Below are 141,436 nucleotides of genomic sequence, written 5' to 3'. Positions count from 1 at the left end.
TCAGTGCCATTTGCCCGAAACAGGCGGCAGTCCAGGACAAGCGGGGAACGGTGTAAGTGGTGGGGACTGTACCAGCAGAAGCACCGGGAGAACCACAGTGGTGTTTTTTCAGGGCTCCTCAAGGACCAGCTGGGCTGCCAGAAGGGGGGAGAAAACCTTACCTTTTGGTCTGGTTATTTTACGGAGAGCTGCAGTTTGTTACTCCATCAGGCGAGCTAATCCTGTACCCGTTTTCTTCCTCCTCCCCCCCCGCCCAGTCGATGACCACGATCCAAACTTCCAGAACGACCAGCAGAGCAGACGGATGCCACTCCACGCAGCCGCACAGAAAGGCTACCTGGAGATCTGCCACATTCTGCTACAGGTAAAAAAAAAATCACATGGGCTATCGTGTTGGGGGAGGTGAGAGCAGGAGGGAGGGAGGGAGGGAGGGAGGGCGTTCTGATCGACACGGGTTTGGAGTGTTGTCCTTTCACCCTGAGCCCTGGGTTCATGTATAACCTGGGCCGGTTAAAGGAAACGCTCCATTATCTTAGCTTTCAAAAGGGGGTCACTCCTCATTCCTGTGGTGCTCGAGGCTCAGCTGTTTCATTTGATGTTTTAGTTGCATTTAATGTGCGGGTGGGTTTGTCTGATGGCTCAGCAAGTATAGCTGGGCCTTTTAGGGAAGTCTCTGGTTCAATTCCCAGTCTGCGCTGAGTTACCTGATCTCAGCTGGGCAGTAGTAGTGATTGGCCTCAGGACACCTGTGTTTATTTGGAGGTGGGGGTGATGGGTGGAGGGTGGGGGTGATGGGTGGAGGGTGGGGGTGATGGGTGGAGGGTGGGCGTGATGGGGGGAGGTGGGCGTGATGGGGGGAGGGTGGGGGTGATGGGGGGAGGGTGGGGGTGATGGGTGGAGGTGGGCGTGGAGGGGGGAGGTGGGGGTGATGGGGGGAGGGAGGTAGCCCACCCCTAATAGCTATCCACCAACCCCTGCTGGAAGTACCTTAGGTGTAGATATCCGACAAGGATACGATTGGGCTTGGCTGCGATGCCGTAGCCTGCCGTCAAGGCTGACGTGAAGAGCAGCAACTTCGGCGGGGGGGATGAGGGGTGGGGGGGCAGTGAGTCGCTATGAGGGTAAGTCATGGAACCGTACCCTGGCAGGGAATCGATGCCTCCAAGTTAGTGAAGCATTTCACTCTTCCTATTAGAGGTGTGCCCAGTGGCACCGTGTGTGAATACACACAATAACCCGAGTCGTCTAGACAAGGAGCCAGGTCCAGACCCTGGTCCATACTGGGTTCAAACTGGTCAAGGGCAAATTTGGGACTGATGTCAGGATGTTTTTCTTCACACGCTGTAATCAATGCTTGGAATTGGACTTCTCTGTGGGCCAATAGATGTCAAAACCGTTGAGCCATTTAAGAAGCAGTCGGGCACTGTGATGGGGGGGCGGAGACTGTAGAATTTTCTAGATGGACCGAATGCACTTCAATAACATCTTGCATTTATGTAGCGCCTTTAAAGTAGTTTAAAAATGTGCTTTACAGGAGCGATTATGAGACTAAATTTGACACCGAGTCACATAAGGAGATATTATGACGGGCTCGGTCAAAGAGGTGGGTTTTAAGGAGCATCTTAAAGGAAGATAGAGAGGTTTATGGAGGGAATTCCAGAGCTTAGGGCCTAGGCAGCCGAAGGCACGGCCGCCAATGGTGGGGCGATTAAAATCGGGGGATGCGTTTCCTGATCCTTACCTTGTGACGGAGCTGGGCTAAACTGGGCTGGTGGACTGGACAGTACAGCCCACCTCAGGTGTTCCCAGCTCACTAAATTGGCAGTTCACGTCTAATAATCCCATTGAACGAGATTTTTTTAATGACGAGGATATTTAACATGGGCCTCTTGTGATTTTTTTTTTGTTCTTTCCTTCCTGTCAGGCTGGCGCAACTGTCGATGTGTGCGACAAGCTCCAGCGGACCCCGCTGATGGAAGCCATCATGAACAACCATTACGACGTCGTAAAGTTACTGGCCAAACACGGTGCCTGCGTCTTTCACAAGGTGATTGTCCTCCGGTGGGGGGTAATGGGTGGGGAGGAGGCATCTCCGTGGCACTTGCAGGGACTCGTTTGGTTTGGCGCCTTGGGATCTTGCAAAGTGGGATCGACAGGGTTGGTCCAGATGGGAGCCAAACTTTCATGGAATGGGATATGGGGATTGGGCGGGAAAGTGGAGTTGAGGTAGAAGATCAGCCACGATCTTATTGAACGGCGGAGCAGGCTCGAGGGGCCGTATGGCCTGCTCCTGCTCCTGTTTCTTATGAAGAATGGGAGAATAATGCAGCACAGAGGGAGGCCATTCGGCCCATCGTGCTTGTGCTGTAAGTCACGTGTTCCAAGTCCCACAATTTCCTAATTTGTTGATCCACTTTTTGCTGGACCGTTGGGTGGACAAGAGCACCATCAGTGATGGTGGTTGTCGTGGTAACTACGTCGTCACTAGGATTTTATTAAAACCTAATAGGTGGGTGTCGGAGGCAAGAGTTCTGTGCGTCAGTGAGAAAAACATTGAATTGTAGACGTTGCCCTTCAAACACAAGCCAAGTGTCTGGAGAGTGAGTTCTGAGCTCGTGAAGAACAGGGGGTTTCCGCTGAATCGCTAAAACGTGTCGCAGGGAAATCTCAACGCCACCAGAAGTCGGCTATTTAAGGTTAAGATTTAAGTGATGCTTATAGCTACTGAGCCGAGCTCTGGACTGCGGCTTCCCACTGCTGCAGAGGCAATGCAGAGCCAGCTTTCCAACTTGAGTTTTGCTGGTTCTGCATTGTTACCTGTGACACGACCACTGCCGTTAAAAGATCCCACGGCACTATTTGAAGAGGAGCAGAGGAGTTCTCCCCAGTATCCTCTGCCAATATTCATCCCTCAACCAAAACAGATGATCTGATCATTGTCCCATTGCTGTTTGTGGGACCTTGCTGTGTGCAAATTGGCTGCCACGTTTCCTAGGTTACAATAGCGAGTACATTTTTTTAAAAAAGTACTTCATTGGTTGTAAAGTGTTTGGGACGGCCTGAGGTTGTGAAAGGTGCTGTATAAATGCAAGTTCTCTTCTCTTTCTTTAATCATATGCGCGATATGCCCTGGGTTTGCAACTTGTAAGGCCCTGGCTGCAGATGTGACCGATTACACAGGGCGTAACAGCACGGCAGTGGGAAGCTATTTTTCTGCAAATGTATTTGAAGTGAGTTCTGCTGTTGTTTGCTTCTTAGGAATTAGATGCTTCATCGTGTCTGCATCATGCTGCCAAGAATGGAAGTGTTCAAATGGTGCAGTTCCTGCTGGCTACTGGACAAGTGGACTTGAACACACAGGTAAGAGGATGACTTAACAGACCATAGGAACAGTGAGCACTAGTGAGGGTGTGTGTGTATTACTCAAATCCAGTAAGTTTTAGCGATTCAGCATTCAAAGAGCTCCAAATTCTGATCTAAACAAATCTAAAAGGGGGTTCAGGATCAGAGAGACCTGGGGATATATGTGCACACATCGTTGAAGTTGGCAGGACAGGTTGAGAAAGTCGTTAAAAAAGGCATATAAGAGCCTGGGCTTTATAAATAGAGGCATAGAGTACAAAAGCAAGGAAGTCATGATGAACCTTTATAAAACACTGGTTCGCCCACAGCTGGAGTGTTGTGTCCCGTTCTGGGCACCGCACTTTAGGAAAGATGTGAAGGCCTTAGAGAGGGTGCAGAGGGGATTTACTAGACTGGTTCCAGGGATGAGGGATTTCAGTTACGTGGGTAGACTGGAGAAGCTGGGGTTCTCCTCCTTAGAGCAGAGAAGGTTAAGGGGAGATTTGATAGAAGTGTTCAAAATCATGAAGGGTTTAGAAAAGTAAATAAAGAGAAACTGTTCCCATTGGCGGAAGGGTCAAGAACCAGAGGACACAGATTTAAGGTGATTGGCAAAAGGACACAAAAGTGACGTAAGGAAAATTTTTTTTACGCAGCGAGTAGTTATGATCTGGAATGTGCAGCCTGTAAGGGCGGTGGAAGCAGATTCAATCGTGGCTTTCAAAAAGGAATTGGATAAATACTTGAAGGGAAAAAAATTTGCAGGGCTACGGGGAAAGGGCAGGGGAATGGGACTAACTGGATTGCTCTTACAAAGATCCGGCACGGGCTCGATGGGCCGAATGGCCTCCTTCTTTGCTGTGACCATTGTATCAGTCTATGAAATTTAACGCTCGATTCAGGACCTCGGAACTTATTAAAGCAGATCAGAGTTTGGGTTAAAAAGTGATGATGAACAATTAGTTTTTGTAAACGGGGGATGAAGGAAACAGGTTTGTTAAATCAAACAGAGTTTCCAGTGATGTGTGTGTGTGTAGGGGTGTGTGTGTGTGTGTGTGTGTGTGTAGGGGTGTGTGTGTGTGTGTGTGTGTGTGTGTAGAATTGGACTCAGTTACGATGCCTCTCAAAACAGTAGCCCGTCGGCAGAGTCAGCTATACTCACACGTGAATAATATCGAGTTATCGAGGGACGTCTGGCACCTGTGGAATGCATTCAGGAGAGAAGAGGAAAATGTTGGGTTCCTTTGGCTTCAGTTTTTAGGGAGAGTTCGGGACTTTTTTGTTTGGGGAAGGAGACGGAATACAACTTGAATCTGGTAGAATGTTACTGGATATAGATCCTGTCGGTGAGTTAAATCTGAATTGCGCAGAAAAGTGGAGATCGGGTGCAAGTTCACCCCCCCCCCTTGTCTAGTTAATACAGGAGAGAGTTGGGATTAAATTTACCCCTTTCTCGTTTAAGACCCTCCTTAAAACCTCCCTCTTTGACCAAGCTTTTGGTCACCTGTCCTAATACCTCCTTATGTGGCTCAGTGTTTAATAATCGCTCCTGTGAAGCGCTTTGGGACGTTTCACTACATTAAAGACATCATATCAACGTAAATTGTTGTTGCGCGCCTGGGATTTGTCGCTGCCATTTAAATCATTTGAACGCAACTTATACCTCGGTGGAGTTTAAAGGTCTGTTTTCCGGCCCAGTCCTCCTTCCCCGTGCACACAGGATGGAGGAGTTGGGTTTTTAATTGCTGAAAGTCCACGTGTTTTTCTTTTCCTCTTGCGTAGGACAGCGGTGGTTGGACTCCTGTTATCTGGGCGGCAGAGCACAAGCACATCGAAATTATCAAGCTGCTGCTGGGTCGAGGAGCCAGTGTCGCGTTGAAGGACAACGTAAGTGACCTTTGGTGTCCTTTACAACCGCCTTGATTTAACTCTCCGTTGAAGTCCATGGTAAGCGATATTGGGCATTCCACCCGATCCCGTGGGATTCCCGCCCGGCCAGTTGGGTTAAAATTACCCCCCACTTCCACCGCATTGTCCATCAGCCAGTCTGTCGTCAGGGTCACAATAAAACCCCAAAGTTACAGGTCGGGGAGTTGGCCCCCATTACATGTGTGGGAGAGGAGGGACAGCACTCCGACTGCCCCCCCACCCCGTACTGTTGAGTCCCTGAACTCGGCTGCACTGCTTTGGGTGACATTCCTGCTCGATGGGAGGACCGAGAAAACTCTTCTTTTTATTAAAAAAAAAAGTCAGCCCCCACCCTTTCCTGGGTCTCCTGTCCTGGGTCTCCTGTCCTGGGTCTCCTGTCCTGGGTCTCCTGTCCTGGGTCTCCTGTCCTGGGTCTCGGTGAATCTCCATGTCGTACAGTGTCAGTGGTAGAGACCAAGCAACACATCACCCACCATCTCCGCTACACTCAAACTGCTGGCCGTGTATATTGTGTGGGGAGACCGCGCACAAGAGGAGGGAAACAGCCTGTGGTGGGGGAAGAAGGAGGCCCAAGGGGCTTTAAAGGCAGACGATGGAAACTTGCGCTCCAAAAAGTACCGAGAGGTCCTTATTTGTCATCTTTTCACAAGAATACTAACATTGCTTTATTTAATGACAAGAGGACATAACCTTAAAATCAGAGCCAGGCCATTCAGGAGAGCAGTTAGGGAAACACTTCTTCACGCAAAGGGTGGTAGAAGTGTGGAACTCTCTCCCACAAAAAGCAGTAGATGCTCGCTCGATTGATAATTTTAAACCTGAGATCGATAGATTTTTGTTAGCCCAAGGGAAACGGAACCGAGGCGGGTAAATGGAGTTAGGATACAGATCAGCTGTGATCTCATTGAATGACGGAACAAGCTCGAGGGGCTGAATGGCCTCCTCCTGTTCCTATGACTTCAAAGTACACTACAAAATCGCATCTATCCAGAATGTAACTTTGTTTAAAACTAGTATCGCTGCACGTTTCCTGTCTACATTTACAAAGGGGACTGCCTCTGTTAACCTGTCAGGCCGAACGGCCTGTTCCTGTGCTGTTATATTCAGTCACCAAACTCCCTGAAACAACCGCTACTCCCCCCTCCCCCCCCCCCCCCCCCCCCCTTGCCCACATGTGACCATTGCCCTGTGTGTAACCGCGCTGCCTTTCCACCTCCCCAAACAGGAAGAGAACATCTGTTTACACTGGGCCGCTTTCGCAGGCTCCTCCGACATTGCCGAGGTGCTTCTTAACGCCAGCTGTGACCTGCAGGCAGTGAACATGCACGGAGACACCCCGCTGCACATCGCCGCCCGCGAGAACTTCTACGACTGTGTCATGTATGTATACATCCGCTTTTAAATGGACGCTGGGTGACGCTGGCACGGTCACTTTCTTTGCCCCCTTCCCCAAACTGCCGGCCGGCCCCCCACCTTCCACCCTCCATAAACTTCAGCTCATTCCAAAACTCTGCTGCCCCGTATCCTAACTCGCGCCAAGTCCCGTTCTCCCATCACCCCCCCCCCTGTGCTCGCTGACCTACATTGGCTCCCGGTCCGGGAACGCCTCGATTTTAAAACTCTCATCCTCGTTTTCAAATCCCTCCGTGGCCCTCGCCCCCCCTCCCTATCTCTGTCACCTCCTCCAGCCCCTACAACCCTCCGAGATCTCTGCGCTCCTCCAATCCTGGCCTCTTGCGCAGCCCCCGATTTTAATCGCTCCACCATTGGCGGCCGTGCCTTCAGCTGCCGAGACCCTAAACTCTGGAATTCCCTCCCTAAACCTCTCTACCCCTCTCTCTCCTCCTTTTAAGACGCTCCTTAAAACCTACTTCTTTGACCAAGCTTTGGTCACCTGTCCTAATATCTCCTCATGTGGTTTGGTGTCAAATTTCTGTCTGATATTCACTCCTGTGAAGCGCCTTGGGACGTTTTACTACGTTAAAGGCACTATATAAATGCAAGTTGTTGTTGTTTTGTATTGATTGTTTTACAATTGCGAGGCTTGCCCAGGCCACTGCAGAGAGTTTTGAAGCTGTGTGGTGCTGGACACCCATGTGGGGTAGGTCGGATAGGGGGGGTCCCCACTGACCTCCCAGAAACTGCAACGTCATCGTTGAAAATTGAATTTTTCTGGAAAAAGTAGGAAACTTTTTAAAAATGTTTTTTATCCCCCCCATCCTCATGTACCTGTTAATCGAAGACATTTCCTGATTTGCTTTTTTAGTGGTTCGCGAAATCTGTGTCTTAAGGGGTTTAAAATGCCACTTCTCATCTGTTTTATTCTGTAAAGGGCTTTTATGTGTAAATTTTGTTCAGCGTCCTAATGGAGCCAAAGAGACGGCAGACAGACCTACATAGATACATATATCGAAAATAAATGAGTAATAAATTGCATTGTTGCAATTCTGAATTTTGCCACTAGAGGTCATTACAACACACCTGTGGCGAAAGTGCACATTACACCTGTACAGGTGGAGGATGTCAGACTGTGTATTTTAACACGCACGCACGCACTGACACACGCACGCACGCACGCACTGACACGCACGCACTGTCACACGCACACACTGACATACACTCATGCACTGACACGCACTCACTCACGCACTGACACGCACGCACACACTGATGCATACTCATGCACGCACTGACACACACACACGCACTGTGCACTGACGCTGACACTCACGTGCAGACACGTGCACATACATGCGCACGCGCATACACGCATGCAGACATACTCGGCACACACAGACAGTCATGCAGGCGCACACATAGGTGCGCGCGCACACACAGACACAGACAGACACACACACACACACACACACACACTGGATGCTAACAGAATTGACCGTTTAACATGTTTTACTGACATAACAAAGTCACTGCAGTCCAAAAACACTACACACAAAGGGTCACTCTTGGAGATGTTTCAACTTAAATCAGGACAAATGTTATTCAGATTTTATATATGAAAACCAAAGTCTGTCACAAAATACCTTTGAAGAGACCAGCTGCTATTCTGAGGGAGATTTTTCAGACATGGTGGCATTGACCAGAGGACTAGGGCTCTGAGATTTTAGTCACGGGGAGAGATTTGCTCAACGTTTTTTTTTGTGCAGCTTAAATTCTGTTTTAAATTTCCAGATAGCTCAGAATGTTGGTGCTTCCAGTGCAGCCTCCCAGGGACCGGGTCTTGTGCTCAGATGCGGGTTTGCACTTGTTGATGTACCGTGTGGTGGTCTCGGCTTCCAGTATCAGGGGGTGCTACAACATCGAGGCCAGACCTTGTAAACTGTGGGGGAGGTGCTGATCTATGCATATGCACCACCTTGTCCTAAATCAGGAGCAGCACTGGCATGGGGCTGGAAGCACAGTCTCTACCGACCTTCAGTAAGCTTCTGGAATATAAAGGGGAGGAAGTTATGCTACAGCTGGACAGAGCTCTGGTCAGACCCCATCTGGAGACTGTGTTCAGTTCTGGGCACCGCACCTCAGGAAGGATAGATTGGCCCTGGAGGGGGTGCAGCGCAGATTCACCAGAATGATACCGGGGCTAAAAGGGTTAAATTATGAGGACAGGTTGCACAGACTGGGCTTGTATTCCCTCGAGTGTAGAAGATTAAGGGGTGATCTAATTGAGGTGTTTAAGATGTTTAAAGGATTTGATAGGGTGGATAGAGAGAAACTATTTCCTCTGGTGGGAGAGTCCAGAACAAGGGGGCATAACCTTAAAATTAGAGCCAGGCCGTTCAGGGGTGATGTCGGGAAGCACTTCTTCACACAAAGGGGAGTGGAAATCTGGAACTCTCCCCCAAAAACTGGGGGGGTCAATTGAAAATTTCAAAACTGATATCGGTAGATTTTTGTTAGGTAAGGATATTAAGGGTTTCAGAACCAAGGCGGGTAGATGGAGTTAAGATACAGATCAGGCACGCTCTAATTGAATGGCGGATCTGGCTCGAGGGGCTGAATGGCCTCCTCCTGTCCCTATGAGACAGGTAAGCAAGAGCCTGAATTGAGGGGTGGAGCCTGCATCATTCGGCCTGACCGAGCTCTTGTCTTGCAGCCTGTTCCTGTCGCGCGGAGCGAACATTGAGGTGAAGAATCGCGAGGGGGACAGCCCGTTGGATTGCTGCGTCATCAACTCGCAGGTCTGGTTCGCCCTCCAGCTCAACAAGAGGCTGAAGCAAGGCGTGATCAATCGAGCAGTGCGCACGGAGAAGATCGTCAGCAGGTGAGCTGTTGTTAACTGTGTCCATGTGATCAATTAGTGTTAATTATTTTCAGTCATGGGATGTGGATGTCGCTGGCGAGGCCGGCATTTATTGCCCATCCCTAATTGCCCTTGAGAAGGTGGTGGTGAGCCGCCTTCTTGAACCGCTGCAGTCCGTGTGGTGAAGGTTCTCCCACAGTGCTGTTAGGAAGGGAGTTCCAGGATTTTGACCCAGCGACAATAAAGGAATGGCTGATATATGCCCAAGTCGGGTAGGTGTGTGACTTGGAGGGGAACGTGCAGGTGGTGTTGTACCCATGCGCCTGCTGCTCTTGTCCTTCTAAGTGCCAGAGATCGCGGGTTTGGGAGGTGCTGTCGAGGAAGCCTTGGCGAGTTGCTGCAGTGTATCCTGTGGATGGTACACACTGTAGCCACTGTGCGCCGGTGGTGGAGGGAGTGAATGTTTAGGGTGGTGGATGGGGTGCCAGTCAAGCGGGCTGCTTTGTCCTGGATGGTGTTGAAGATGAATATATTGTATTCAGGTGATGCGTATAATTTGGGAACTCTCTTGTATCCATTTAAGAGAGCTGATCTAGGGTGTAATGTGTGTTGTGTGGATCTCTGTGAATAAAGGCTTGGAAGCAACTGAAGACCAGGCTCTTGCAGTCTGTCCTTCACCACCAGGCTATCCAGTTTATAACATCTGTGCTGAAGTTTTGGGGCTCGGATATTGGGCGGGGGGGGGGAGGCTGGGAACACAGGCATACAAAGAATGTTCCGGCAGGGAGTATTCTGGGATGCTGAGCTTGAGGGCTGGCCTTTGTGGCACTAACTTATAAGAGCTGATTGCATTTAAAAGAGCAAGATTATCAAAAAAAACATTTGGGTGTGTTAGTGTAGAATCCCTGTACTCCGCCCAACGATGTAACTTAACTGCAACCTTGGTACGATCTAATACGGCCTCGGGACATCCCAAAGCGCTTTACAACCAATGAAGTACTGTTTTTTTTTGAAGTGTAGTCACTGTTGTAATGTAGGAAACGCGGCAGCCAATTTGTGCACAGCAAGATCCCACAAACAGCAATGAGATAAATGACTAGATAATCAGTTTTTAGTGATGTTGGTTGAGGGATAAATATTGGTCCAGGACACCGGGGAGAACCCCCCACCCCCCCGCTCTTCTTCAGAACAGTGGCCACGGGATCATTTACGTCCGTCCGAGAGGACAGACGGGTCCTCGGTTTAATGTCTCACCCGAAAGAGGGAGCCTCCGACAGTGTGGCGCTCGCTCAGTGCCGCACCGGGAGTGTCGGCCTGGATTACGTGCTCGAGTCTCTGGAGCGGGGACTTGAACCCAGGACCTCCTGACTCGAGAGTGCTACCCACTGAGCCACACGGGCTGACACTTGTGACGTTGTCACTCTCTGCACCAGCCACCTGGGAGTTTGCCTCGTGTGGTTTCCTGCACTCGTTGCAGTTCTGTGCGTCGCGCCCGCTGTGACCTGGATTGAAACTGCCCAAAAAAACCTGTTTCCCAGCGAGCTGCTGAATCCAGGCATCTCGTTGTGAGCAGTTGCCAAGCAGAAACCAGACACATCCCCAAACGAATGTCGGGCCCCTTAGATGTGGTTAGAATATCCTTTGTTTCAGTGCATCTCCAGAGGAATTTGAATGGCGTACACCTGAAGCTGGCTTTCTGGTGGACAACAGTCACATTAGAAGCAGCAAATGTGTTTCAAAGATCACTTTTATTTCAAGAGTTAGCGCAGAAGAGAGGAATTGAAATTTAGAAGCTTGGTCAGACCACACTTGAAGTACTGTGAACAGTTCTGGTCTCCAAGTTACAACAAGGATATAGAGGCACTGGAGAAGGTGCAAAAAAGATTTACTAGGATGATAATAGAACTGAGAGGTTATAATTATCAGGAAAGACTGATCAGGCTGGGGCTCTTTTCTCTAGAAAAGAGAAGGCTGAGAGGTGACCTGATAGAGGTCTTTAAAATTATGAAAGGGTTCGATAGGGTAGACGTAGAGAAGATGTTTCCACTTGTGGGGGAGACCAGAACTAAGGGCCATAAATATAAGATAGTCACTAATAAATCCAATAGGGAATTCAGGAGAAACTTCTTTACCCAGAGAGTGGTGAGAATGTGGAACTCGCTCCCACAAGGAGTAGTGGAGATGAATAATATAGATGCATGCTACATGAGGGAGAAAGGGATAGACGGTTATGCTGATAGGGTGAGATGAAGTAGGGAAGGAGGAGGCTCATGTGGAGAATAAACACGGCATGGACCAGTTGGGCTGAATGGCCTGTTTCTGTGCTGTAAAATTCGATGTAATTCTAGAAGCATCTCTGTTGTTTTGACATTGACGGGATTAGCGATTTCTGTAAATATAGTGTTTGCATGGAGTGCTGATATTGTTGGTCTGTAGCCTAAGCTGCAGTATATCTGATACAGTATATATTCAACTGTCTTGTAAAGTTGAGCAGATCACCTGATCCGTCCAGTAAGTCAGGGCACAGTAACGGGAGCTCTCTGTTTGACTCCTGGTCTCGCTAGGTATTGGACACACACAGCCTTGTAAGGGAGTGAGATCTTCTATCAGCTGTGGCCGTTCGTGCTGAACCTATCCACGTAAAAAAAACCAAAACATAACACACGTGTATACTGGAGTCTCACTCAGTTTTGAGCTCTGTAAATACAGCTCGCTCGATGGATCAGCAAGTCTTTGCAATCAATAACTGAACTGTAGACAAAAATAAGCGACTCTCCCCTCCCTGTCCAGACCCCAGTTTGCACTAAGTTAACTGATCTGGGCGGCAGAAAAGAAAGAACTCGCATTTATATAGCGCCTTTCACCACCTCTGCACATCCCAAAGCGCTTTACAGCCAATTAGGTACTTGTGTAGTCACTGTTGTAATGTAGGAAATGCGGCAGCCAATTTGCGCACAGCAAGCTCCCGCAAACAGCAATGAGATAATGACCAGGCAGTTGGTATTTGGATTGATAAGGGGAGACTAATAAAATTTGCTGGAGTCTTTGTTAATGTCATGGTGGAGTCGCAGCTCACCATATCTGGGTCACTCTCTTTCTCAGAGACATTGCCAGAGGATATGAAAATGTCCCCATACCGTGTGTGAACTCGGTGGACGCGGAAAGCTCCCCAGAGGATTACAAGTACATCTCTGAGAACTGCGAGACATCCACGATGAATATCGATAGAAACATCACACACTTGCAGGTAATTGGATCCAACAAACGTGGGGATGAGCCGTTAATCCCAAACTCCTGGCCGGCCTCCCATCTGCCACCCTCCGTAAACTTGAGCTCATCGAAAACTCTGCTGCCCGTATCCTAACTCGCACCAAGTCCCGTTCACCCATCACCCCACTGTGCTTGCTGACCCACATTGGCTCCCGGTCCGGGAACACTTCAGATTTAAAATCCTCATCCTTGTTTTCAAATCCCTCCCTGGCCTCGCCCCCTCCCTATCTCTGCAACCTCCTCCAGCCCTACGACCCTCCGAGATCTCTGTGTTCCTCTAATTCTGGCCTCTTGCGCATCCCCCACTTCCTTCACCCCACCATTGGTGGCCGTGCCTTCAACCGCCTAGGCCCTAAGCTCTGGAATTCCCTCCCTAAACCTCTCCGTCTCTCTACCTCTGTCTCCTCCTTTAGACGCTAGTTAAAACCTGCCTCTTTGACCAAGCTTTTGTTCACCTGTCTTAACATCTCCCTCTTTGTCTCGGTGTCGATTTTTGTCTGATTTACGCTCCTGTGAAGCACATTGGGACGTTTTACTACATTAAAGGCACTGTATAATGGAAGATGTCGTAGCTGATCCCTAAGGAAAGCGATTTACAAGGAATTCAGTGGAAGAAGTTCTGCCATGAGCAGCAGTCTGACTGTGGAATGTACTACCACTTGTTATGCCTTGCTGGTTTGCTCTGTAACCCATACGTTTGTATGTATCCTGTGAAATGAATTTCAATTTTCTTTTTAAGCTTTCGTAATGTTGAAAGAAAGTTTTGTACTATTCCTGAATTATCTTTTTATTAAAAAGTTATTCGGGCACATTTCCTGTCCACAAACCTTATTTCCTGTTGTCACAATTTTTGGTCACACATTTTGTGATAACATTTAACACTCTAAGCAATATCAACACTTCCCTTTTAATTTTGTTATGTCAACCGTCACAGTGTAGTTGCAGGCTCTGACCACTAGATGGCGCTCTGGAGCGAGTCTTGGAAGTCTTTCTCCAATTCCGTTGCGTGTGTGTGTATATATATCTCATAGAATCATACAGCAAAGAAGGAAGCTATTCAGTCCATCGTGCCTGTGCTGGCTCTCTGAAAGAGCAATCCCATGAGTCCCGCTCCCCTGCTCTTTCCCCATAGCCCTGCAAATTTCTCCTTTTCAAGTATTTATCCAGTTCCCTTTTGAAAGTTACTATTGAATCTGCTTCCACCGCCCTTTCAGGCAGTGCATTCCAGATCATCACAACTCACCGCGTAAAAGAAAAGTTCTCCTCATCTCCCCTCTGGTTCTTTTGCCGATCACCTTAAATCCGTGTCTTCTGGTTACCGACCCTCCTGCCACTGGAAACAGTTTGTCCTCATTTACTCTATCAAAACCCCTCGTCATTTTGAACACCTCTATAAAATCTCCCCATAACCTTCTCTGCTCGAAGGAGAATAACCCCAGCTTCTCCAGTCTCTCCAGTAAGAATAGATTAATGTTTCGGTTGTAGAACTGGTTTGTCAGTTTGATGAAATATTAACTGATCTTTCTCTTTCGGTCACTGTAGGACCTGCTGAGTATCTGCAGCATTTTCATTTTGATTTCAGATTTCCACCTTTCACAGCTTGTATTTTATTATCATTAATTTTTAAGGTGCATCTTAAGGCTGATGTTCAAAATATTGATTACCTGCGAGTTACCTTCCAGGAGGTGCTGCCTAAAATCTGCTGTTTCATCAGGTCTTACCCTTGTTTTGTTTCCTCTGCAGCACTGTACCTGTCTGGATGACTGTTCTTCCAGTAACTGTCTGTGCGGACAGCTCAGCATACGATGCTGGTACGACAAGGTAAAGTGCTGCCTGGCTGCGATATTCCTTTAAGTGCACAGGTACCCCTTTAAAAGTGGCTGCCCTCTGACCTCCGAATTCGTGAGGGCCACGAAACAAAATGACGTGTAGAAAGATAATGATGATGTAAAGTCCAAGTCTGCCTCGGTGCTAACCGTCGCCCTCTTTTCCCCCGGGTAGGATGGACGGCTTTTACAAGAATTCAACAAGATCGAGCCGCCTCTGATCTTCGAGTGCAATCAGGCGTGCTCGTGCTGGAGGTCATGCAAGAACCGAGTGGTCCAAAGTGGAATCAAGTAAGAGGTGGCCGTTGAGGGGTGGGGCATAGAGATTAGATCATCTACCACTGTTCCCCTTTACCCCATCGGAGTCCATTGTATCCCCCTGGTGTGATATCATACTCATGGATGTGGTGCAAGGGAAACTCCTCTCCAGATTTCTCAAATCTGAGGAGGAGGGATCATTTTCTCCTCATCCCATTTTTTATTTTTTTTGCATATTTCCTGAACTTTTTTTAAGCCCTTTTGAAGAGTTCTTCCCCACCCTCCCCTTCCTGTGACTTTATGTGTGGAATGTGCAGCACCCAGTGTGTGCGAGTCAACCTTACAGAATCAGTTCCCCCGCCTGTGCTGAATTAGCCCATCCAGTCCGGCCTGATACTGGACATGTCACTGGACTAGGAAGTGGGGCACAATCAGCCAGGATATCGCTCCCTGATCACTGTCCCCAGAGACCCCCGTCCTTCACCCCACACCCTCCTCCCAGCTTTTTGGAAATTACATGTGAGGACAGTAATGCCTGGCTGCGATGCCCTCCAGAGTCGAGCAGCCTGCCGACACTTGCTGTCTCGACTTCTGTATAAAGAATGGCTACATGCGAGAGGCGTCGGTGGTGACCGTGTCCCAGTGAGAATACAGGAGAGGAGGGGGGAGACGTTGGGGAGGGGGGAGACGTTGGGGAGGGGGGAGACGTTGGGGAGGGGGGAGACGTTGGGGAGGGGGGAGACGTTGGGGAGGGGGGAGACGTTGGGGAGGGGGGAGACGTTGGGGAGGGGGGAGACGTTGGGGAGGGGGGAGACGTTGGGGAGGGGGGAGACGTTGGGGAGGGGGGAGACGTTGGGGAGGGGGGAGACGTTGGGGAGGGGGGAGACGTTGGGGAGGGGGGAGACGTTGGGGAGGGGGGAGACGTTGGGGAGGGGGGAGACGTTGGGGAGGGGGGAGACGTTGGGGAGGGGGGAGACGTTGGGGAGGGGGGAGACGTTGGGGAGGGGGGAGACGTTGGGGAGGGGAGGGAGGGGAGGATGGGGGGGAGGGAGGGGAGGATGGGGGGGGGAGGGAGGGGAGGGAGAGAGGAGGGGGGAGACGTTGAGGGGGAGACGTGGTGGGGGAGGAGGGGGAGACGTTGAGGGGAGACGTTGGTGGGGGAGGAGGGGGAGGAGGGGGAGACGTTGAGGGGGAGACGTTGGTGGGGGAGGAGGGGGGAGACGTTGAGGGGGAGACGTTGAGGGGGAGACGTTGGTGGGGGAGGAGGGGGGAGACGTTGGTGGGGGAGGAGGGGGGAGACGTTGAGGGGAGACGTTGGTTTGGGGGGGAGGGAGGAGAGGAGGGGGGAGACGTTGGTTTGGGGGGGAGGGAGGAGAGGAGGGGGGAGACGTTGGTTTGGGGGGGAGGGAGGAGAGGAGGGGGGAGACGTTGGTTGGGGGGGGAGGGAGGAGAGGAGGGGGGAGACGTTGGTGTGAGAGGAGGGGGGAGACGGTGGGGGGGGAGGGAGGAGAGGAGGAGGAGGGGGGAGGGAGGAGAGGAGGGGGGAGACGTTGGGGAGGGAGGAGAGGAGGGGGGAGACGTTGGGGAGGGAGGAGAGGAGGGGGGAGACGTTGGGGAGGGAGGAGAGGAGGGGGGAGACGTTGGGGAGGGAGGAGAGGAGTGGGGAGACGTTGGGGAGGGAGGAGAGGAGGGGGGAGACGTTGGGGAGGGGGGAAAGCTTTGACTTATTGCTGAACTAAATTTCGTACATTGCAAAAGAAAATACTTTAGTGTCCTCCTATGATATACTTCGGGGATGGATGCAACTGTTTTAGTGCCTGTGAATTGTGCTGATTTTTTAAAAAATAGTTTCCTAATTTGATTATTCTCTCGTTTTTGCTCGAAAGAGTTCGGTTACAACTTTACCGCACAGAGAAGATGGGCTGGGGAGTGCGAGCGCTGCAGGATATTCCCCAGGGAACCTTCATCTGCGAGTAAGTATTGAGGGCAGGGTGTCAGTGGCGGGAATGTTTAGTGCCGGGAATGTTTAGTGCCAGGTATTTTAGCACCGATTTTTATGATGCACCTGGTCTGAAGGTGAAGTTCCGGGCCGAGAGGAAATTTGAGTTAATGGGTGTAAAGGTCGGGCGGGGTTTAAAACGGGCGTCGGACTTGAACCCTTCCCCTTCCACCGGGCGGGTTAGGTTAAAGTTACCTCCTCCCCCCCCCCCCGAGTTTGACTGATTTTAATTTTCAGCTCGACCTGTGAAGGATTGTAATCAGTCTTGAATTGATTCAAAGCTGTCCAATCTCTAATGTCTTCCAGTTCTGACGAAAGGTCTTCGACCTGAAACGTTAACCCTGTTTCTCTCTCCACAGACGCTGCCTGATCTGCTGAGTGTTTCCAGCATTTTCTCTTTTTATTTCAGATTTCCAGCATCCGCAGTATTTTGCTTTGCGAATTTCTTTCAGCTGTCCCATTCTAGGTTCCCCTTTTTCTTTGATCCCTAGTCTTTGTAGCACCTTTACCACTGACCCCGACCCTGACCCTGTCCCAGCCACTGACCCCGACCCTAACCTCTGACCCTATCTGCAGCAGCTCTCGGGTGAAGTGTTTCCCCCTGGACTAGGGATTAGGATGGGTGGCCTTCTCTCTTTGTCTCTCTGTCTCTGTCTCTGTGTCTCTCTCTCTCTTTCTCTGTGTGTCTCTCTCTCTCTTTCTCTGTGTGTCTCTCTCTCTCTTTCTCTGTGTGTCTCTCTCTCTCTTTCTCTGTGTCTCTCTCTCTCTCTCTTTCTCTGTGTGTCTCTCTCTCTCTCTCTTTCTCTGTGTGTCTCTCTCTCTCTCTCTTTCTCTGTGTTTCTCTCTCTCTCTTTCTCTGTGTGTCTCTCTCTCTCTCTTTCTCTGTGTGTCTCTCTCTCTCTCTTTCTCTGTGTGTCTCTCTCTCTCTCTTTCTCTGTGTCTCTCTCTCTCTCTTTCTCTGTGTCTCTCTCTCTCTTTCTCTGTGTGTCTCTCTCTCTCTCTTTCTCTGTGTGTCTCTCTCTCTCTCTTTCTCTGTGTGTGTGTCTCTCTCTCTTTGTGTGTGTGTCTCTCTCTCTTTCTCTGTGTGTGTGTCTCTCTCTCTTTCTCTGTGTGTGTGTCTCTCTCTCTTTCTCTGTGTGTGTGTCTCTCTCTCTTTGTGTGTGTGTGTCTCTCTCTCTTTCTCTGTGTGTGTGTCTCTCTCTCTTTCTCTGTGTGTGTGTCTCTCTCTCTTTCTCTGTGTGTGTGTCTCTCTCTCCCTGTGTGTGTGTGTGTCTCTCTCTCCCCCACTCTCTCTCTCCCCCACTCTCTCTCTCCCCCACTCTCTCTCTCCCCCACTCTCTCTCTCCCCCACTCTCTCTCTCCCCCACTCTCTCTCTCCCATCAAAGGCCGCAGTTTGTAATAGTTTCCTCTGTGATTCAGGTACGTGGGCGAGATTATTTCAGACGCAGAGGCTGATGTCCGAGAAGATGACTCCTACCTCTTCGACCTGGATAACAAGGTAACCCTTCCCGGTTAGTGCAGACATGGACTGGTGAGTGGAGGCTGAGGAGCTGCTGGTTGATGAGATGGGAAGTTGTCAGAGTTAATTCTCCAGTGTCACCCCTCCCCACCTCTCCTCAAACCCAGTACTAGTTCTCCTCCCACCATCTCAACTAAGATCCACTAACTGAGTGTAGATCAGAGATACAACTTAGGACCTACCCTGTCTGTAGGGCTCAGTATAACCCTCGGTGGGAGGAGTCTCCAAGAATTAAAGATTAATCTCCTGGACACTGCTGCCAGCAGAGCACCCGGGAGAAAAAATCATAGGGGGGGCGTTATAATCAATTTGAAGACTTCTGTTAATTAATTATAAAATTATTAGAGATGGGGGGAGAACAGAAAAAGGGCTGTTTGACCGGGTGAGGCAGTTGGAGGCAGGAGGGTCATGTTAAAAATTGGACGGCCGCATGGTGAAGGATAATATGCTGCACCTGGTCTTCAGTTGCTTCCAAGCCTTTATTTACAGAGATTCCCCTGACGCGCACACACCACACCCTGGATCAGCTCTCTTATAAATGAATACAAGAGAGTTCCCAATTAATACGCACCGCCTGAATACAATTAACACTAATTGATATAAATCACATGGATACAATTAACAGGTCATGTGTTGAAACCGCCAGGAATACGTCCAGTCTTTACTAACTTGGACTCGCCGAGGTGTTGGGTTTATTGTTTGAGCTGCTGTTTGAGTCCCTCCTGTTGTGTTCCAGGACGGGGAGGTGTATTGCATCGACGCCCGTTACTACGGCAACGTGAGCCGCTTCATCAACCACCTGTGCGACCCGAACATCATCCCCGTCCGCGTCTTCATGCTGCACCAGGACCTGCGGTTCCCGAGAATCGCGTTCTTCAGCAGCCGGGACATCAAGACCGGCGAGGAGCTCGGGTAGGTGGCTGACCCGGGGGTGGGGGAGGTGGGGTGAGGGGAGGGAGGGGGCACGGGGAGGGAGGGTGGGGCTTGCGCGGCAGAGCATGTTAGTAACAACAGCAACAAGAGCCTGCGTTTATATAGCGCCTCTCACCTCCCTATATCTGTGACCTTCTCCAGCCCTACAAACCCTCCGAGATCTCTGCGCTCCTCCCAGTTCTCCACCGTTGGCGGCCGTGCCTTCAGCCGCCTAGACGCCATGCTCTGGAATTCCCTCCCTAAACCTCTCCGCCTCTCTCTCTCTCCTCCTTTAAGATGCTCCTTAAAACCTACCTCTTTGACCAAGCTTTTGGTCACCTGTCCTGATATGTGGCTCGGTGTGAAATTTTGTCTCCTTTGCGCTCCTGTGAAGCGCCTTGGGACGTTTTACTACATTAAAGGCGCTGTATAAATGCAAGTTGTTGTTGTTGTGATAAAAGATCCCCAGGAGCGTAAATCAGACAAAATTTTACACCAGGCCACGTAAGGAGATATTGGGACAGGCGACCAAAAGCTTGGTTAAAGAAGGCAAGTTTTAAGGAGCGCCTTAAAGGAGGAGAGAGAGGCGGAGAGGTTTAGGGAGGGAATTCCAGAGCTTAGGGCCCAGGCAGCTGAAGGCCCGGCCGCCAGTGGTGGAGCGATGGGAATCGGGGGATGTGCCAGAGGCCAGCCGTTTCTCGTTGGGTCACCGGGGCCGTGTTATTCCGATCCAGTCAAGATAAGGGAGGGTGGCATGGCTGCACCTTATGTTGGTGCTGGGCATGATTCGGGGTTGGCATCCCGATTATCCTTTTGCTCCACTCCCAGCTCCTCTCAGACGCGCTCCTGATTTTTTTCACCTCTCAGTCGAAGAATGATTTCCATTGAGGGGCCCGAGTGGAAGTGACTCCATAGTGCAGGGGCACCACCAAGGGGTTTTGGGTTGTGAAAGGTTGTTTTGGAAAGGGGAGACCGAGGCTGAGGAGTTCCACAGCTTGGAGACTCTTAAAACACACCCATCTTGTTCCAGTCTCTGGGACAACAAATTGGATTTATATGGCGCCTTTAACGTACTTTAGTCCCGCACTTAGTACAGCAATGGCTTTCTGCAAGTGCCTTGACACCTGGCTGACCAGAAAACAAAAAGGCTGTGGGCGAGGGTTGATGAAGAAAAGCCTGAGTAGCAGATGCGTTGCTTTACTTCCGGTTGAGTCTGTTTTGATTGTTGCGAAAGACTTGCGCTCGTTTTATTCATTTTATCGTTTCCCACCTCTCCGTGCCTCGCCTGCACTCATCAGAACTTCCAGGATTGTGAAGCACGAGGATTGATTGTGTGCCCGAGCTCTCTCTGGTTCCGCGGGCTGGGACACCTGCTAATGACCCACCCAGTCCTTTACCCGTCCACAGTTTTCTCTCCCCTGAAGTCTTTGGGCGCAGTTCCCAAGTCAGGTGGGAACCCCCCCACACAATCCCCGCTTCAGTTGTTTGCTCAAAATAAGAAATAGGAGCAGGAGAAGGCCATTCGGCCCCTCGAGCCTGCTCCGCCATTCAATCAGATCATGGCTGATCTTCAACCCCAACTCCACATCCCCGCCCGATCCCCGTATCCCATGATTATGGGAATTAAGTCGGGTTAGTGTCCACCGATGAGCCTCGACAGTGGGTGTCAACCGGCTATTGGACTGTGGGAGGCAGCGGTCAATCCTGGCGCCCCAGCGGGGATCGCTGATTCGGCACAGTAACAAGGGGCTGGAATAAGGACCTTCCTGGGCCTGTCGGGCCCAGTCCCACACCTAGTCCCGTTTAACGTGTTTAACATTGAGCCATCGAGGATCCGTGATTCTTTTCTCGGTGCGGAAAGATTCACCGGAATGATACCGGGGCTAAAAGGGTTAAATTACGAGGACAGGTTACACAGACTAGGCTTGTATTCCCTCGAGGGGTGATCTAATCGAGGTGTTTAGGATGATTAAAGGATTTGATGGGGTAGAAAGAGAGAAACTATTTCCTCTGGTGGGGAGAGTCCAGAACAAGGGGGGCATAACCTTAAAATTAGAGCTCGGCCGTTCAGGGGTGATGTCAGGAAGCGTTTCTTCACACAAAGGGGAGTGGAAATCTGGAACTCTCTCCCCCCAAACAGCTGTTGAGGCAAAACTGAGATTGATGGGTTTTTGTTGGGTAAGGGTATTAAAGGATATGGAACCAAGGTGGGTAGATGGAGTTAAGATACAGATCAGCCATGATCTAATTGAATGGCGGAACAGGCTCGAGGGGCTGAATGGCCTCCAACCTGTTCCTAATGTTCCTTTTCAGAAAAACGTGAGTTCACACCGAGAGCCTTGAGATTATTGACTGTCGGTAAAAAGCATTTTTTTTTCACTTCCTCTTCCAGCTTTGATTACGGCGACCGTTTCTGGGACATCAAGTGCAAGTATTTCACCTGCCAGTGTGGTTCGGAAAAGTGCAAGCATTCGGCGGAAGCCATCGCGCTGGAACACAGCCGACTGGCCAGGCTCGAGGCCTACCAGGACACCGTGCCTGAAGCCAGCCTGACTATATTAGGACCCTCGTGAGACCCTCCGACCCACGCCTTTCTCTCTCTCTCCCACCCCCCCCGCCCGCCCCTCCCCTTCTCTCTCTCGTTGAATTATTTCAGTCAGAACACTATAGCGTTGCGATAAACGACCAGGCACGACACACAACCCCCACCCACCGCCCCCCCCCCCCCCCCCCCTTCAATTTCTCCGGCACGAGAAACAAATCTCTCGCGGTGGAGAAGTCGGCCTTGTTGGGGGGTGGGTTTTTTATTTCCGTGGCGAACTCGCAGCTGAAACGGTGAGGGTTTCATTTTTTGTTTATCGTCATTTTTCCAACCGAAGGGCCGACAGGTTTTTGTTTTGAAGCCAGGTGGCGGATTTGCCCAGGATCCTACATCTTGTAGGAGGCATGTCCTGTATTGGTGGTTTTATATATTAGTACCCCACCTCTTCCCTGAGCTTGAGAACTTTTGCTGCCTTGAGAATGTCCCAGTTGAGGCCAGAATTGTATGCAAGAAAAGAACAGGTCTGTTCTCGCACCCCCTCCTATCGAAGAAGTATTGATGTAGGATTATTATTTTTTTTTTGTCCTGTGTCTTAAACTGTGAGTTTTTTGTTTTTGTTTTTTTAATTATTATTAATAGTCGAGAAGGGTGTTCGAAACAAATATTTAAAGTCAAATTGCAGGAGAGGTCCGGGAGGGGCTTTAATACCTGGGATGTGTTGGAACTGGTTGCCATTCTGAGTCAAGCTTCTGCTCGGGTTTGGTTTAATCTGAAACACGTCAGGGAAATGTCGAGGGTGGGCTGACCACAGACGGTTCCCCAGGGAGGGGAGGGGGGCAGGGGGGAGCATCGAACGATGCTGTGAACGCCTTGAGACCCAGCCCTGCGTTAATACAGTGCAGTATCGGGTCGCTGAAATCAACTGCACACTTTCTGTCCCCGTCTCTGAGAAGCCCTGCTGTGTTTCCCTTGTGTTTTACCCGGCTGCCTCGCTCCCGAACTTGGGGGAACGATGGGATCCTGCACCAGCTGGCGACTGTCTTCACTCTCGGGCACTCACCTTCTGCCGGTGTAATCTGGAACCATTCATTCAGGGGCAGGAGAGGAAGTCGTGCAGTTTCAACAAGTTTCAGACTTGTGTAAAGTTTAACTCTCGGAGGGTTTTTGGGAGGGGAGGTGAAGCTTCTCTCTCTCGCCCCCTCCCCTCCCAAAAAGAAAAATCCCGTGAGAGAGAGAGAGGGTGTGGAGTGGGTGTTTCCTCGGTTTTGGTGGTCGGTGTTTCTCGGTGGCCTCCGTCAGACTGGGAGTATAAAGCACCATGAGGGGCGATGTCCGGAGACGACACTGTCTTAAGCCAAGGGCAGCGGTCGTTGTCGAGTCGTGCTGAAGCTGACTGCCACACTGCCGATTTTGGGTTTTCAATCCAGGTTTTTTGCTGTTCAGACTCCCTGCAGCCAAGCGGTCCCCCACCAAGGCAGCTATGCTCTCTCCCTGGCCACCGCCATATCAGTAGGCTAATCCCATTCGAGTGCCGCACTCTGTTTATCGGCATTGGTCGCCTCTGACCTGTTGGGTGTAGTAGAATTTTTTTTTTTTTCTCCCCACCCCCAGAAGGCAGGTGAGGTGGGTCAGGTTCCACGTGTGCTGATAGCTCGGCCGATCCTTCCTTCGTCCTGCGCTGGGAGGGCTATTCGACCATTAGGCGGCATCGCGGCCAAGCCCGACCCCCTACCCAACATACACACTGCCGCGATCCTAAGCTCATGTACCCTATGTGCTCATTTTACGATCTTAAGCTCTGCCTCTCGATCAGTGTTTCTCGAGCCCAATTTAACGTTGACACTTTAAGAACTTGGGTGCTTCATTGTAAAGGCTATTTCAACCAGCCACTTCTATGATTGACCTGTATTATAATTCTTTTTATACTGTATGTTACCTTAGAAACTCATTGTTATATAGTTTTGACTTTTGAGGGGCTGTGTTCGTGCACCGAGCACAGGCCCATAGTGGGACCTGTTCATGTTCTATTGTAAAACCAATGAACCTTGCCTTCCTTAAATGTCTCTCCGTTTTGGGATGATCTAGGTGTAACCGTACGAGACTCGGATGCAGGAACGGGTGAGTGCAGAGAATGTCGGGGGAGGAGGCCTCTGGGCTAGCTATGATGTTTCAAGCAATACCGGTCGGGATGGATAAGACTTGGCCCCGGAGCAGGGGATGTGACGGGACAGGCCCCAGCCCGCAGGCCCAGGTCCCAACTTCAGGTCCCCATCTCCAGAGACAGGCAGGAGTTTCTGCGCAGTGAGGCTACTTTGCAGATAGTCCACATTAGGAGAGGCAAGTGCGGTCAGTGAGACAGGAATGAATTGCTGGCCAGGTGACTTCCCCCAAGGGGCGTCCCTCGGCCTCACGATGGGAGGTACTTGTGCCCTGCTCTTGGTGACTGTGTTTAAAACGGTTTTTCCCCTTTCTTTGGTCTTTTTTTTCTTTCATTCTCCTTCTCCTCAAGCACTGGGCTCCTGCCGAGGTATCGGTTCACCAGGCCCTCTGTTACCTAGTGTGAGCCAATCAGTATCAGTGAGCTATCCAACCGTAAGCTGCATCACAGCCTCTCCCGTTACCGGCCTAGCCTGACATTCACGCGCTCTGTTCCGGCGGGGGCTCACTGGACAGCGATCAGGGATGGATACGTCTAACCATGATTCTGTCTTTTTCTCCCCTCCCCTCCCCTACAGTGTTCGCTTCGGCTCAGTGATAGCTCTCTCGCCTCTGACTCAGCAGGTCGTGGGTTTGAGTCCCACTCCAGAGACTTGAGCCCTTAATTCAGGCTGACAACACCCAGTGCAGTACTGAGGGAGGTGCTGCACTGTCGGAGGTGCCGTCTTTCAGATGAGACGTTAAACCGAGGCCCCGTCTGCCCTCAGGTGGATATAAAAGATCCTATGGCACTATTTCAAAGAAGAGCAGGGGAATCCTGGGCCAATATTTATCCATACAACCAATATCACTTTAAAAAAAAAGATTATCTGGTAATTTATCTCATTGCTGTTGGTGGGATCTTGCTGTGCGCAAATTGGCTGCCGCGTTTCCCTACATTACAACAGTAACTGCACTTCAAATTTTTTTTAAAGCGCTTTGGGACGTCCTGAGGTGGTGAAAGGCACTTTATAAAATCCGAGTCCTTTCCTTTCCTCCCCAGGGACACTCAGAAACGCTCCCACCCCCGCCCTGCGTGAGATTGGCTAAATCGGCACAGGTCAAGGATCGAACCGATGATGTTCCTGTTCCGTGTGGCTCAATTGTACGTTCTTTTCAAACTGAAAATATCCCCCTATTTTGTTAGTGGTTAAAATGCAGTCCATAGTGTACTTTAAAGAAAAGTGATTTTTTTTTTTAAACCAAGTATTGGGTAGAGAGTGACCTGAACTGTAATAAACTGTAGACTCTGAAAGCTCCCAACGAGGCTGCTTCATGACACGAGCTGCCCATTTCCCCAGTCCCTACAGTGTCTCGTGGCTGGAAGGTGCATTTTCCCCCATCCTCACGCTTTCTCAGTCTGGTTCAGATCAGATTTCAGACACCACAAGGGATGTGTGTCCCATCAGTGGTGTCTGCGTTTGTTGCAGGTTTGGTCACACCTGTTAGAATGTATTTACTTGTAATGTCCTTAAGGCCCTGGAACGCCCCCCAAAAATGAATCATTTCTTCGTGTTTTTTTAAAAAAAGCACCAGTTCCGATTACCCTTCGGGATTTAGTTTCTGTTTGATACTGTTCATTAAAGGACCATTATACTCGTTTTTTTAAATTGTTCCCTGAATTTATTACGTCACATGCGCACGGTGAATTAATCGCACGTATTGCTTTTGGAAGCATTATGCTGTGATTTCTGACTGGACCGAGTAACTGCAACTGCGTGCGGCTTAGGAACAGAATAATGGATGTCTTACAAGGGGCTTCACGGCAGTGCTTTGGTCAAGCAGAGTTCAGCTATTGCCCTAAATCACAAGACAGATACACTTACAGGTTCTGTGTAAAATAACGGGATGGACTATCAGGAGTAAACGTGAGGATTATCTGCCTAATACTCTGGTAAGCATCTGGATTCAGAAGGGGGAAGACCCTTATATCTGAATGACATAAGGATATAAATGCATTCGTAGAGGTATAAATGCATTAAAAGGTGTCCAGTGAAGAGTGATCAGCATAGTTCCATGTCTTAGGGGACTCGGTTACAAAGAAAGACTCAAACTAACTGTAGGAAAGAGTAGTATAGTTCTCGTACCATCATAGTAGGTACAGCACAGAGATCAGGTGGAAGTAAGCAAGTTATTTAATCTGGTCAGTGAGCAGGGGGCAACTCCAAAATGCAGTTTTAGACACAAATGGGCGACTGCTCACCTTTCCGCCTGGTTCCTTGCATTCCCCCCCGAGTGTCCTGTACCTTTTTAGTTCTACGATGTTCAACTTTTTCCATGGGTGTTCAGTTTGACTGAAATAAGAGAGAGTTTGGAGTCAGCCTGACTATAATTGCATTGTTACCACAATGACCGATGCTGTCAAAACTCCAGGAAAACCTCCATTCACAGCACTTCCTTCCCCCCCTTAGAAAACCATTAAAAGAAAATGCTAAACCAGTACCTTCAAGAAACAACTGAGCCAATACTCTATTGCTTGGAATGTAATGGTAAATTATTTGCATATGACCTTCCAAAGCAGTTTAATGATTTTCCAATTGTTGCACAACGAGGAGGCTGACACATTGAGACCATGAATCTTTTTAGATCTCAATGTGCTGACCATAGTTTCCTGACAAGATTCACCACTTGTGATTTATGATATCATCAAAACCCTTCCATTAGATTATAGCCCTGCAATTACTCCAAGGTATCTATTGTCCTCCACGTGATTGTTTACTTCTGCGCAACGGTATTATTTCTCCACAGACTTTCCGTTTCCTTCATATATTGTAACTAGTTTAGTCGCTTCATTTAAAAAGCCCCCCCTGGTATCTCTGTTGAGGTGCCTGCTTGCTTTGGCTCAGTGGGTAACACTCTCGCCTCTGAATCAGGACTTGAGCACGGAATCTTGGTTGATACTTTGGTGCGGTACTGTACCGTCGGAGGTGCTGTCGTTTGGATAAGACGTTACACCTCTCCGGTGGACGTAAAATATCCCATGGCAGTATTTTGAAGAAGAACAGGGGAGTTCTCCCCAGTGTCCTCACTGACATTTATCTCTCAACCAACATCACTGAAACAGATTATCGGGTCATTTATCTCATTGCTGTTTATGGGACCTATCTGCGTGCGATTTGGTTCCCGACATTACAACAGTGACTACACTTTAAAAGTAATTCATTGGCTGTAAAAGCGCTTTGGGACGTCCTGAGGTTGTGAATGGAGCTATATAAATGCAAGTCTTTTTCAGCTATGTCGAAGGCTGCAGACAAATTGAGAAGGATGAGGGGGGGATATAGTGCATTATGCTCACAGTCATTTGTGACTTTGATAAGGGTCATTTCAGTGCTGTGGCAGGGGCAGAAACCTGATTGGAGAGGTTCAAACATGGAGTAGTGGGAAAGTTGGGCATGGATTTGGGAGACAACACGAGAGGAAAGGGAGGTTGGAGGTGGGGCGGTAGTTTGCAAGGACAGAGGGGTCAAGGGTGGGTTTTTTAAGGAGGGGTGATGAAGGCAGATTTGAAAGGGAGGGAGACAGTACCTGAGGAGAGGGAACTGTTAACAACATCAGCTAACATGGGGGCCAAGAAGGGAAGGTGGCTGGTCAGCAGCTTGGTGTGAATAGAGTCGAGGGAGCAGGAGGTGGGTCTCATGGACAGGATGAGCTCGGAGTCAGGGCATGAGGAGAGACTGGAGAGAAACTAGAGAAAGATGTGAGTTCAGAGCTATGACAGGGGGGAAGCTTGGCTTGGTGGGCAAGGGGAAGGGAGGGATGTGGCAGAGGCAGCTGAATGGATAGTCTCAATTTAGTGACAAAGAAGTCCATGAGCTCCTTGCACTTGTTGGAAGTTAGGGTGGAGGGTTTGTAGTGAAGAGAAGCCGGGGATTATCTTTGCATTCCCGAATGATCCTGGAATAGTGAGCAGTTTTGGCAGAGGAGAGCAGGACCCAATAGTGCTTTATGTGGTCCAGCCCGATCTGCCATTGAATGGCTAAACCAGTTGGTCCACCATTAATGCTCAGGTCTGCATCTCAGGACCCAGGGCGAATGACCAAGGTGAGAGAGGAGAGAGAGTAATGGATTTAATGGGGACAAGGGCATCAAAGGTGGAGGTGAGGGTATGATTGAGCAGATCAGTAGCTGCAGAAATGTTGTGAATGGAGGGCCAAACGCTAGAAAGTTGGGAATTTAAGTGACTTGGGGGAGTTTTTTCCAGGGGCGGGCACAGAAGGAAGTGGGGTTGGGAGGGGGAAGGGGGATGTGAGTGGAGAGGGATACAAGGAAGTGATCAGAGATGGCCTTACCTGTGATTGACATGATGGGAGTAGAGACGCCATGTGAGATGGCAAGGATGAGGGGGTTCTGTGAATATGGGTCGAGGAGATTATACGGAGGGGAGGTTATGGGAGGACAGGAGGGCAGTGAACTCAGAGGACAGAGGGCAAAGTGAGTTGAGATAGAGGTTGAAATCTCCAAGAATGAGAAGTCGCTCGGCCTGAGGCTGAGGGAGGAAAGCAGTGAAGATATCTCTGTGAGAAACTTGGAGTTGGGGCTCAGGTGGGCGGTAAAGAATAAAGATTTTAAAGGAAAGACGAGAGGGGTGGAACAAGGTGAGATGCTCAAAGGAGAAGGAGGTGCCAGAGGAGTTGGGGTCTGACCAAGATGTGGTTTTGGTGATAAGGGCCACACCCCCACCACGGCGGTCAGGGCGGGGCAACTGATGGAAGATATAGCCAGGCGGGGAGGTGTCAGTAAGGGGGAAGGTATCATCACCCATCAGCCAGGTTTCCGTCAAGGCTATGATACCAATGCGATCATTCACAAGAAGGTTATGGATGGCAAGCGAACCGACATTCTGGAGGGAGATTCACTGCCTGAGGATTGCAATTTTACATAAATGTGGGATCAGGGAACATGGTGGTTTCTGGCCAGATATGAATGATATAACAAATTGCTAGGGCAATAATTTATTTGCCCAGGGCATAAGCAGTTAAACGATTGCAGAATCAAATTACAGAATTCAAACTAGATATAATCATGGGTTTGCAGGCAAAGTCAGCCAGCTGGAGTGAAGGCTATATTGCTGCTAGAAAGTTTTCAGGGAATGTCGACACTGGCCCTTGTGTTTTTGTGAAACTGGGGCAGGATCAGGACAAACGGATACTGAGACACTGAGAGCTGAGTTCAATGATCAAAACACCGACATCAGGAAGATTTATAATTTAAAAACAAACGTTAAAGAAATGTCTTCCCCTTCCCATTCCCGCAGAGTTTATCATTTAACCAGTGCGTGATTTGATGTGGGTGGAACAAAAGTTTCAATGAATAACTGGAGCTGTGCAATTCTCACGCTCTCCCTTCGCCTGTTTTACCTACAATTGGAGTCATGAGATTCCTCTTTCCGTGTTGGAACAGCCAGTCCACCTGTCCAACTCGTTCCCACCTGATGCCCTCCGGTCTTCTGGGGCCAGGTGGGCGGGGCCGGCAGGTGGCTGTGGGCGGGGCCGGGCAGGTGGCTGTGGACAGGTAACTGTGGGCAGGTGGCTGTGGGCGGGGCCGGCAGGTGGCTGTGGACAGGTAAATGTGGGCAGGTGGCTGTGGGCGGGGCCGGCAGGTGGCTGTGGACAGGTAACTGTGGGCAGGTGGCTGTGGGCGGGGCCGGCAGGTGGCTGTGGACAGGTAACTGTGGGCAGGTGGCTGTGGGCGGGACCGGGCAGGTGGCTGTGGGCGGGGCGGGCAGGTGGCTGTAGACAGGTAACTGTGGGCAGGTGGCTTTGGGCGGGGCCGGGCAGGTGGCTGTGGGCGGGGCCGGGCAGGTGGCTGTGGGCGGGGCCGGGCAGGTGGCTGTGGACAGGTAGCTGTGGGCGGGGCCGGGCAGGTGGCTGTGGGCGGGGCCGGGCAGGTGGCTGTGGGCGGGGCCAGCAGGTACATATAGGCGCGGCTGCCGGACGTGACGCAGTAAGCAGCAGGTGGGGCCAGTGTCTATGTCGTTCAGGTGCAGGGTGTGGAGAGGCAGAAAGTGAGGCTTGAGGGGGCAGGACCGGCTGTTCAGTGGCGGCTGGGGAATGGGGAAGAAGAAGAAGGAAGACAGCAATTCCGACCCCTACGGTAAGGGGAGGGGAGGGGAGTGGGGCTGGGCGGGGGAGTGGGGTGGGTATGTTGGCCATGGGCTGGCACCAGTTGTTCTGGGGCAGGTGTTTCCCTGGGCTAAACTGGTCGCTGCTTGTTTGTTTGTGTCTTGTTGTTTCTCCGCTTTGATATACAAGCGTTTATTTTCGTTTTGGGTTAATTCTCCTTGAGTATTAGTCAATGCAATTAATAAAGTTGTTTTAATAAGCGTTGTCAGAGAAAATGCTGTTCTTGAGGCGGGACTGTTGGTTTTTTTTTAAGACCGTGTATTTATTAGAAGGGTTTATGGAGACCTATTATATCTCCACCTCCCTCTCCTCCTGTAAGACCCTTAAAACTTATCCATCTTAAGTTTTTGGTCATTTCTCCTGTACAGTGCTGTGGAATATATTTCTTTGTTAAAGGTAAGTGTCTACTTTGCCAGTGCTCTGAAGAAAACCCTGATAAGTTTTGTTAGCCACGGTGTGCAATGACTTTAAAAACAGAAAAATGCTGCAGAAGCTCAGCAAGTCAGGCAGCACCTGTGGAGAAAGAAACAGAGTTAATGTTGCAGGTCGATGACCCGTCCTCAGAACTGTGCAATGATTTACTGTCGGCAGGTATTGTGTGCACGGTCACAGAATTATTTGGTGATGTGGCTTGTGTTAAGTTTTTGAAAAAAATATTAAATATCTGGTGCTAAGTATCAGCAAATTCTTCTATTCCTTTCTCCCTCTTGTTTATCTAGCTTCCCCTTAATGCATCTGTGCTGTCTGCCTCAACTACTCCACATTCTCACCACTTTCTGGGTAAAGAAGTTTCTCCTGAATTCCCTATTGGATTTTTTTGGTGACTATCTTATATTTAAGGTCCCTAGTTTTGGTCTCCCCTGCAAGTGTGAACATCTTAATCAAACTCCTTCATAATCTTAAAGACCTTGATCAGGTCACTCCTCTGCCTTCTCTTCTAGAGAATAGAGCCCTATCCTTTCCTAATAAGGATAGCCTCTCAGTTCTGGTGGTATTCTCGTGAATCTTTTGTGCACCTTCCAGTCTTTTTATAATATGGAGACTGGAACTGTGCACAGGATTAATTGGTTAAATGGTACATTGGTGGCAGCTGGACTCCTAACCAGTCTAGTTATGGGCTTGAGTGCCAATTTGTGTGACTTTCCCAAATTCTCAATGGACCTGTACACAGAAGCACACCTCTTGGCCCCTCAATACATGTCTTAGACTGACCTTCATTGATCACTTTGCATCATCTGTGCTGCCCCCTATGTATTTGCTCCTTGCTAAGTCTGGGCTGTGGTTGATACCCTACTGAATACTTTTAGCCAGCTTTCGTGCTATAGATGGCAAACACAATTACCAAGTGTAAGCTGCAACCATTAGAGTGCCTCTAAGGACCAGTGCCAATCTGTTTATCCTGCTTTCTGAAGAGGTGTTGGTTTGTTTTGTCAGGGGTTTTCACTGTGTACTATGTACCAAGTCAGTGGGCCAACATCCACTGAGCTAACTGGGCAGTAACGAGAGCTGACTGCTGCATTAATACTATCCAAATGCCAGGTTGATGTAAGCTTGTGACTTTCGAGAACAATAGTTAGGAGGGTTTCTACATTGAGAATCCTAGGTGATGCTCTATAGTTGCAGGAAAAGAAATAATTCAATTGGATATAACTTTCGAAGTTCGGTGAATGTTATGTAGGCACATACAGCAGCCATTTCTGCGCCTATGATACCCACAACAGCAATGAGGGGAACGAGTGGTTTTTGGCAAAGGTTGTTGAGGGAGGAAGGAGCAGGGTTTGGAATAAGGAGTGGGACTGGAGTGATGAGTTTCTTAGCGAAATTATATTTTTTAAGGATCCTACTGTGATGCTCATGAGTTGCACTGTTTGTGTGAGAGTTCAGTGCTTGGTTATGTTCTGTAACTGTTTTCAGTTGTAACCTGGGATCCTGTATATCCATACCAGAGTGGTAGATATGCCTGGGAAGGGGAGAGGGGGAAGGAGTGGTCGTCATGAGTATAACAGATTGCGAATTCCAGGTTGGAGGCAGTCAGTTCGCTCTGAGCGAACAGAATTCGAGTCCCTGTACCTGTTCTGTATATCACATTTTCATGCACTTTAGGGGTTTTGGTTTATGATTGCAGTGTGCAGATACTTTTACTTCCAGTACAAGACAAACTTTTTTGGTCGGGTAGAAAGAGCAGCACAAGTTAGAAATGACAGGTGGTGTTAATAACAGCCCTTAAGGCTTTAGTGACATTGGCGTCTGATATTTTAATAGGCACCCTAACCTGTTTATGGTAACACCGCCTTAAAATAGCAAACAGGGATAGAAAGAAAAAGAACTTGCATTTATACAGTGCCTGTCACATCCTCAGGACATGCCAAAACACTTTACAGCCAATGAAGCAACTTTTGCAGTGCAGTCACTGTTGTAATGTAGAGCAAATCCCATAAATGGCAATGAGATAACGACCAGATAATCTGTTTTTAGTGATATTGGCCAGGACACCGGGGAGAATTCCCCTGCTCCTCTTCGAATAGTGCCGTGGCATCTTTTACATCCACCTGAGGGGGCATCCAAAGGATGGCACCTCTGACAGTGCAGCACTCCTTCAGTTCTGCACTGGGGTGTCAGCCTGGATTATGTGCTTAAGTTTCCAGAGTGGGGCTCGAACCCACGACCGTCTGACTGAGGCGAGGGTTCTCCCACTGACCCAAGGGATGTGTTGGGAAATCATATTCACTTCTAGCTTTTGTGTGTTAAAGTTTCAAAATCAGAAAATGTTAGAAACACAATAGATTAATCAGCACCAAAGGAGCTGATGAAAAGTTAATCTTTGCCTGCAATCTTTCATTCTCCATAATAACTTATCCTATTTAAATAGTTAAATTGGCAGATCCCCAATCGAGGTAATCCTATTTCTGCCCCTCCCCCATCCCGGGCTGCCACGGGACAGGGTCCGATAGAATCATAGAAGTTACAACATGGAAACAGGCCCTTCGGCCCAACATGTCCATGTCGCCCAGTTTATGCCACTAAGCTAGTCCCAATTGCCTGCACTTGGCCCATATCCCTCTATACCCATCTTACCCATGTAACTGTCCAAATGCTTTTTAAAAGACAAAATTGTACCCGCCTCTACTACTGCCTCTGGCAGCTCGTTCCAGACACTCACCACCCTTTGAGTGAAAAAATGGTGAGCTGAGGTGGAACATACATACGTGTGTGTGGGTAAATTAACTCTGCATGTGGGCTCAGGTTTTCAATGAAAGGGGCCTGATGATTGAGCAACGAATGAGAAGCAGATTGGTGTTGGTGATCTGGAGGATACATGCGGGGAGACGGGGGGGTTGTGGGGGTGGGGGGGCTCTGGGGAGTCCACGGGGGGGGGGGTTGAAGTGAAGCCTGAGAACCTGGCAGTTGATTCTCTGGGAAGCCCACTGGAGCCTGGCGAAGATGAGGTGCTGGCCTTCCCACTTGTAGTTTGGATGGTAGAAGCAAGGAGGCCAGGATCTTAGAATGTATTAACCCCTGTTTGCCTGCTGCACTCAAATATTGCCAGTGTAGGCTGACTTCCTGTGTTTCCAAAGTGGAGTGCAGTTTATTGAGCCAGTGTTGATGAAAATGTGTTGCTGCTCCTCAGATATATTTTAGAATATTTCAGCACCTAGTCCATTATTATAGTCCGTTATAGCAAATATCGCCCTTCCCACAGTGCCATGGTTGAGAGGAGTTACTCTGAATCCAACCATTATTTGGTTGAGGATAGTTTTATAAGTCAATCAGTGTTGCTTTACTGAGACTGTAACACGTTTAAAACGCTGACTTACATCTCTGGGTTTATCTGATATTCAGAAACCAGTTCAGCAGCCTTGAGATTGAGAGGAAGTCATCCGTACTCATTGGATAAACTTGCAGCATTCATCAGGCAGTCTCCCGTTAAATGCCTCTGAAATTCAGGTACTCGTTACATTTCAGAGTGTGTGTTTGGGTCTTTTTAAGTGAAACGAGCAGGAAGAGTTGACTGTCTCAGTGATGGATTAACCAAGGCAGGGGCTGGGTCCCACTGCTGTTCCAATCGCAGTCTACTGGCCATTCTGCCTCCAATTGGTGCTTTAGGTGTAGAAAGAAGCAGGCGGCCTACCACCACCACCTCAAGGGCAACGAGGGATGGGCAATAAATGCCAGCCTTGCCAGCAAGGCCCTTATCCTGAAAATGAATTTTTTTTAACATAAACCTTGAAGCCACATCACTGAGTTCATCATTGTGTGACTGTCAGCAATTAACATCCATTTTGCAATTCCTATATTTAAAAAAAAAATTAATATGGCCTTTTTATATCTTTATTTTAATTGGACTCTTGATTCCATTCAGCCCTGTTGCACTCCAGGAAGTGCTAGTGTTTATTACTCTTTCTATCTCCTTGGGGATTTTTGTGGTGTGCGTTAGTTTTGAGATCCTGTTGCAACTTCAGGCAAACAACGTTGATGAGGTCTTTGGGTCTGTCTTGAACCTGAGCCCATCGAGTTCACGCACTGAACCTGAGGTGCAGTGATGAGTTATTGGTGTTTAGTTGACTAGGCCACTGCATTAGAGGAATTTACATTTATATATAAAGCCTTTCGGGACGTCCCGAAGCTCTTCACTTGCTTCAGAGGTCAGCGGTTGGTGTGTGAAAGAGTCTGTAATCCTGACCCTCCCATTCTGCCAACTGGATGTGCGTAGAGGTTTCGTAACAATGATTCACATCACGCTCCGATTATAGGTAGCTCACCAGCTTGGGTCTGCTGCCCATATCCTAACTCGCACCAACTCCCATTCACCCATCACCCCACTGTGCTCACTGACCTACATTGGCTCCCGGTCAGGGAAAGCCTCTTTTTTTCTAAAATTCTCACCCTAGTGTTCAAATCCCTCCATAGCCTCACCCCTCCCTATCTCTGTAACCTCCTCCAGCCCTACAACCCTCCGAGATCTCTGCGCTCCTCCAATTCTTGCCTCTTGTGCATCTCTGATTTTAATCGCTCCGCCGTTGGCGGCCGTGCCTTCAGCTGCTCGGGCCCTAAGCTCTGGAATTCCCTCCCTGGATAGATATGCTCCTTAAAACCCACCTCTTTGACCAAGCTTTTGGTCACTTGTCCTAATATCTCCTTATATGGTTCGGTATCAATTTTTGTTAACGCTCCTGTGAAGCGCCTTGGGACGTTTTACTATGTTAGTCGCTATATAAATGCAGGTTGTTGTCATAGTGGTGCTCTGTATTGTTCCTGTGATTTCAGAGAGTCTGTCACCTGAGTAGCTACAAGGCCACGTTAATATAGACCATTGAGCTGACCTTCAGTCCGCCTCTGCTGCGCAGGCTTCTCGTGTCCTCAATACGTCCCAAAGTGCTTCACATCCACTGATTGGCTTTTGAAATGTAGCCACTGTTTTGTAGACAAACAATTTGCTCACAGCAAGATCCCACAAACAGACATGAAATAAACGACCAGTTAATTAATCTGTTTTGTGTTTGGTTGAAGAATAAATGTTGCCCGGGGAGAACTCCCCTGCTCTTTGTTGAATAGTGGCCGTGGGATCTTTTACGTCCACCCAAGAGGGCAGACGGGGCCTCAGTTTAACCTCTCGTTCAGAAAGACGGCACCTCCGACAGTGCAGCACTCCCTCAGTGGCAGCCCACGTTTTGCGCTCAAGTCTCTGGAGCGGGACTTGAACTCAAAACGTTGAGTCGGAGGAGAGACTGCTGCCCACTGAGCCACGGCACTTCAGAGCGGCAACAGAAAAGAAAGGCAAGAGCGGAGAAAAAAAATCCTTTGTCGAGGCCAGCGACTGACGTTTTACTTGGTGCAGGAGCCCTAAACTCTCCGGATTATATCCGAGGTTTCAGATAGAAGGAAGCTGGGATGATGAGACCGTATCAAATAGCTTTGTATATATTCCGCAAACTCTGCCGTAAATCGCGTTTGACAGCTTCGCTGATGTGTGTGCCGTTGTTCTTAAGTAGGCTTCAGTATAAGATCCTTTTATCAAGAACATCTAGTATTTACTGACAAACATTGTACAGCCATGAATAGATAAATGAAGGCTGTGGGGTTTGGCAGTAGATGGTTTAAAGTGACGTCATCTTGATGGTTCACACGTAAGATCATCTTTACTGAGCAGGAGCATCCCAAGTTTGAAGCCCGGTCCCTGCAGTTGTAGCTGCTGTCAAATGGGGGTGGCTTAGGGATGCTGTTGTGCCTGCCCCTGGGTTTGGGAGTGGGGGAAAAGGGAACATTGCCCACTGTTCCAGTTCCTGATGGTCCGGGTAAGTCCCTTGGAATTCTGTGTGGGTGCTGGGCGAAGAAAAGATCGACTGTGTGATGCCCTCCACAGTTGAGCAGCCAGAAGATTCTTGTTCTTGAGGCTCGCACATTAATTTACCATGCTGGGGTGGGGGGAGATAACATCCTACCTGTAACATCCCACCCCAGTGAAGAGGGAGTCAGCAGCTCACGAGGGGGAAAAGTAAAAGACTAATTCTATAAACTGATTGGCAGTTCATTGTCTCAATTTAACAGCCCTGCCTCTAGGAGACTAACGTCCTGTGTAGGGTTTGGTAGTGTAGTGGTTGTGTTACTGGTACTAAATAATCTGGAGGCCTGGACTAATCCAGAGAATGGGAGTTCAAATCCCCACCAAGGCAGTTTGAGATTTTTGAATTTAGTTTAATAAAAACATCTGGAAATAAAAATCTGGTTTAAGTAAAAGTGACCCTGAAGCTGTCAGATTGTCACTAAAACCAAACTGGTCCTTTTTAGGGAAGGAAACCTGCCGTCCTTACCCCGTCTGGGTCTATGTGACTCCAGTCCCACACCAACATGGTTGACTCTTAACTACCCTCTGAAGTTACCTAGCAAGAAATGAAGGACTTGCATTTATATAGAGCCTTTCACAACATCCCCAGCCAATGAAGTACTTTTGAAGTGTAGTCGCTGTTGTAATGTAGGAAACGCAGCAGCCGACTTGTGCACAGCAAGATCTCGCGCGCGCGCACAGCAATGAGACAAAATGAGCATATTATTTGTTTGCAAGCCGCTCAGTTGCAAAGAATGTGATTTCAGTTCAAGCAGAAGGCCCACCACCACCTCAAGGGGCAGCTAGGGGATGGGCAATAAATGCCGGCCTCGCCAGCGACGTCCACATCCTGAGTGAAGAATAATAAAAAAAAACAATTTGATATAAGAATAAAACCATGTGAGATGGTGACTCGACCATCAGAACGGGTGACCTTTGTGGTGGGGGTGCTGGTGCCCGAGGGTAGCGGGGGGGAGGGGTTCTGGTGCCCTAGGGTAGTGGGGGTGGGTGGGTGCCGTGGGTGGGGGTGCCGATGTCTCCAACTCCTCGGCCTGGTTGAGGAACTGGCCCTCGTGGTGAGGGAGTCTGACCTTGTGTGCAGAGTGAGGTCGCCTGCTTATGGAGAATTTCCAACAATTGGGGGCTATTAGCGGAGCAAAAAATATGAATTTAGGTTTTTTTTTAATCCCCCCCCCACCCCTCAAAAAAACCCCATTACCTGTGTACTTGGTTCTTCTGTTTTACCAACTCCCCCAGTGGTCAGAGACTCTGTCCAAAGGAGAGTGGCAGAGTTTCTGCCTCTACTGGCAACACGCGTCTGATTCAGATTAAAGACCTCTCTTTAGCTCACCCCTCGATCGCCTGTACTCGAGGGAACACCAATTCTCACAATTTAACCCTTTTTTAGCCCCGGTATCAATCTGGTGAATCTGTGCTGCACTCCCTCCAAGGCCAATATGTCCTGAGGTGCGGTGCTCCAATCGATGGTTTCAGATTTGTATCTTCAATTTCCGTGCTCATTACGGGAAGGATTAACATCCTGATGCCAGATCTGGTTGAACCAGTCAGTTTTAATACGTGGAGCCTGATCTAATTCTAAGTTGACTGGTGCATATTTGGATTGACTTGCACTTTGCATTTCACCAGTCAGAACATTCAAGACAGCGACAACAATAATTTGCATTTCTCCGGAATCTTTGACGTAGAAAATATCCCAAGGCACATCAGAGGTGCAAATGTTTGGTCCTCCCAACGTTTAGCTGGAGGGAATTACGGCTTATCTGAGACTGTATGTCAGACAAGCAGTCTGTTATATGGGTGTTACCGGGGGCAGTGGGCGTTGCTGGCGTTTATTGCCCATCCCCCCCCGGTTGCCCTGAGAAGTTGGCGGTGGGCTTTCTGCTTCAACCTCTGCTGTCCGTGTGCTGAAGTCACATTCTTTACAGCTGAGCAGCTTGAAAAGCGATAATCAGCTTGGTTCAGGAGTTGGGATTTGAGAAGGCTTTTAAGGTCTCATTAAGATGTCACTGAAATGTTTAGGCACTGAGCTTGTGCCGTTTAACACCCAGATGCTGTCATGTGTTGTGCTTTCAGATGCTGCTTGTTCTTGTGCCAGTTTTGCTGATGTGTGCAGCTGGAAGACTTTGCTAACAAAAGGGCAATGTTGCCTTTTTAAGAGTTAAACATTTCATACGTTGCACAGACTCGTTACTCAGTCGGGTGAGATTTCTTGGCTGTGTACGTTGCTTTTGCTAATGTGCAGAAGAAATGGTGTTTTTCAAAAAGATACTTTTTTCAAAATTTGCTCTTGGCAACTCATTAACAAACCAACCCTTCCCTTTTTCTGTTTGAACACGGTCTGCATTGTATTTGGTGCAGATTGACTGGCTTGTTCCCTATCCTCAACTCACTCAGTCAGGGCAGGGCTAGTCAAATTTGTGGCTTAAAAATGTACACGCTCTCCAGGATATGGAGAATACGGTCTGGGAGATAAGGCTGCAGGCACCGAGCGTGCTCATGTATCTGTCTACCTCCACAGTGCACATAATGCATGCAAAAATCACGGATACAGCAAACCTGCAGCTAACTGATGAACGTTCTACTTTTCAAAAGGTGAATCGGGATCCGAAGGCAAACTAAGCTCGGTGCCCGCACTGCCCACACTCTGTACGTCGACTATGCTGAAATCAAACTACTGGAATTGTGGCAGGAATTTTGCGCACTGGCAAAAGCTTGGCCCCTCTCCTTTTTGTGTCTGCCGTCTCTCTTTCTCTCTTTCTCTCCTGTGTCAGAATGTCGTGGGTTCAAGTCCCACTCCAGGGACTTCAGCATATAATCCAGGCTGACGCTCCAGTGCAGTACTGTGGTCGCGCTGCAGTGTCGGAGGTGCCGTCTTTTGGATGAGACGTTAAACCGAGGCCCCATCTACCCCCCTCGGGTGGATGTAAAAGAGCCCACAGCACCATTTTGAAGAGAGAGGGAGTTCTCCTTGGGGTCTTGGCCAATATTTATCCCTATCACTAAAAACAGATTACCTGGTCATTATCAAATTGCTGTGTATGAGATCTTGCTGTGCGCAAATTGGCTGCCGTGTTTCCTACATTATAACAGTGATTACACTTCAAAAAGTACTTCATTGGCTGTAAAGTGCTTTGGGGCGTTCTGAGGTTGTGAAAGCCGCTATATAAACGCAAGTCTTTCTTTCCTCTTCCCCTCCTACTCCACCCAATCCAAATAAAGTTGCTACAAGTGCCTCTGGAATATTTGCCAGTCCGAACCAGTAACACATGATCTGCCCCTAAGAGCTTGGGACCTTGAGTGTGCATCTGAGTGAATAAACTTCCACCTTCTCTGTCTCTTTAGAAACCTTCTCAAAAACCCACCTTTTCTACCCTAGTCTCCAGTCACCTCCCTCCATCGACTGGTCATCTGTTTCTCTTGTCTTTGTATTGTGGCATTAGGAACAAGTGTAGTAAGCCATTCAGCCCCTCTATCCTGTTCTGCCATTCAATTAGATCATGGCTGACATGGACCTTTTCTCCAAATCCCTTGATTCTCCTGCCTAAACTCGAGGGAATACAAGCCAAGTTTATGCAACCTGTCCTCATAATTTAACCCTTTTAGCCCCGGTATCATTCTGGTGAATCTGCGCTGCACCCCCTCCAAGGCCAATATATCCTTCCTGAGGTGCAGTGCCCAGAACTGAACACATTAAAGACCTGGTGTTGTGAAGCATTCACGACTGTGAGCTTGCTCTGCGATCGCAGATACAAACCCCTCACACTCCCATGCGGGTCTAAAACTTACAACACCATCGCGAAAATAAAGCCAACTAGGTGAGAACGTCCATCACTTGCAAGGCACTGAATAATTGGGGAAAGAAGAAAGACAGACTTGCATTTATATAGCGCCTTTCACAACCTCAGGATGTCCCAAAGCACTTTACAGCCAATGAAGTACTTTTTGAGGTGTAGTCGCTGTTGTAATGTCTTATCAGGCATGCTGTTCAGTGTCTGTTTGGGATCCATAACCTCCTGCTGCACAGCATTGAGTCCCTCTGACATGAAGCAGTGCCCGAGATTGAAATCCATTCCCCAGGTCGATATTAATGGAAGTGTAAGTCCTAATTTTGTCCATTAGCTGTCGGAAGGATTTTCAGCGATACTCGATATTGTAACTTGACACTGGTGAAAATGCAGCCACACCTGGAGTAGGAACTCTCCATTGTGACTTGTCTGTTGTGACGTCACAATATGTTAACAGTCCTATCTTTAGTAAGTCCTTTTGCTAAATGCTGGTCTGGTTTGTTCGTTCTCTGCATCTGTCCCTGTGGAGCATATGCCAGATACGGGCTGAAACTTTTACTAAATCTGATACCGATTTAAGTGCGTAACCATAAAGACGGTATTGATTCTCCTGTAATACGGTGTGAAATGAAACCACAGTCAGTGCTGTTCAAATGATCCAGGGTGCCACCCATCGTGACACCAGTCATGGACAATTAATAACTTTAATAGAGCGCTTGAGGAAATAATGGAGTGTATTGACAGGAGATACGGTTGATATTGTGCACCTGGATTTTCAAATGGCTTGATGAGCTTCAAAAGTAAAGGTTTTGGTATCGAAGGACCTTGGATAACGTGATGGTTAAAGAACAGGGAGGAGTAGATTTTCTGACTGGTGGGGTGTAAAGAGTGGTGTCCCTCGGGGGTCAGCGTTGGCACAGTTGCTTTTTGTTTTATTTTCTTCATGCTCCCACTTGCTCTTGTGCTTTCATGCGATGGGGCCCAATGGCCCCATTCTGTGCCGTAAATTTTCCATGATTCTATGAGCCTGCTCTCTCTGACACCTATATGATCAAAACTTGGGTGTTAGGGAACTGTCAATTTACTGATATAAAAATAGGGCATGTGGGTTAGTTGTGAAGAACTGAGACATTTCAGGAAGGCAAAGACCAGCTAGAAATGCCTGATAACATTGTGGAATGATAAAACAGCCATAATTACTTCCTGGAAACAAATGTGGGGGTGGGGGAGGGGTGGAAATTATACCAGCAATAAATGAGCAGAACTGACCTTGAGGTAATTAAGATTTGTTACAACAGTCATTTGCTGCAAGTTAATAATAAATCTATCCCTGGTGATGTCCTCTTTATCACCTTTTCACGTCAAAGGAATTTCTCCAGAGCCATTTAGCTATAACTAAGATTAGAGTGACCCTTAACAGGTTACTGTTTGTGTGATCGAGTTTGCAATTTGGCATTACGCCTTGCCTCTCTAGAATGAAAATATTTGCATAGAGTTGAGATATCTTACTGGGGATTTATTTACTCTCATCAATCCCCAGTACTGGTTCACTAACTACATGTGAATTCTATCACACATTTCAAAGAGAGCACTTGCATTTATGTAGCACCTTTTCACAGCCTCAAGATGTGCCAAAGTGCTTTACAGCCAATGAAATATCTTTGAAGCGCAGTCACAATTGTAATGTAGGGAAATGCAACAGTTAATTTGCGCACAGCAAGATCCCACAAACAACAGAGAGATTAATGATCGGATCTGGTTTTTTTTTAGTTGTGTTGGTTGAGGATAAATATTGTCCAGGACACCGGGGAGAATTCCCCTGCTCTGCGAAAATAATGCGAAAGGATTTTCCAGAGAACGTGAGTTCAAATCCCACCAGGGCAGTTTGAGATTTTTCAATTTCGTTTATAATAAAACAATCTAGGAGTGAAGCTGTCTGATTGTTGTAAAAACCCAACTGGTTCGTGTAATGTCCTTTTTTAGGGAAGGAAACCTGCTGTCCTTACCCGGTCTGTGCCTATAAGTGACTCCAATCCCACACCAATTTGTTTCACTCTCAACTGCCCACTGATGTGGCCTAGCAAGACCCTCTGTTGTATCGAACCACTACTAACTGTTCAAGAAGGCCCACCACCACCTTAGGTCAACTAGGGGATGGGCAATAAATGCCAGCCTTGCCAGCGACGCCCACATCCTGAGAATTATTATTTTTTTTTTTAAAAACGCCATGGTTGCCTGCTGTCTCTAATGCAAATGACCCCCACCCCCGAGATGTGGGATGGGGTCGGGGCTGGGCGACAGGCCGTCCTCCCCTGCACCGGTGGAGCTGGAGCTCCAGGAATTTCCGGATCCCTGCTTTTGTCCTGAGCCAATCCTTTCTTTTAAAATGGGTTTGTACAGTGAGTGAAGGAGAGGTGTTAATTTATGGACAGCTCTGACTTAATTGCTTGCTGTCAGCGACCCATCAACCTTGCAACATGTAATGCAGAATGGAGCAGGAAACATTGGATCAAAGTTGATGTGGAAAGTGTAGATTTATTTTTCTTTCTTCCCCCCCCCCCCCCCCCCCCCTTTTTTTCTAAAAGTGCAGACTCGTGCTTACAATACAATTCCACAGATCCCACTTGCCCTCCCCTGATGTACCAAAAACATTTTCTAGCAGGTCAAGAACATGAATCCTGGCTGACTATTTTCTCTTTCTCTCGCTCTCCCTCCTTCGCATGGATATTGAGGCTACTGTGCCATCAAAAGGGCGGTGGAAGCAGAGTCGATTGTGGCTTTCAAAAAGGAATTGGATAAATACTTGAAGGGGCAGACGGGGAGAATTTGCAGGGCTATGGGGAAAGAGCAGGACTAACTGGATTGCTCTTAAAGAGCCGGCACAGGCTCGATGGGCTGAATGGCCACCTTCTGTGCTGTAACCGTCCTAGGATTGGCACAGTCTGTTACATTTGGCTCAGAAGCTCACCCAAGTGGCCCCTTGTCTTCCTTGGGGTTGAGCATCAGTGACTGTTCCTGTAAGTGGACCTCACGCACTCCACACAGCCCAGAATGTGTCCTTGCCTTCCTGATCTCCAGTTAAACGAAGCGAGATCCAGGGATTGAGCAGAAGAACCATGACACTATATTCTGGATTACTGGCCGCCATCTGACGCCCTTGTCTTGGGTGCACAGATGGATACCCAGTATCGAGCCAAGGCTCTGGTTATCAACAGGAAAATTTAGTTAACATTAAACAGGTAAAAGGATAGTACTCGGTACAAACAGTATATTTATGTGCTTAGAATTTATAGCACAAGAACAGGCCGTTCAGCTCAACAAGTCTATGACAGTGTTTATGCTCCATACGCACCTCCTCCCTCCCTACTTCATCACCCCCTATCAGCATATCCTTCTATTCCTTTCTCCCTCATGTGTTTATCTAGTTTCCCCTTAAACGCATCTGTTATTCACCTCACCTACTCCTTGTGGGAGTGAGTTCCACATTCTCACCACTTTCTCTTGGTGAAGAGGTTTCTCCTGAATTCCCTATTGGATTTATTAGTGACTGTCTGTCTTATTTTTATGGCCCCTAGTTCTGGTCTCCCCCACAAGTGGAAACATTTTCTCTACGTTTACCCTATCGAACCCCTTCATAATTTTAAAGACCTCTATCGGGTCACCCCTCAGCCATCTCTTTCTAGAGGAAAAGAGCCCCAGCCTGTTCAGTCTTTCCTGATAATTGTACTCTCTTAGCTCTGGTATCGTCCTTGTAAATCTTTTTTGCACCTTCTCCAGTGCCTCCATCCTTTTTTGTAATTTGGAGACCAGGACGGTGCACAGTGCTCACAAACTTTACAACAAAGATGCTTTCTCCTGCTGTAACCCTCAATGTAACCTTGATCCTTGCAACGTGGTAGGTGACTTCTTTGTGGCGTTATGCAATGGAAGGGGCTACTGACATAGATAAGTTAGCCAACACCCTCAAGATACACTGTAACAAAGGGTGTCACACAACTGTTTCTCTCTCCATAAAAACATAGTTGAGACATTTCTCACCCTGTCCATCTGTACCCGAGCTGACCTAATTGAATAGAACAATCCCTGGGCAGAAAGATGGCAAGAGGCATCCTTTGCATCCCAGGCTTTACGAGATTCTGTAAGCTACAGGAGTATTTAACATTGTGCTGTGAACAACATAGAATCCAATGAACATCAAATGCTGCATTTTTCTCATTTACTTATTAAACCGTCGGTCAATTGGTGGAGATCATAAAATGGTATCAGTTATGTGGAATGTATGTGTGGTTTGGACTTTCCGCCTTATTTCTCTCTCTCTCTCTCTCTCTCTCTCTCTCTCTCTCTCTCTCTCTCTCTCTCTCTCTCTCTCTCTTTCTCTCTTTTCAATATCATGTGTAACGGGCTGGAACTGCGTTCCCTCGTGTCACAACACTCTAGACTGAGAATGTCACTGATGGAATGTCGAGTAATGTAGCTCGGGTCGAGTAATGTAGCCCGGGTGAGCCAGAGTTTCTTTCACTTGGTTGCCGTGGAAATGTCGCAGATGACTGGTCGCCGTCGCTGGAGGGCAAAAGTTGTACCTGGGTAGGAAGGGCCTCTCCATCACCTGACTGGCCTTAGCCCCCTGTCCTTGGTGCCAGCACTTCCGTGAGACAGGATGTTAACTTTCCAAGTACAACCTGACCTGGTTTCTTTGTAGCTTTTGTATTGCGCTGAGTAAATGTTAAGGACGTTTTTAAGTGCTCGATACACCGATCTAGCGCAGCTGGCAATGCCTCCAGGATCAACTTGCTGATGGTACTAAGTCTGGTGACAAGGGAGACCATTTGCCCTTTCTCGCCCTCTCCATCACCCCTGGGTACGGTCCAGTGGGAGGACAGCCCGGGATACCTTGGGTTATAGTCCCTGAAGGTGAGGATAAGAAGTGATCTGACTGAGGCGCTTAACATAATGGGAATTGGTCGAGTCGGGATGGAACAATTCATACTCCACCCCTGCCGGCCCCCAACCTTTCCAGAAGATTCCAGAACAAGACATAAGAGTTCGCGATAAGCCGGTTAAAAGCGGATCTGAAGAAAACTTCTCGCAAAGGGCTGCGGAAGTTTGGAGCATGCTGCAACAAAAGGCTGTAGATGAAAAAAAGTTTAATTGATATGTACTTCGGAAATGGATAGACAAGGCAGGGGAATGGGGATTTAAAAAATGGTAGAACAGGCTTAATTGGTCCTATTTTCTTCCCCTACTCTCAGTCCACGGTGAGACCAGGACAGGTGACACTCGCCTCAGTGAGGAAATATATTTTGGAAAGAATGGCAGATTAGGGTATAATCCCAATGGGGGTAACTGAACACAAGGATGGCTGTCCCACCTGTGGGATGGACCATGTCATTGCAGGGACAAGCTGCCATCTTTACAAGCCATGGATGAGTTTGGAGTGGGAAACTCTTCCCAATGCATGTCCAGGGCCAGGCGACAGCTACTTGCATTTATATAGCGCCTTTAATGTAGTAAAACGTCCCAAGGCACTTCACGGGAGCGATTATCAAACAAAATTTGACACCGAGCCCCATCAGGAGGTATTGGGACAGGTGTCATCAAAGATGTAAATTTTAAGCAGCGTCTTAAAGGAGGAGAGAGGCGGAGAGGTTTAGGGAGGGAATTCCAGAATTTGGGGCTTAAGCAGCTGAAGGCACGGCCGCCAATGGTGGAGCGATGAAAATCAGTGATGTGCAAGAGGCCAGAATTGGAGGAGTGCAGAGATCTGAGGGTTGTAGAGCTAGAGGAGGTTACAGAGATAGGAAGGGGCGAGGCCACGGAGGGATTTGAAAACAAGGATGAGAATTTTATAATTGCGGCATTCTCGGACTGGGAGCAATTGTAGGTCAGCGAGCACAGGGGGGTGATGGGAGAACGGGACTTGGTGCAAGTTAGGATACGGGGCAGCAGAGTTTTGGATGAGCTCAAGTTTTCGGAGGGTGGAAGATGGGAGGCCGGCCAGGAGAGCATTGGAATAGTCCAGTCTGGAGGTTTTTAAAAAAAAAAGCATGGATGAGGGTTTCAGCAGCAGATGAGCTGAGGCAGGGGCGGAGACGGGCGATGTTACGGAGGTGGAAGTAGGCGGTCTTGGTGATGGAGCGGATATGTGATCGGAAGCTCATCTCAGCCAAATAGGACGCCAAGGTTGCGAACAGTCTGGCTCAGCTTCAGACAGTGGCCAGGGAGAGAGATGGAGTCGGTGGCTTGGGAACGGAGTTTGCGGCAGGGACAATGGCTCTGGTCTTCCCAATATTGGAGGAAATTTCTGCTCATCCAGTATTGGATGTCAGACATGGTGTGACAAATGGGAGGCGGTGGAGGGGTCAAGAGGGGTGGTGGTGAGGTGGAGCTGGGTGTTGTCAGCGTAGGTGTGGAATCTGATTTGTTTTTGGATGATGTCGCCGAGGGGCAGCATGTGGATGAGAAATAGGAGGGGGCCATGGATAGATCCTTGGGGGACTCGAGGTAACTGAGTGGGAAGAGAAGCCATTACAGGTGATTATCTGGCTACGACAGGCAGCCAGAAGATTGTCACCGTGCACGATTTTAAACAAACTGCGTTTGCATTATGTTGCCGTGCTGTGTCCCTCTCCTGGCGTAGAATCGACCCTGCTCTGTAAATGGTGTGGATCCCACAGTAGCCAAAACCTGGGGCTTCAAGGTGCAATATTTGTAATACATTGAGCATAAAGTTACAATTCTGGGAGACTCTGAAAGAATTGTGTGTGTGTGTCCAAGTTGTTAGTTACGTTGCTTGAAATCTCTGCTATGGGTTTTGTTTGTGCTGATGGCCTTTCCTGCTTTCTAACACCAGCTGGCCTGGCTGTTGTTCACGCCTCCTTAATGGTAGCGGCACTGCTCATTGTTAATTGACCAGCCTTGCGGAACAGCCGTGTGATGTTGTTCTGCGTTCCTGCTTCTAATGTAACACTAAACTGCGGTTTTGTTTTCATCAATTTTTAAGCACACAGTATGTCTCAACAACCTTACACGACTTGAATTTCCGAGGGTGCTTCAACTCCAAATACACGAGTCTAGGAATCACTATTGGTGTCGATATGCTAAGCATTCTTTTACTCTGCTGTCTTTAGCAGAGGTGTTAACTCATTTAAGGTAAACTGTTTAATGCCTGCCTTAAAGAAGGAACTTGCATTTATATGGTGCCTTTCATGCCCTCAGGATATCCCAAAGGGCTCCACAACCAATGAAGTACTTTTTTGAAGTGTAGATACTGTTGTAATGTAGGAAAAGTAGCAGCCAATTTGCGCACAGCAAGATCCCACAAACAGTGTTAATGACCAAATAATCTGTTCTTTTAATGTTAGTTGAGGGATAAATATCGGCCAGGAAAACTCCCCTGCTCTTCAAAATAATGCCGTGGGATCTTTTACATCTACCTGTCTCATCTGAAAGACGGCTCCTGCTATGGTGCCTCACTCCCTCATACTGCACTTGGGGTGTTGGCCTTAAAATAGCAGACAAAATAACCTCATGCTGATGTTGGACTTTAGTTACCAATATTACCAATGTCAAAGCCTTTGTGGGTTGCGTAGGTTAGCACCCTAGACACTAAGTGGTACGTTAATAAATTTAAATCCACTTTCCTTCTTTAAATTTGCATTATGTCTCGAGTCGTGGATGCCATCGGGATTTCTGGTGGCCTGATTTACCCACCATGAAGCAAGACCAGGCCCACGAAATTCAAAGCAGAGAATTAAACCAGCACAAATAGTTGCCTGGGCATCAAGGGTGGGAATGTTGGGGCTTGCAGTCTGTCTGACTAGCTGCCTGCTGGCTTCCTTCACAATACAGCTGTGAGCAGCTCGGAGCGTTTAGCAGGTGCCCTGTGTTTATAGGTGAACACACACTCTCTCTGTAAAATTATTTTCTAGACCTGTGGTACAGTGAGGTGTAGCAGCTGGTGCAATTCCTGCCTCGTCCAGGCTCCTAGAAATTCCCAACATGTAAACTGGGCGCGCACACTGTCTCTCTCGCCCTCCCTCGTGCTCTGCATTATAAGGAGTCCAAGTTATAGAATGTTTGTTTATAATTCTAACGCTCAAACTGAGAGTGACCATTTTGTTTCTCTCTCGGAGACCGTTCCATTGGTGAATGATCAGTAAACACCCATAAAATTGTTTGATTCGTGTAAGGAAATGTCTGCAAGGAGTTGCCGTCAATGGGCCTGCTGTTCTGGCTGGAGCCTGTGGCTCGAGTTATATCTTAGGCCTCGATGCTGGAATCTGCCGCTCCTGCCGATGACTGTGTGGCGGGGGAGAGACAGACTCGTCGTGGGAGGGGTGAGAGTTGCCATTTTCGTTCTTTTGTGGAGTTAATATACCCCAGCTACCGAGACCGAGAAGCACAAAACTAATTATAAGTGCTGAGATGCAAATAACATCAGATTATTAAATGCTCGGAATTGTGTGTGTGTGTGTGAACCCCTTTTAATCAATGCTGACACTCCCGGTGCAGTACTGAGGGAGTGCTGCAATGTCGGATGTGCTGTCTTTTGGACGCGATGTTAAATAGAGGCTCCGTCTGCCCTCTCGTGGGTGTAAAGGATCTTTCCGAAGAGGAGCAGGGGGTGGTTTTCCCCTGGTGCCCTGAGACAATATTTGACTGCACGAGACGGTTGAAGGTGGGAGGTGAAGTGATTTAATATGTTGAATCAGAGTATCAGAAAGGTGCTTTTAGCAACTTCTTGCTTGGTAATCACATCTGATCTACGGGGGAGCAGGCAAGTGGCAAGTATGGGCTCAAAGCAGCGGGAAAGCTGCTCGCATTTGCCCTGGGCTGGAATGTTGTTGGCTGTTCCTCCGGCAAACTGTGGTTGGTTTAAGTGTTGCGGTGAGGTTGGGGAGAACGCTGTGTGCTGCACCATCTGGTCCCAATCCTCTGTTGGCCCAGGACCTGCTCCCTTTTGGGTCCTGCCGACTGCGTACGGTCCAATGGAACGCCTGTTGCCGTATCTGTGCACTGTGTAATAAAATGCCGTCTTAGTTTGCAGCGATTCACCAAAAGACAATTTGCCGAGGAAACAATTTGTTTTTGTGATGCTGATTCAGGAGTATCTCTGGCAAATCTGTTACTACTGGGGGTTGGTTATTGGGAGCAGGTTTTAATATAGAAGGGAAAGGCTTTGGGCTGAGTGCCCGCACCGTGAATAGTCATTAGCTGAGGGACCAGAGGGTGTCAGTGCTCCTGCATGAGGAGGAGGTGGGGTGAGGAAGCAGCAGATGAGTGCAATTGGAAATTATGAAGACTGAGATCATTAAATTTTTTTTTTTAGGTAAGGTTATCGAGGGATTATAGACAAAAGTTAGCTAAACGGAGTTAAATGGTCTGACTGAATGGCGGGACAGGCTCAAAGTGCTGAATGGCCTACCCCTGCTCCTAGGGGGGAGAGGGCATAAGAGAAGTTACTAGTTAGTGATTTAAATCAAGTTACTACCCAGTCAGCAAATCCTCATGTATCTGGTAACTGTTCTTTATGGAGCAATCTATTCTGTGCCTTTTCTCGTGCTGATGTATTTCCATGTAGGTAATAAGGTTTGTTGCTAGGGTTTTAGTACTGTCCAGTGTATTATTTTGGCTGTTAGCTCCCTGAGTGTGTAGAGGGAGGGCAGAGAGATGTTGCGAGGGTGTGAAGCAGAACCTTTCCGAGCTGGATTTCTGAAGCCGCCCCCCCCCCCCCCCCCCCCCCCCGGGGCACTGAGTGGGTCGAATCATTGCTCACTGACCCCAGTATAGACGTACAGAGCAGGCAAGTCTCTGGTTCTATCCCTGGTCTGTGTTGGGTTAGCTGACCTCTGATGGGGTGGTGATGGTGTTTTGCCTGGGCCAAAGTCAGGCCATTCAGGAGAGAACATAAGAAATAGGAGTAGGCCATTCGGCCCCTCGAGCCTACTCCACCATTCAATCAGATCATGGCTGATCTTCGACCTCAACTCCACTTTCCCGCCCGATCCCCGTATCCCTTGATTCCCTTAGAGCCCAAAAGTCTATTGATCTCAGCCTTGAATATAATCAATGACTGAGCACCCACAGCCCTCTGGGGTAGAGAATTCCAAAGATTCACCACCCTCTGAGTGGAGAAATTCCTCCTAATCACAGACCTAATGGCCGACCCCTTATCCTGAGACTATGCCCCCTAGTTCTAGACTCTCCAGCCAGGGGAAACAGCCTCTCAGCATCTACCTTGTCAAGACACCTCAGAGTCTTGTGTTCACCTCTCATTCTTCTAAACTCCAGAGAGTTTAGGCCCATTCTACTTAATCTCTCCTCATAGGACAACCCTCTCATCCCAGGAATCAATCGAGTGAACCATTGTTGCACCACCTCCTAAGGCAAGTATATCCTTCCTTTAGATATGGAGACCAAAAATGTACACAGTACTCCAGCTAAGGTCTCACCAAAGCCCTGTACAATTGTAGCAAGACTTCCTTAGGAAACACTTCACGCAAAGGGTGGTAGAAGTGTGGAACTCCCTCCCACAAAAAGCAGTAGATGCTAGCTCAATGAATAAGTTTTAAATCTGAGATTGACAGATTTTTGCGAGTCAAGGGTATTAAGGGATATGGAGCCAAGGTGGGTGGATGAAGTTAGGATACAGATCAGCTATGATCTCATTGAATGGTGGAACCGGCTCGAGGGGCTGAATGGCCTCCTTATGTTCCTTGGGGGGGGTGGAATTAACTAGAGTCTCGTGTTCCTGATTGCTAGTCATTGACCCTACCTGGGAAGCGCTGCGTGCATGGATGTTGAGGGAGAACAGGGCGGAAATAACAGTTGATTCGCCCACCTCCCTTCAATGCCCCACGACCAGGACTAGCGATTTAGGTGCAGAGAGACTCATGCTTTGAACTTGCTGTGTCATGCAATTTGCCGACCTTGAGTACCCCAATTTTGCCCCTACTTTTAGCCGCGGTGCCTGGACAGTTGGACGGCCCATGGGAAAACCTTGGCTTGACCAAGGGAATGGTGATCTGCCGTCACACTCATGCAGTCATAACTAGAGACCTAGAAATAGGTGGAGGCCATTCAGCCCCTCGAGCCTGTTCTGCCATTTCAATTAGATCATGGCTGATTTGTACCTCATCTCCACTTACCCGCCTTGGTTCTGCAACCCTTAATCCCCTTACCCAACAAAAACCTATCCATCTCAGTTTTGAAATTTCCAATTGACCCCCAGCCTCAACAGCTTTTTTTGGGGGCGGAGAGAGTTCCAGATTTCCACTCCCCTTTGTGTAAATAAATGCTTCCTGACATCACCCCTGAACGGCCTAGCTCTAATTTTAAGGTTATGCCCCCTTGTTCTGGACTCTCCCACCAGAGGAAATAGTTTCTCCCTCCTTTTTTTAAAGGAGTTGATCGGGTAGATAATCCTTAAACAACCAACTAGGCTCTTGGGAGGTAGAGTAGAAATTGGAAGGGATGGTGGGGTGGGGGATATTCTTAAAGCAAGATGTGACCTCTCTCAATCTCACTTAATCCACAAACCTCTTCGGAGGGAAATTGTTCAGAGTATTTTGTATGAAGGTTGTCCCCGGTTTGGATGCCTGACTTGATTTGATAATCCCCAGCCACTGCTGTTTATCTCTCTAGTATTTATGGATAGCTTCACGTTTAAAACATCTCAAAGCTTTCACACCATGAATTACTTTTAAGACCCATTTGTGTTGGAATACTGAGTGCCGTGTTTATTTCTTGCCGTATTTCTATTGGCCGTTGTCTGTCTGTCAGTTCTCCGGTTTTAATTACAGTTCCGCTGACCCCATCAGTCAGTAACGACGAGAGGTGCTGACGGGGTCCTGTACTGTGGCTCAGACTGTGCATGCGGCAGGCTGCGGTTACAGGGAGTTAGTTAATTAATTAATCAGTTACCTGCGGCTGCTTGAAGTCTAACTAGCTGTTTACTCTGTTACCAGGGGAACCATCCAAGTATGACCCGACATTCAACGGCCCAATTAAGAACAGGTATGTCTTCAAGCACATGCTGATTGAGCTGTTGTAGAGCCTCTGACCGAATGAAGGAAAGTTTATTTATAAAAGTTTATATAGTGTGGGGGACGGCTGTGTGTTTATAAAGGTTTATATAGTGTAGGGTGGGGGTGTTTATAAAGGTTTATATAGTGTAGGGTGGGGGTGTTTATAAAGGTTTATATAGTGTAGGGTGGGGGTGTTTATAAAGGTTTATATAGTGTAGGGGGGGTGTTTATAAAGGTTTATATAGTGTAGGGGGGGTGTTTATAAAGGTTTATATAGTGTAGGGGGGGTGTTTATAAAGGTTTATATAGTGTAGGGGGGGTGTTTATAAAGGTTTATATAGTGTAGGGGGGGTGTTTATAAAGGTTTATATAGTGTAGGGGGGGTGTTTATAAAGGTTTATATAGTGTAGGGGGGGTGTTTATAAAGGTTTATATAGTGTAGGGGGGGTGTTTATAAAGATTTATATAGTGTAGGGGGGGTGTTTATAAAGGTTTATATAGTGGGGGGGGGTGTTTATATAGTGGGGGGGTGTTTATAAAAGTTTATATAGTTTGGGGGGGGTGGGTTTATACAGAATGTGTGTTTGTGTATCCCTTGATTTCACTCCAGTTCAGTGATCTCAGTCACTCCACCATTGGCGGCCGTGTCTTCAGCTGCCTCGGCCCTAACCTCTGGAATTCCCTCCCTAAACCCCTCCACCCCCCTCTCCTTTTTTAAGACGCTCCTTAAAACCGACCTGTTACCAAACTTTTGGTCACCTGTCCTAATATCTCCTTATCTGGCTCGGTGTCAAATTTTGTTTGATTTTGCTCCTGTGAAGCTCCTTGGGACGTTTTACTATTTTTTTTTTTAAAGGCGCTATATAAATGCAAGTTGTTTGGTTCAGTATGAAAATTGAGATGTCTCCTTTATATGTGCATCAGTGTTTCTGCTAAGCAACCAATTAGATCCATGGAGAAATTGTCCTGCAAAGTGTTTTGTAAGCTGGCAGTGAGGGGAAGGGAGCAAAACTCCCCTCGTTAACACAAACCAGAGAGCAGAAGATGCCGAGTTAAGCCAACTGAATGAATTGGGCTAGTTCTACGTATCACAGGCCCCTTTCTCTCTGCTCCCTTTCTATATTCCAATATGTATCATAGTTGAGCCAGGCCAGAAAAAAATCCTGGGCATTCATTATCCTCAGTGAATTTTTCGAGTGTGTAAAACGGGTTTTGTTTTAGTGGGATGGGGTGGGTGTGAGGGGAGCATCTTGCGGGGTAGTGGGGGGAGCTTCTGTCTAGAGTGCTGGATTGGGAGATTGACATCGTCTGTTAAAGCTCCACGTGTAAATCCGAGCTGAGAGAATGCGGGGAGTCTGTCAGTGGCAGTAACGAGGGTCGCCTTGTACTCCAGCTGTTACTCCATGGGTCTGTAGCCCCGTTGTTAATGTGATGCCCTGATTATTGATTGACTGACTTACAAACAGCCTTTCTCATTATTTCCTCCTGTAGGAGCTGCACAGACATCATCTGCTGTGTTCTGTTTATGGTCTTCGTTGTGGGCTACATGGTCGTGGGTATCTTGGGTAAGTGTTACATTGTCAATCAGGCTCAATTCAGTTCCTTTGCTCTGCTGTCCCTCCAATTTCCCCCCCTCAGGGCTTTGATTCATCGCGGGAGGGGTCCACAGACACTGCAAGCCTTTGGTACCCTGACCAAGTGTCATTCTCCATCTCCGGAGCTGAGATGGCGAGCGTCTTCAGGTTATTCAACAAACAGATCCTGCCCCAGATCGGTACCCCGACACTAATACCTTCGGGCAGTAGGACAGTGATTCGGGGTGAGAATGCTGTCTGCTTTACCCTCCCGCACCCAACTTGGGAGCATTAGGGCCAAGTAGAGGAGTTACCTCTACGGCTGCCCCGACTGAGGCAGACTTGCGTTGAACGAGAGACATTTTTGTACTCTGTACGTCCTGACCGTTCATGTGCCCAAATTTTTGATGGTCACCCATGAAAAGGACGTGTTTCTTCTCTTTAATTTCAGAACATTGTAAAATAATATCATTGCCTAACTCTACAGCATTGTTGACATCCTTTTCTTGCAGAACATTATAGTGTTGCTACAGCAACAAATGTCGTATGAGGGTGTGATAGTGTACTGGTTACGTTACTGGACCCTTAATCCAGAGACCTGGAACGACTAATCCACAGAACGGGAGTTCAAACCCCACCGTGGCAATTTGAAGATTTGAATTCTGCTTTTTTTAAAAAAAAAATTAAATAAATCGGGAAATAAAAGGTTGGTCTCGGTAAAAGTGACCAAGAAGCTGTCGCATTGTCGTCAAAAACCCACTGGTTCGTTAATGTCCTGCTGGCCTGTACGTCACTCCGGTCCCACACCGATGTTGACTCTTAACTGCCCTCTGACGTGGCCTAGCAACTGATATTCGGGTTATATCAAACCGCTATCAGCAGTTCAAAGGCGGCCCATCTCCTGCACCTCGGGGCAATTTGGGATGGGCGATAAATGCCGGCCTTGCCAGCGAGACCCACATTCTGAGGAACTTTTTTTAAAAAGTTGATCATTTCATATGTATATGCGTGTGTATGTTTATTAAAAACTGTTTAGTTTTCCGTAGTGTTGCACAGAGGGACCAAGTCCAGTCTTCAGCTGAAGCGGGGTTAGAGAGCGGAGGAGAATTAAAATGGGGACTGAGTTACGTCTGCACACCCTGCTTCAGACTCATGCATTCTGTTCGTTTTACATACTTCCATTTTAAATTCCTGTGTCTCCATTTATAATGGGAAGCACCGATGTAAACTTGTCACGTTGTAATTACACAACCCACTGCCTCCCTTGTCACCGGTAGTGCTGCAGTGCCTGCACCAGTAGGAGGGTGTATTTACAGCATAGCCACAGGGGCAGTTCCCATTATAAATGTTGATGTGACAATTTGTTACAGGGAAAAAGTTGATTAAGTCTGTGCTGATGTAAGATTTTTTAAAATATTAAAATAGATATCAAAGAATCTCACAACACAAGGTGGCCATTCGGCCCATCGTGCCTGTGCTGGCTCTTTGAAAGAGCTATCCAATTAGCCTCGCTCCGCTGCCCTTTCCCCATAGCCATGCAAATATTTCCTCTTCCAGCGTATAGCCAGTTCCCTTTTGAAATAGTCATTCCTCATTCTATTTAAATTTGGCAGGGTCCCATTCGCTGATCTGAAAGCTTTGAGTCGGAGAGTATACTTTGCTGTGCCAAACCTGCGAGAGTCGTTTTTCGAATAAATGTCTTCAGTCGATTGTGGTGCTGATACTGAAACCTGTGTTCTGTTTTTTTTGCAGCCTGGTTGTACGGTGACCCACGGGAAGTGATCTATCCCAGGAACAGCACGGGCATGTACTGTGGTATTGGGGGTAATGAGTAAGTGAAGGTTCTGCTGGGTTTGAGGAAGGGAGAAAGAAAGATCTACAGTTTAAACGCACCGTGCGAGTTTGGGGGAGGGCGAACTTCCATCGGGCGACTATGCTGGTTACTGCATTTGTGTAAAGGTTCCCCCCCTCCACCCCTGTTAAGTCACTAACCCATTTAGAAATTGCAAACAGAGGAATTTCACTAATTGGTGTGCCACAAATATCTCTGGAATTTCCACCCCGACAGTTTAGAGTTCAGCATGAATTGGCAAAATTTTTGTGGTGTGGGAAATTTCACCCGGGTGGAAAGGAAGAGATTTATATTATTAGGGGCATTTCTACAACTGCTTTCACCACCTCAGGATGTCCCAAAGCGCTTTACAGCCAATTAAGTACTTTTGAAGTGTAGCCTCTGTTGTAATTTAGGAAATGCGGTAGCCAATTTACGCACAGCAAGATCCCACAAACAGCAATGAGATAATGACCCGATAACCTTTTTTAAAGTGATAAATATTGGCCAGGGCACAAGGGAGATCTCCCCTACTCTTCAAAATAGTGTCATGGGATTTTTTTTTTAACGTCCACTGAAGATGGCATCTCCGACAGTGCAGCACTCCCTCAGTGCTGGTACTGGGAGTGTCGGCCTGGATTATGTGCTCCAGTCTCTGGAGTGGGGCTTGAGCCCATGACATTCTGATTTCAGGCGAGCGCGCTCCCCACTGAGTGACTGCTCGTGGAGTGTGAGGTCCTCTCCTGAGGTCGAGGCAGAGCGAGGGGTCTCGTCATACACGGGTATGCGTGCAGTGTGGAAAAGTGTTTTGTTCCACAGCACTGACGTCTCACCGTAAGCATAAAAATTCAACCACTCCCCTTAAAACAGCAGTAGAAGGAAGCAGTGTGGACACTGGACTATCTGGTGTGATATAATAAATCACCAGCAGCAAGCAAACTGCTCACTGAACTCCACCCCTCTCTGTCTGATCCGTTTGTTGGGCAGTTTTTCTACAATCACAATGATGAACTTTAAGTTTTGAAAAAAAATCTTGTATGTTTCAGTCAGGTGATGCCACCTATTGGGCTTCACAATTATACCAAATAAGGTCGTCCTGCTAAGTTAAGTGTGTTGTCTGGGTGACGGGGTTGACTGGTTTGGATATGAGGTGTTTGCAGTGTAATCCAGCTGGGAGTCAATTGGTCTCGGTATTTTAACGTGTGAGATTCTAGGTTATTTTTAATGGAAATTAAATGGGGGGAGAGAGAGGAGGTGGGGGTAATGGGGCGGAGAGGAAGCGGGGGTAATAGATATAAATTAGGAATAGGAGCTCCCCTAGATAGTCAAGTTGGCCAAGTGTGGAACTGAACTGTCTGGACCTGGTTACGTATTCAATCCTTGGTATATGCTGAGTTAACGACTCTCGGCTAAGATCGCAGCACGGCACGGGCGGAGGCAATTGGCCTCGCTTCCCACTCCAGGTTGCTCTCCGGTGAGATGCCTCATACAGGTGAATAACTCGCTCCTGTTGGTAATGGGGGGTGTGTGTGTGTATATGGTTGTTGGGTATCGATAGGACCAGCCTTTGATGTGATGCCTCATACTGTCAAACAACTCACCAAGTAATGACTGCCTGAACAAGGTGTGGGAAACAGCCAGTGCTTGGGGGACTAACTGTATTCCAACTAGGTGAGGAGAGGGGTGGAGTTCAGTGAGCAGGTAAGAAGTCACTACTTCGGTTAATTATCGGGAGAGCTGCGGACATCAGGAACCAGCTCCCAACGAGCGCATCAACCTTCACTTTCGCCTTCACGAGTGTGCCAGGGATGATTATCAAATCTTTGTGTCTCGAAGTCCGCATCCTAATGCTCTTTCTCTTCCAAGGGGAAAGCCGTTTGTCTTGTACTTCAACATCCTGAAATGTGCCTCAGCGAACAGCATCCTGGTGTCTGCCCTCAACGGACTCCAGTGCCCAACGACTCAGGTACCATCCGTGTGGGGAGCATTCACCCGTCCAGGGCCTTTATAGAGCTTTGCAATTGAATTTTAACAAGTGTATAATGTAATAATTGCCTTTTCGCTGTTAGATGCACTCAATTTGCTCGCATGACGTGTCTCTGCTGTTTTTAATTCAGATGCTACCTGATAATTTCACAGCAACGTCACTAGCAAATTTTAAGTGTCTGTTCTCATATGGCCAACAGTAATTTCAGTATCTTCACTCCCTTCCCTTGGAGAACAGTGAGAAGTAATGGAAGGATTTACAGGCTGCGACCATCTTATACCAGCTGATATTGGAGGATGTTCCTAATATGGCGGGAGGGTTTTTATGGGCTCCCGATGAGGGAGGGTCCACCCACACCCACCGGATGGGAGTTACCCACTGGATGTACTCCCAGAATTCGGAGCCGGACGTGCAGTCTCCACTCGCTGGGACTGTCGGGAACAAGGTTTCAATCCCTGCACCTCCTGACTCGAGAGTTGGGAATGCTGCCACTGAGCCAAATGCTCGCTCGTTTATAGGGGAAGATTTCCTTGTTCCTGCTTTTGTGCCTATTGGATCTCCCGGGCGTAGTGAGTTTGGGGAGACCCCCTACCTGGCTTAAATTAATGGATGGAAACTCCGTTAGGGGAAATGCGCTCCCCATGCCTGATTTTAACCCACCCCCAGTATTCTCTGTGCCCTGGTGATTCAATAGCCACAGGAACATTTGTTTCGAGAATCATACTTTTGTAAAATCGAGTTTGTGTATTGGGTTAACAGCTTTTCTGAATCCAGATGTGGACACAGGAGTTAGAAGTTTCACTGGAGTTCTCCACTATTCCTTAACAATAAAAACCATTGGAAACCTGAGCAGAGCCAACACGTTGTAAACTGTGGGTGCCCATGCTATACGGCCCCTCGAGCCTGCTCCGCCACTCAATCAGATCATCGACCTCCACTCCACTTTCCCTCCCGATTCCCTTCGTCCAAAAATCTGTCTATCTCAGCCTTGAATACCAACTGAGTCTCCACAGCCCTCTGGGGTAGAGAATTCCAAAGATTCACGACCCTCTGAGTGAAGAACTTCCTCCTCATCTCAGTCTTGAATGGCCGACCCCTTATCCTGAGACTATGTCCTCTAGTTCCAGGCTCTCCAGCCAGGGGAAACATCCCCTTAGCATCTATCCTGTCAAGCCCTCTTTACCGTGTTTGGAGGGTGTCTTGGGAGCAGTGGTGGTGGGAGGGACACTTGGGTGACGCACCGAGCTCGAGTGTGGGGCTTGGGTTCGAGGTCTGGTGCAGACTGATGGGATGGAAGGGCCCCTGATTTTGAAATGAGCTTTGGGGTTGGTCTCCGCTCAGCTCCGAGCTGCTTTACAGCCCTGCGTTCTGCCAGTAATCCAATGCCAACTGTGATATCTCCATCAGAGGTGTAAAGGTGGTTGGTGTCAGAATATACGCACTGGTGCGGTTTTGGGGGGGGCGGGGGCAGTGGGGAGGGGTTGTGGAAGAGATTCTGGTCTGGAGGAGGAGTTTCAAGTTATGCCCCTGTGTGCTTCCTCGCTGACCTGAGAGTACTCGATTCCGATGTGGGGCACTGAAATTTGCCAAATCTTCCAAGACCCTCCTTCGCTTGGAGAACAAAGTCTGTTAGGGAGCATCCCAGTGGGTTACATTCAATTGTTGTGTGCATTTCTCGCAGACAAGAAAAGGTCCCATGTCCAATCTGTTTTCTTACCGAGTTAATTGATGTCTAGGATGGTGGAGGAGTGATGCGGTTGAGATGTTTTCCCTGGGATAGGGGACATTCCCACCCCGGCGTCCTGCAGTAAAGTGCAGTGGGCCATCGGGTGAGGACTGGACTGGGCTGTGTTGTCCACTATTAAATAATCTGCCGACGCTCGATGCCTAGGCTCACTCGGCTTGAGGCACCACAAGGTGTGGAACCGTACTGTAGGATGTCGGTACCTTCAGGGAAAGAACGAAGAAATAGAGGGAGAATTTGAAGGGAGGGAGAGCTATGGAACTCATTCGTTCCTTGCTGGTGTCTGGAGAGGGAGCGTCCTCCCTTTTTAAGGCTTCTCTCTCTCTCTCTCTCTCTGCCAGGGACGTTCTCATTACCTCTCTACTGAAGAGCCCCCTCTCTTCCCTTTTGCAGATCTGTGTTTCAGAATGTCCCAATGAATTCTGGATCCCAAACTTGGTTTTAGGGAATAAACTCGAAGAGGTCTTCAAGCAGCAGTACTGCAACCCCGTGATTGACCTGGCTACCAGCGCCTTGGTTAGTATCGCCGTGTTTAAAATCCACTGCTGTTCGATTCTGCCTTGTGTCCCAGACCACTGCCTGCTTGGTATTTTGGCTGTCTTCTGGTGAGAGAAAATGCAATGTGTAGCACTGTGACACCGCGACTGAAATAACAGTGGGCTTCTCCCCTGTGAATGAGTGTGCAGCCGATTGTTCAATGTGACTTGCTTCTCCACTCGCTTACACCACCAGCGGCCCCCACTCCCCGAGGCCCGCTCAGAAATTGCAACGCCCAGTTTGCACTGAATCTTTGTCGGGGGTGGGGGGGGGGGGAAAAGTCTCCTGTTCTTTAACTTCCTCAGAGAACTGCACAAGTACCTGAGTGGTACCCGTGAGGCTCTTGTCAGTATTTAATGGAGGACTGAGTGTTGGAATCCATGGTGACAAGAAATACACTCCAGCTCTTCACTCCCACTGGGTGGGGTGGGGTTGAGCCTCCATCACCCCTCTCCCATGGAAGGCATGTACAGTTCCTAGGGAGGGAGGGACCGTGGGACCGTCCGACCGTCCGTCCCACACTAATCCAGAAAACACGAGTTCCAATCCCACCCGGTCAGTTTGAGAATTTGAATTCAGTTTACTTGTATATCAAAAAAAAAAGTTGTCAGTCAGTAAAAGTGACCGTGAAGCTGTCGGATTGTCGTAAAAATGCAATCGGTTCATTCATGTCCTTTTATGGCAGGAAACCTGCCGTCCTTACCCGGTCTGGGCTATATGTGACTCCAGTCCCCGCACCAATGTGGTTTCCTAACTGCCGCGTCCCCCTCCTCTCGCTCTTCCACCAGTGACCCTGCGGACACCTCTGCCTGTCCATCTAGAACTCTCTCTCTCCCCCCTAAACCCCTTCTCCCCCCCCCACCCCCTCCAAAAAAAAACACTTCTCCTTCACCCCCAGTATTTGAAAGCCTTTACCTTTTGAGCATGCTCTCCGTCATTGGCGCAGAGAAGTGTGAAGTGATACATTTTGGTAGGAAGAATGAGGAGAGGCAAAATAAACTAAATGGTACGATTTTAAAGGGGGTGCAGGAACAGAGAGACCTGGGGGTGTGTGTACACAAATCTTTGAAGGTGGCAGGACAAGTTGAGAAGGCTGTTAAAAAGCATATGGGATCCTGGGCTTTATTAATAGAGGCATAGAGTACAAAAGCAAGGGAGTTATGCTAAACCTTTATAAAATACTGGTTTGGCCACAGCTGGAGTATTGTCCAATTCTGGGCACTGCACTTTAGGAAGGATGTCAAGGCCTGACAGAGGGTGCAGAGGAGATTTACTAGAATGGTACCGGGGATGAGGGAGTTCAGTGATGTGGAGAGACTGGAGAAGCTGGGGTTGTTCTCCGAACAGAGAAGGTTAAGAGGAGATTTGATCGAGGTGTTCAAAATAATGAAGGGTTCTGATAGAGTAAATAAGGAGAAACTGTTTCCAGTGGCAGGAGGGTCGGTAACCAGAGGACACAGATTTAAGGTGATTGGCAAAAGAGCCAGAGGCGACACGAGGAAGCATTTTTTTACGCAGCGAGTTATGATCTGGAATTCACTGCCTGAAAGGGCGGTGGAAGCAGATTCAATAATAACTTTCAAAAGGGGTTTGAAGGGTAAAAATTGGCAGGGCTACAGGGAAAGAGCAGGGGGTGTGGGACTAATTGGACAGCTCTTTCTAAGAGTAGGCACGATGGGCCGAATGACGGCCTCCCAACTCTCCCACTACAGTGTGGTGTCCACTCTCTCCTCCTATGAAGCCCCTTGGACTGTTCCGTGTATTAAATGCTCCAGTATAAAAGCCCATTGTCGATCGTAGACCGTCTGTATGTACACTGCTGGGGGAAAAAGAAATCCTGTCTTCAAATTGTTTTGCTTTCAGAAACCACAAGAGATTTTGGCGAAAGAACTGTGTCCTCCATACATGGTCCCAAGCACACCGTGTAAGTGTCTGATTTCTGGTTTTGCTGCGTTCTTTCCCCAAGGCTTTATTCTATTATAATTTTATCCGTATTAACTCAACAGTTTTATTTGGTGCAGGGAAGGGCTCAATTTAGATTTGGTGAAACCCCGTTCAGAATCCGATTTTTTTTTTTAATGTAAAGGCGTTGTTGATGATTTTGAGGGAGTAATGTTGGCTGGACGACTGTCATTCTCTGAACCGTGGGCATCTGATGGCTCATGGCCTGTTAACAGTGGCAGAGGGGGCGGGGGAATTGTGGAGGAAGGGGAGGCAAACGGGACCTTGGGCTTAACTCCTCCGACAACGTAGCACTCCACCAGTACTGCGCGCGCTCGTCTGTCTGTCTTGGCTGTGATGCACCCATGGTTGAATAGCCGGGTGGCCTCTCCTTAGAGAGTGAATTGGGAGGAGAAAGGAAGTGGGATCGGGTCTTTTTACGGTGGAGTGGGTGGAGGAACATGAATGTTGTAAAGTAGTTCCAGCAGTGGTGCCACCAACTCACCGAGCCTCCTGTATCGTATCAATGCAGCAGTGTGTGTGTCAGCTTGTTCATTTGGTACAACTCTTGTTCAACAGGTAGATCTTGGGTTCAAGCACGTGCCTTGAGCACATAATGCAGGCTGGCCGCTCCCGTGCAGTGCAGGAGGAGTGCTGCGTCGTCGGAGACCATTAAAACCCAAGGTCCCGTGTGCCTTCCAACCCGTCTGCTCTGCAACCTTTCCTCCACCCCACAACAAAAGCCATTGTTGACAGGCCTCGGCCATCTGTGCCCATGATTCAGGTGGCTGTTCACGATCCCACTGCATTGTTTACAGAAGAGCATGGAGTTCCCCCCCCCCCCCCCCCCCCACCATTCCTTAGCCAGCATCCAGCTAACTGGCTGTTCACTTTGTGGCTGTTTGGTGGGATCTTGCTGTGCGCCGTGTGTTTCCCAAGTAATGCTCGCTGCGTTCCAGAAGTAACTTGTTTGAGATTTGACCGTGTCCCGCCTTAAATCACGAGTTTCTGTTGTCCTTTAGTCTTCAGTAGGTGTGTGCCAAGGTTGGATGTTGGAGAGTACCCGAGCTCCTTTACTATTGATGGCATTGCCCCAGGAAATGCCACTGCTGACGCGGTGAATGAGGCTACCGGGTAAGTTCGTGCTGAGTGTTTGAAGAAATGCAGCGGTTTGGAACGTTCAGTGTTTGCTTCCAACTTTTTGTAACATCGCCCACCTCTGCTCCAGCCTCCACCCATCTGCTGCTGAAACCCTCATCCTTTGCTTTGTTACCTCCAGACTCAACTATTCCAACGCTCTCCTGGCCGGCCCCCCATCTTCCACCCTCCATAAACTTAAACTCGTCCAAAACTCTGCTGCCCGTATCCTAACTCGCACCAAGTCCCGTTCACCCATCACCCCCTGTGCTCGCTGACCTACATTGGCTCCCGGTCCGGGAACGCCTCGATTTTTTTTTTAGAATTCTCACCCTCTTGTTCAAATCCTTCCATGCCCTCGCCCCTCCCTATCTCTGCAACCTCCTCCAGCCCGACAACCCTCCGAGATCTCTGCGCTCCTCCAATTCTTGCCTCTTGCGCATCCCTGATTTTAATCGCTCCACCATTGGCGGCCGTGCCTTCAGCTGCCTGGGCCCTAAGCTCTGGAATTCCCTCCCTAAACCTCTCCACCTCTCTCTCCTCACAACATCCCCCTTTGACCAAGCTTTTGGTCACCTGTCCTAATATCTCCTTTGGCTCGGTGTCAATTTTTGTCTGCACCACTGTGAAGCCCCTGGGGATGTTTTGCTACATTAAAGGCACTATACTGTCAAACTATATAAATGCAAGTTATTTAAGGTGGGGTTAATGTACCAAGGGAGGATGGGTTAACCCAAACCCCTCAAGTGCTGTTTGTGGGATTGTGTTACAGGCTAACTGTTAGTTGTATGTTTCAGTGATCTGGTGAAAGGCTTTAATGCCAAGGAAGTGGGGATGAGGATTTTTGAAGACTTTACAAAGTCCTGGCATTGGATATTAATGTGAGTGCCCCCCTCTTTGTCTCTGATTCTGCGCGCTATTATAGTTGAGCAGCTCGTCATCAGACCCAATAGAAACTCTTAACATCGCCTTACTAGGTTACACGTTCATTGCTGCTGTCTTTTCGTACTCCCCACCCCCCCCCAAAAAAAATTTATACAATTTGTCATCCGGGAGTGGAGGGTGCTCTCAGCTGTAAAGTTCAGTGTGACCGTTCTTCGAGATTAGGGATTTCAATCCCACCTCCCGTTGGTTTGCTTCCCTTTCCATTCCCTCTGAAATGGAATGACCTTTCGTATAATTCTCCTGCTTAATAACCGGTCTAAGAGAGAGCTTCAGGGCAAAGCTCATCCGATTGGGCCTCTAGTTGGTGTTACAGGGCCATGTTTCAGGTGAGTCACCCCGTGTGTTACAGCCCGTTACAGGGCCATGTTTCAGGTGAGTCACCCCGTGTGTTACAGCCCGTTACAGGGCCATGTTTCAGGTGAGTCACCCCGTGTGTTACAGCCCGTTACAGGGCCATGTTTCAGGTGAGTCACCCCGTGTGTTACAGCCCGTTACAGGGCCATGTTTCAGGTGAGTCACCCCGTGTGTTACAGCCCGTTACAGGGCCATGTTTCAGGTGAGTCACCCCGTGTGTTACAGCCCGTTACAGGGCCATGTTTCAGGTGAGTCACCCCGTGTGTTACAGCCCGTTACAGGGCCATGTTTCAGGTGAGTCACCCCGTGTGTTACAGCCCGTTACAGGGCCATGTTTCAGGTGAGCCATTTCGTGTGTTACAGCCCGTTACAGGGCCATGTTTCAGGTGAGCCATTTCGTGTTACAGCCTGTTACAGGGCCATGTTTCAGGTGAGTCACTCAGTGTTACCGCCTGTTACAGGGCCATGTTGGACTAGCTGCTGAACCTGTAGCCTGTTTTCCTCTCCTACAGCAACTCCACGATTCAAGCAGAGACGTTTCGCGATGTCTGCTTTCTGCCAGGACACCCGCCTGATGGGATGATTCCTTTCCAAGCCACTGAAGGCCTTGTTTCCATGCAGGCACTTCAGGAACTGGCCAGTGTCCACTCAGCTGAGTTGAGTTTTCCAGTAGCAGGCAAGCGAGAGGTGTGAGCTTGTGACCTGGGTAGGAGTGAACTGCCCAATCTCATGAGCTCCTGCCCCATTCCCCATTTCTCTCCCCCCCCCCCCCCCCCCCCCCAAAAAAAAAAACCCTGGACATCCTAAAGCCAAGATTGTGTTGGTATGTGTTGTGTCTTTTCAACAATTGCTGAGATTCGAAATGTAATCAAAGCTGGAAATAATGTATGAAAGTTAACATTAACTTTATTCTCTTTCTTTCCATTTCTGTCGGGCTCGTCAACTCATTTTCCCCCAGTGGCCTGTTAATTGCTATGATTGTGAGTCTGCTGTTCCTGCTCCTCCTGAGGTTCATGGCTGGAATCTTGATCTGGATCCTAATCATTGGTCTGATCGTCATCATCGGATATGGTGGGTATTTGTGGGGGGGGGAGAAAAAAAGTCATTCCTTAATTACCGTGTAAATTGTGTGGGCAGTGAATTGGGGCTAAGATTAAATCTCCCGGTGCCTGTGACTTCCTGATTTCAGCTGCGTTGCAGTGGGGAGGCACCAGGTGGGGGGGCGAGCATTCTCCCGTAGCTGGGAGGTCTACAAGTGTAGAGTGTGAGGAGCACTGTTACTGATTGAATGGGGAGAGGGGACGGAATTTTAATCATAAACCCCTCATTCCTGTCTGATGATAATGAGACATGGGGTTGCAGGCTCAAGGGGCTGAATGGCCTCCTCCTCCTGTTCCTGTCTTGATGACTTTCTTGATGGTTTAATGAGTTTATCCAGCCGAGCCCGATCAGATGGGCCCTGTTCTCTGGTCTTTGCGGGATCGCAGCTGGAGGTGGGGTGTCCGTCAGTACTCCTGGGTTAAGGAGGGGAAAGTCGGCCAAGCTCTCTGCTTCCTATTCGCTATCCGGCGATTCCCTACTGGAAGTGCAGATGTGGTTGTTGGGAAGGGAACAAGATTACGTGCTCCCCGCCCCCCACCACCCGACACCCATTTGCTGAGGTTCACGTGAAGAACGGCCGCTGGGTGAGGCAACGTGGGGTGACCGACCGTGGAATCCTACAGCACAGAAGGAGGCCATTCGGCCCGTCGTGCCTGTGCCGGCTCTTTGAAAGAGCTATCCAATTAGTCCCACTCTCCCCCTGCTCTTTCCCCATAGCCCTGCAAATTTTTTCCCTTTTTTTGAAAGTTACTGTTGAATCTGCTTCCACCGCCCTTTCAGGCAGCACATTCCAGATCATCACAACTCACTTCATAAACTCATCTCCCCTCTGGTTCTTTTGCCAATTACCTTCAATCTGTGTACATGGAACCATCCCTAGTAAAGGCCAACATCTTGAGGTGGAGGGGACACCTGCCTGCAGGTACCGAGCTGGGCTGAGTCCCATCCACTAGTGTGCCCTTCCATTGACCGTAGGGGCGCAAGAGGATATGATCTCATTCGGAGTCAATTGCCGCTGCTGCTGTTTCTAGTGGAACAAGGTTGGTGCGAACAGGAAATGCTAATCCTCATGGCACAATGATTTTTATTGTTCGGGATGTGGGTGTTGCTGGCGAGGCCGGCATTTACTGCCCATTAGATGTGCTGAGACTTCTGTCGTGGTTATTTTAAGTGGCTAGGTCACTTCAGAGGGCGTGAAGAGTGGACCACGCAGCGTGGGACTGGAGTCACGTGTAGATCAGACGAGGGAGGTGTGGCAAGTTTCCTTCCCCAGTGGGCCATCTGTGAACCATTTTGGGTTTTTACAACAATCTGGCAGCTTTTGTGGGGTTTTTTTTTCTCTCTGGCAAACTTTGAGGGGGGGGTGGAATGGGATCAACAAACTAAGATTAGAATGCCTGCTAGAAACTTGAGTTGCGGAGGAATTTCGGGACCTCTGGATCAGCTGCAACGATGCTGCTGCGATATTTCCTCTCCCGAAATGTTGTTCTGCATCGCTAACCTGCTAGTGGCGTACACGTCCCCCTGGTCCCAGCTGCGCTGTACTCCTCCAGGGAGACGCTGCTGTACTGACTTTTATCTCTCGTCATGCACTGTGGGGCCTAGTGGATTAGCTGAATTGTGCGGTGATTCACTAGAATGTCAGCATGGCATTGTTCTGCTTACCCTTCAGGCAAGTGGTCCCATGCTGCTTTGTATCTTTCCCTCTTAAACCCCTTTTATTCTTGCTTGTAGGGTTTTAGTTGGTGGTGTAATATAGAGATAATTTCAGTTGCAAGCGGTTTACCTCTTGTGGGGCAATTAGTGATTTTCTAGAAAAACAACTCTTCAAAGTTAGTCAACTTCAGTTGAGGTACGGAATCAGCCGTGATCGAATTGAATGGCGGAACAGGCTCAAGTGGCTGGATGGTCGTCTCCTGTTCCTAACTCTGAACCCCCTCCGCGTGAAGTAATCTCCCAGAAGAAGAATCTGAGCCAGTTCTGAAGGAGAAATAAGTCAGCAACAACAACCCCCCCCCCCCACCTCGTATAGATGGGCTGGGACAATGGTTTCACCCCCCCCCCCAAATAACAGGACCACCAGTAGGTAGGACCCCTTGTTTCCCTAACCTGACTGAACTTCAGGCGCCAAGGACAAACCAATTGCTTCAAAGCTCCCCCCGACACAATGTCACTGTCAGGTTTCCTGAGGTGGAGATGCTGGTGATGGACTGAGGTGGTGTGCTTGGGATGGGAGCAGTGCAGTCCTCCAGTCAATACAATGTGCAACAGCTTTACAATATAAATGAATGAAAATACAATTTTAAAAAGCTAGGCAGGGCTATGGGTGGCAGGTGTGGGGGAAATGGAACACTGGTGGAGTAGGGTAACTATTCTGAGGTTGGGGCTGAATCAAAAGGAGTTTTACTCCAAACATCATTCCGCAGTACCTGACCAGGGACCAGATGCTAACGGTAGATGCCTGAAATGCAAGGCACGCTCCGTGGCCCAGATCCCTCCACTCGTTGCACAGAAGTTCGTCAGACATCTGTATGTAACTCGCGTGTGATCTGTTATGCTGTCACAAAGTGTAAATGTAGACTTGTACTCTTCTTAAACCCTACCTGCCCCCCCTCCCCCTGATCTCAGCCAGGCTGTGGGGATAGTGTCGGGAGGATGGAAGAAAGCACGTCAAGGAGGTCGAATTATTGTTTGCTCTTGTCCTTAATTTATTTTTGGGATGTGGGCGATTATGGGCAAGCTAGTAATTATTCCCGTCCTTAGTTGCCCAGAGGGCATGGTGTGTGGTTGGAGTCACATGTAGGCTAGAATGAGCAGGGGTCCTGAAGGACGTTAGTGAACTTGTTGGGTTTTTAGGACAATCCAGCAGTTTTAATGGTCATTTTCTGGTACTGGCCCATTAATTAACCAGGTTCATCAGATTCTGTTACACACCTTGCCATGGATTTTGAACTGGTAACCTCTGACTTGCTAGTCCAGCGCTAGAGAGTGTGCACTTTCATCACCAGGAGGGAGAGGGGCCAAGTGGTAAGCAAATTACTTCCCCCATGTTGATCTACTCGCCATTTGGCTGAGACTTGGATGCAGGTCCTGTGTCCCGGGAAAAGTGTGACCTGTAGGACAGGTCTTGAAATAAAATATAAAGGGACACGGTCTCCCTGCAAGAGTACTTAACCAATATCTGTTTTATAGAGTGGGAGGGAGAGAAACCACAAAGACTCGAGGCCGTTTTCAACTCACGTGATGTTGCTCATTGGGGATTGGATGTTTGACACGAGATACTTCATTGCATCAGGTGTTTAAAAATGAACAGAAAAGGACAACGGGGTATTTGTGGAGCAGTAATGGGCAATTGTGACTCAGAATAATTCCTATGGTTTTCACTCGGCCTTTTCGTTTAAATAGATATTCAGGAATGATGGCTTTAAAAGAAGAAAAATTGAAAACCATTAAATAAGTTTTAAATGACAGATTCCTTCTACCTTCTCACCAATCCAGGTCTGAATGAGGTGGCTTAAGGCTTTTACCCACCCCTGCCAAAATCCCCAATGCAGGTGACTCTACCTGTTCCCAGAGGTATTAAATCACTTGGATACAGTGATTACAGGAAATTCAGGTGGGGAGGATTCCAGGCTCACGAGGGATCCTGCTCGATATTTTCTCCCTTAATTTAAATGGGCGGGAAATTGAGTGGACTCCCTTGTGGCTGTGCGCTCTCCACTGCCTGGGTTTTCCTGCATTCACTGCACCCAAGTGATCCAAATTTCCCACGGGAGCAGGAAAATCTGCCCGTATGATTTTAGCGGCCGCTAAAGCGCAGGAGTGCGAGTCTCTCCCGAGGGGACACTGCCTCACTTTTTTTTTCTTATTTGCCTTGCTCCAGGTATTTGGCACAGCTACTGGGAGTATGACACGCTGAACAAAAAGGGAGCTACTATTTCAGCGATTGGCTTCACTACGGATTTCGTCATCTACGGGCAGGTCAAGGAGACCTGGCTGGCTGTCTGTGAGTGTTTTTCTGAAGCTGTGAGAACGTACGGTGATCCGAGGGGCAGATCATTTACCCTGCCGTGCGGATAAAACCCGACCATGGCCGTCGGGTCAGTCAGCATCCGTGAAGAGAAAAGACTGGCTAACGTTTCCTAAGTTGGAGACCCTTCCCTTCATTAGAGCAGTGCTGTGAAAGGTCTCCCACGGAAATTATGGCCTGTTTTTATTTATCCCTCTGCGGATGCTGACCTGGCCTGTGGTTTTGCTCCTATGTGTGTTCGTACCATGTTTTTAAGTCAGCAGCTTTGGGACGGGCACCAGGCGAGTTGTCTGAATTGGAGAGGTTCGAGGGGCAGCCATGGGAGTGCAGGTCTCATCCCCCTCCCGACCTCGACTGCTGTGCGGGAAGATGCTGAGCAGACAGGGGGCTCCACACAAGTGTGCAAGTATGAGTGGTGTGTCAGCTTGACTCAATTGGCAATGCACTGACCTCTGCTTGTGGGATTCAGTCCCATTTGAGGACTTGCTTGCATAATCTAGGCTTACAGTACTGAGGGAGTACAGCACTGTCAGAGGTACTGTTCTTTATATTAAACCAAGGTCCCAACTCTCTGTTCCAGTGGATGTTAAAGATCCCACGACTCCATTGGAAGAGTAGGGAGTTCTCCTGTTGTGCTTGCCCATGTTCCTGCCTCCACCAACAACAGCGAACAAAACAGTCAGTCGTGTGTGTGTGATCTTGCTGGCACGTCTGCTAAACCAGTCAATGCATTTTTAAAAAAGTTAATTCATTATGTGAAGCCTTTTGAGATATAGTCCCCACTGCTTGTAGCAGGCATGTTGGTGGAACATGATTTGCCCGATATACCAGCCATTGTGTATAATGTATATAACCTCTAGAGACTAGGAAAAATTAGGATTAGCCTTCCAATGTGGGGTCAAAAACCAGAGAGACACATCAGTGGCCAATTTCAGGATAAGTTTTGGAAAATTCCCCCACCCCCGAAGGTAATTGGGCCAAGCTCTAGGAGATCATGGTTGCTCATGACACATGACCAGCGCTAAACCTCCGCTGTGCCCATTGTCCTTGGGGAATACACGACTGGGAGCAAAAGATGTTTCCATCAGTCAGTTCCTATATTGTGAATACTTGGGAAAAGGGATCAGACACTGGGTAAGTGGGAATGTGTTTTCTCTGCTCCAGTGGGGGGTGAGGAAATCATTGGTCTCAACCGAGGTCTTCCACAGTGGAATTGCCAGGCGGTGTTGGCGAACTAAGCTTACGCAGCAAGAATGACCACTTGAGCAAGGTTCTCGAAGGCAAGGGGATGCCTCAGCAAGAGCCTACACCAAGAAGTGTGAATAAAACTTGGGGACAAAGGAGGGAGCAAGAATTGCCCTTTGATGTTGGGGATGGAAGACTTATTTTCAATATATGTACATTTAATAGTAGAAATGCATTATTGGTATTGAGGCATTCTGATGTCATTTATTAATGAGATTATCCCCTGAATAGAATCAGTAGAGATTAACATAGACATTGTCTGTCTGAACGTGAATTTTCCTGTTGCAGTGATTATCCTGGTTGTCCTGGAGGTTATAATTCTGCTGCTACTGATTTTCCTGCGGAAAAGAATTCTGATCGCTATTGCGCTCATCAAGGAAGCCAGCAAGTAAGTGTTGACTACTAACTAGCAGCCTGTGCCCTCCGGGACTACTCGAGCAATCTTGCACTCATAGGACATCTGCATCGTTTTAGTCTCTGATCAATACCACGTTTGGGCTGCAGGAATAGTTATAGGTGAAGTGAGAGTTCATGTTGGGTCAACTGGTGCATTGGCCAGTGTGGAATTAAAGCCTGAGGGCCCATTCACTGGTCAGAGTTATCTGATCTCCACCAGGGCAGTTGGGTTCCAACACAAAATAACCAATTAGGGTCAGATATTGGAGGGCTACTGGAACTTGGAGTCGTACCCCAAGGAGTTCCCCCTTCTGAGGGGGTCGGGGGGGGGTGCAGTTGGTTTCAACGAGCCTGGAATATTTGAGGGTGCAGGACAGCCAATTTCCTGTCCGTTGACTCCCATTGGAAAGTGTAGACGCCTGGTAGGGACTGAATTGGAGTCAACAGTGAAGCCTTTCAATAGTTGAATAGCCCGCTGACGCCAGCAATCTTGTTGGCCTGTGTGTGGATCATGTGCATTTGCGTGAAGTACGAGTGGTGCCTGTGGCTCTGCACCATGACCCTGGGGGTTCAGGAGTAGGGAAGGGTGTTGTCCTCGACCAACAGAACAAACTCTAGGAAACCACAGGAGGAGATGATCCAGGACAGAATATAACGCACAACAGTGAGGTGTAGGGAAAAGGGTTTCTACTCGTTATCCTGGTACTGGGAAAGAGCCTCCAATCGTGAGGGGAAAGGTTCTCCATGCACAATTCCTGATGCCACCCTCAGAATGTGTGTCAGACTTTCCTGTAGGTCTAGAAAGTGAACAATACTCACCCACTCAGGAGACTCCCAGACTTGTTTCCCATCCTTTGTTGACTTGGCCGACCTGGTCACCTGTCCCCTATTGTCCATCTTTTGCCCTGATTGCTGCTCTTGTGTTATTGGTGGAGGAAGCTGGGAGAGACTGTTCCTCTGCTGCCATTGATGGAGACCGTTTGTGGGGGGGAGTGGGGGCAATAATCTGTAGCCCTTTGACACTCCCTTGTGCATTAAAAAGGACAACATTGGGGGGGGGGGCAAAATTGGGTGATTTTTTTTTAAAGAAGTGTTTGTCTGACTGCCTTGAACATGAGGTGGACTTTATAAATATTTCTCTGGCCCGTGTGGAATAATCTTTTGTGTTTTTTTCTCTCTCTCTCGTCTAACAGGGCAATTGGCCATATCATGTCATCTCTTGCCTATCCCTTGATCACTTTCATACTCCTGGTGATCTGTGTGGCGTACTGGGGAATGACTGCACTGTATCCTTTCGCTGCTCAACTGTAGCCTGGGGCTGAAGAGTAACTACATCCTGGATTTGTGTTGGGATTGGGGGGTGGATTTAAAGGCCCTAATTAACCTGTGCGTTGTACGGTGGGGTGAGCAGGTGCCCTGAGCTGCCTGTTCGGCTCCCTGGGCCAGTGGAAGTTTTGATCCCCTGACAGACTTGTACGATTTTATACTCTTTCTCCAGTGTCTATCTACCTTTAACTTTTGGTGCTGTTTAGATATCTTGCCACATCAGGACAGCCTCTATATCGGGTTGTGGCATTGAACTCCACGGCCCCCAACTGTGACTCCATCCTTGGGAATGAAACCTGTAATCCCCTAGTAAGTGCAACCATTAAACACCTGAGCACCTAAAATAAGCTGCTTACTTTTCCCTCCCCCTGAGTTTTCTTTTCGATGAAAGGATGATGTGCATTTATTTGGCATCTTTCTCGTCCTCTGGCTGTGAAGTACATGGGATTTCCTATCGGCTGTACTTTTGTTTGTCCCTGGTCCCATAAACAGCAATGGGATGAACATCCACTTCATCTGTTTTTGATTTGGGGAGGGGGAGCACTGTTCTCCAAGACCCTGGGAGAGCTCCCAGCTCTTCTTTTGAAGGGGGTGGGGGTAATGCCATGGGACCTTGTACATCCTCCTGAACAGATAGACAAGGCCTCAGTTTTAAAAAACTCATCTGAAAGATAGCAGCACCTCAGTGCTGCACTGCAGCGTCAGTCAAGACTATCTATTCAAGTCCTGGAGTGGGACTTGAGGCCATGACCTTCTGACTCTAGCGAATGTACTGCCACTGAGCCAAACTGACAATTAAGTAATATTTGCCCTGCTTGCAAGTTGGTTGGTGAACAGTTCACTCTGCATTTTGAAAACTCAATGTCAGGACTAATTCTTAGAAACAAAGTGAAGAATTATCATTTGAGAACAGGAGTAGGCCATTCAGCCCCTCGAGCCTGTTCCATCATTCATTAAGATCATGGCTGACCTGTATCCTAACTCCATTCACCTGCCTTGGCTAGCAAAAATCTAGTGATTTGAGTTAAAATTATTAATTGTGCTAGCATCCACTGCTTTTAAGTTGAGATATTTCCAATTTTCTTTCGTTGTTGCTTCTATTGAATGGACAGGTAGTTTGGTTCCCTTGATGACTGAGAGCTTATCCAGCGAGTAATTAAGTCCTTTAGGCCAGGAAGGTCCGACTCAGTGCTGAAGCCATTGTCACAATTGGGGTTCTGCTCCTAGAAACAGGAGGAGGCCATTCAGCCCCTCGAGCCTGTCCTGCCATTCAATTAGATCATGGCTGATTGGTACCTTAACTCCATGTACCCACCTTTGTTCCATATTGGTTGATACCCTTACTTAAAGATCTAGCAATCTTGGTCCTTCACTATTTCAGTTCAGGATAATGCAGAGCTCCTGTGTCTTTGGTGAAGGAGAGAGAATTTTAGCCAGGTTCTTTGTGTGGACTTGAGATGAATGCAGGATTGAGATTGGTTCCTCTATCCTCTTGCCCCATTGGCACGATGGCCCCTTTGGCAAAATACCAGAGAGCAGCTGGCACTGGTGGAACCATAATCCTGACAGAATCAATACCATTGGGTTGGGAGGGAACCAATGAGAAAAAGGGGGCGGGGAGAGACGAGAGCAATAAATTGTGCCATCGAGGGCAACTGACTTGGTGTATTGTCAAGCCTTGTCTGTGTGCGGAAGCGGAATTAGTGACATTGGGGTTTACAAATTCTACTTCAAGTCTCAAGACGCCTCAACCAACCCTGATTGTTCCTGTCCTCGTGTAATTTGATCCCACTCCTGCTCGAAGATCATAAGAAAAGCCAGGGGTGTGAAGAAACCAACTGGCCTAAGCAAGCTCATCCCTTTTTAGTACATGCACTCTCCCATCACGGCATCTGACTGCACTTTGAGGGAGAAACCCCAATGTTTTTGCCTCTAGTGCCTTACTTGATGGATTATTCCAAAGCGTATCTAACACTTACAGTGAATAAAATTCTCCCGATGCATGTTTCCAAACTTACTCTTAAACTTGCTGGGTGGTTGTTAGTTGGGTTCTTAGAATTTCCATTTTTTTTTTGCTGATTGATGTTGAGATACAAAATGTAACAGGAGTGCTCCGAGCTCAATTTAGGAGGTGGCAACGCAAAGTGGTGTTCGAACGTGACCATTGGGCTGAGTGGCGATCGTGGCAGCGTGCTCCTCAAGTTCGGTTTGAATGTTGGGGAGGGGCATCAGTAATGCTAAGACTTGGGGGGAGGGAGGGAGGCAGGCAGACCAGGAAGGACCATCCTTGCCCAGTGGAACACAGTCTGCTCACTCGAAGCGTTGAGGAACAGACCTGAAGGTGTGAGCATGGCAGTGGGGTGCGTTGAACTGAAGCTGGTGGGGCAAGGGGAGCGGGGTAATGGGGTCCATGTGAAGGATCGCAGTGACTTGTTTTGTTTGCTTCCGTTTGTAGGATTTCAACATCACCGCGTACGACTGTACGGAGGTAAAGTGCATCTTCTACAAATACAACAACGAGGGGCTCTTCCAGCGTAACCTCTTCAACCTGCAGATCTACAATATCATAGGTTTCCTGTGGTGTATGAACTTTGTCATTGCCCTAGGCCAGTGCACTCTGGCTGGGGCCTTTGCTTCGTACTACTGGGCCTTCAAGAAGCCCAGAGACATTCCCTATTTTGCTGTGTCCAGTGCTTTTATCCGATCTCTCAGGTGAGCTCCGCAGCAAGACCGGGTTTGATGAGTTTTTTTTTTGGGGGAAGTGTTTGCTAAATGTGCCACCTGCTCGGGTACTGACCATTTTAGTCCCTTTCGAACGGCTCCTTACATCGAATTTTACAGCACAGAAATGGGCCATTCGGCCCAACTGGTCGATGCCGGTGTTTCTGTTCCGCACGAGCCTCCTCCCACCTTGCGTCATCTCACCCTATCCAAATAATCTTCTATTCCTTTCTCCCTCATGTGTTTATCCAGCTTCCCCCTAAATACATCGATGCTATTCTCCTCAACTATTCCATGTGGGAGTGAGTTCCACGTTCTCACCACTCTCTGGGTGAAGAAGTTTCTCCTGAAATCCCTATTGGATTTATTAGTGACTATCTTCTATTTATTGCCCCTAGTTTTGGACTCCGCACCCCCGACAAGTGGAAACATCTTCTCTACATCTGGCCTGTCAAACCCTTCCATAATTTTAAAGATTATCAAGAGACCGCTCGGTCTCTTCTCTAGATAAATGAGCCTCAGTTATTTGACAATGGAAGGCATCACAGAAGGAACCTTGCCTGACACCCAAACCCACTGTCCAGCAGGAGTCACCGATGGTCCTCGTCTTATTTGTTCTCCCCTTTTCCCAGCCAGAAACACTGAGGCTAACTTCTTGGCTGAGGTCAGCCAGCGCAGTACGGACCAGGGATTGACCTGGGATCTTCTGATCTGTATGGCTTAGTGGTACATGAAGGTATGACGTTCCTCACCGGACCATCAAGCGAGTCAGAGGGGGTGGGGTTTTGATTTTAAGATGTACTTCTGCAGCGATCATATCTACATGAATGGTGCAAGTAAACCTGCAAGAGGGTTTGATGTCTGCTTGCTTGTTCCTAGGTATCACACTGGGTCCTTAGCTTTTGGAGCCCTGATCCTGACCATCATTCAGTTTATAAGAATTATCCTGGAGTACTTGGACCACAAGCTGAAAAGTAAGAGCCTGAAATTCAAAACCGTTTGTTTTGTCTGACTCACATTGAGGGGGAGGAGAGAGAGATTGTGTTTTGAAGAAACTGCTTTGCCGATGATCGGCGACTGAATTGTTTATCAGCACAGTGGGGAAACTAGTTTAGCTAGAAGATGTGAGGGACTGACTGAGTTATTCCTACCTCATTGAAACTTGAGGTTTCGTCAGTGCAAAGCATGCAACAAGGTTTGTTGTAGTTGTGATTGGGTTCTCTTTTAGATCAGCGACTTGTCTTCCAGTCAGGTGGAATTTGGCCCTCAGGACATTCTGGATCTGATGTGTAATGAGCCACATTTCACTGAAAGACTTTCATGTATATGGCGTCTTCAACGTCGCAAAACGTCCCAAGGCACCCAGATGAAATGCTCCCCACCTTAAGCAGCACTTGACAGTTAAGATTAACAGGAAAGCTAGCTCTCATCAGCCCAGTCACTGAATAAACCACCTCCTCCAGCGCAGTGCCACCCTGGAAATCTGCTCTCAACGCTGCCTCATCTCCTTATGAGATGATGCAGTGCGTTCACTCTCGTCTCATCACAATGACTATCTTGTTTTAATTTGGTCGTCAGCTTGAAGTGGTTGCAAGTTGCAATATGCCATTTACATTACACTAGACGTGCGATGGCAAAGGAAGTACAAAAGGATAATTTAAATGTCCAAAGAGTAGAATTGCACCAAATGTAATTATTGGGGACCGATCGTTGAGTTGGTTTATAATCAGGTTTGCACATAGTGTGGCTGGTTAGGGTGTCGTCTAATGGCCTTGGACCAAAGTGAAGCTTTAATTGGCATTGTGGCCAACATTAGGAGCACAAGGCTGAGCCTTGGTGTCAAAGGTCTTGAGTTATGAGGAAAGTTTGGAGAAGTTGGGCTTTCTAGTCTGGATAGGAGGCACCTGAGGGGGTGACCATCTAGAGATATGCAAGATTAAGGCAATGGAGAAGGTAAATCTGGGATAGGATTAAATTAAATTGAGTGAGTAGGTCAAGGGAACACAGCTTCAAACTAGTAAAAGGTAAATTTAGTACTGATATCAGGAAGCTCTTCAGAGAGTGATCAACACATGGAACGGATTCTAGCGTAATGGAGGCAAAAACTCGAATCGTTTAAGCAACAATTTGGTGCTGAACTTTGTTCAGGGCGTTCTGGACAGAAGAACTAATGGGTCGAATGGCCATCCTTCTCCATAATTACCTTGTGATAACCTTGCAAGTGACATGACCTCCTGCAGCCAATCCCAGGAATGTCTACTGTTGTGTACAGTATAATATAGTGCCCAAGTATTGTAATTTTACACAAGTTCCAGAAACAATCGATGGCTGAGTCAATGTGAATGATCAGATTGCTTGCCCTTCCTATTGCTGACATAGGGACAGGAATAAGCCATTCAGCCCCTCTAGCCTATTCCGCCATTCAATTAGATCATGGCTGATCTGTATCTTAATTCCATTTACCTGCCTTGGTTCCGTAACCCTTAATACCCTTCCCTAACAATCTATCAGTCTCGGTTTTTAAGTTTTGAAATGTTCAATTGACCCTCAGCCTCAACAACTTTTTGTTCCAGATTTCCACTACCTCTTGTGTGAGGAAATGCTTCCTGACATCACCCCAGAATGGACTAGCTCTAATTTTAAGGTTATGCCCCCTTGTTCTGGACTTCCTCCCCCCCCACGAGAGGAAATAGTTTCTCTCTAGATACCCTATCGAATCATTACACACTCCAATTAGATCACCCCCTAATCCCCTAAACTCAAGGGAACACAGGCCTCGTCTACGCAACCTGTCCTCGGAATTTTGAGCAGTGTAAAAAGTGTCTGTTTTGGGCTTGGCTGAGTGGTATTGAGTTACGTTGTCTAAAGTCAAACCCTGGCTAAACTGAGGCCCGTCCAGGTGAATGGGAGTTATCCTGCCTGCAGGTGAGGTCTCCCTGTGACACTCTGCTTGGGCAGGAAAGTAATTAACGGTGGAAGTCGTTTTATCGAAAACATCGTTTGAGCGAGTGATTTGTATAAATGACTACAGCCGAGGTCCAACTTCTTAAAGAATCACACATGGAGACCATTCAACCCCTCGTGCCTGTGCTGGCTCTTTGAAAGAGCTATCCCATTAGTCCCGCTCCCCTGCTCTTTCCCCATAGCCCTGCAATTTTTTCCCCTAAGTATTTATCCAATTCCCTTTTGAAAGTTACTATTGAATCTGCTTCCACCGCCCTTTCAGGCAGTGAATGCCACATTATAATAACTCGCTGCGTTAAAAAAAAAAAAAATTCTCATCTCCCCTCTGGTTCTTTTGCCAATCACCTTAAATCTGTGTCCTCTGGTTACCGACCCTCCTGCCACTGGAAACAGTTTCTCCTTATTTACTCTATCAAAACCCCCCTAATAATTTTCTTTGATTTTAAAATACCTGTGGATTCCACTGCATCACATTGTACTCGTTCTCTCTTCCAGATGTTCAAAACCCTGTGACCAGATTCCTGATGTGCTGCCTCAAATGCTGTTTCTGGTGTCTGGAGAAGTTCATCAAGTTCTTAAACCGCAACGCTTACATCATGGTGAGGAGCCGAGGCGCTGACCGTGGCAGCAAGTAACTCGTTTAGCGAATGGTTCCTGGGCTGATTCATAACCTTCCTTTCTGTCTAATTTTAGATTGCTGTATACGGTAAAAATTTCTGTGTCTCGGCCAAAAATGCGTTCAAGCTGCTGATGAGGAATGTGGTCAGGTAGGTGAAATCTAATTATATCTGACTCACTGTAGAATGTTCCGGTGCGCCCAGGCCAGTGCACCTGTAGAATGTTCCGGTGCGCCCAGGCCAGCGCACCTGTAGAATGTTCCGGTGCGCCCAGGCCAGCGCACCTGTAGAATGTTCCGGTGCGCCCAGGCCAGCGCACCTGTAGAATGTTCCGGTGCGCCCAGGCCAGCGCACCTGTAGAATGTTCCGGTGCGCCCAGGCCAGCGCACCTGTAGAATGTTCCCGTGTGCCCAGGCCAGCTGGGTGGGTGGTACAGTCCACTCTGCTCCTACTGCCCGGCTATATTATCTGGGCATAAGGCAGTAATATCCCCTTTTTCCCCCATCCACTCCTCCCGCCTCTTCCCAAGCTTCCTCCTTCACCTGGGCAGAGTTGGATTTCTGGCTGTTGCCTCCAGTCAATGATTCAGTGCTTGAGACCGATCCTGACCTCAATGTTTTTTTTGTGTCCTGTCCAAAATTAAACTGAATAAAAAGAGGAGGGTGAAGTTGTATTTGGGATATCCGTTGGCTAAAATGAAGGGTTTTGGAGTAAATGGGGAGAAACTGTTTCCAGTGGCAGGAGGGTCGGTAACCAGGGGACACAGATTTAAGATAATTGGCAAAAGAACCAGAGGGGAGATGAGAATTTTTTTTTTTATGCAGAGTTGTTATGATCTGGAATTCACTGCCTGAAAGGGCGGTGGAAGCAGATTCAATAGTAATTTTCAAAAGGGAATTGGATAAATACTTAAAGGAGAAATTTACAGAGCTATGGGGAAAGTGCAGGGGAGTGGGATTAATTGGATAGCTCTTTCAAAAAGGCAGCACAGGCACGAGGGGCCGAATGGCCGCCTCCTGTGCTGTACGATTCTAAATGGTGAATACAGTTCTGTTGCTCAGTTGTTATACTTGGGGTGGTGGCGGGGGGTGAATACATGAGCAGGAGGGGGTGGTGGGGGGAGACGGTGCAGAAATAACACTGTCCTGTGTTGCTTGCACCATGTTGCTCCTGGGTCAGTGTTTGCACTGTCAGTGCTGACAGGACTGGGCTGCACCAGTGCTGTGGATTACCCCAGTGCAATGCAAATTTTAAGTGGAGGTTTCCCATGTCCCTGTGATATCTGTTGCTCCCCCCTCCAGGTTTAAAAGGCAGTGCGGTATTGGAAACGGCTCTGCCCCCCCCCCCCCCGAAGACGTTCTCTGATCTCCACAAACTGTTGCCTCCTCGGAGACAGAGGCTGCACCGCTCAGGATTGGGGCTGCTGCCGTCCATTACCCTGAATGTAGGATTCAGTGCTGGAAATGTTTTCGGGCGAAGGGTTGAGATTGTAGACTGCATTACCACAGGTGGCTATTGAGAACAGTCAGGAGGGAAATGGATCAACACTTGGTGAAAGATACTGATGGGTATGGAGGCAGAGTCGACTGTCCCAATGAGGAGCTGCCTCAGGTTAAATCCTGTCTGCTGTGCAGGAAATTCTACGGATGATTATTCTGTAACCGTTGGATGATTGCACACGTTTCTCCAAGTGGCCTGTCCGAGAGCTGCCCTGTCTCCTCCCTCCCTCCCTCCCTATTGCACGCGCCCCCCTCAGTCTCCCTCCCTCCCTATTGCACGTGTCCCCCCCCCCCCGTCTCCCTCCCTCCCTATTGCACGCGCCCTCTGTCTCCCTCCCTCCCTATTGCACGTGCCCTCTGTCTCTCCCCACCTCCCTATTGCACATGTTCTCTGCAGAATAAATGGGCGCCAGCAACAGGATTATGTGGGTAACCCTCTTGTTTTGCCCCTCAGGGTGGTGGTGCTGGATAAAATTACAGACCTGCTGCTGTTTTTCGGAAAGCTCCTGGTTGTGGGCGGTGTGGGTGAGTAGAGCAGCTCGAGAATTCACTGCTCGTACTGGTCCGGAGTTGAAAGAAAATGGAGCAAACCAGATTCTGTTTGGGTTAATTGTACTTTTATAAAATGAGAGGTTTTTTTTATCGAAACTACAGCACAGGAACAGGCCATTCGGCCCAACAGGTCTATGCTGGCGTTTATACTTCATCTAACCCTATATTTTCCGTGAAACCTGGAGACTTTCTCTTCACCCTCCCAAAAACTATTACTCGCACTCTGGTTGCTAAAGGAATTGAGCCTGAAGAACGAATTGAATAAACAATCGGTTTAAAAGGGAAGAGCAGAAAGAGGCCGCAAAACATCAGGGGTGGGAGAGAGCGTTAGAGTTTTTAATTTTGTTCTTGGGATGTGGGTGACACTGGCAAGGTGATATTTATTGACCTGAGGCCATTCACAGTCACCCACAGTGTGGGACTGGAGTCACCAAACTGGTGATTTTTTGAAATTACCAAATTTATTGAATTACAGTTTCACAACTTATCATGGTGGGATTCCCACACTCAACCTTTGGGTTGCTAGTCCAGTACCGTGAACACTAGACTACAGTACCCATATGGGAGAGATTGTGCTGAATGACGAGACAAAGGGGAGGGGCGTTGAGAGAGAAGATGATGAGCTGATGGGTTGGGTTGCCAGTAGTGAACGATGGGGGTCGGGAGAGATGGTAACGTCGGTGGTGTCAATAAGGTGGGGGAGGGGGGAGGGGGACATACGGACGGGTTTGTCTGAGTGGGGATGTGAAAAATGGTTTAGGAAGGATATGTTGGGGGCTTATGGGAGTTGGGAGGGATGTGTTGTGGGAGATTAGGAGGGGAGAAAGAGAGACTTGTGTTTATATAGTGCCCTTCAACACCCTCGGGACACCCCAAAGTGTCCCTCAGCCAATGGACTACTTTAAGTGTAGTCGCCGTTGGCGATTCTGCCGTTGGCGATTCTGCCGTTATTTGCAAGTTGGCGAGTTTTGCTTGGAATCGCCAATCGCCTTGTCTGAGGTTAGTGCCTGAGCAGAAATCGCCAATCCTGTAATGTTCAGAGCGTAATCTCCTGAAGTGTGTCTGTGTTTCTGGAGTGCTGATCTTCCACTGACCTACAATCCATTCTTCCCCTTTTTTTTTCCTTTTCCAGGTGTACTGGCATTTTTCTTCTTCACTGGACGGATTAAAATTCCTGACCCAACATTCCAAGCTCCTGTGCTCAACTACTATTGGATACCAATACTGGTATGAGCTTCCAATTGACCTTGTATGTGTTTTAAAAAAATATATATAACTCAGTAGTGTGAATTAAGTGGATACGAGCCCTTTGAAGATTGAAGGACAGTAATGGGGGGGGAATCGGGTGGGGCGAGGAGCGGGGATCTGATGGGGGCAGGGCTAAATGATGATCCCCGGATTCTTCAATGCAATTTGTTTATAAATTGTAGTTAATTTATGTTGGACCTGCTTTAATCCTCTCCCCCTGTAGTCCATAAGGGAGAACGCCTTCCTGCTTGTCGTCTGACCTCCGAGGTATGGAGGGTGACGTGCTCTGATTTACTCTGGCCCCCACACCAGATTCCTCCCCACTGCTGCGTGGGGAAATGCTGGTGTAGAGCCCCCCCCTCCCAGTGCGATGAGCTTTGCTGCTACCCACACGTGTGTTGAGTCTATGGAACAATTTCACAAGGCAGTCTGCTCTGCTTCCTGACCTTGAAGGGGGCCCCAGCTTGGAGCTGCTCCAGGGGCTCGACGGATAACTATCTGGGGTACACCCCCCCTGCTACTCTGTGTCTTGGGATGTTTTAATTGGTCTCTCTGCCAGTGGGTGGCAGGAAAAATCAGGCAGAGGTGGGGAGGCTTCAAATTTCCATCGAGTTCCCTCCCTCCCTCCCCTGGCTAGAAAGCGCATCCTGCTAAAAAATCTGGGTCGTGCTCCGCTGTGAGGCTTCTCATGGTTGAATAGCGCTGTCTAGTTTTCACCCATAAAGACAGCGTTGAGGGGCGGGGAGGGAGAATACTGCTCGGTGCCAATCTACAGCTTCAGGACGGAGAAGTTGGGAGGCGATAGGGGAGGAGAATCAGACCATTTTAAAGAGAGTTTGTGTGCCTGTCTTGTTCTGCAGACTCTGGTGGTCGGGTCGTACATGATCGCACATGGTTTCTTCAGTGTTTACAACATGTGTGTCGACACCCTGTTCCTCTGTTTCTGTAAGTACTCCTGACACTCTGTCGCCTTTCTTATTGCGCGGCCTGCTCCGGGTGGAATTGGTCCCGTTTGCCTCCACAGCCGCTATTCAATCCGCTCCGTTTACAGTGCAGCGGGTAAAGGATGGGCCTCAGTCACGTGCCATGGATTGGGGGGTGGGGGGAGGGGTTAGACCCCCCCCCCCCTTGAGCTGGTATCTCCTACATTAATGTGGCCCCAGTTTTAGATTTGGGACCGCCGGCCTCTGTGTCGGTTTACTGATCGGCTCAGGAAAGAGTGTCGCCAAAAAGAATCAAAGATTTTCAATTGTGAGAATTAATCTGCAGCATAAACATTCGATGATACAACTCCCCCACCCCCTCGGGGGAGGTGGGGGGGGGGAGAAAGACTCTGGCTCAGTGCCTGCCCGTCCCCTATCTAAGGGGTCTGTCCCACCCCCTGTCCCCTATCTAGGGGGTCTGTCTGCCACCCTCCCAGCTTTCCTAGCAGACTGTCCTGGCCCCTTTAGATGTGCGGATGCCCCAGCCTGGTGATTCTCCTCTTTATTTATTTATTTATTTGTCTGTCTCTTCCCCGACAGTGGAGGACCTGGAGAAGAACGACGGCTCCCGTGACAAGCCTTACTACATGTCCAAGTCTCTGATGAAAATCCTCAACAAGAACAACAAGGCCCCCAAAGCCACAGGGAAGAAATAACCTGCAGCCTCTTTTTTTAAGATTTTATTTTTATTTTTATTTTGTAAGAGGCCAGTCTTTGCCTTGTGTGAAGGAAACGAGCTCCCCAGTTCTTGTAGGACAGGAGACAACAACGAAACACATCCCAGTAGAATCCCTTTTATGTGACCTCCATCCCTGTTAGGTTCAGAACAATGACTGCCTTGTGGAAGTAAATACTATATTAGCAATGAAGGATATACAGCACTGTATACATCCCATTCCCACTGTAATAAAACGGGATTGTCTCTTCTGTCTTGGGATTCCCGATTATGGCGATTTTTAGTTTTCTTGTTTCCTGCCCACTTCGGATAAAGGGGATTCTACTGTGACACTGTTGCACCTTATTAACCGTGGCCGAGGGGGGTCTCGAGACTCCCTCTGGGGCCCGTCAGCTGCTTAAAGTAGTGCTTTAATTTTTTACTTACTGCTGGTGTCCCAGCAATAGTCCAGACTTTCCAGCCTTAATCAGAGGTGAAATATAATTATTGCAACTATTTACTACTTGTGCTTTTGCAGAAGTAACTTTTTAAAGATATGATATATATGCTGTATGTTCTCTTTTAAATTAGAGGTAACAATTTTCACTGGTTTTTGGGGAGAAAAAACTATTGATTTTTGTGATCAAATTTTCCCACATTTACCGTACTCTTGATTAAATTGTATCTTTTAAAACGTGCTCAACAAACAGCTGTGTGAGGGATCTCTCGTAATCTGCAGCCCCACGCAACCCAAACTAGGTGACTCAGCAGTACCGTCCCTTTCTCCTCTCGCCTCGCTCCCCTTCTCCTCTCACCCTTCATTTTTTCTCTTTCTCTTTCTCTCCCCCTTCCTCTCTTCTCTTTCTCTCCCCCTTCCCCTCTTTCTTTTTCCTCCCTCCTCTCTTCTCCCTCCCCCCCCCCCCCCCCCCCCCACCGCAGTATGACAGAGGGGCAGGTGGGTTCATGCCTTGTGCTGACCTCATGCCCTTTGCTCATGCAGACACAGGGGGGAAATGGTTGTACCAAGAGCAGAGGAGGGTCAAAGCAAGCAGAACAGAAGAGACAATGTTGTGAGCAGGGAGAGGAGTGCTGTTTATTCACAACAATGACGCACACAGGTGGTGAGATGCATTATGTAATGATCGTCAGCATGTTACATGCTTCAAATCCCTCCTCCCCCAAATCCCCCCTTCACCCTGTGGGGAAGACATTGTTGTGAAGACTGCTCCTACAGGCCAGGATTGCTAACAGTTTGTTGGGTATCTGGATGCTGCAGGCTCTGCTCTGCTGTGAAATGGTCACTGTCCGCAGGTCAGTGATACCCGGAGTCAAAGCTTCGTCCCTTCTGGAAGGTTTTAGAGGTGCGATCGCAGCTCGACAGTCTCTGAGCTGCTGTTTGCTTAGTTTTGGGGCAAAATAGGCTGATGGGGAGAGTCCCAGCGGGGTAGCTGCGCCACCTGGTGGCACTCAATGGAAGCGCGTGACCAGTTACTGCTCGCACCTTGCAGTTAGTTGGCTTGTAATTTTAGAAGTTTGTGTGTAGATCTGAGTCAATAATTGAATGTATTCAAAGAAATGAGTTGCACCCTGCGCTTCGGTTTGTCCAATTTTCCCCGTTAGCGTGCAGTGCTGCAAAGACCACTGGGGTTTGAGGCACTGTGGACTGTTTAATCTCCTTTTGAAAGCACACAGCAAAGTCTGTCTTGTGTTTTGAACAAAAAACACAAACTTTCGAGCGAGCTGTTAAACTCCGTGGACAATTTGACTCCCTGACAGAATCAGGTATCCTTATTTGAGAAAATATATAAAAACCATATCAATTACGATTGACTGTTTTTCTGCCCCAAGTATTGCACTTTTGAGATTATTGTTTACATAGCACACGAGCAACATCTGGTGAAAGATTAGGGTCCCTCACTCTTTCTCTAACACCCACCCCCCCACCCCCTCCCGAAAATAGCACTTTGTTACTTCCAGCACTGCACATTGAAAGAAGTGTTGGGATTATTTAGAGCAGCGCCTGTTCCGTGTCATTGAAATGTGAGGGGTCGATGATTTGGGGAGGCGATTGTTTAAATTAAATAACCATTTCCCTTTTCCCTTAGACTCCATTCTGAAGCACTGTATTGATCACCGAGAGTTTGTGCGGGGTTTTTTCTTCTTGTGGCCACGATCACTGAGTTAGCTTAGAAATTACTCTGTATTAACACTGGTATTGCACTCCATTGTCTGCTATTTTAGTGCTGGAGTTTAAAAAAAAATCTGATCCGTGTCTGCTTAAAGTAGTGAACACAGGATTGTTATACAGATGTTAACCGTTTATCCACCGCTATTACTGGCTGTAACTTGTTACCATGGGCACAATAACTTGACTGGATGCTTCGCATGTTTGTTGCCCTCTTTGAGTTTGTTTATCCTCCTGCAGAGTTGCCCATCTCACTACTGAGCACAAAGGTTAATAAATTGGTGTGTTTGTTGCACAAGGAAATGACTGAATATCCCACACTGCCCCCACTCGCTTTGAGAAAGAAGATCATTGATATCCCTGCATTGATGGGGCTACCTGCTTCTGTCCTGCTCCCAATCCTGAATTAATTTGTAAATTTGCAGTCAGGTTAAGCAAACAAGTTATTTGGCTTCCGTTTGGGATACAATTCCAGCATCCTGGGGTCCCAGATTTCAACTCAGTAGGAATGTGAACAGGACAGTGGTGCTGAGCAATTAGGTATTTTCTTAAACAATGATCAGTACTGGGAGTAATTTTAATCTGGCTGGGTGGGAAACCCACGGTATCTGGTGGGACGCCTAGACCCCACCCAATATTACTCTCCACCGACTTCTGTATCTTGATGGGCAGGTTAGGTTAAAATTGCCACTGTCTCGGAGAGATTCCATAGTCCCCTTGCATTGCACTTTGAGATTATGCTTTAGACTACAAGCAGCCAACAGCTATGGAAGGGAAGGAGTATTTCGCCCCACTCTGGGGGGAATAAAATAGCACATTGTCACTTGGATTATACCTGTGGCTGAATGTTAGGAGGTGGGGTTGTGACAGGAATGACTCCTGACCTCACACTCCCAAGTGCCACACTGGAGCAGACCCCTGGTATTAGACACTGAACACAGCCAGGCGGCAATATGCGGATCAGTTGCAATCATCTTTACCTGAATTGTCCTGGACACATCCTTGGAGGCAATGGTAAGGTTTTACTTAATGTCCTGCTAGTTCAATTGAAGGAAGTTTAAATGGCCATTGTACACCTCAGGTTAATGTTGGAGCCTTTTGAAGAGCTCAGATGTTTTAGAATATATAATGAGGCTTCTATTTTTTTTTATTTTCAGTGAATTTAAATTGTGTTGTGAAGCCCTTGCTGGTAAGAGCTCGGAACTGAATGAATCCAATCCAAATTCCTTTTGCATGGAAGAAAATTATTCAATCAGATCCGAGCCCAGGGAAGAGTTTTCAGATTTGCCCCACACTGTGTGTAGGCTGAGGGGTTTACAGCTAACAAACTGATTCCTTCGCCACCACTGAGAGTACTTCATGTAAAACAGTGGGACTACGCCGTGTATAAATTTGCAGATCTGTCGCGCTCCCAATCACTTGTCCCAATTGTGATTTTTGAAGAGTGATTGCTTTTAGGAACTGTTTTGAATGAAGTGAATTTTATGCAGAGCGTAACATTTTAATTGGCATTTACTTTTTGTCATGAACAGTTTGCAATGCTTTTTAAAAAAAAAATATTTAACACTTTGTCACTTTGCAAGTCTTTGCCATTCAAGGAATATTTTTAAAACATCTAATATTGAGGGGATCCTTTTCTACCCAATACTGTACATTTCTAATGCAGTTGTGTAAATTAAATAACTGTCTGACTCCCTTTCTCCCAAAGCTCCATTCTGAGGCATTGCGTTGATCAAAGTTTATGTTGGTGCCTGTGAATGTATTTGAATTTTTCTTTAACTTTCAAACCATTTTTTCCAATGGCTGTAATTACTGACTGAGTTAATGTTGGCCTAGAAGTTACTTGGTATTAGCATTCGTATCACACTCCATTGTCTGGTGTTTGTGTTGGTTTTAAACCCATTTTTTAAAAAACTGGTTCATGCCTGGATTTTAAAATAATGAACAGATGATTGTTATACAAATGTCATAACTGTTTATCCGCTGCTATCACTGGCTGTAACTTCATGTCAAAGCAGAGCAAAATAACTTGACTGTAAGCTGCGGCCACTGATGAGTGGCCTGTGAAGTGCTGTATCTCAATGGTCGAGTCCAAATGCCATCTTTATAAATGAAGAATCGACAACTGTAACCAGCAGTACACCTGTAATGTACAAACTGATGGCCGCCCTGTATCTCTTATCCAAACTTTGTTGCACCACTTCTAGAAATTGGACGTTATTATTTTGATCTATTTGCACTGCATTCTGTGATTTGGATCCAGCTGTTCAATTGATCTTTTTATTGATCTATTTAGCTGTTTAACTGACACAATCCGTTAATAAAGGTTCTTGAACTGAACTTTCCTGTGTGTTTCCTACTAAATGTGTGTTTACATGTTGCTGCTTCACCCTGGTCAGTCTGCTCTACAGCCCAGTGCTGGACAGAGACTGGGAGCAGATATTTTACCGCGAGCCTCCCCCTCCATGTGACATTATTGAGGCAAATGGTTCCTTTGTCTCAAGATGACCCCCTGCCCCCCCCCCCCCGGTCTTCATTCATCCACACTCACTGTCACACTTTCACTGCCTGTGGGACTGTTTCATACCAAATTGCCATCTTTGGCCAGCAACTTGTGCTACATGCAATAAATTGGAGTGAAGTGTTGACATGCCTGGGAACTTCTACCATCACTTACACCAGACATCCTGACGGGCCTCATCTGCATACAAGGTATAATTCTAAATTGGAAAAGTGATAGTTTGAGGCTGACTTTGTTTCAATGAATGGCACGGACAGGTAGAGATTAGAATGTCGTTACCTTTAATGGGTATTGAGTTTGTACCTCAGGCATGATTTGTTCCCCAAGGGTTTACAGGAAACTCAAATCCAATTGGCCCATCTGCTCTTTAATATAAATCCCACTTACCCACCTTCTCACCATATCCTGCAATTTTCTCAACACTAAATGGTTTCTGAGACCCATTTCTATTGCCAGCTGCAGTCGCCTCTCCCACTAATTCATCCACACCCTTACTACCCTTTGGGTGAAGAAGTTCTGCTCGAGTTCCCTTCTTGCTCTTGGCTCTCCCATTTTTACAATGAGGCCCCTGGTGAATCTCATGAAGGATCTTTATATCAGTAAACATGGAATGACAGTAATAGGGAACTTTGTGTACATGTCCTTGTAGCTGTGAGACAGTCTCACTCAGATTATAGAGTGGGGCCAGTACACTGACACATCAGTGGTTTTGGGTGAGCACATCTTTGGCTACCTTGTCCCCACTAATGCTTAGGAGGCCCTTGCACACCAGTGTGAGTTCACACCAGCACTAGTATAACTTTGCATATCGGGAAAGAATGTTCCCATAACCTTTTAAACCGAACTTTCAATGTTAAAGGACAGGCCCATCTACTACACTCAGATTAGAAAAAGCCATCCAGGGGACCGGAGCCCCACATAGCTGTGTACAGGAGCTGCTTTGTCGCTGATGGCACAGCCTGCAGTTGGTAGTATAACTCATCTCTACTGACTGTACTGTCCACTCCACGGATACAGTCAGACCGGTAGCAGGTTGAGCTGCAGTGTGACTGTACACAGGTATATTACAATAACAGGCTAAAAATATTGACACTGTTCAGACTGATGTAAATAAAGTTTGTAAATCAATTTTTCAGTCAGTGTTCTGATTTGTGGATTCATTTGTAGAGCATTCTGTCCAATTGGGCTGAAGTCCTCTGTTAATTGTGATTAGACTGAGTTCATGGAATCATACAGCACAGGAGGCCATTCAGCCAATCATGCCTGAGCCTACTCTAAGAGCTATCCAATTAATCCAACTCTCCTTCGCTCTCCATATCCCTGCAAATTTTTCCCCTTCAAGGATATATCCAATTCCCTTGTGAAAGTTACTATTGAATCTACTTCCCTTTCAGGCAGCACACTCCAGATCATAACTGTGTAAAAATATTTCTTATCTTGCCTCTGGTTCTTTTGCCAATTATCTTAAATCTGTGTCCTCTGGTTACTGACCCTCGCGCCACTGGAAAGTGTTTCCCTTATTTACTCTTTTTAAAACCCCTCATAACTTTGGTTACCTCTATTAAATCTCTCCTCAACATTTGCTCCACATAACTGAAGTCCCTCAGCCTTGGTACCATTCTAGTAAATACTCTGTACCCTCTCCAAGACCTCGACATCCTTCCTAACGTGTGGTGTCCAGCTGAGGCCTAACCAGTGATTTTATACGGTTTAGCCCACCTTTCCTGTGCACGAGAAACCCCGAAACGGTAAATGAAACTGAGCAGATTATTCAGCCGGTAATGAATGAACCGGGATATACCGGTCAGGGCTTCTGCCCATCTTAGGAACAGATTCTAGAACTTCCCCTGCTGCCTTAGTGGGTAAATAACCACTCGAATCTGCTGAGCTGAATAGACCCAAGGCGGCCATTTGGTGCGGTCCAGCACGACCTGACCGTCCCCGGTTAAACTGTTCCAGGACCTTTATCTCCACAATCCCACCCAGAGGTCAGTTCTACTCTTTGCGAGAACAACTTCCTGATTTCAGACCTACCTTTCTTTCCTATTCTCTCGTTCACTATCACTCCTGCCCTTCTCTATCCCAGTAACAGGAGACACCATTCTCCTGTTCACTCTCCCTCTATCCCATAAATAAGCAGTGTTCTCCCATTAACCATCGGACATGCCCTCTATCCCATAAAAGGGGAGTTCTTCCACTCATCAACAGGAGGCACTGTTCTGGGAAAATACGAATGGGAGTTCGTCATTCAGCCCCTCCAATCTGTTCCACCATTCTGTTCGATCGTGTCTGATCTGCACCTCAACTCCATTTACCTGCTTTTGCTCCATATCCCTTGATACCCAACAAAAATCTGTTGATCTCAGTTCTCCCATCACCTCCACCCTCAATCCCATCAGTAACCATAATTTCTGCCCTAAATTCTAGCACCAAGAGGCACTGCTACTTTGCAGTGTTTCACCACACACACACACACACACGTACACAATGGATTAGAATAAAGTGTTCAGAGCAGCAACGGCTCAGTCCTGGAATCAGACCTGCTGGGTGATCTGAAGTGTGTACAGTTACAGACTGACTGACAATTGGGATCGTTTGTTACAGCGGGAGACAAATGAGAACCGAAGGGAATCAAAAACAGATCCTCAGAACTGAAAATCAGGCAAGCAGAGACTTAGCGGTTTCTTACAAGCGTTTAATGGGGCAGATTCTCAAAGGTTCAGCATTCCTACCTCCCTCATTCAAATAGGGACTGAAGAAAGGATAGAGTTTCTCAGCAAAAGTGTGGGTGAATGTGTGCAGGTGGGACATGTTGTCCGCATTGTAAAACGACACCTGTCCGCCCTCATAGTCCAGGTACACCCCGATCTTCCGGGGCTTCACACTCAGCGGGAGGCGGGTAAGGGGTGAGGTAACTGCCCAATATTCGTTCCTGTTCCTCAGTATCACTGTCCAGTATCCAGTCTCTGGTGTTGACGCGATCAGCCCTTTCCTGCTGACAGACTCTCGGGCCACTCCCACGTCCCAGGCAGTCTTGTTCCCCACCTCCACCTCCCAGTAGTGTCTCCCCATCGTAAATCCATCGAAGCCCAGGACGCAGACGCAGGAGTCGAACCTCTCCGGGGTGTCGGGGAGATCCTGTCGCTTGTCTCCGAGTTTCACGCTGGTCCGGTCCTCGGACAGGATGAGGTTAGGTTGGGCTGTGCTGGGATCCAGAGTCAGAGCGGCTGGAGCTGAGGAGGGTAAAAATTGTGGCTGTAAACAGCAGATCCCATCTCCCAATCTACTCGATTTTTAAGTGGGCATCAACACCTCCCACTTCCCCCTCTGAGTCACACACCATCCCGACTTGGAAATATATCGGCCGTTCCTTCATCGTCGGTGAGTCAAATTCTTGGAACTCCCTCCCTAACGGCACTGTGGGAGAACCTTCACCACACGGACTGCAGCGGTTCAAGGTGACTCACCACCACCTTCTCAAGGGGCAATTAGGGATGGGCAATCAATGCCGGCCTCGCCAGCGACGCCCACATCCCCAGAATTAATTTTTTAAAATTATTCCCTCTGTGGTCAATGCTCCGCCTTGTGTGGACCTCACCCCTACAGATCAGGACAATGCCAGCTTCCTAGGCATCACCACCCTCTGGTTACACACCCAAGGGTGTCATTCTTCATGTGTTGATGGTGAGTAATGGAAGGTTGTGGTCAACACCACAGCCAAGCCCAATCCTGTCTACACCTGACATCTGCACACGTACCCTTTCCGGGAGAGGATTGGGGGGGGGGGGTTTGGGGGGAAGGGAGTGGTCTCGTCATTGAACTGTAATCAGTAGTGGCTGATTATTCTCCCCCTCACTATCCCAGGGGATGCGGGGCCCATCGTTGTTCTCCTTAGAGCAGAGAAGGTTAAGGGGAGATTTGATCGAGGTGTTCAAAATCATGAGGGGGTTTTGATAGAGTAAATAAGGAGAAACTGTTTCCAGTGGCAGGAGGGTTGGTAACCAGAGGACACAGATTTAAGGTGATCGGCAAAAGAACCAGAGGGGAGATGAGGAGAATGTTTTTTACACACGGAGTTATGATCTGGAATGTGCTGCCTGAAAGGGCGGTGGAAGCAGATTCAATAATAACTTTCAAAAGGGAATTGGATAAATACTTGAAGGGGAAAAATTTGCAGGGCTACGGGGAAAGAGAAGGGGAGTGGGACGAATTGGATAGCTCTTTCAAAGAGCCAGCACAGGCACGATGGGCTGAATGGCCTCCTTCTGTGCTGTATCATTCTATGATTCTATGATAGTGAAACCCCTAACACCAGCCAGCCGAGAACAGCTAACTCAGCATAAATTGTAACCTGGGACTTTCCTGGTAAGACTCCATTCTAAACCAGGACCAGTGCTTTTACTGCCTGAGATATGGACGCCCCATTCACATGTTTTAAATACAAAGCAGCCCCAACACCCTGCCGTTGATCTGACTGTAAACAAACACAAGCTCCTGTTGGTTTTACCTGGGCTGACGATCTCGAGCATCTCTTTCCACGCTGCGTATTGTAAAGGTCCTTTGAAAACTCCCAGGGGCAGTTCCACATGGACCAATGAAACAAAATGATACTCCTCGCTCCTCCTACAAACAGCAAACATTCGACTCGGTAACTCATTAACATTTGCTGTTACTTTGTTTGACTACGGTGACCTTAGGGGAGGGGAGAGGAAAAAACCAAGTGTTGCTCTTACCTCCTCTTCCGACACGTCTCCTCCTAAAAACAAACCAAAGACAGGCCTGAGCTCACAGTACAGACACAGTGTTAAAATTAAACACCGGACCTACAGCACAGAATGTTACTGACTTTATCACAGAGTAAATAAATTCAGCGCCGCTGCTGGAGGAGGCTGTGCAGAGTGACACAGTTCAAATGAAGGGAGCTTAAAGCAGACACACAAACTAGAACGGAGCAGCTGAAACACTAACATGCTGCCAGGAGAGGACGAGTCAGCCCTCTATCCTGGAGCAATGTCACGGGGGGGGGTCAACTAGTCAATACCCTTTGGTGCCGCACTGAGAGGGCGGCATTGCCGGGGGTACTGTCTTTCAGAGGAGACATCAAACCCCGTCTGCCCCTCTCAGGTGGACGTATAAGATCCCCAGGCTACATTCAAAGAAGCACGGTGAGTTCTCCCCGGTGTCCTGGCCAATAGTTCTCCCTCAATCAACACCTCCAAAAACCTGATTGTCCGGTCATTTAGCTCATTGCTGTTTGTGGGATCTTGCTGTGCACAAATTGGCTGCTGTGTTTCCTACATTACAACAGTGACAACACTTCAAAGGTACTTCACTGGCTGTAAAGTGCTTTGGGACGTCCCGGGGAGGGGTGAAAGGAGAGGCATTAATGGAAGTTCTTTCTCTCCCACACAACTAATACCGCGTCACAGTCCCCTGACGGTTTAAACCTGAACGTTAAAAAGATGATTTTAAAAATACAACAACAAATGAAAGGAACGGAGGGAAACTCGGTCATTAATAGGGCACGTGATCCGTCACAGTGCAACATCCCGGAAGGAAAGTCGGGAATTTCCACCATTTGCTGCGCGAGTACCAAAGTTTTTGCCGGTGGGTCCTCGGGTGGCTGACTGGGAAATTCCAGGCGGTGCACCCACCGTTTTACCACAGGCTGCCCGCTCTGTGCGTAGGGTTTCCGAGAGCTCTGCCCAGTGGAGGGAGATATTCTGCTCTAGCGTTCCTGGGACGGGGTGGGAGCGTACGTCAGGAATTCTGCTGCTTTATGGAGGCACAATCCGAAGAAAAGAAATGGATACCCGGCCAAAGAAGAGCGGCCAAATGCTTGGCTGAAGAAGTGGGTTTTAAGGAGGGTTTTAAAAGGGGGACAAGGAGACGGAGAGGTTTAGGGAGGGAGTTCCAGAGCTCAGAACCCAGGTGGCTTAAAGCACAGCTGCCAATGGTGGGGCGAAAGTGGGGCGGGAGGGGAAAGAGGCCAGAATCGTAAGAACGGAGAGTCACAAAGATAAATGGTCAGAAAATTATGGGTTGGAGTTTCCAAAGGTGACATGAGGAAAAACTTTTTTACACAGCGAGTGGTTAGGATCTGGAATGCACTGCCCGAGGGGGTGGTGGAGGCAGATTCAATCATGGCCTTAAAAAGGGAACTGGATAAGTACTTGAAACAAAAAATGTGCAGGGCTACAGGGATAGGACGGGGCAGTGGGACTAGCTGGATTGCTCTTGCATAGTGCCGGTGCGGACTAGATGGGCTGAATGGCCTCCTTCCATGCTGTAACCTTCTATGATTCTATGAGTGGAGAATTCCTAATGTGCATTCCAGTCTTACACCCAAAGCTGATGCAGTAAATTCCACCCAGTGAGTGAGGCTTGTCTTTTACCTATATTTCTCCGACTACATGCAGTATCATTGAATTAAAGGCAGTCTCACTTACTTTTAGGAAGGTGAATGTATCTTGCTGATCCATTCTTAACTGTAACTTGGATAGCTTTTGCTGTAAGGCAGCTAAATTCTCCTGAATCCCCCGAAGATTTTTCTCCATTCTCTGTAAGATCCACTCTTCCTGTTCCCGGAGCTCCCGGATCAAATTCTCTTCTCTATCTTTGAGAACCTGGTGCATTTTAGCAAACTGAGACGTGATGTGAGTCTGCAGACTGCTCGCCTGTTTCTAAAAAATGAAACACGAATCTTAAAAACCAGAATAGTAATTTAAAACAAAAGGAGGAAAACTGCCCAGTGCATTACTGAGGGAACGCCGCACTGTCGGAGGGTCAGTACTGAGGGAACGCCGCACTGTCGGAGGGTCAGTACTGAGGGAACGCCGCACTGTCGGAGGGTCAGTACTGAGGGAACGCCGCACTGTCGGAGGGTCAGTACTGAGGGAACGCCGCACTGTCGGAGGGTCAGTACTGAGGGAACGCCGCACTGTCGGAGGGTCAGTACTGAGGGAACGCCGCACTGTCGGAGGGGCAGTACTGAGGGATCGCCGCACTGTCGGAGGGTCAGTACTGAGGGAACGCCGCACTGTCGGAGGGTCAGTACTGAGGGAACGCCGCACTGTCGGAGGGGCAGTACTGAGGGAACGCCGCACTGTCGGAGGGGCAGTACTGAGGGAACGCCGCACTGTCGGAGGGGCAGTACTGAGGGAACGCCGCACTGTCGGAGGGGCAGTACTGAGGGAACGCCGCACTGTCGGAGGGGCAGTACTGAGGGAACGCCGCACTGTCGGAGGGGCAGTACTGAGGGAACGCCGCACTGTCGGAGGGGCAGTACTGAGGGATCGCCGCACTGTCGGAGGGGCAGTACTGAGGGATCGCCGCACTGTCGGAGGGGCAGTACTGAGGGAACGCCGCACTGTCGGAGGGGCAGTACTGAGGGAGTGCTGCACTGTCGGAGGTGCCATCTTTCAGGTGAGATGTTAAACTGAGGCCCCATCTACCCTCTCAGATGGATATAAAAGATTCCATGACTCTATTGTGCCAATTGGCTGCCGCGTTTCCCTACATTACAACAGTGACTACACTTCAAAAGTACTTCATTGGTTGGAAAGCGCTTTAGGATGTCCTGAGGTTGTGAAAGGCGCTATATAAATGCAAATTATTTCTTTCCTAATGAACCGAGACCCTGGACAATCTGCACAGACAGAACTTACTTTCAGTTCTGAAATGTTGTGCTTCTGTTTAAGCTCAGCTTCGACTGCAGCCTCCTTCTCCTTGCTCAACGAATCCAAAGTAACCTTCAGTTTCTCCTATAATGAAGTTCAGTGGTCACCATCTTAGAATCGCTGTGTAGCTGTACAATTGAACTAGTTTAAGACATTACAATTTAAGATTCTGAACTCCCCACTTAACAAACAAAGGTTAAGAGTTAACATCACTACAGTATAAAATCACTCCAATTCAGTAGCAGACATCTGCTGTTACTCTGATTAATCCTTTCCTTATAGTCTGAGTTAATGGATCTCAGCTAGAGTAGGGGGTAGGGACTTTACTTTTCGCCTCAACACCCCAGGATGGGGCAGAGGGAGTAACCAGCCAGGGTTCCCACTCCTGATCATCATTCAGTGACTCCTGCCAGAAGTGCATTTCAGTATAGAGGCCAGAATCCAGCCCGCACAGTGACAGTGATGTTTACATGGTCGAATAGCCTGTCACCATTCACTGTCTGTATAGAAGACAGAATCCAGCCGGTACAGTGATGTTTACATGGTCGAATAGCCTGTCACCACTCACTGTCTCTATAGAGGACAGAATCCAGCCGGTACAGTGATGTTTACATGGTCGAATAGCCTGTCACCACTCACTGTCTCCATAGAGGACAGAATCCAGCCAGTACAGTGATGTTTACATGGTCGAATAGCCTGTCACCACTCATTGTCTGTATAGAGGCCAGAATCCAGCCCGCACAGTGACAGTGATGTTTACATGGTCGAATAGCCTGTCACCACTCACTGTCTGTATAGAGGACAGAATCCAGCCAGTACAGTGATGATTACATGGTCGAATAGCCTGTCACCACTCACTGTCTGTATAGAGGACAGAATCCAGCCAGTACAGTGATGATTACATGGTCGAATAGCCTGTCACCACTCACTGTCTGTATAGAGGACAGAATCCAGCCAGTACAGTGATGTTTACATGGTCGAATAGCCTGTCACCACTCACTGTCTGTATAGAGGACAGAATCCAGCCAGTACAGTGATGATTACATGGTCGAATAGCCTGTCACCACTCACTGTCTGTATAGAGGACAGAATCCAGCCAGTACAGTGATGTTTACATGGTCGAATAGCCTGTCACCACTCCCTCTCTGGGCTCACGAACGAAGGACGGCCACTTGGACTGTGACACTGGTACCCCGGCATGAATCTGCACCTTGGGGGCAAGAGGGGTGAAAAGTGGGGGTTCTCTTTCCAAAAACTTACTGACACAACTGGAGGAGGAGGAGGAGGGAGGAAGTGGAGGAGGGGGCCCCCAGTCGCAGGTCCCACTCACCCTGTAGCTCTCCACCGCTTCCTTTATGGGCATGAAGCTGTGGCTGCGGTGGTTCCGCCCGTCCCTGCAGATGTGGCAGATGAGCTCGCTGTCGGTCGCGCAGAAGAGTTTCAGCTCCTCCTCGTGTTCCTCGCAGTACCGCTTGGCCTCCCTGTCCCCGGGGTTCAGGCTGAACCTCCGGGCCTTCTCGGCCAGGTTAGCCAGCACCCGGTTGACCTGAATGCTCCGCTGCGGGAAAACCTCCCGGCACTCGGGGCACGAGTTGGTGTCGCGTCCCTCCCAGCAGCGCCCGATGCAGCCCCGGCAGAAGTTGTGACCGCACTCCAGAGTCACCGGGTCGCTGAAGAGCTCCAGGCAGACGGGGCAGATGAGTTCCTCGGTGAAGCTCTCGGCCTGGTGCTTGGAAGCCATGTCGACGGGAGAAACACTTCCTCTGGGGGGCAGAGAGAGAGAGATGGTGGGCGGGGAGAGCTGCCTTCGGTTTCCGTCTGTGTGCGCTGAGTCGGTCCAGCCGGTCTCACACCCAAAGCTGATGCTTCAGTTCCGATCTGGGCTTTATTATTAAAAAAGAAACTTCCTGCAATCAAAACTTCACTGAGAAATGGCAACAGGAAATCAGCATCAATCTGCAGTACTCAGTGCATGCGAACAGTGAGAAAGGTTGTAATTAACATCTTGTAACTGATCAGCTGTTACAATGTAACCGATCAGATGCGACAGTGTAACTGATCAGCTATTACAATGTAACCGATCTGCTGTTACAATGTAACCGATCTCCTGTTACAATGTAACCGATCAGATGTCACAATGTAACCAGCGCAAGGCAGGTCCAGCATGTTATCTCTCTCTAGATCGCTGCAAGATTCCTTTAAACCTTCCGGTGTATTTACACACACGGGGAGGTTTGATACAAATAGTCCACCTGACGAAGGGGATAATCTCCGAAAGCTTGTGATTTTAAAATAAAATTGTTGGACTATAACCTGGTGTTGTAAGATTCCTTACATTTGTCCACCCCAGTCCATCACCGACATCTCCACATCATGATACAAATAGTGTGTGTGATGTGTGTGTGTTTTCTGAGCCGTGTTTCCAGATTCAGGGAGCGCTGTTGCCAGGGAATGTAATCGGCAGCAGACAAGGGATTTCCTGTCTGAGGTTAACCGAGTTCCCCCTCCCAGTTTCAGTGTGTATACAATTGTATCGGATGAGTCAGACTAGAGCTGATATTGCGAAGGATAAACCTGACGGAGACACGGGGCCACGCCTTCCTGAGGGTTTTAAATATATATATATATGTACACAATCATTTCAGTAACCCTTGCATTGCCAGTGCAGATTCTGTCTGCAGACCAATCCTTAATTCAAAAAATGCTTATTTTACTGTTTTCAACAACAACTTGCATTTATATAGCACCTTTAACGTAGTAAAACATGATGTGGAGATGCCGGTGATGGACTGGGGTTGACAATTGTAAACAATTTTACAACACCAAGTTATAGTCCAGCAATTTTATTTTAAATTCACAAGCTTTCGGAGGCTTCCTCCTTCGTCAGGTGAAGGAGGAAGCCTTCATCGTTCACCTGACGAAGGAGGAAGCCTCCGAAAGCTTGTGAATTTAAAATAAAATTGCTGGACTATAACTTGGTGTTGTAAAATTGTTTACAGTAGTAAAACATCCCAAGGCGCTTCACAGGAGCGTAAATCAGACAAAATTTGACACCGAACCACATAATATTAGGACAGGTGACCGAAAGCTTGGTCAAAGAGGTAGGTTTTAAGGAGCATCTTAAAGGAGGAGAGAGAGGCGGAGAGGTTAAGGGAGGGAATTCCAGAGCTTAGGGCCCAGGCAGCTGAAGGCACGGCCGCCAATGGTGGAGTGATTAAAATCAGGGATGCGCAAGAGGCCAGAATTGGAGGAGGCAGAGATCTCGGAGGGTGGTAGGGCTGGAGGAGGTTACAGAGATAGGGAGGGGGCGAGGGTCATGGAGGGATTTGAAAACAAGGGTGAGAATTTTAAAATTGAGGCGTTCCCGGACCGGGAGCCAATGTAGGTCAGCGAGCACAGGGGGTGATGGGTGAACGGGACTTGGTACGAGTTAGGATTCGGGCAGCAGAGTTTTGGATGACTCAAGTTTAAGGGAGGTGGAAGATGGGAGGCCGGCCAGGAGAGCATTGGAATAGTCGAGGCTAGAGGTAAGAAAGGCACGGATGAGGGTTTCAGCAGCAGCTGAGGCCGGGCGGAGACGGGCGATGTTACAGAGGTGGAAGTAGGCGGTCTTGGTGATGGAGCGAATATGGGGTTAGAAGTTCATCTCAGGGTCAAATAGGATGCCAAGGTTGCAAACGGTCTGGTTCAGCCTCAGACAGTGGGCAGGGAGAGGGATGGAGTCGGTGGTGAGGGAATGGAGTTTGTGGCGGGGACTGAAGACAATGGCTTCGGTCTTCCCAATATTTAGTTGGAAGGAATTTTTGTTCATCCAGTACTGGATGTCGGACAAGCAGTGCGACAAATGAGAGACAGTGGAGGGGTCGAGGGAGGTGGTGGTGAGGTAGAGCTGGGTGTCATCAGCGTACATGTGGAATCTGACGTCGTGTTTTCGGGTGATGTCACCGAGGGGCAGCATGTAGATGTAACATGTAGTGAGTGAAATTTAATCACTCTTTACTGTGACAGTTTCAAATGAAGCGAATAGCGTGTTGTCATTTTTTTCTTTACAATCCCTTTATGATATATAATAAAACAGGAAGCTCTCTGAAGGAATAAATATATTTTAACTCGTGGATCACTTGGGTTCAGTGAATGATGGCAAATCGGTTGGATCGGAGTGTCCGCCTATAAGAAAGTCGGCCTGATTTCCGGTCCATTTATTGAAATGGATTGTCCTGTATTCACTGGCAGGCAGTCCAGTAATCCCATCCTTTTTAGGCTTCATCCCACTGAGCACATTGACAAATAAGAACTGATCAGAGAGAGCCAGCATGGATTTGTAAAGGGTAAATCATGTCTAATGAACCTGGTTGAATTTTTTGAGCAGGTAACTAAAGTGGTAGATAAGGGAATGCATATGGAAGTGGTTCTAGCTCTCACAGTGGAACATGGGACATGGAGAGCTCTCTCCTTGATTGCCTCTAGAAATCTGCAGTGATTTAAGAAAAATACAGGAAAGAGTTTATCTGGTTTGTAATGTGGTAGTCTTGGCTCTGTGATAGTGTTAATGTGTTAGTCTTGGCTCTGTGATAGTGTTAATGTGTTTGTCTTGGCTCTGTGATAGCACAGTTGAGTCAGAAGGTTGTGGGTTCATGCCCCACTTCAGAGACTTGAGGACATAATCCAAGGTGTAGTACTGAGGGAGTTTTGAAAATCTAAATATATTAAATCTATTGCATTACCTTTGTCTACTCTTTCTGTTACTTCTTCAAATAATTCAATAATGTTGGTCAAGCAATGACCTTTTGAAATCCGTGCTGACCATTCTTTATTATATCTTCAGTTTCTAGATGTTTTTCAATTACATCTTCGAGTAAAGATGCGATAATCTTTCCTATTACCGACGTTAAGATAATCGGTCGATAGTTCCCCGGACTTATTCTATTTCCCGTTTTAAATATAAGAATCACATTAACTGTCCGCCAGTCCTCTGGCACTATTCCCTTTACTAGTGATTTTTTATATACGTGTAATAGTGCCTCTGCTTATCTTCTGTAATTTCTTTTGATAGGTGCGGAGGTAATCCATCCCAACTAAAGGTTTTATTCTTTATCACTTAAATCCCCCTCTTCTATCTTAAATGTCTTTATATCTTATTTGATCTCGTCTTCTAATGTCATGTGCACCTTGTTAGCCTCGCTGTTAAATACTGAGGAAAATTAATTATTCATTCTTAGAAAAGGAAGTCACTCAGAGTTTGAATAAATCACCGCAAGAAACTAAATCACTGACTGAGTTATTTTAACTTTCCCCCAGCTCCAGCCTCCCTGACTCTGAATCCAAACACAGCCCATCCCCGGCTCATCGTGTCTGAGGACCGGAACAGTGTGAGACTTGGAGACCAAGACCAGCCGCTGCCTGACACCCCGGAGAGGTTTGATTCCTGGGCCTTTGTCCTGGGATCGGAGGGATTCACATCAGGGAGACACTACTGGGAGATGGAGGCTGAGAATACGACTGTGTGGGGGTGTGGGAGCGGCCACAGGAAAGGGAGAATCGACCAGATACCTGAGGCCGGATAATGGGCTGTCTGGTCGTTACCTGGCAATGGGCTATTTTGCCCTCACCTCCTTCTCATGGACTCCGCCCCCCCCCCCTCACCCCGAGTGTGGATCCCCGGAAGATCGGGATGTACCTGGACCGTGAGGGCGGATAACACGTCCCATCTCCACACTTTCACTGAGAGACTACGGGGGTGATTTTAACCCCCAAGGACAGGTGGGTTGGGGGCGGGTGGGAGTTGAAAACAGTTGTTTTTTGGGTCGTGACCACAACCCGGCTTTATTTCCGGGTTTAACTTGGGTGTGTAAAAGTCCAGGCTTCCCACTGGGAATGCAAAGTCCGAAAATTTTGCAGTGCGACCCAAAAAACCAACTATTTTCAACTCCCACCCGCCCCAACCCGTCCGTTCTTGGGGGTTAAAATCACCCCCTACATTTCCCATCTTCAGTCCGGGACTGAATGCCGGCGGGGAGAACTCAGCTCCGCTGACAATCTGCCGAACACTAAAGTGTCTTTTCCCATCATTGTATCTCGAATCTCAGTTGCTGATTGTATTTCCTCCCGGGTGTTTCTGTGTAATAAACATTACCGACTGTAACTCAGTTTCTGGTCAGTGCGCGCCTGTAACTCAGGGAATCTCAGAAAATAACATCTTCCATCTTGAGGCAGAATGGCGAGCTGTTGGCCTGAAATTCCTGTCCAGGATTAGCGCCACAGCCGCACATAGCGGGTCTGAAACAGGCGCTGATTGAAAACCCAAAAAAAACGCCTCTCTGACCGGGGATCTTCCCATGGTCACTCCCTGCAAGTGACCCTCGCCGGAGCCCATCTGCTGTGATAATATTGTGAATTAATCACCAACTGTCCGAATTACTGAAACGGAATTCTTATTTTGTGTAGATGTTGCTGCAAGTAAAACGCGGAAGAACGTGTCACGGTATAAAATTAAGATTTGGAATGATTGTTTGGGATGAAAGAGTGTAAAATGTTCTGGCCACACGTGTTGATCGTGTATGAGGGAGTATTAAGAAAATGACAGTGGAGTCACTCAGCCAAACACACAGAGTCCCCTCAATGAGCAGGCGTCGGGGGGGGAATTCTGCAAAAAGAACTGCTTCAGTCTGGAAAACTGCGCTGGAGACAATTTAAGGTGTAATTTTTATGGGAGGAATCCCACACACGGCGGGGCATCGAGAAAAGAAAGAAGAGGCCCGGGGAAACCGAAAATAGGTCACGCTGGGTAAAGTCTAGGAAGGTCAAAGGGGGCTGTTCTCTGCAAAATGTCTCAACTTCATTGCAGGAACTGCAAATAGAATGACATATTTATCCTGCACCTTTCACAACCTCCGGACGTCCCAAGGCGCTTTACAGCCAATGAAGTACATTTTGAAATGTAGTCACTGTTGTAATGTAGGAAACGCGGCAGCCAATTTGCGCACAGCAAGATCCCACAAACAGCAATGTGATAATGACCAGATAATCTGTTGTTTGATGGATAAATATCGGCAGGGACACCGGGGAGAACTCAAATAGCACCATGGGATCTTTTACGTCTACCCGAGAAGTCAGACGGAGCCTCGGTTTAACATCTCATCTGAAAGACGCCACCTCCGACAATGCCGTTCCTTCATCGTCGCTGGGTCAAAATCCTGGAACTCCCTTCCTAACAGTACTGTGGGAGAACCTTCACCAAACAGACTGCAGCGGTTCAAGAAGGCGGCTCACCACCACCTTCTGAAGGGCAATTAGGGATGGGCAATAAATGCCGGCCATGCCAGTGACACCCACATCCCATGAACGAATAAAAAGAATGATACATGCACATACACACACACAACCACGCACACGTATACTCACACACACGCACATACACTCACAATCACACACATACACATGTACATACACCCACACACGCACGTGACAGTTTTACCAAATCCCTCAGTCACGTACCTACCTAACTCTGCAATTTTTTCGTTGGTTCATCAGTGTTGGGTCCAAACCCCAGAACTCCCTGCTTAACACCACCAGGGGAGCTCCATCACCATTACTGACTGTAGTGTTTTCACAAGACCCACTACCACATTCTCAGGGCAACTAGGGATGGACAATACATGCGGCCTCGTCAGTGGCGCCTATGTTCAGAGAAGAAATAAAAACAACACACTTTCAATGTTAGAAGCAGCCGCACATTTCAATCCGTTTGCTCTCCATTTGCGAACTGTTGGGCTCCTTCAGTCATTCCTGCAAGAATCTTGGATCTGAGTTTCCCAACTGTGAAAGTTCAGTGTTCTCTTCATCAGCGGATGAAATGTTCAGAAGTTCAATCAGTCATTTGTAAACCAGCCTGTCCTGTGTGGGCCCACAGTTCAGTTACAGGAAAGGCAGATTCAGACCACAGCCCGAGGCCAGAGATGGACACAAGTGTAGTCTCTAGGGGGTGATTTTAACCCCCAAGAACGGGTGGGTTGGGGACGGGTTGTTTTTTGGGTCGCGACCACAACCCGGCTTTATTTCCAAGTTTAACATCGGGGTGTAAAAGTCCAGGCTTCCCACTGGGAATGCAAAGTCTGAAAATTTTGCAGTTGCGACCCAAAAAAACAATTATTTTCAACTCCCACCCGCCCCAACCCGTCCGTTCTTGGGGGTTAAAATCACCCCCTAGGTGCACGCCTCCAACCCGCCCCATCCCGGCTGTGAAGAAAGGCTGATCAGGGTGTTCCTTTTTCTGATGCAAATTAAAATCTACAAAATATATACTAAACTTCAACCAATTCTAGTGACTTTCTGATAACAGTACATAATCCGTTTTCAAGCCAGTGCTATTGTAAAATTAAGAAATAAATGCTAAATAAAAGATTATGAGGGAGTATCAGGGTCAGATTACATTGCGGATAAAGGGTCTCACATGGTGCAATCCATAGGGGAAATGTTATTAGTGTTTGTGCTGAATGTTTCAGGCCCAGTTCTTATAATGTGTCAGATATGGTTTTCAGTTATTGTTGTCTTCAGTGAAATAACAACGTTTTATTTTAGCTGTAGGTTTTTGAAAGTCCCGCAGCATTTCCTCTGATGCCTCATAGAATCACAGAAAGGTTACAGCATGGAAGGAAGCCGTTCGGCCCATCGAGTCCATGCCGGCTCCATGCCAAGCAATCCAGCTAGTCCCACTCCCCCGCCCTCTCCCCGTAGCCCTGCAAATTTTTTCGTTTCAAGTACTTATCCAGTTCCCTCTTGAAGGCCATGATTGAATCTGCCTCCACCACCCCCTCGGGCAGTGCATTCCAGATCCTAACCACTCGCTGTGTAAAAAAGTTTTCCCTCATGTCACCTTTGGTTCTTTTGCCAATCACTTTAAATCTATGTCCTCTGGTTCTTGACCCTTCCACCAATGGGAACAGTTTCTCTCTATCTACTCTGTCTAGACCCTTGATGATTTTGGACACCTCGATCAAATCTCCTCTCAACCTTCTCTGTTCCAAGGAGAACAACCCCAGCTTCTCCAGTCTATCCCCGTCTAGCCTCATCCCTTTGTCAGCGTTGGCTTGAGCACACGATGCAGGATTCGATTGGACAGCACCAAAGTGTACTGCGCCGCAGTGCTGTCAGTCATGACATTTAATTTAAATTAATTTAATTAATACTCTTTCTAGGCCAACGCGTGCAGATTGTAAACGTACGGAAATTTTGCACAAAACTGGAGCTGTAGGAAAATATGAGGAGTACTTCACTGTAGTCAGATCTCTGCATAGAGGGAGATTTCTACCGCACTGCTACTGGACTCTGTAGAGCTGCTTTACAGAACTAAAGTGATTGCAAGTACGGTAGGACGTTTTCATTTGTACAATACCGCGAACAGCATCTCCAGAAGAACGGAGCTGCTGCTGTAACTAAACAGACAACTGTGACGCCATGGGGCAGAAATGGGAAATACAAACAAAAAGCACGGACTTTAGCCCTTGAGGACTGACTCTCTACCCTCTGTCTGTACTTTTCTGTCTATCTATCTATGTATCTATCAATCAACAAGAAGGTAGGCCATGTCAGATTCAGTAATGGGTAATGAGCCAGACTTAGTTAATAATCTAACAGTAAGGGAACATTTATCTAACAGTGATCATTGTATGATCGAATTCAAAGTTAGGTTTGAAAAGAAGAAATGTGACACAGCCATATAAATACTGTGGCTACGAGAGCAGGTCAGAGGCTGGGTATTCTGCGGCGAGTGACTCACCTCCTGACTCCCCAAGGCCTTTCCACCATCTACAAGGCACAAGTCAGGAGTGTGATGGAATACTCTTCACTTGCCTGGATGAGTGTAGCTCCAATAACACCCAAGACGTTCGACACCATCCAGGACAAAGCAGCCCGCTTGATTGGCACCCCATCCACCACCCTAAACATTCACTCCCTTCACCACCGGCGCACAGTGGCTGCAGTGTGGACCATCCACAGGATGCACTGCAGCAACTCGCCAAGGCTTCTTCGACAGCGCCTCCCAAACCCGCGACCTCTACCACCTAGAAGGACAAGAGCAGCAGGCACATGGGAACAACACCACCTGCACGTTCCCCTCCAAGTCACACACCATCCCGACTTGGAAATATATCGCCGTTCCTTCATCATCGCTGGGTCAAAATCCTGGAACTCCCTTCCTAACAGCATTGTGGGAGAACCGTCACCACACAGACTGCAGCGGTTCAAGAAGGCGGCTCACCACCACCTTCTCAAGGGCAATTAGGGATGGGCAATAAATGCCGGCCTCACCAGCGACGCCCACATCCCATGAATGAATTTTAAAAAAAGTTACTAATATTCTAGATTTTGGCACGGCTAATTTTAACGGGATGAGACCGAGACTGACGATAGCAAACTGGTCAAAACTGTTATTGGATAAAACTTCAGATGAACAGTGGGAGGTGTTCAAAAAAGAATTTAGCTTAATACATGCCCCTAAGGGGCAAGAGTTGTACTTCGCAAATAAAACAGCCATGGTCGACAAAAAAAGTGAAAGATAACATAAAACTAAAGGAAAGAGCATACTAAAGTGCAAAGAATAGTGTAGATCCAGGGGACTGGGAGAGATATAAAGAACAGCAAAGGAAGACACAAAGTTAGTAAGAGCTGCAAAAAGGGAATACGTAAAGAAACTTGCGAGGAATATCAAGATTAACACAAAAGGTTTTTACAATTATATTAGAAGAGAAAAGGGTAGTCATGGGTAATGTGGGCCCTTTAAAACAGATGCGGGCAATATTACAAATGAAAATAAGGCAATGACAGACTTGTTGAATAATGACTTAGTGTCAGTCTTCACAGTAGAGGAAGAGGATAATATATCTGACATTCCAGGGAAACTAATAATGAATCAAGGACTGGAACTCACTAAAGTCAATGTGAGCAAGGAAACAGTATTAGAAAAAATAATAGCACTGAAGACTGACAAATCCCCAGGATCTGATGGTTTCCACCCCAGGGTTTTAAAGGCAGTAGATGAGGAAATTGCAGATGCTTTAGCCATAATCTTCCAAAGCTCTCTCGATTCAGGAATTATCCCTTTACGTTGGAAAATTGCAAAATGTGACTCCATTATTTAAGAAAGGTGAGAGAGAGAAACTAGGAAATTATGGCCCTCTTAGTCTAACATCTAATATGGGGACGTTATTGGAATCTATAATTAAGAACAAGGTGACTGAGCACTTAGAGAAATTTGAGCTGATTAGAGAGCCAACACGGATTTGTAAAGGATAGGTCATGTCTAATGAACTTAATTGATTTTTTTGAGGAAGTAACTAAAGTAGTAGACAGGGGAATGTCTATGGATGTAGTTTATATGGACTTCCAGAAGGCATTCGATAAGGTTTCACATAAGAGACTGTTAGCTCAAATTAAAGCTCATGGAATTGAAGGCAATTTATTGACCTGGTTAGGAGATTGGTTAGGTGGTAGAAGACAGAGAGTCGGGATAATGGGTATGTTCTCAAATTGGAAGGAAGTGACTAGTGGTGTCCCACAAGGATCTGTGCCGGGGCCTCAACGATTCACCATATTTATTAATGACTTAAATAACACAATAGAGAGCCATATATCCAAGTTTGCCGATGACGCAAAGATTGGTGGCATAGTAATTAGTAAGAGACATTGATAGATGAAATGAGTGAGTTAAACTGTGGCAGAAGGATTTCAACGCAGGTAAGTATGAGGTCATCCATTTTGGATCAAAAAAGGATCAATCGGAGTATTTTTTAAATGGTGAAAAGCTCGGAACAGTGGAGGTCCAAAGGGATTTAGGGGTCCATGTACACAGATCACTAAAATGTAGTGGTTGGGTACAAAATATAATCAAAAAGGCTAATGGAATGTTAGCCTCTATAACTAGATGGTTAGAATATAAAGAGGAGGAAGTTTTGCTACAGCTGTACAAAGCCCTGGTTAGACCCTGGAGTATGTGTACAGTTCTGGGCACCATAACTTAGATTGGCCTTGGAAGGAGTGCAGCGCAGATTCACCAGAATGTTACCAGGGCTCCAAGGGTTCGATTATGAGGAGAGATTCCATAAACCAGGTTTGTATTCCCTGGAATATAGAAGGTTAATGGGTGATTTGATTGAGGTTTTTAGGGATTTAGAAAGGAATTGATAGGTTAGATAGAGAGAAACATTTTCCACTGGTGGGGGAGTCCAGGACAAGGGGACATAACCTTAAAATCAGAGCCAGGCCATTCAGGAGAGAAGTTAGGAAACACTTCTTCACACAAAGGGTGGTAGATGTGTGGAATTCTTACATTGAGTTACATCGAGTCTACAGCACAGAAACAGGCCGTTCGGCCCAACTGGTCTATGCCGGTGATTATGCTCCACACGAGCCTCCTCCCTCCCCTCTTCATCTCACCCTATCAACATACCCTTCTATTCCCTTTTCCCTCATGTGTTTATCCAGTTTCCCCTTAAATGCATCTATGCTGTTTGCTTCCACTACTCCTTGTGGTAGTGAGTTCCACATTCTAACCAACCTTTGGATAAAGGAGTTTCTCCTGAATTCCCTATTGGATTTATTAGTAACCATTTTATATTTATGACCTCTAGTTTTGGACTCCCCCACAAGTCTCTGTCTCTCCCACAAAAACCAGTAGATGAGGGCTGTGCAGTAGACGTGGTCTACATGGACTTTAGCAAAGCCTTTGACAAGGTACCGCATGGTAGGCTGTTACGTAAGGTTAAATCTCATGGGATCCAAGGTGAGGTAGCCAATTGGATACAAAATTGGCTTGATGACAGAAGACAGAGGGTGGTTGTAGAGGGTTGTTTTTCAAACTGGAGGCCTGTGACCAGCGGTGTGCCTCAGGGATCGGTGCTGGGTCCGCTGTTATTTGTTATTTATATTAATGATTTGGATGAGAATTTAGGAGGAATGGTTAGTAAGTTTGCAGATGACACCAAGATTGGTGGCATTGTAGACAGTGAAGAAGGTTATCTAGGATTGCAACGGGATCTTGATAAATTGGGCCAATGGGCCGATGAATGGCAGATGGAGTTTAATTTAGATAAATGTGAGGTGATGCATTTTGGTAGATCGAATTGGACCAGGACCTACTCCGTTAATGGTAGGGCGTTGGGGAGAGTTATAGAACAAAGAGATCCAGGAGTACAGGTTCATAGCTCCATGAAAGTGGAGTCACAGGTGGATAGGGTGGTGAAGAAGGCATTCGGCATGCTTGGTTTCATTGGTCAGAACATTGAATACAGGAGTTGGGATGTCTTGTTGAAGTTATACAAGACATTAGTAAGGCCACACTTGGAATACTGTGTACAGTTCTGGTCACCCTACTATAGAAAGGATATTATTAAACTAGAAAGAGTGCAGAAAAGATTTACTAGGATGCTACCAGGACTTGATGGTTTGACTTATAGGGAGAGGTTAGATAGACTGGGACTTTTTTCCCTGGAGAGTAGGAGGTTAAGTGGTGATATAATAGAAGTCTATAAAATAATGAGGGGCATAGATAAGGTAGATAGTCAAAATCTTTTCCCAAAGGTAGGGGAGTCTATAACGAGGGGACATAGATTTAAGGTGAGAGGGGAGAGATACAAAAGGGTCCAGAGGGGCAATTTTTTCACTCAAAGGATGGTGAGTGTCTGGAACGAGCTGCCAGAGGCAGTAGTAGAGGCGGGTACAATTTTGTCTTTTAAAAAGCATTTGGACAGTTACATGGGTAAGATGGGTACAGAGGGATATATGGGCCAAGTGCAGGCAATTGGGACTAGCGTAGTGGTATAAACTGGGCGACATGGACATGTTGGGCCGAAGGGCCTGTTTCCATGTTGTAAACTTCTATGATTCTATGATTCTATGCTAGCTCTATTAATAATTTTAAATCTGAGATTGATAGATTTTTGCTAGCCAAGGGTATTCAGGGATATGAAGTCAAGGTGGGTGGATGGAGTTAGGATACAGATCAGCCGTGATCTCACTGAATGACGGAACAGGCTGGAGGGGCTGAATGGCCTCCTCCTGTTCCTATCTATCTACCTATGTTTCTATCTATCTATCTATCCCAAGACAGATTTGACACTTCAACTTGTGTACTAGTAAATAATCCAGTACTGACCAGAATGGGCAGGTTTTTGCTGAAACATGGATTGGATTCAACCTGTGAAAATCATTGAAACTGGAAGTGTTTTGAATCAGGAAGTGCTGAATGTGAACATGGCTTCCAAACTGCAGGCGGAAAGCCTAACAGAGGAATTAATTTGTTCGATTGGCCTGGATTTGTTTAGCGATCTGGTTATACTGGAGTGCGGGCACAAGGCTTCTTCGACAGCACTTCCCAAACCCGCGACCTCTACCACCTAGAAGGACAAGAGCAGAAGGCACATGGGAACAACACCACCTGCACGTTCCCCTCCAAGTCACACACCATCCCGACTTGGAAATATATCGCCATTCCTTCATCGTCGCTGGGTCAAAATCCTGGAACTCCCTACCTGACAGCACTGTGGGAGAACCGTCACCACACGGACTGCAGCGGTTCAAGAAGGCGACTCACCACCACCTTCTCAAGGGCAATTAGGGATGGGCAATAAATGCCGGCCTCGCCAGCGACGCCCACATCCCATGAACGGTGTTGGGAAAACGAGGAGACAAAATCCTGCCCGAAATGGTCTGTACCGCCTTCTTCCTTTTCACCTCCTGTGATTGGAAGACACAACCTCCATGTAATGGTTAAATTATGGAGGATGCAACCATGGCTCCATCTGACCTAGTGGTCACCAGTGGCATCAAGCTATCCTGGGAAAGAGCGTGTTACACACAACTCCAAGAGAAAGCTCAAAGCCTCCAGTATGCTCAGTTCACATACACTACTCAGGAAGCAAACCTCGTGACATGATGAATGGTCGGTGGAGAAATGTCACAGTTTGCACTTCTCACGGTAACAAGTGCTGCTCAGTTGTTTAAGGATTGGAGAGCCCGATTGGAATCTCCCGGCTCACCTTAATTACTGGATCACTTCCTCTGGGCTCCCCCTGTGTTGGCGCTGAGGATTCGCGGCTCCACGGCTCAGGGTGGGAAGTCTGTTTTGGGCGGTAGCGCAAAATGGGCAGCAGCGGATCGGCCGCCCGTTATAAACTCCGCCTATTTCCTTTCCACCACCCATTTTGTGCCCCATTGAAATTGAATTTTATGCCTTTCGTTCCTTATTTTTAAAAGTGCAAGCATGAAAATAAGTGATCGGCTCCCTTAACCAGTATTGGGTGATAAATCTGTTCATATCTCTGTACAACTACCCATTTCGATCTTTGCAAACTGCATTATTGATACAAGCAACGAGGCGGCACTGGAGGATGGAAAGTGGGTGAAACAGCCCTGAGCTCCCATCGACACTGATCCCACTCAACCACCGGCTTCTGCATTTTGAGGAACATTTTCTAATAACCAACGACATTTTACATAAGACTTCATTTTTTTAGATATTTATTCACCACGTTAATATTAATCTTACAGCAGATATGTTTTCAGGAACATGTAACGAGTGCCTGTGCGCAGCTGTGCGATTAGTTTGGAGTCCGAGCAAAGCGTGCAGTAAGCGGGCTGGTGAGATAGTAAGAATCAGAGAGAAGTGTTATTTATTGTATGATTAGTTCATAATGGCTTAACCTTTGATCAGATATAATCCATTAGTTAAAAAAAAAGTATTTTCGACGTCCCGGTGACCTTAATGCTCTACATAAAGGGCAGATTTTTATTTTAAAAATTAATAATTCGTACAGGTTGGGTTACAAGTAAAATATCTGGACTGGAGACTTAATTAATTTGCACATAGAATCGCAGCGCTGGATGGAATTCAAGATTTTTTACAATTGGAGAAAATTCTCCGTTGATTCGTTGCTGTTATCGCTGTTGTGAAATGACACGACATACTGTGCAAAGAATGAACAATTTTGTAACATCTACACTAAAGGTAAGGGCAAAGCGGTTATGATGCAAGCCAGGTGGGGATACACACCTATAATCATTGACCAGTGAGTGACCTGTAGGAACCGTGCTGGCCATCAGCGGGGCACAGCACAAACTTTGTGAGGCTTTGGGACCAGTGTAAATCCCACTCGTGGTGTGAGGTCCAGGTCAGTAACCCCGGGCGGGGCTTGGAAGTGAAACTTCTGCAGCAGAGTTGTGAAGAACAGGAAGAGTTCCACCTTGGCCAATGTCTCACCGGCACACGTCCTCCCACCTGAAAAAGAACAGTAAAATAAATTGAGAAGCGCCCGTCACATTTCCAATTGACTTCGGGGAGAAATGATTTAGTTACACACAAGCTTTCCACCAGTAAATATCTGGGAGTGAACCCGTAGAAACATACCAGGTGGCCCCAGTGTCATGAACCCCGAAAAACCACCATACTTTTTTTTGTCGACACAGGTAATAAATCCCCAATCACACAAATTAAACCAGAATGCAATTATCCTCACCCACTGTGCACTCATTCCGCCAGTAAGTGGTTGGGTCCTGAGGGGTATTTCAGAAGCTGGAGATTTTGATATATAAAATGGTCTCAATTTTATTAACTGTTGATATGCTTGTGCTTTGTACGCGTTCATTTCAAACAGATTCGAGAATTCGGCAGCAACAGTCTGAAAAGTATCATTAACGCAGTTTGCAAAGATCACATTGTTTCACCAGCTGCCCAGTGTGATACTGAACTTTGAAGACCGTGATGATGCTTGATCTGCCCTTAGTGAGTAAATCCTACGCAAGGCAGCAGAGTGGTGTGTTACTATTAGCGCTATCAACGGTTCCCGTCCTAAAATCGCTGCCCTGCGAATTCTGTTGAGAAATGCTTGTACACGGAGGTCGGATCAGGACTCATTCCGGATTGGCGATAATGCCCTCCATAAACAAAATAGTCCACTAAAATTGACCGTCTGGACTCACATACGAAGCATGGCAACTAATCCAACTAATCCAAGCAAGAGTGCGGATAGCAGCCCTAGAACTGTAACCCTAGCAACAGTCAGCACCTCCAGGGGAGGACGTGAGGACATGTTCGAAAGTGAAATTGGCTTCCTGTATCTGTACGGTCGTGATGTGGAGATGTCGGTGATGGACTGGGGTGGACAAATGTAAGGAATCTTACAACACCAGGTTATAGTCCAACAGTTTTATTTGAAAATCACAAGCTTTCGGAGCTTACCTCCTTCGTCAGGTGAGTGAGTGAGAGGTTCTAAAATCGCATAGCATATATTAGGCTGGGAGTCAATCATATCACAGCAATCAAAGGTGTTGTTGGTGTTCAGACAGGTTAGCCACGGAAAACATTACATCCCAGTATACTGAATACACAATGGGTCAGATTACACAGACAGAGAGAGAAAGAGACCCGAAAGGCAGAAAGAGAGAGAGAGAATGTCCAGTTGTATTAAAAACAGACAACTTTTTTTCCCCTGCTGGTGGGGTTACGTGTAGCACAGAAAGGCTCATCATTTGATTGGCTCAGTCAAAAAGGCAGCAGGAAAGATTATTACAGGGAGGTGAAATGTTTTCACTGGTGTCAAAGTGGGAAACTCATCCACAGGGAGCTTTGATTAGAATATTTGTATTCTGGGCCAAATGACATCTCATTATGGCATTTTTGAGGTTGCTGCTGGTCGCAACGAAACATTGTTCTCAACAGTGGCTACTGTACAAGTGAAAATATTTTACAAAAGGAATCCATAATTCTCCCATCCGTTACCTGCAGAGAAAGGCATGAAGGCATTTCTCTTCACAAACTGCCCCTCAGCATCCAGGAAGTGAGACGGGTTGAATTCGTTTGGTTTTTCCCACTGAGTTTCATCGTACAGCACCGAGGTCAGTAAGGGAATCACGTGAGTTCCCTGAAAACAAACAAAAAAAATCTGACTTTGTGCATGTTTCTGACTTCGATGGAGAGTGAAATCGGGCCGGGTGTAAAACCAGTGTTGCACCTGATCCTGTCAGGCTCCAGCGGACAAGTTAGGTTAAAATTGCCCCCACATTGTTGTTAAAAGGTTGTAATGGGTCATCCCCCACTATTAAAATTACGGTTCCAGATTTCCTAATTGAGAATGTCCAAATTACTCCTTCGAATTAGTTTCTCTTCAAATACTGTGACTGTTTCTATTTAGAAAGTACATCGAAACTACAGCACAGAATCAGGCCATTCGGCCCAACTGGTCTATGCTAGCATTTATGCTCCACAAGAGCCTCCTCTCTCCCTACTTCATCTAACTCTTTCAGGATATCCTCCTATTCCTTTCTCCCTCCTTAAATGAACTTTAATATTACATTGCAATAATAACTCCACGCACAAGTTGTCAAATTTAATCCTCATTTGTCTTTAAATCTACCTTCGGAATGAAATATCCTCTGAAATGTGTGTCCACGGTTGTTGAATGAGGCAAGTTCATCGGGACAATGTTGGCAAACCTCTGGATTTCGTGTATCACTGCGTCAGTGTAGGGCATGAGTTTCCGGTCTTCTGTTCGAGGGAATCTCCCGGCTCCTATCACTCGATCAATTTCTTCCTGAACTTTCTCTGAAATAGAAAATGTTTATAATGGGGAGAGAGTTTGGGGCCCGTTATGTTTGTTCAGGGAAAACGATTCAGTCGCCTACAAACTTCAATAGAACCGAATATCAGGCCAGGCGTAAAACAGGCGGCCGAGGCGATAAGCGTTACGATCCAAGAGAAACTTTATGACTTGCCAGTGAAGACACCGAATGCACGAAAAATTGCAGGACACTGCTGTAATAATAGTGCTAAATACTTTACTGTAACTACTATTGTTTATAAATGTTCAGAAGAATTTGATTGAAAGTGTATGATTAACTAATCTAAATCAGAGAATTTCTTAAGGATAATATTCCAACACCATCGATATTGCGGGAAGTATTCTATTGAATTTGCATCTACGAGAGGTCAATATTATTTTGATTATGGTGAGTGACATCAGTTTTGTCTGGAAGTCCAGACCCGCTTTTATGCACCATTGTAATAAGCACGTTTACATCAGTTAATGCGAGGATGGCAGATCAGCTCTTTCTGAAACCAATCACCCGAGGTTTCGCTCATTAACGTGACCAATTTGGTGCTAATCTTGGGGTTATTTGAGTACTAGGCTCCAGGGCCACTAGGAGCCAGATTGAGGCTGACGCATTTTATTTTAAGGCAGATTCTTACAGCGATCGGACACAGGAGGATTTTCTCCATTAGTGAGGGCTGGATTTGAGCACTGGTCCCAGATATGAAAGACCATTGTTCAACACTCTACACCAATATATTGATGTCAACTACAGATCTTCATCACATGTCCCTCAGAGGTCATGTATAAAGGACTGACCAGGTAATGCTTTTAACAGCAACACAGAGAATTACATAGAATTATATATGCTACTCAATTACTCCTTGTGGTAGCAAGTTCCACATTCTCACCACTCTCTTGGTAAAGAAATTTCTCCTGAATTCGCTATTAGATTTATTAGTGACTATCTTATATTTATGACCTCTAGTTCTGGTCTCCCCCACAAGTGGAAACATTTTCTCTACGTCTACTCTATCAAACCTTATAGACCTCTATCAGGACAGCCCTCAGTCTCCTCTTTTCTAGAGAAAAGAGCCCCAGCCCTGTTCAATCTTTCCTGATAGGTATAACCTCTCAGTTCTGGTATCATCCTAGTAAATCTGATTTGCACCTTTTCCAGTGCCTCTATATCCTTTTTATTATAGGGAAACCAGAACAGTTCACAATACTCCAGGTGTGGTCTAACCAAGGTTTTATACAAGTTTAACATAATTTCTTTGCTTTTCAATTCTATCCCTCTACACATGAACCCCAGTGCTTGGTTTGCTTTTATTATGGCCATATTAACTTGCGTCACTACTTCTAATAATTTGAAGTGAGGAACCAGATGTAGCAGGAAGAGCTGAAACATGGCTACATAAGAACAGGACTGGCAACTAAACATTGCAGGTTATAACTTAATCAGAAAGGAGAGGGAAGGAAGAAGCGGGTTGGAGTAGCTGCACTAATTAGAGACAACATAATGGCAGTAGAAAAAAGGGACATCACTAACAGAAGGATAGAAACCGAATCCATATGGATTGAAATAAAAGATAAGAAGGGATCGATCACACTAATAGGGGTATAGTTCAGACCACTAATAGTGGAAAGGAGGTGGAGGAAGTAATAGGTAAGCAAATAAGTGACATGAGTAAAGGACGTAGAATAATAATCATGGGAGATATTAACTACCCCCAAATAAACTGGCAAGCAGAGGAAGGTAAAGGGATACAGGGAATGGAGTTTATACAATGTGTGCAGGGCTCCTTTCTTACCCAGTATGTAAAATGCCCAACAAGAGAGGACGCACTGCTGGATCTAATAATGCGAAATGAACTAGAACAGGTAAGAGAAGTAAGTGTAGGGGAACATCCAGCAATCACAACATAATAAGATTGAAAGTAAAGATTGAGAAGCACGTAAGTAAGACAAAGACCAAAACAATAAATTGGTTAAAAAAAGCTGATTTTGAGGGGATGAGAATGGAACTAGGAAAATTAAATTAAAATCATTTACTGACAAGCAAGGAAATAAAACAACAGTGGGAAACATTTAAAACGGTGATCAATAGAGTCCAGGAGAAATATATCCCACCAAACAGCAAGAACAAACTAACCAGTAATGACACACCATGGATGAGTAAAGAAATAAGAGAAAAATTGAAACTAATGTAAAAGGCATATGCTAAGTACATAGACAAAAAAGGAGAGGATGACAAAAGGGAATATGAAAAGGTTAGGAAAGAAGTCAAAAAAACAATTAGGAAGGCAAAAAGAAACCATTAAATTAAATTACCAAGGAATATCAAAAAAATTGTGACGTATTCTACAGACACAGAAATAACAAAAGGAAAATGAGGATAGGGATAGGGCCACTAAGGGATACACATGATAAACTCACAGGTAATATCAGTGAAATGGCAGAAATATGAAATAATTACTTTGCTTCAGTATCTACCAGGGAGACTAATATGGTGGGCATGACATTAGAAGAAAAGATAAAAAAGATGTAAAGACATTTAAGATAGAAAGGGGGGAAACCAATTAACTTAACGTCGGTGGTAAGAAAGATGATGGATTGCATACTCAAAGATGAAATAGAGAAACATCTAGAAACCGAAAATATAATAAAGCATAGTCAGCACGGATTTCAAAAGGGAAAGTCATGCTTGACCAACCCTATTGAATTCTGAGACGAAGTAACAGAATATTGCAGACAAGGGCTATGCAGTAGAATCATAGAACCATAAAATCATAGAATGGTTACAGCACAGAAGGCGGCCATTCGGCCCATCGAGCCCGTGCCGGCTCTTTGTACGGGCAATCCAGTTAGTCCCACACCCCCGCTCTTTCCCCACAGCTCTGCAAATTTTTCCCTTCAATTATTTATCCAATTACTTATTGAAAGCCACAATTGAATCTGCTTCCACCACCCTTTCAGGCAGCACATTCCAGATCATAACTACTCGCTGAGTAAAAAAGATTTTCCTCATTTCACCTTTTGTTCTTTTGCCAATCGCCTTAAATCTGTGTCCTCTGGTTCTCGACCCTTCCGCCAATGGGAACAGTTTCTCTTTATTTATATTTTTTAAACCCGTCAGGATTTTGAATACCTTTGTCAAATCTCTCAACCTTCACTGCTCTAAGGAGAATATCTCCAGTTTCTCCAGTCTAACCACATAACTGAAGTCCCTCATCCCTGGAACCATTCTAGTAAATCTTTTCTGCACCCTCTCTCAGGCCTTCACATCCTTCCTAAAGTGCGGTGCCCAGAACTGGACACAACACTCCAGTTGTGGCTGAACCAGTGTTTTATAAAGGTTCAACATGACTTCCTTGCTTTTGTACTCTATGCCTCTATTTATAAAGCCCAGGATCCCTTATGCATTTTGAACTGCTTTCTCAACCTTTCCTGCCACCTTCAAAGATTTGTGCACATATACCTCCAGATCTCTCTGTTGCTGCACCCCCTTTAGAATTGTACTATTTAATTTATATTGTCTCTCCTCATTCTTATTACCAAAATGTATCACTTAGCCTGTCTATGTCCTCTTGAAGTTTATTACTATCCTCTTCACTGTTTACTGCACTTCTAAATTTTGTGCGATCTGCAAATTTTGAAATTTTGCCCTGTACACCTAAATCCATGTCATCAAAAAAAGCAGTGGTCCTAGTACCGACCCCTGGGGAACACCACTGTATACCTTCCTCCAGTGCAAAAAACAAACGTTCACCCCTACTCTCTGTTTCCTGTCACTTAGCCAGTTTTGTATCCATGCTGCCAGTGCCCCTTTTATTCCACGGGCTTCAATTTTGCTGACAAGCCTATTATGTGGCACTTTACCAAATGCCTTTTGGAAGTCCATATACACAACATCAACCGCATTGCCCTCATCAACCCTTTCTGTTACCTCATCAAAAAACTCAATCAAGTTAATGAAACATGATTTGCCTTTAGCAAATCTGTGCTGGTTTTCCTTTATTAATCCACACTTGTCCAAGTGACTATTCATTTTGTCCCAGATTATCATTTCTAAAAGCTTCCCCACCACCGAGGTTAAACTGACTGGCCTGTAGTTGCTGGGTTTATCCTTACACCCTTTTTTGAACAAGAGTATAACATTTGCAATTCTCCAGTCATCTGGCACCACTCCCATATCTAAGGAGGATTGGAAAATTATGACCAACCCCTCTGCAATTTCCACCCTTACTTCCCTCAGGAACCTGGGATGCATCTCATTTGGACCGGGTGACATATCTACTTTAAGAACAGCTAGCCTTTCTAGTACCTTCTCTTTATCAATTTTTAGCCCATCCAGTATCTCAACTACCTCCTCTTTTACTGTGACTTTGGCAGCATCTTCTTCCTTGGAAAAGACAGATGCAAAGTACTCATTTAGTACCTCAGCCATGCCCTCTGCCTCCGTGCATAGATCTCCCTTTTGGTGCCTAATCAGCCCCACCCCTCCTCTTATTACCTGTTTACTGTTTGTATGCCTACAGAAGGCTTTTGGATTCCCTTTTATGTTGGCCACCAGTTTAATCACATACTCTCTCTTTGCCCCTCTCATTTCCTCAATCACTTCTCCTCTGTAATTTCTATATTCAGCCTGGTTCTCCCTTGTGTTATCAACCTGACATCTGTCATATGCCCCCTTTTTCTGCTTCATCTTACTCTCTATCTCTTTCATCATCCAGTAGATGTAATATATTTGGATTTTCAAAAGGTCTTCGATAAGGTGACACAATGTAGACTCATGATTAAGGTCAGAGCATGTGGAGTCAGGGGACAGGTAGCAGAATGGACAGCAAGCTGGCTACAAAACAGAAAACAGAGAGTAGGTTAAAGGTGGTTACTCAGACTGGCAAAAGGTGGGAAGGATCAGTACTGGGAGCACTGTTGTTCACCATATACATCAATGATCGGGAATCGGAAGTACAAGTTCAAAATTTGTGGGCGACACCAAATTGGAGGGTGTTGTTAATACCGAGAAGGACTGCAACAAAATATAGGAAGACGTTAATAAACTTGCAGAATGGGTATGTAATTGGCAAATGAATTTCAATATACATAATTGTGAGATATTACATTTTGGTAGGAAGAAAAAGAGGGCCACATACTCCTTGGGCTCGATTTTCGCACCCGCAATCAGGTGCCTTCATGACGGGGGGTGGGGTGGGCTGCGAAAATCGGGGATTCCCGGGGCGGGTCTGGAGCCTGGCTCCAACCCGCCCACTTCCGGGTTCCCCAGTGACGCGCTGACATGCGCGCGCAGCCCCCACATGTGGGACTCCCACCGGCAATTAAAGCCGGTGGGATGCCACTTAAAGTAATTAAACAGGTACTTCAGGTCATTTACAGACCTGATTGACCTGATATTTTAGAAAGGCTGGGATTTTGAAATGAACTGAGACTGTTTCCCGTACTGGGGGAAACACTCCCAATTCAAATGGACGTGTTGCAGCCATCAGCCTGTGGCAGCTGCAAAGGTCCATTTGACAGGTGGGGGGTGGGGCGGGGAGACCCTCACTCATTGCAGGAGGCAACTCTGTCACTTTGGACAAAGTTTGGCCTCTACCACCCTTCTCCTGACAATAAAATTCACAAACTTCCACACTTACCCCGGTGTCCAGACACATGTACCTACCTTGCGGACCCCCTCAAATGTACATCTTGCAGATGGGGGCCGCCATAGCTGTAGTCATGACCTCCTTGGAGGACGAACAGCATCACCAGCCTCGCCGGCCACTCCGTCCACCTCTGACACGTGGAGCTCCACAACACAGTGCTGTGACACATCCACCTGCACAGCAGGAGGGAGGGCAACCGCAGAGAGAGATGCATCGCAGAGGGCACTACCCTCGCCACAGGGGCCACAGACCGAGGCTCAGCTTCCTGGACCTCTCTGAGCAGCAGTGCACACGGAGGCTCAGTCACTCGACATGTAGTCGTGGACATCTGCAGCCTCCTTCATGCCGAGCTGCTCCTGGCTGGCCCGAGCACCATCTTCTTACCTGTCGCTGTCAAAGTCACCACTGCCCTCAACAACTTCTCCTCCGCATCCTTCCAGGGTGCCACCGGGGACATCGCCGACGTCTCTCAGACGTCTGCACAAAAGAGCCCTGCAAATACACTTACACCCACTCTGCAGTGACACAATGGGTGGCATCAGTTGTGGGTCTTCATTGTGATCCTCAGGAAAGGGCATTATTGCACAAACCAGACAAGATTCACAAAGACGTGGCAGTAGTGATGACAATATAATATGTTATGTGATTTGATCAGAAATTAAATATAGGTAAACACCATGACAAACCCTCAAACACACTTGTGCATCCCCTTCATGCTCACGACACGTTTGCCTTACACTTCCTACGACACATATGTGATGCATGCCCTGCGGCTGCAGCACAGGTAGTGGCAGATTGAGTGAGGCTGACTGTGAAAGAGATGCATGAGAGGGTGAGTATGAGATAGAGCCATGAGATTGTTTGAGGATTGGGTTGAGTGGTAGTGGTGGGATGAGTACTGGCGAGGTGAGTAAGTGCAGGTAAGATGAGGATGAGCTTTGAGTGGGTGTGAGGGGTGATGTGACAGAGTAGTGTTGGCAGTGCAGGAGGAGATGTGGGATGGGGGTGGTGATATGGCAGACGGAGTGTAGGAGAATGAGTAAGTGCACTCACTTTGGCTGACCTACTTAGGTGATTGAAGCGCCTCCTGCACTGTATGCAGGTGGGCGATATGTTGGTGGTGCTGGTGACCTCCTCTGCCACCTCGAGCCAGGCCTTCCTGGTGGCAGAGGCAGGCCGCTTCCTCCCGCCCGCCGGGGGGAAGATCTCTGTCCTCCCCCTCCTCACCCCATCCAGTAGGACCTGGAGTGAGGCATCATTAAACCTGGGAGCAGCCTTCCCCCTGGGCTGCTCCATGCTGTAATTTTTCCTATTTCCTGCAGCTTCGGTCAGTGGAGGACTGCCCCTTTAAATAGGGCTCCTCCAGCTGACAGATCTTGCTGCGCATGTGCAGCACAGGTAAGAGGCTCCAATTAGCCTGCGATTCTGTGTGGAGCACCCTGATTTCACCGACCCCCCGCTGAGAACCCGCCACCCTGCTAATATCGAGCCCCTTGAGTCTAAATGGGGTAGAAGAGCAGAGGAATCTGGGGGTATATCTACTGCATTGCCCTTGTCTACAATTTCTGTTACTTCTTCAAAGAATTCAATAAGATTGATCAAGCAGAACTGTCCCCTTTCAAAGCCGTGCTGACTATTCTTTATTATATTTTTGGTTTCTAGATGTTTCTCTATTACATCTTTGAGTAAGGATTCCATTATCTTTCCTATCACCAATGCTAAGCTAATTGGCCTATAGTTCCCTGGATTGGTTCCATCTCCCTTTTAAATATAAGAATCACATTAGCTGTCCGCCAGACCTCTGGCACTATTCACTTTTCTAATGAATTTTTATATATTTGTAATAGTGCCTCTGCTGTCTCTACCCTAACTTATTTTAATATGCACGGAGGCAATCCATCCGGACCAGGGGTTTTATCCCCACCTTTCTATCTTAAATGTCTTTATATCTTTTTTGATCTCTTCATCTACTGTTATGCCCACCATGTTAGTCTCCCTGGTAAATACTGAGGCAAAATAAATATTTACTATTTCATCCATTTTGCTGTCATTACCTGTGAGTTTATCGTGTATATCCCTTAGTGGCCCTATCTGTATTCTGATTTTTCTTTTGGTTTTTATGTGTCTGTCGAATACTTCACTATTTCTTTTTATATTCTTTGATAATTTAATTTTGTAGTTTCTCTTTGCCTTCCTAATTGCTTTTTTAAAACTTCATTCCTAACCTTTTCATAATCCTCTCTTTTGTTGACTATGTACTTAATGTGTGCCTTTTTCTTTAATTTCAATTTAGCCCTTATTTCTTTATTCATCCACGGTGTATCATTACTGGCAGAAACTAACAGAAGCAAAGCTAATGATTTCTTACTCTGGATTTCTGAATATTTCATCATTATAAGTAGTCCCCAGCAGATGGTATTAGAGGTGGTCTCCGTGCCAGCAGAAAACAGGTCAATTGTTGTAATCGTCAAGTTCCTTTTCTGAAGTTCTGAATCCTGGTCTCCTGATTCCTTCAAAATTAATTAGAATAAAGGAAAATGTATCACATTTTTCAGGCAAATATTTGTCCACATAAATTACTGGACTAATCTGTGTAATTGAGAGTGGTAGCACTCTGACCTCTAATTCAGTAGGCTGGGGGATCAAGTCAGACTTCAGAAATTTGAGCACATAATCTAGGCTGATATTTCAGTGCAGTACTGAGGGATTGCTGCACTGTCAGACGTGCCATCTTATGGCTGAGAAGATAAACTGAGGCCCCAGTCTGCCCTCTCATGTGGACATAAAAGATCCCATGGCACTATTTGATGAAGTACAGGGGAGCTGCCCTGGGGTCCTGGCCAATGTTGAAACCTCAACCAAAAACCAATGATCTGGTCCTTATCACATTGCTGTTTGTGGGACCTTTATGTGCGCAATTTGGCTGCTGCATCACCCTACATTACAAGAGTTCCTACATTTCAAAAGTACATCATTGGCTGTAAAGCACTTCGGGACGACCTGAGGTCATGAAAGGTGCTATACGAATGAAAGTTCTTTCAACTTTCTTAATTCATCATTAGGCTTTAATGCATTCTGGTAGCAAAACAACAATTAAAAGATTGGTCTTAATTCACTTAAGGTATAAATCCATCTATCTTACAGATGTTAACATCGCTGATAAAATGAGAGTAGAATATGAGACCAAAGCATAAAGTATTGGCTGTTATATCAGGGTATAATTTCAAGATTATTATTTAAGGTAAAATAATATATGGCTTAAGGTGCCCATGAGGTAAAAACTTTTCAACAATTAAATAACGACTTTCCATGTTGGATTGTGCAAGTTTAAAACTCACACACCACCAATGTTATACATTGGACACAACCAACATCTGCACCATGTAATTAACACACTGAAAACAGTTTAGTACTTTTGTCAATCGGATAATAATGGGCACTTTGCGCTACACAGCGGTGGTTCTTTTAATTATCGAGTGATAAGATTGCCTGATACAATAACAGACTTCAGAATGCTGGATGAAAGTTTCTTTTTTATTCCACAAACCAACTTCTGCATGCAAGGTCAGAAATCTGCCCACGTTCCCTTTACTGCCGCAAAGGTGAGTCACTGTACTTGTTGTTGTTTCATGATTAACGCTTCGCTGAAGCTCCGGATATTGTTCTCACTCATCATTTCTTTGGTTGCTTTCAACAAACCATTAAAGATGTTGTGCATCTTCTGTTGATTTTTGATGATTGTTTTGCGATTCGGAATCAGAAATCCCAGAAATGGGTAAAAATTGTAGAGCTGAATTGGAAGAAAAATAACAAGCTCAGCCCTTCAATTCCTTAGCAGTGGATTCATTTACTTTCAATGCATGTAACAATGTGGAGGATAGTAAGAGACTTCAGGAGGACATAGACAGACTGGTGAAATGGGCCGACACATGGCAGATGAAATTTAACAGAGAAGTGTGAAGTGATACACTTTGGTAGGAAGAATGAAGAGAGGAAATGGTACAATTTTAAAGGAAATGCCTGAGCAGAGGGACTTGTGGATGTACATACACAAATCTTTGATAGTGGCAGAACAAGTTGAGAAAGTATATGGGATCCTGGGCTTTATTAATGGAGGCATAGAATACAAAAGCAAGGAAGTTATGCTAAACCTTTATAAAACACTGGTTAGGCCTCAGCTGGAGTATTGTGTTCAATTCTGGGCACCACACTTTAGGAAGGATGTGAAGATTTATTAGAATGGTACCAGGGATGAGGGAGTTCAGTTGTGTGGAGAGACTGGAGAAGCTGGGATTGTTCTCCTTAGAACAGAGAAGGTTAAGGGGAGATTAGATAGAGATGTTCAAAATCATGAACGGATTTGATAGAGTAAATAAGGAGAAACTGTTTCCAGTGGCAGAAGGGTCGGTAACCAGAGGACACAGATTTAAGGTGATTGGCAAAAGAACCAGAGGTGACATGAAATATTTTATTTTACGCAGCAAATTGTTATGATCTGGAATGCGCTGCCTGAAAGGGCGGTGGAAGCAGATTCAATAATAACTTTCAAAAGGGAATCAGATAAATACTTGAAGGGAAAAAAATTATAGGGCTATGGGGAAAGAACAGGGGAATGGAACTAGTTGGATAGCCCTTTCAAAGAGTCAGCACATGCACGATGGGCCAAATGGCCTCCTCCTGTGCTGTACCTATTATGATAATATGAACAAGTAACTTTTGGTGATGGTATAAAATGGGAGATAACTGATTTGCCGCCTGTTCTGCCCCCCACCAGATTTCCCTTTCCCCGGGGGAGTTTTACCCTTTGGCAATAATCTATAACGGGTGGCCGATCCGATATCGCCCATTTTATACCATCACCAAAAGTTAAAATTGCCCCCCATTGACTTCAATGGAGTGAAAAATTGGTTGGTATTCAAAATGGGCACCTGCCCCGTGCCCGTCAGGAGGTTTATGCTAAAAATGGGGCAAAATTAGCCCCATGGAGCAGCGGGTGTGTTGCAGGGTCCTGGTACATTCCTTCCAAAATTTACTCAGGCAGATGCCAGTGTGCGAATTGAATTTTTATTAGAATGTTGCCATAAATGAGGGATTACAGCTCAGTATTTTATAAAGTGTAATTATGTAGAAATTTGTGATAGTTTGTTTCTCTTGCTGAATGAGACAGCAACCACAGGGAACAAATTTAAGAACGAAGGGCGGTGAAAACCGTCTCGGACAATAGCACAAAACGGGCGCTGGTGAATCAATGGGATTGGATATCGGGCGGGCATATAACAGGCGGCCTAAACAATCCCGCCTGTTTTGCACTCCCATCCAGGACATATTTCTATCCCCATGGGCTGGGCGGCCTCTTTCTTTGCCATAACATTCCTGATTCTAAAAACGTTCAGAAACATAATAACACTTGTAACAATTTCAGCGTTGCACCAAGTTGACTTTTGCCACGTGTATCTTCTCCGAGAACATGTTTTCACAAGAATCCAATCCATGCGAGCCCCCCTCCCGCCCTCATACCTTAACACATATCACCAAAACACACCTTGCCAATGTTAAAAAAGATATTCTCAGCCTGTAATGGTCAGTTGAGGGAATCTCTGTTTTTACGAGATTTATGCAAGTGATCTAAAGAGTCAACCATACTACAGTAATATATAAAGACCTGTACGGTAGCTGATCCAAGCAGTCGAACGTTTTCATTAACCATGCTTGTTAGGCCGATAAATGTTTCATCATCATAATCAAAGCGGTCTCCAAACATGATTGAGCAGATGATGTTGCTCGTAGCGGAGTTCATAATACGCGTTGTATCAAAGGGCTGACCTGTTATACAACATTATACAACATACAAATAAGGCTATAAATATCAATAATATTTAAATCAATAATATTTGATTTTTTAAAATTCAGGATGTCACCAAACTTGAGAAGAACTGAGGTAAAGCAGGAAGCAGCGATTCGCTGATGCAAACTTTTGAGTTTAAAAGCTTGAAGATTGTAGGAGGAAGAAAAAGAAACAGGCAGGTGAGAGCAGAGCAGTTTTAATGTCCTTGGAAGTAATGTGGTGAGTTTTCATTTCGACGTTTCCAATAGAAGAGGAAAAATATGTCAGACCAGGGGCGTGAAATTTGTTTTGGGCGGTGGGGCGAAGTGAGCCACAGGGCATCCGCAGTCAGTTTTACACTGCGAACATTGGGAAGGGTGTAAAACAGGCTGCCGATGCACTATCGCCGGTTTTTGCACTACTGGCCAAGATGAAGGAATATAAAAAGTGCATTGAAGGGAACCAGAATGAATTTTCACTTTTACCATCAGCAATTGCAGCATTGGCAGCTCGTCGGTCCATTTTATGTCCAGACCGATATTCGTTTCCACTGAAGTCAAAGGGATGTTTGTACTAAAGACTGCCTGGTTCCTGCCTGATGGTAAAAGTGAAAATTCATTCTGATTCCCTTCAATGCACTTCTTATATTCCTTCATCTTGGCCAGTAGTGGCCGGCGAGAGTGCATTTTGCACCCGGAGGTAAAAGTGAAAATTCACCTGTATAGAATTTCACAGTACTAAAGGAGGCCATTTGTCCCTCTGTACTTCTACCTTCGTTTTTTGGTGATGCTCATCAATTTATACCCTCTACTTATCAACTTACTAACCAGTCGAAATTGTTTTTTGCCCCCAATTTATTTTGTAAAAACTTCTCAGAATTTAGAACGCCTCTATTGGTTCGCCTTATCCTTTTTTTTGTTCAACTAAAGAGAGCCCGATGTTTTCTGACCTAACTTTATATCTAAAGCCTCCAATTCCTGTTGGCATCTTAGTGAATCCAAGAGACCTTGGGTACTTTTTCAATTTGCTACACGGGCATGAAACTGGCATTTGCAGATCGACCGCATGCAATGAAACTGATCTGATTTTCTTTCATTGCCATCAATGCAAATAAAAACCCGCCGGTTTCTATAATGAGCAGCAGATCTGTCACGTCAGTTTTACCCACGGGTGACATGTTAAAAATTTACTCCATCAACTTATTTGTCGTAATGCAATTTAAGAAAGTTCTGTTTCATTCAAGTGAGAATCGTGAGCGTAGGCGAGAATTTCAGTTGAATTATTAATCATATTTCCTGTGTCTCACATACAAAGCTCTCACCTTTATGACTCTCAAACACATTTACCAATAAATTGGCTTCTTCAATAATCTTGTCTTCAATCGATTTCTTGCCCATCCCAAAGCCACGGAGAGTTGATATCGTAAACTTTCGTGCGTCTTGCCATTGCTTGTCCTCGCTGAATGTAACACCTGAAAGTGACACATAAACCAGCTGATCAAGTATTTTCTTCAATAGGAGTCCAAGTAAATGTGAATCATTTTCATTCTTCAGCTGCAACATTGTTCAGGCCCCAGATCTCCATTGCCCTTCCTAATGGCATTTGTTGAATATAGGGAGGGAGTAGACAAATCACTTAGAATGATAGGATCTCACGGCACAGAAGGAGGCCATTCGGTCCATTGAGTCTGTGCCGGCTCTTTCAAACAGCTATCCAATTAATCCCACTCCCCCACCCAGTCCCCATATCCCTGCAAATATTTTCTTCTGAATTCAATATATAGCCAATTCTCCTTTGAAAGTTATTATTGAATCTGCTTCCACCGCCCTTTCAGGCAGTGCATTCCAGATTAAAACAATTTGTGTTATAAAAAAAACTCCCCATCTCCCCTCTGGTTCATTGCCACTTATTTTAAAACTTGACTTGAGTTTTGTCAGTTCATTTGTTAGAGGGTCCCAGAATAGAATGAGGCAACACACTAAGGAACTAGGTTTGACAATCTAGCACTGACCAGCATGAATGTTTCACATGAAGATGACTGTAATTTTTTAACAATAATTCTCATGTTCGAGCAATACTAATATTTAAAGTCCTACAAGAATTGTTGGTGCTGTGGTGTTAGGTTTATAAAGGCCATGGAAAGTTTGCAAGACTTTACATTTCCATCACTATTCCATGGTGTCTGGTATTCAGAGACTGGTGTTATGTCGATGTGTTTGTGTTTCACCATCATTGGCAGTTTTTTCAATAAATTGAATTTTCGGAGCTTTTTATTTCATTTTCAAAGAGCCGGCACAGGCACGATGGGCCGAATGGCCTCCTCCTGTGCTGTACCAGACATGATACTATATACTGGTAATGGAGGTATGGTGTGCAGTGCAAAGAAATTCACTTGTCCACTCACTCCTTCCAATGATTTCTGTGTAGTCTTACTATGAATTTCAAAGTCATTTTGTAATAGTGCAAAACGGGCGATATCGAATTGGCCACTCCTTGCAACCTCTCCCGAGTTTTCCATTGAAGCTTACACTATCGTCCAAAGTTAAAATGACTCCCATTTACTCGTAAATTGTACTCTCGAATGTATTTAATCTGCTAAGGAAAGAACATTCTACAAGATAGAAATCGCTGTGATTTCTCTTTAGTTCCAAAGCAAAGAACACAAAGTGATCGAGATAAGGCCATTAACCTCTGATTGATTGTGCTCCAGAGATAATACTCCGAGGCCCGACCATCACCCTTGGCATAGATTTGCCTCCCTCTCCCCCACAGTGCTCCACCTCGGCGAAGGGCTGAACTCCAGTAACAGGCTCCAGCTCACAATCTCCGGATTGACCAGGAGCGAGAGCGTTACCGACTGAACCGGTGCTGATGTGGAGCCCGGTTGTAGAGGGAGTGGGTGGCAGACGGATTGCGGCTTAGCCCAGGAATGTTGGGAATGGGGAACCGAGCTCCTGTCAAAAAAAACTGTTATTGATGAAATTCCAGCTGGATTGGAATCGGTGCTCCGAACTCGCAGGTGGCCCCGAGAGACGCTGCTGAGGCGTAACTTAAGACTGGGACATACGACGCATTCTTCAATGTTCAGTAATAACAGGAAGGAAACGAACAGGACAAACATACACAGGAAAAAGTGGATTAAAATGTCAAATTACCGCGTCGAAATGTAATTTCTTCAAATATTGGCAAGTGTGGCCTCCCGGTGAATTGATCCGCATGATTCACAAGAGCGTCTCTCACTGTGTCGTAGCCGGTCAGAATCACAGCTTTCTGCGGCCCGAACTGAACTGAAAATACAGTTCCATATTTCTCTGAGAGCTAACAAAGAAAGATTTGTTTAATTAGATTTAAGTTTAATTTTTAGTGAGCCATTCCCAAACACATGCCAGGGAAAACAGAGAAAATTGGCCTTAAAAATTAGCAAATAAAGTTCAATGGGAAAGAATAGATCCTCAAACCGGTCTCTCTTCATAAAATCCAGTCTAAAGAGAGATGTCTTCGTTCTATTGTCCAGCTGTACTGGCAAAGTTACTCACATTCATCACAATTGACGTTAGTTTCCATCTGCTCCGTCACTTTAATTTCATGAATCAGTTCCAGTACTGATATAGTCCATGTAAAGGTAGATTGTATCCGACTGAAATGAGCTCTTTAACTGACCAGTAACTAAGTAAGCGTAACATTTATGGCCGAGATGATAAGTCCCGTTACCACCCAGACTTTTAACTCCGAATTGTTCGCAAGCGTGGATGAAGTTTAGAAGAAACCAACACCAGCGAAAGGTGGGAAGTGGTGCTCCGCAGGGATCGGTGATGGGACCTCTGGTGTTCACCATTTACATTAATGGTTCGCACTCGGGAATCGGAAATACAATTTCAAAATTTGCGGAGGACACCAAATTGGGGGGTGTAGTTAATATAAAGGAAGACTGCGACAAAATACAATAAGACATTAATAAACTTGCAGAATGGGCAATTCAATTTCAATATAGGTAAGTGTGAGGTGGTGCATTTTGTTAGGAAGAATAAGGAGGCCACACACTGCTGGGATAATAAGAGTCTAAATGGGGTAGAGGAGCAGAGGGATCTGGGGGTACAGATTCACAAATCACTAAAAGTAAGGGTGCAGGTTAATAAGGCCATAAAAAGCAAACCAAGCACTAGGGTTCATTTTTAGAGGGATAGAATTGAAAAGCAGAGAAGTTATGTTAAACTTGTATAGAACCTTGTTTAGACCACACTTGGAGTACTGTGAACAGTTCTGGTCTCCATATTATAAAAAGGATATAGAGGCATTGGAGAAGCTGCAAAAAAGATTCACAAGGATGATACCAGAATTGAGAGGATATCCTTATCAGGAAAGGCTGAACAGGCTGGGACTCCTTTCTGCCCCTCTCTGAAGCCTCATCCAATTTAACCCCCATAGATTTATTAACCGAAGGATTCTCACTTTACCTCCATGAGGGACCTGTCGATCCGTTTCAGGTCCAGTTGATGCAGGTTTCCGATCAGTGGGAGCGGAGCTGGTCCAGGAGGGAAGTTGGTCACAGCTTTGGGTTTGCAACGAATAATCGAAAAAAACAGCAAAATGACAAACAAGGTGAACAGCAACAGGGTCGAGGTGCTGTCTGTGAGAAAGAGACTGAAGAGAGCCATGGTGGACAAGATGATGTGTGTTGTGAACAAACTGGTTTCTTGCCTGTTGTTCTAGTGTGAGTTGTCCGCCCATTCGCCCTTCGGATTCCCCAAAACCGCCTCAATCACCTCACTGGTTTTACTGATTGTTTCTCAATCCAAACCTTCCCTGTTGCAGCAGTGTTTCACTTAACCCATCGTTGCACAATACTCTGATTGTTTACCCTGGACTGGTGCCCCAGAGGAGAAATGAGTCAATGTTCATTTCTGGCTCCGGACGGGTGGGAGCGATTCTCCCGCCATAAATCGTGAGAGGCTCGAAGCATTTTGATGGTCGGGTCTCATCAGCCTCTAAAACAGGCCAACTGTTCATGCGTTTTCCGGCATCGAGGGGCAGTTCGCCGATAACCCCCGCGGGAATCCGGCCGGCCCAGCGCCACAAAAAGAGAGACATAGAAACATAGAAAATAGGAACAAGAGTAGGCCATTCGGCCCTTCGGGCCTGCTCCGCCATTCAAAATGATCATGGCTGATCGTCTAACTCAGTACCCCGTTCCCGCTTTTTCCCCCATATCCCTTGATCCCTTTAGCATTAAGAAATATATCCATCTCCTTCTTGAATACATCGAATGACTGGGCCTCCACTGCCTTCTGTGGTAGAGAATTCCACAGGTTCACCACAGCGTCAAATGAATGGGCCTTCTCTTAAAGCGAGGATAGCAAATTAACATTGCAGCGATCACAAGCGGGCTGTAGGCTGGCTGGTGAGATAGTAAGAATCAGAGATAAGCGTTATTTACTGTATGATTAGTTATTAATTGGTTAACCTTTGATTAGATGTAATCCATTAGTTAGAAAGTATCTTCGAAGTCCTGGTGACCTTAATGCTCTACATAAAGGGCAGATTTTAAAAAAAATCATACAGGTTGGGTTGCAAGCAAAAAAAATTGGAAAGGAGACTTAATTAATTTGCACATAGAATCGTACCACTGGATGGAATTCAAGCTTTCTTTTAGAATTGGGAGAAAATTCTCAGTTGATTCGTTGCTGCTATCGTTGTTGTGAAATGACACGACATACTGTGCAAAGAATGAACAATTTTGTAACATCTACACTAAAGGTAAGGGCAAAGCGGTTACGATGCTATCAGATTGCTGCAATCCAGGTAGGGGGGGGGGTACACACCTATAATCATCGACCAGTGAGTGACCTGTAGGAACCGTGCTGGCCATCAGCGGGGCACAGCACAAACTTTGTGAGGCTTTGGGACCAGTGTAAGTCCCACTCGTGCTGTGAGGTCCAGGTCAGTAACCCCGGGCGGGGCTTGGAAGTGAAACTTCTGCAGCAGAATTGTGAGGAACAGGAAGAATGATAGAATCATAGGAAGGTTACAACACAGAAGGAGGCCGTTTGGCCCATCGAGTCCGTGCCAGCTCTACCCAAGAGCAATCCAGCTAGTCCCACTCCCCCGGCCTATCCCCGTAGCCCTCCATTTTTTTCCTTTCAAGTACTTATCCAGTTCCCTTTTGAAGGCCATGATTGAATCTGCCTCCACCACCCCCTCAGGCAGTGCATTCCAGATCCTAATCACTCGCTGTGTAAAAAAGTCTTTCCTCATGTCACCTTTGGTTCTTTTGCCAATCACCTTAAATCTAAGTCCTCTGGTTCTTGACCTCTCCGCCAATGAGAACAGTTTCTCTCTCTCTACTCTGTCTAGACCCTTCATGATTTTGAATACCTCCATCAAATCTCCTTGCAACCGTCTCTGTTCCAAGGAGAACAATCCCAGCTTCTCCAGTCTATCCACGTAACTAAAGTCCCTCATCCCTGGAATCATTCTAGCAAATCTATTCTGCACCCTCTCAAAGGCCTTCACATCTTTCCGGAAGTGCGGTGCCCAGAATTGGACACAATACTCCAGTTGAGGCCGAACCAGTGTTTTATAAAGGTTCATCATGACTTCCTTGCTTTTGTACTCTATGCCTCTATTTATAAAGCCCGGGATCCCGAATGCTTTTTTAACCGCTTTCTCAACCTGCCCCGCCACCTTCAATGATCTGTGTACATATACCCCCAGATCTCTCTGTTCCTGTACCCCTTTTCGAGTTGTGCCCTCTATGTTTATTGACGTCTGATGTAATCTTAATGTTTGCCCCTATTTTAATTATTTTTACATTAAGTTTATAATTCAACATCTACTGGGATCGCTGCTGTAAATGGAAATTTTATTGCATTCCAATAAAATATTCCCCCTTTATAACACCAACGTTTATTGAGATTACTTTCATTTCTCACGAGATTATTCGTCTATGTGAAATTTTAAAAATGTTGAACGGGAAATAATCGGAGTCCTGGATATTTCGCTCCAGTCTCATGGTTAATGACGATGACATTTATCGGACGGGTTCACTCGGAGCAGTGACCTCTAACCGGGCAAATTCTCAGCGGTTCTAAGTTTTTCTCTCCATCGTTGAGTCCCGGGCTGAGGTAAGGGTAGAGTCTCTCAGTGAAAGTGTGGGTGAAAGTGTGGAGATGGGACATGTTGTCCGCATTGTAAAACGACACCTGTCCGCCCTCATAGTCCAGGTACACCCCGATCTTCCCGGGTTTGGTAGGTACAGTGAGGCGGGTGGGAGATGATGTACACGCCAAATAGTCACTTTGGTTTGTCAGCCACACAATCCAGTACCCGTCCTCGGGAGCTGCAGTGATTTCCCCTTTCCTGTTGACTGACTCACTGACCACCCCCAGATCCCACTCAGTCTTGTCCCCCACCTCCACCTCCCAGTAGTGCCTCCCTGATGTGAATCCCTCCGATCCCAGGACGCTGACACATTGATCAAATCTCTGCGGGGCGTCAGAGAGTTCCTGCCATATGTCTCCGTTTCGCACGCTGGTCCGGTCCTCAGATAGGATGAGCCAGGGGTTCGCTGTGTTCGGATCCAGAGTCAGAGAAGCTGGAGCTGGGGGGAAGGAAACAAAAAAATGACAAACTGAGTGATTTGGTTCAGTGAATAGTCCCTCCGTGTGTTACTGTTCGGAGATACTGAGCGAAGAGGTTCGCCCTCAGGGGATTGGCCAGTCCTTTATAGTCTGGGATTATTCACGGTGTAATGTGTATCACAAAGTATTACAATCAAATTCAACTCAGTAACTCAGGATTGAAATGCTGTCGTGTTTTATATAAAGCAGCGAATCCCCAGGCATCTCTTAGCTTGGCTTACTTTCCCACCTACACTCGGACCCTTCATCTAAGTCATTAATATAGATTGTAAATAGCTGAGGCCCCAGCACTGATCCTTGCGACACTCCACTAGTTACAGCCTGCCAACCCGAAAATGACCCGTTTAATCCTACACATTTGTTTTCTGTCCATTAACCAATCCTAAATCCGTGCTAATATATTACCCCCAATCTCATGATCCTAATCTTGTGTAACAACCTCTTGTGCGGTACCTTATCGAATGCCTTTTGAAAATCCAAATATACTACATCCACTAGTTACACCCTCAAAAAATTCTAATAGATTTATCAAACATGATGTCCCTTTCATAAAACCATGTTGACTCTGCCTAATCATATTATGATTTTCTAAGTGCCCTGTTACCACATCCTTAATAACAGATTCTAGCATTTTCACTACTACTGATGTCAGGCTAACTGGCCTGCAGTTCCCTGTTTTCTCTCTCCCTCCTTTCTTGAATAGCGGGGTTACATTTGCTACCTTCCCATCCATAGGGACTTTTCTAGAATCTAGGAATTTTGGAAGATCAAAACCAATGCATTCACTATCTCTGCAGCCACCTCTTTTAAAACCCGAGGATGTAGGCCATCAGGTCCAGGGGATTTGTCAGCTTTTAGTCCCATTAGTTTCTTCAGTACTTTTTCTTTACCAATCTTAATTACTTTAAGTTCCTCATTCTCACTAGCCCCCTGGTTCCCCCTATTTCCAGTTTGCTTTTTGTGTCTTCTACTGTGAAGACAGATACAAAATATTTGTTTAACGTCTCTGCCATTTCCTGATTCCCCATTATAATTTCTCCTGTCTCAGCCTCTAAGGGACCAACGTTTACTTTTGCTAATCTCTTCCTTTTTACATACTTGTAGAAACTCTTACAATCTGTTTTTATATTTCTTGCTAGTTTACTCTCATTCTATTTTCTCCCTCTTTATCAATTTCTTGATCATCCTTTGTTGATTTCTAAAATGCTCCCAATCCTAAGGCTTACTACTCTTTATGACAACATTATAAGCCTTTCCTTTTAATCTAATACTGTCCTTAACTTCTCTAGTTTGCCACGGTTGGACCACTTTTCCTGTGGAGTCTTTACTCCTCAAGAGAATGTATATTCGTTGAGAATTATGAATTAATCCTTTAAGTGTTCGCCATTGCTTATCATTTTAATGTAAGGAGAGAGCAGATGGGTTTGTTTACTTTCTAGCACATTAGTAAGACTCTTGGCTAAGTTTTAAAAGTCCTCAACATATACCACAGAACCCCCTGAACAGTATTGACAACTGGTTTCATACCACAATGAAGTTATGCCCCAAAACCCAAGTGATGTGAGATAACCTCCCCAGGGTCTAACACTGTCCCTGTCTTTTTACCTACTGTGTATTCGAGAATCAGGACGGGATCTGACTGGAGTGATTTTTCCCGTCAATATGCAACTGAATCGGCTTTACGATGTAAAAGTGACAGTGGAACTGCCGCGATTTTATAACTTTATCGAACCAGTTTTGTTTTGTTTGTTGTGCTTTCAATATTTGGTGCTTAAGTTTTTCTCTCACGTTGTTTAGTGTTTTTTTTAAAAATAAGGTCAACATGAGATGTTTTTAATTTACCAGGGTTGATGCTGTCAATCATTTCTCTCCATGCCGTGTACTGTAAAGGTCCTTTGAATACGCCGAGAGACAGACTTTCATCTACAAATTGCAGTGTACAGTACTCCGTGTTAACACTGGAAACACGAAATATTTAACATTAGGGCGTGGTTCTTGTAGCACAAGTTACTTCAATCAAAATGTTTGATGGAATCTCTGCCATTTAAAAGAAATAAGAAAATGCCTCACCTGTTCTTCTGAGCAGCTTCTCCCTGAATAATAATAGAAACAGAGAGTTCACGCTGTGCGATAGAGAAATCCCACAGCCCACGCCATTAAAAAGCCCTATTGCGCGGTGAAAAGAATGTACTGTCCCCCCACAGAGGAGAGAGTGTAGAACTGGGATGTATTTTATATGTGTGATTGGACGGATTTGGCCAGTATCACACAAATTTCCTCCCATTGAGCTGCGTGACGGGCCTTTTAGTATCACGTCTCAGTGCCCTCTCTTTAATGCTGAACCTGCCTCAGTTCACTTAATTACCTTATCGCCTTTATTTTCAGTCCCTTCCCAAATTCTCTTTTCCTTCCCGTCTCTCCCCTTGTAAAGAGAGTTCTGAAACAATATTTATTCCCCATCCCTAGTTACATCCACCACGCCGTGGGTTGGAGTCACCTGTAGGCCAGACCAGGTAGAGGTGCATTTCTTGAAGGACATCTGTGAACCACTTGGGTTTTTACGACAATCAGAAGGTTTTGTGCTCAATTTTTCCTGGCCCGCAAATTACCAGGTTTATTTAATTCAATTTCACAATTTGCCATGGTGGGATTTGGAACTCACGATCTCTATACGCTGGTTGGGGATTTTAGGAGTAGGGGGCACAGTCTAAAAATTAGAGCCAGACCTTTCAGGAGCGAGATTAGAAAACATTTCTACACACAGAGGGTGGTAGAAGTTTGGAACTCTCTTCCGCAAACGACAATTGATACTAGCTCAATTGCTAAATTTAAATGTGAGAGAGATAGCTTTTTGGCAACCAAAGGTATTAAGGGATATGGGCCAAAGGCAGGTATATGGAGTTAGATCACAGATCAGCCATGATCTTATCAAATGGTGGAGCAGGCACGAGGGGCTGAATGGCCTACTCCTGTTCCTATATTCCTATGCTAGTCTAGTATCATAATAACCATTGAGTTTTTGTGCGGGGTGAATGGGGAGAGAGGCAAACACACAGATCACATCACAAGAGCATAAGAAAACCAGAGGGAGAATCCCATTCAGCCCTCAAACTCGCATGACCCCTCCCCCCAAATTAAAGCACGGATTAGATTCTGAATCTTTTTGTGCTTCATTGGTTGCGTCTCCAATTGTGGAAACTGGCGCCTACTGGGGGCGGTTGGTCCACAGCCAATGGGGCAACGGGGGAAATGTCACAAACTCCAGACTGGCAATGGCAGGTTGAAAGTCCTTGACATGACTTAATAATTAAACGGCATCAACAAACCTGCACATTTCCATTCCAACGTTAGCAAGTATTTACATTTTGCAAGAAACACATGAGATAAACGCGACCATAAACAAACACGGAGCTGCAAGGATGTTGTGTACATAAATATATATGTAAGGAATCTTACAACACCAGGTTATAGTCCAACAATTTTATTTTAAAATCACAAGCTTTCAGAGATTATCCCCTTCGTCAGGTGAATGAGTGGAAGGTTCTCAAATCGCATATCTTATATTAGGCTGGGACAGCATCACACCAATCAAAAGGTGTCATTGTTGTTCAAACAGGCCAGTCACGGAGAACAGCACGTCCCAGTACACTGGATATACATTGTGTCAATTACACAGACAGAAAGAAAGAGACCCAAATGGCAGAGAGAGAGAATATTAAAACACATAACTTTTTTTTTCCCTTTTTGCTGGTGGGGTTACGTGTAGCGTGACATGAACCCAAGATCCCAGTTGAGGCCATCCTCATGGGTGCGGAACTTGGCTATTAACTTCTGCCCGACATTGGCGGCCTTCGAGACACACGACAACGCAAAATTGTCGAGCAGAAGTTGATAGCCAAGTTCCGCACCCATGAGGACGGCCTCAACCGGGATCTTGGGTCCATGTCACGCTACACGTAACCCCACCAGCAAAAAGGGGAAAAAAAGTTATGTGTTTTAATATTCTCTCTCTCTGCCATTTGGGTCTCTTTCTTTCTGTCTGTGTAATTGACACAATGTATATCCAGTGTACTGGGACGTGCTGTTCTCCGTGACTGGCCTGTTTGAACAACAACGACACCTTTTGATTGGTGTGATGCTGTCCCAGCCTAATATAAGATATGCGATTTGAGAACCTTCCACTCATTCACCTGACGAAGGGGATAATCTCCGAAAGCTTGTGATTTTAAAATAAAATTGTTGGACTATAACCTGGTGTTGTAAGATTCCTTACATTTGTCCACCCCAGTCCATCACCGGCATCTCCACATCACAAATATATACACACACATACACATTAACACAAACAAACACACACAAACACACACATTAACACAAACACACACACAAACAAACACACACAGTAAAATATCATAATTGTAATTTAAAAATTAACATTACATTACTTGATCGAAAACCAATTGGCAATGATTGAATATAACGATGTAACTTATACCACAGTCACTGGTCCCAGAGGGGAGGCCAGTTTTAACCAGCTAGTGCCCCCTTGATACTTCCTGGCTCCAACTCTAATGTTCCTGGCCAGGGGAGAGACCTGCGGATGCGCTGTTTACCTGCCCGTCCACAGTCAGAACCTGGGTGGGAGTATCTGGAATCGGTAAATATTTAAATCCAGTCGGGGGGGAGGGGGGGGGTTAAAAAGTGCTCAGGGGGCCCTAGGCCTCCCCCCTCCATTCTTTAAACCCGGTGTGACAACACAGTTGTACCGGATCAGAGGGCCTGATATCGGCGTGACAACAACGCCAAATTCGGGAATAATCGATATTGTGGGATTCAGGCACCCTGAGCACTTTTTAAGTGCTCAGGATGCCTAATTTCTTATTCAGGCACTGGAGCACGAGAAATAATCACAACATAATTTTACCCGGGATATGTGAACTAGGGTCGAGACTCAGACAAATCAGATCTGGGCGGGACTTTGTATTTTTACAGTAAATCACGCCCTTCCCAACTCTCTGTATATTTTAGTCAAATAATGCGGCCTCTCGCCTTCAGAAATGTGACGGTGTCTTCTTGGTTCATTCGCCTCTGTAACTCTGATATCTTCCGCTCAACACAAGTTAACTCCCGTTGGATTCCACTGAGGTTTTTCTCCATTGTTCCAAGAATCTTCCCCTCTTGTTCCCTGAGATCTCTGATTAAACGCTGCTCTTTCTCAGTGAGAATCTGGTGCATTTTAGCGAACTCGGATGTGATGTGGGTCTGCAGACCGCTCGACTGTTCCTACAGAATTAAAAAATGTGAAACATAATAATAAAGGGAAACAAAACTAACCCAGATCCCAGGAAATCAGTACACGGAGACCTTACCCTAACTTCAGAAATCTGCTGTTTCTGCCGCAGTTTAGCCGTCAGCACGCCGACCTTCCTTTTCGCAGCCGAATTTAATGATAATTTCAGTTCACCCTGGAATTAAAGTACGAATTCACTACTGAAAACACACATTTAAACGGTCAACCGAGGGTGCGATAAACGCAACCTGCTGATAAAGTCTGTTCCTCTTTACCTTGTAAATATTGACCGCCTCGTTCAGCACAAGGAAACGATGGTGTCTGTGACTCCGCTCCTCCCTGCAAACCAGGCACAGCAATTTCCTGTCCGTTTCGCAGAACAGTTTCAGTTCCTCCCGGTGTTCGGTGCAGAGGCCGAGAGTTTCCTTCGCCTCCGGGCTCAGGCTGAGGTCTCGGGCTTTTTCGGCCAATCTCGCCAGCGATCGACTGGCCCTCAGGTCCCTTTGCGGGGAAACCGTTCGACATTGCGGACAGGAGCCCGTCTCCCGGTTTGCCCAGCTCCGGGTGACACAGGACCGGCAGAAGTCGTGGCCGCACTCCAGTATAACCGGGTCGGTCAGGAATTCGAGGCAAATGGAGCAAATTAACTCCTCCGTCAAACACTCGACCTGGCGCCCGGCCGCCATGTCGACTGGTTAAAAGTACTTTCGGTTTGAATGTTTTGTGCGCAGAGAGTAAAAGATTCGGGCAAATCGTTCTAACTCTTGCTCTGTCACTGCGGGAATTAAAGGATCACGTTTCATTTTGGGGAAAGGATTTACAGTTTTAGGGCGAACATAACTGGCTTGCGTTAAATATTTTTGATTTAGCTGGCGGGGGAGAAAGCAGACGGACAGAGAGAGTGAATAATGAACAGCCCAGTGTCAATTCTCGCACTCACATCAACTGGAACAATGTAAACCACAACGCTGCAGAAAACAAATGCCCTGTAACCAAATTATTAATCTCAGACCTTCGATATCTCTACTGCGTTCAGCGCCTTAAATATCGAATGCTTGAGGGAACTGTGGAGAATGAGAAGTGAAGTTTATGTCGAAATCATAGAATCGTAGAAAGTTACGGCACAGCAGGAGGCCATTCGGCCCATCGTGTCCGTGCTGGCCGAAAAAGAGCCACCCAACCTAATCCCACTTTCCAGCACTTGGTCCGTAGCCCTGTAGGTCACCGCACTTCAGGTGCACATCCAGGTACTTTTTTAAATGAGTTGAGGGTTTCTGCCTCTACCACCCTCTCGGGCAGTGAGTTCCAGACCCCCGCCACCCTCTGGGTTTCTCCTCAGCTCCCCTCTAATCCTTCTACCAATTACTTTAAATATATGCCCCCTGGTCACTGACCCCTCTGCTAAGAAAAATAGGTCCTTGCTATCCACTCTATCTAGGCCCCTCATAATTTTATACACCTCAATTAAATCTCCCCTCAGCCTCCTTTGTTCCAAAGAAATCAACCCCAGCCTATCCAATCTTTTCTCATAGCTAAAATTCTCCAGCCCTGGCAACATCCTCGTAAATCTCCTCTGTACTTTCTCTCGTGCAATCACATCTTTCCTGTAATGTGATGACCAGAACTGTGCGCAATACTCAGGCTGTGGCCTAACCAATGTTTTATACAGTTCTAGCATAACCTCCCTGCTTTTATATTCTATGCCACTGCTAATAAAGGAAAGGATCCCATATGCCTTTTTAACCATCTTATCTACCTGTCCTGCTACCTTCAGGGATCTGTGGACATGCACTCCAAGGTCCCTCTGTTCCTCTACACCTCTCAGTATCCTCCCATTTATTGTGTACTCCCTTGCCTTGTTTGCCCTCCCAATGCATTACCTCACACTTCTCTGGATTGAATTCCATTTGCCACTTTTCTGCCCACCTGACCAGTCCATTGATATCTTCCTGCAGTCTACAGCTTTCCTCCTCACTATCAACCACATGGCCAATTTTTGTACCATCTGCAAACTTCTTAATCATGCCCTCTACATTCAAGTCCAAATCATTGATATATATCACAAAAAGCAAGGGACCTAGTACTGATCCCTGCGGAACCCCACTGGAAACAGCCTTCCAGTCACAAAAACACCCGTCAACCATTACCCTTTGCTTCCTGCCACTGAGCCAATTTTGGATTCAATTTGCCACTCCCACTTGGATCCCATGGGCTTTTACTTTTATGACCAATCTGCCATGTGGGACCTTGTCAAAAGCCTTGCTAATATCCATGTAGACTACATCAAATATGTTACCCTCATCAACCCTCCTTGTTACCTCCTCAAATAATTCAATCA

The 141,436-nt window shown here is 46.9% G+C and overlaps 5 protein-coding genes and 1 long non-coding RNA gene across 9 annotated transcripts in view; 3 read left to right on the top strand and 3 right to left on the bottom strand.

Annotated features, from left to right (window-relative positions):
- The window catches only part of ehmt2 (euchromatic histone-lysine N-methyltransferase 2), a 65,892-nt gene extending 40,238 nt beyond the window's left edge, over positions 1-25,654 (top strand). Inside the window, 13 exon segments of the mRNA XM_067973851.1 lie at positions 258-364; positions 1,925-2,047; positions 3,259-3,360; positions 5,125-5,229; positions 6,497-6,651; positions 9,383-9,550; positions 12,632-12,776; positions 14,543-14,620; positions 14,801-14,916; positions 16,770-16,856; positions 18,303-18,381; positions 19,139-19,314; positions 21,707-25,654. Of these exon segments, the coding sequence (XP_067829952.1) occupies positions 258-364; positions 1,925-2,047; positions 3,259-3,360; positions 5,125-5,229; positions 6,497-6,651; positions 9,383-9,550; positions 12,632-12,776; positions 14,543-14,620; positions 14,801-14,916; positions 16,770-16,856; positions 18,303-18,381; positions 19,139-19,314; positions 21,707-21,887 (1,622 nt within the window). The 3' untranslated portion in view covers positions 21,888-25,654.
- Positions 25,655-30,006: 4,352 nt separating this feature from the next.
- Positions 30,007-88,240, top strand: slc44a4 (solute carrier family 44 member 4). Of its 2 annotated transcripts, none has more exons than XM_067973847.1 (22): positions 30,007-30,145; positions 52,269-52,317; positions 53,820-53,893; positions 55,655-55,733; positions 57,600-57,699; positions 59,858-59,980; positions 61,865-61,925; positions 62,965-63,076; positions 63,877-63,960; positions 65,337-65,449; positions 69,363-69,485; positions 71,043-71,142; positions 72,344-72,436; positions 72,683-72,785; positions 74,932-75,188; positions 76,077-76,171; positions 78,657-78,760; positions 78,855-78,928; positions 80,732-80,802; positions 81,962-82,056; positions 82,938-83,022; positions 83,601-88,240. In XM_067973847.1, exons 1-22 carry the CDS (start codon positions 30,103-30,105, stop codon positions 83,714-83,716), a joined length of 2,154 nt encoding a protein of 717 aa, XP_067829948.1. In that variant the 5' UTR covers positions 30,007-30,102; the 3' UTR covers positions 83,717-88,240. The 2 variants fall into 2 exon arrangements, with proteins under 2 accessions (XP_067829948.1, XP_067829949.1); XM_067973848.1 differs by lacking the exon at positions 30,007-30,145 and adding an exon at positions 44,780-44,800.
- Positions 88,241-91,100: 2,860 nt separating this feature from the next.
- On the bottom strand, positions 91,101-97,933 carry LOC137305069 (nuclear factor 7, brain-like). Its single transcript, XM_067973846.1, has 6 exons — positions 97,431-97,933; positions 96,089-96,184; positions 94,871-95,104; positions 93,155-93,177; positions 92,929-93,044; positions 91,101-91,654 (listed from the first exon to the last, which is right to left on the bottom strand). The coding sequence occupies exons 1-6, from the start codon at positions 97,839-97,841 to the stop codon at positions 91,107-91,109; spliced, it is 1,428 nt and encodes a 475-aa protein (XP_067829947.1). The 5' UTR covers positions 97,842-97,933; the 3' UTR covers positions 91,101-91,106.
- Positions 97,468-102,242, top strand: LOC137305070 (uncharacterized). Its single transcript, XR_010958663.1, has 2 exons — positions 97,468-98,090; positions 101,399-102,242. It is a non-coding gene; the product is annotated as an uncharacterized lncRNA (long non-coding RNA).
- Positions 102,243-111,604: 9,362 nt separating this feature from the next.
- On the bottom strand, positions 111,605-131,075 carry LOC137305062 (cytochrome P450 2K1-like). Of its 2 annotated transcripts, XM_067973840.1 has the most exons (9): positions 130,626-130,901; positions 129,327-129,489; positions 127,493-127,642; positions 126,010-126,170; positions 123,964-124,137; positions 122,716-122,857; positions 114,505-114,692; positions 113,871-114,012; positions 111,605-112,370 (listed from the first exon to the last, which is right to left on the bottom strand). In XM_067973840.1, the coding sequence occupies exons 1-9, from the start codon at positions 130,824-130,826 to the stop codon at positions 112,192-112,194; spliced, it is 1,500 nt and encodes a 499-aa protein (XP_067829941.1). In that variant the 5' UTR covers positions 130,827-130,901; the 3' UTR covers positions 111,605-112,191. The 2 variants fall into 2 exon arrangements, with proteins under 2 accessions (XP_067829941.1, XP_067829942.1); XM_067973841.1 differs by lacking the exon at positions 129,327-129,489 and having other exon boundaries at positions 130,626-131,075.
- A 1,983-nt stretch (positions 131,076-133,058) lies between these two features.
- LOC137305064 (zinc-binding protein A33-like) lies at positions 133,059-139,979 on the bottom strand. 2 transcript variants are annotated; one of them, XM_067973843.1, is made up of 6 exons: positions 139,374-139,978; positions 139,178-139,273; positions 138,858-139,091; positions 135,879-135,901; positions 135,651-135,766; positions 133,059-133,768 (listed from the first exon to the last, which is right to left on the bottom strand). In XM_067973843.1, exons 1-6 carry the CDS (start codon positions 139,782-139,784, stop codon positions 133,212-133,214), a joined length of 1,437 nt encoding a protein of 478 aa, XP_067829944.1. In that variant the 5' UTR covers positions 139,785-139,978; the 3' UTR covers positions 133,059-133,211. The 2 variants fall into 2 exon arrangements, with proteins under 2 accessions (XP_067829944.1, XP_067829945.1); XM_067973844.1 differs by lacking the exon at positions 139,178-139,273 and having other exon boundaries at positions 139,374-139,979.
- Between the last annotated feature and the right edge of the window lie 1,457 nt (positions 139,980-141,436).

This window comes from Heptranchias perlo, chromosome 39, assembly GCF_035084215.1.
Source record: "Heptranchias perlo isolate sHepPer1 chromosome 39, sHepPer1.hap1, whole genome shotgun sequence".
Taxonomy (NCBI): domain Eukaryota; kingdom Metazoa; phylum Chordata; class Chondrichthyes; order Hexanchiformes; family Hexanchidae; genus Heptranchias; species Heptranchias perlo.
Note: the sequence above shows the minus strand (reverse complement) of the source record. Positions and strands in the feature narration are given on the sequence as shown.

What these genes read in the sequence shown, in the direction of transcription:
- slc44a4 (XM_067973847.1), top strand. Translation starts at nt 30,103, where the DNA reads ATGGGGAAGAAGAAGAAGGAAGACAGCAATTCCGACCCCTACG. An exon ending in TGTGGTATTGGGGGTAATGA is followed by an intron (nt 55,734 to 57,599) that starts GTAAGTGAAGGT and finishes TTCTCTTCCAAG; the next exon opens with GGGAAAGCCGTTTGTCTTGT. An exon ending in CTCATCAAGGAAGCCAGCAA is followed by an intron (nt 71,143 to 72,343) that starts GTAAGTGTTGAC and finishes CTCGTCTAACAG; the next exon opens with GGCAATTGGCCATATCATGT.
- LOC137305069 (XM_067973846.1), bottom strand. Translation starts at nt 97,841, where the DNA reads ATGGCTTCCAAGCACCAGGCCGAGAGCTTCACCGAGGAACTCATCTGC. An exon ending in AAGCGGTGGAGAGCTACAGG is followed by an intron (nt 96,185 to 97,430) that starts GTGAGTGGGACC and finishes ACTTCATTATAG; the next exon opens with GAGAAACTGAAGGTTACTTT. An exon ending in GCTCGAGATCGTCAGCCCAG is followed by an intron (nt 91,655 to 92,928) that starts GTAAAACCAACA and finishes TACCCTCCTCAG; the next exon opens with CTCCAGCCGCTCTGACTCTG.
- LOC137305062 (XM_067973840.1), bottom strand. Translation starts at nt 130,826, where the DNA reads ATGGCTCTCTTCAGTCTCTTTCTCACAGACAGCACCTCGACCCTGTTG. An exon ending in AGAAATTACATTTCGACGCG is followed by an intron (nt 127,643 to 129,326) that starts GTAATTTGACAT and finishes TGTCACTTTCAG; the next exon opens with GTGTTACATTCAGCGAGGAC. An exon ending in GAAATATTCAGAAATCCAGA is followed by an intron (nt 114,693 to 122,715) that starts GTAAGAAATCAT and finishes TTTCTATTTCAG; the next exon opens with AGAAAGTTCAGGAAGAAATT.
- LOC137305064 (XM_067973843.1), bottom strand. Translation starts at nt 139,784, where the DNA reads ATGGCGGCCGGGCGCCAGGTCGAGTGTTTGACGGAGGAGTTAATTTGC. An exon ending in AGGCGGTCAATATTTACAAG is followed by an intron (nt 139,274 to 139,373) that starts GTAAAGAGGAAC and finishes CTTTAATTCCAG; the next exon opens with GGTGAACTGAAATTATCATT. An exon ending in GAAGCTGCTCAGAAGAACAG is followed by an intron (nt 135,767 to 135,878) that starts GTGAGGCATTTT and finishes TCGTGTTTCCAG; the next exon opens with TGTTAACACGGAGTACTGTA.